General features: G+C 52.4%; 1 protein-coding gene across 1 annotated transcript; it reads left to right on the top strand.

Moving 5' to 3' along the window:
• Window positions 1–410: 410 nt before the first annotated feature.
• Window positions 411–119,894, top strand: MAN1C1 (mannosidase alpha class 1C member 1; the record flags this gene model as incomplete). Its single annotated transcript, XM_084242728.1, has 12 exons — window positions 411–950; window positions 46,901–46,997; window positions 88,176–88,291; window positions 90,302–90,382; window positions 94,434–94,528; window positions 101,655–101,781; window positions 104,510–104,603; window positions 108,719–108,834; window positions 114,926–115,145; window positions 117,431–117,603; window positions 118,754–118,869; window positions 119,768–119,894. 12 exons carry the CDS (start codon window positions 411–413, stop codon window positions 119,892–119,894), a joined length of 1,902 nt encoding a protein of 633 aa, XP_084098854.1.
• Between the last annotated feature and the right edge of the window lie 8,720 nt (window positions 119,895–128,614).

Consider the following 128,614-nt stretch of genomic DNA (forward strand, 5'->3'; position numbering starts at 1 on the left):
GGCGCGGGCTCCGGAGCCGGGGCTCGGGCACCTCCGCGCCGGGGCCCGGGCGGCCGCTGCCCGCGGGCTGAGAAGTGCCGCGCCCGGCGCCCGCCCCGCCGCGGAGCAAAGTTGTGGACGTGTCCGGGGGCCCCGCGCGCCCCGAGCCGGGCCCCTGCCCGCCGCGCCCGCGGCCGAAACTTTGGGCCGAGGCCCGGGGCGCCCTCCGCGCCAACGGCGGGGCGCGCGGGCGGCATGTGACGGCCGCGGCCGGTCGTTGCGGGCCCGGGCCCCGCGCGGGGTCCTCGCCGCGAACTCCCTGAACTTCGGGGCGCAACTCCCAGGGACCCGCGCCCCCGGCGGCGCCCCGCGACGACCGCCGACCCGCGCCGGGACCCCGCGCGTTGCCGCCCGCCCCGGGCGCGGCCGCGATGCTCGCGAGGAAGGCGCCGGGCTTCGTGCCGGCCCCGCCGTGGGGGCTGCGGCTGCCGCAGAAGTTCCTCTTCCTCCTGTTCCTCTCGGGGCTCGCCACGCTGTGCTTCGGGGCGCTCTTCCTGCTGCCCAGCTCCTCGCGCCTGAAGCGCCTCTTCCTGGCTCCCCGCGCCCGGCCGCCCGGCCTGGAGGGGGTCCCCGAGGGCGCCGGCCGCCCCCCGGCCCGCGAGCGGGAGTCGCCGCCCGACCCCGCGCCCGCCGCGCCCGCCCCGGGCGGGGAGGACCCCGGCGGCCGGGCCGGCCCCCGCCGCAGAAAGGGGGGCCCGCGGCGCATCCCCCCGACCCGGCCGCGGGAGGACGTCACGGCCGCGCGGGGCAGCAGCGCCGCGGCCCCGGGACCCCGGGACGGGGGCGCCCCGGGCAGCTTCGACTTCGGCGCCTTCCGGAGCCGCCTCCAGCACCCCGTCCTGGGAGCGGGGGCCGACGAGAGCGGACAGCCCCAGAGCCGGGTTCGAACCCAGCGGGAGAAAATCAAGGAGGTAAGGAGTCCTCATGCCCCCGAGAGAGGATGCTTCTGTGCGTCCGTCCGTCTGTCCATCCGTTTCCCCTGCCCCGGCCGCTCCTGGTCTCCCCCAGGCCCTCCAGGCGCTGCGAGGGCTTCGTGCTCCCAGACTTCCCGCCCTCAGCCGCCCCGCCTGCTTCCCACAGCTGGGTGCAGTTAATCATCCCCACACCTGACAGGTGGGAGCTGGACCACTGGCCCAGCCCCCCCCCCGCCCCCCGCTGTGGGCTGTCCAGGCCGGTCTCCAGCCCAGGGGGCTCCATTCTGTCTCTCTGTGGAGTTGCTGGGGAGAGTGAAGTTCAGGTTGTTCCTGGACACCCTGAGTCAAGGGCCACGTTCTTCCTCACCAGTGTATCCTCAGTCCTAACTTTCCCCCAAGCCATTGTAGGATCTGCTACCTGAAAATCCAGGATTTGGGGGTGTGTTTGGCATCCTGCAAATATTTTGTAATTTAGCCAGCACTACAAACCAGAGGATGTTGGTGCATTTTTGCTGTTTCTATTGAGCTTGGGAATAATTGTATATAATTGCATGTGATGCAGGAAGGATCAATAAGGCGGTGGTAATGTTACAGAAGCTCCGAGGTTATTGACTTAAAGAAGCGGGTCTTGGACTTGTTCCCTGTGGGGATTGTAGCGGAGCGGGGTTTAAAGGGATCACTTTGAGTCTGAGTCTTAGTTTAAGAAACCAAAACTAAGGCAGCCTTGCCAAGGCTTGAAGACTGTTGTCAGACCGCTGCTGCTAACTAAATAGTTCTGCCACCTTTAGAGCTGCCTGCCCCAGGTTTGTGCCCAGTAATGCAGAGGGGGCTGCAGTGACACCCCCAGACCACGAGGGGGCTGCTGGCAAGCAGTGGGCCAGGGTCTCCTCCCTAGAAATGAGAGGATGCTTTCTGCTCCTGCTGCTTGTCTGGACTTCTTGGTTTGCTGCAAAGGAGTCAGCAGGTCTGTCCTGATTTCCACAGGGGAGCAGCAGCAAGGATCAGGTCCTGCCCTGCCAAGACCTACTCAGAGCCTTGCAGAGTTTGGCTGCCCCCCCTCTTTGTCCAGATTGTCCTCCCTCCCAACACCTGCCTCTCCCCCACTTCTTATCTGCTGTTCTTCGGCCCTTCTGCACGAAGCCCCATTTGGAGATTGTCTTAATTAGCAATTGCAAGATGTTTTGTGAGGTCAAGGTAGGAAACCATAAAAAGGGTCCATTTGTGTGTATGTGCGCGCGTGTGTGCTGCAAATGCACATGCTCTCAGTTTCCAAATTCTTGTGAAATCTCAAACGTTAATTGGACCTTGCAGTAGCTAAGAAGGAGCATAATTTCTTCACTTTTGGTTAAGGAACTGTGCTGTAGAATACTCACCCGGACCCCCTACAGCTCCCTTTCTCAAAGCTGCTCCTGAACACATTAGACTTTTCTACCTTCCAGGCCTCCTCGGAGGGCATTAACCCCAGTGAAATTACATGTAAACTGCATGCGTGCATTTTTCATGGGGTTCCAGAGCTGCTATTAGATTTTCAAAAGGATCCCGAAAAGATCAAGAATTAAATACTCTTCTGAAGAGGGGCTCCCTGCGTACACCCTGGCCCATTTCTGAAAGCCTGGGCTTGGGGTGGGAAGTGTGGGCTGGCTAGCAGGGAACCCGGCTCTGTCCCTCTAGACAAAGACAACTTCCTTGCCAGCAGAGGTCGTGGTGGTGACTTGCAGCCGCCACCACGGGAGTGGTGGGGGGTGCGCAGACTCTGCTTTGCGGGTAGGTGTAAATAACATGATGGGTACAGGTCTCTGTCGGTTGTGGTAACTGGAGGCCTGCTTGCATGCACCTGTGGTTGATATTCTTACTATCTTGAAGGCCTTAAGCTTCCCCAAAGGGAGGGAGCTGCATTATAGGCATTATTCTATTTTGAAACCTATTGTCCCTTTAGGTTTCTTAAGTGTGATCCCTGTACACCCACTTCCCCCCAAAAAAACATGAAAAAATGTGGGGCAGAGTTTTTGGTGTAGCTGTTAACACCTACCCCCTGGTGTCACACCTAATAAGGAATGCATGTGACTTCTGTCTCTGTTGCCTTCTCATTTATATTTCTGTCTGTGCCGTGTCCAGGGTAGCTCATTTTAGAAAAGCACCTGTTTCCATAAAAGGGATGGTTGTTTTCCTCTCTGGCTTGTTTATTTCCAGACGTGGATTGATTAGACCCCAGGAGCAGAGGGCAATGAACATCAAATAGACAGGACTCTGTTCTTATGAGATGAGATTTAAAAAAAAAAAAAAAAACCTACAACATGGATTTTTTTTTTTAAAGATTTATTTATTTATTTATACATGCACTGGCTACAGTCAGAAGCGCGGGAGGGTGAGAGAATTCACCAGAGCCAGAGCGGGGAGCAGAGCAGGCAGAAGGACCGAAGTACACTGCTGAGGGGAGCAGCGGGCGGCAGGAGAGGTCTGCGCACCATGTGGGACCCTCCTCTGGTGGCCGGGGAGCAGCCGGGGATCGAACCGGCGCTGCAGAGGCTGCGGGCAGCTTCACAACCCAGTGCTCAACCGCTGCGCCACTGGAGAGACCCTGAGATGAGATTTTTAAAGTGAAAGTAAATAACAAGAGAGAGTCAGAGGTGGTGATGAATGAGAGTGAATGAAGCCTGGACACAAGGGCACTAGATCCGGGAGGTGTATTTATAAACATTCGAGCCTGAGGGATGGGCGTGGGTCCGAGATCTCTGCTAAGATGGGTCGACCTGGACGTTCTGGGTGCCCATATATCAGGAAACAGTTGACCCTAGAATCAACAATTCTTGCTTCACATCTTTGGTACCTTGGCGGAGGCAGCGAGGTGGAAAGGGGGAGACCGAGAAAACATGGATTGGAATCTCAGCTCCACTGTCAACTGCATGACTTTGGGCGAAGCACCTCCTCTCCTTCCTGGGCCTTATTTTGCCTTCACAGAACAGGCTGAGGCAGGAGAGCCGGCTGGCACATGCACTCTTGCCTCCAGGCCTGGCTCCTGAGTGGGCGCCCAGGCTGCTCGGGGGCTCCTTTGCAGCAGGGCTTTTCCCAGCTCACTTTTCAACATGCCATGAAGTTGGGAACAGTGGGGTGTCGTTGACGGTGGTGGCATTCACTGCTATATGCCCAGCACCTAACCAAGAGTCGATACTCGTTCATTTCATCAATGAAATTAATTATTCCTGCCACCATACGGAACTTTAGAGATGGAATTGAGCAGTGAAAGAACCTCAGCTTGGGACTGTGGAGAGTAAAGGGATTGATGAGAATGTAAAATGCCTGTTTAACCGCCTTCCCTTTCAGATCTGATGATAATATGGGAAATTCTTGGCATAATTATTATGGGGCCTTGACATAGTTAGGTTTCTTATGGATTTAAGGTTTATAGACTTTTCTCACGCATGACAAGAGCTGAGAGTGAATGTATGGCTTGTCAGGGTCACATCCCAATAAAAAGATTCAAGCTCTCCTGGATCCCAGTAGTGATGGTTGGTTGCTGATTTGGGGAACCTCAGCTTTCCCTTCCAGTGAGGAGCCTTTTGTCGAAAGGGACTGGGCAGTCTGGGCGGGGCAGTGAAGTCACAGTGCTGCAGTAGGCTTGAAGAAGTGGGGTTGAATTCACCCTTAACCCTCTCCCCTCCCCCCCATAACTGTTGTTATGTGGCTTTCCCACTGAGACCCCAACCAGGGTTCCAGTCCTAGCCACACCATCAACTCTGACCTCAGGAGGAAATTTCTGTTTATTAGTGGGTCTCAGTTGTCATGGTAAAATGATGAGACTGGCATTTTGGGGACTCTTCCTGCTGTCCCACCTGTTTGTCTTGTTTCTGGATCTGCCTGAGCTCCTAGAAAGGCTGGAGAGCAGATACCCGAACACGTGGCTAGAGAAGAGATCTAAACTGACAAGGTTGCTGGTGGCCAAGGCTGGGTCTTCTTCCCGAGGGTACCTGGACTTTAAGCGTCTAGAATGGGGGCCACAGTGAGGTTTGGGGGCTTAACTACCCCATGACCCAAGAGGTCTTTTAGGAGTTGCAGTAAATTTCCAATTGCAAGTCCAGCTTGAAGGGAGTGGGGAGGCGGCACCCATGAGTAAGATGTTCATGCCTGGATAGCATGAGGCATCTGGAGGAAGTCCGAGAGCCCTGAGTGCCTGTGACTTGGCAGGAGGAGCCCAGCTCTAACCCTCCATGCCTGGCACACTAAGTCTCTGGGATATCGCTGGTTCGAATATGTAACTATGTCTGAATAAGTCATCTTAGCAAATGATCTTTTGCTCCCCATTAACGGGCTGGTTCGTTAGTCATGTGTGGTTTCTCTCTATATCTGATTTATCTTCGCTAGAGCCAGGGACAGGTAGGAAAATTAAAAGGCTTTCTGTGCTTTGTAGCATGTGAATCTGAGCCGGTGAGATGTTTGGGATAATTAATATTAGGAGCACCTCACATTTAAATAGCTTTCCCTCGAAGCGCTCTGTTCAAGTTGCAAATCCATTGAAGATTGTTTCCTACCCCCCCACACACACACACCACCACCCCCCCCGCCCCCCATTCTTCACTTTCACACCTGCCCTGGTCTGTTACACACTTAATAAAGACAGGAAGACTGGCCTGCAATAGCCGCAGGTCTCCTGGCAGACTTGGCGTCCTAAGCCCAGCCACACACCTCGTCCTAAGAACTGAGGAGTGCAAAGGGAATAAAGCTCAGGATGTGCCCCACCAGGCGTAGGGCCTGAGCTGGGTGAATCTCTGCCTTCACTTTGCCGTGCTGCCGCTTTTGGGGGGATTAGGTGCTGGCATTCCAGGAACACTTGCTTTTCAAGCCTTACCTCCTTAACTCTGCCCTTAGTGTCAGGTCTAGAAACAAATAGTACAATGACTTTTAAAAGTCAGCTGTTTATTTCACAGCATAGTTAGCAGGGGGGTAAGGATATAGATTCCCCTGTGTTTTTCAGAGCGACTGATTTACATCCGAACTCAAGAAATGCCTTTTCTCTAGCTTTCCCAGAAGACTGATCCATTACTCCACCAAAAATAAATATCGTGATATATATCAGGCATGCTTTGCTCAGAGGGACTTACATCTTTTCTCTTATTGAAAAAAATAAATCAGGCTCGCAGATTGGAAAGCCTGCACAAGGGAGCTGTTTTGGAACCTGGGTGGACACCTGGTCCCTTGGGAATGGCCTCTGGCCGGGAGGCACCTTCCTCCACATCCACATCCTGAGCTGAGTCTGCCTGGTGGGACCAAGGAAATTCTCTCCCTGCTTTCATCAGCCAGGTTGGGGAAGCCCTGGAGAGAGGGTAGGATTCATGAGAATTTCCTCGTGGGTCTTTATGACATGACTTTAAAAGAGGGGTCATTCACCCAAGCAAAGGAACTATGAATCTCAGACTCCATGGAAAAAATAGGGTTACTGAAGGGGTGGGGGAGGGGAGAAGGTGGGAGGGCAGGGTCAAGGGCATCAGCCTGGTGGTGGGAAGGGGGCTGGACCTTTGGTGGTGGGTGAGGTGAAGCTTATCCGCACACAGGGGAAGGTGCACCCCCACCCCCGACTTACATAGTTTTGTCAATCAGTGAAACTTTATAGAGAAAGAAAAGAAAAAGAACAGAGGGGTCATGCGTGGAGCAGGATGAGATCTTGAACCAAGGTTTTTGTTATTCCACCCCTGGGCACCCGCGGTCTGCAAGGAGCAGGCGCATCCAACAATAGGCCCTGACTCGCGATCTTTACCACCTCAGGGCCGAACCTCATGCACAAGTAGTAGTTGCCCAGTTGGGGGGAAAGGACAACATTTCTTAGCTCTTGTTCTCATCACAGATAATGGTAAGACACCAAACTGGACACTCCTCAAAGAATCCTGAGGACTCAAAGACTTCAGTGCCCTTCTCCTTGCTCCTTCACCATCTCCCCTCCCACCCCATGCTGGGGCCTGGCTAGCCGCTGGGGAAGCAGCGTTGTGGCGCTCCTAAATGCAGAATAAACTTGCACTTGATTTTTCTAATATTTCATTAAGAATTTTGCATCTCTATGAAGCTATAGTTTTGAGGGAGGCTGGTCCATAGTTTTCTTACAAGGCCTCTGTTTATTTGTTTGGTACAGCATTGTGCGGGCCTCGTGAAATAACTAAATAGCTCCCTAATTTCTGAAAAAGTTCATGGAATGCTAATATTCTCTCTTTCTCTAGTGTTTGATAGAATTCATCACTAAAACCATCTAGGCTGAGAGGGTGTATGTGTGTTTTTATTCAATTGCTTTCACTGTATGAAGTTATTCAGTTAATTCTGTTGCTTTAACAGATAAAGAGCTGTTCATAATTTCTATTTCTTGTGTAAGTGTTGTCAGTTTTGCTTGCAGTGAATTTGTCTTTCATCTAAAGCGTGGTATTCTTTCCCATTTTCCTTTAAATGTTCGTAGATCTGCGGTGGTGTGCCGTCTTTCACTCCTAATATTGGTGGCTGGTTTCGCTGTTTCATTTTTAAAAATTATTTGGTTGGTAGTTTATCAATTTATTTCTCTTTTCTAAGAATCAACTTTTGATCTTTTTGTTATTCACATTAAAAATTTTATCGATGTTCATTTCTCATTATTTCTTTTCTTCCACTTGTTTTGGCCTTAGTTCTCTTTTTGTCCTGCCTTTACTCTAGTTCAACGATCGGCCTCTGTTCTCGTATCTTCTAACCTTCATTCTGTGGTTGTCATGTATCTTGCTTCTACATATGTTATGAACCTCTTAAACTGTTGATATTATTTTTGCTTTAAACAGTCAATATTCTCAGAGAAATTAATAAGCCAGAATCTTTTTACTTACCCACATGTGTGTTGGTATAGTTTTCATTCCTTCTTACCTGTCTGAATTTCTCTCTGGTATCATTTTTACTTCAGCCTGAGAAACAAACTCCTTTTAACATTTCTTGTCATGCTGGTCTGCTGGTGAAAAATTCTTAGAGTTTGTTTATCTGAGAATGTCTCTATTTTGCCTTCATTTGAAAAGGATATTATTGTAGGATATAGAATGTTAAGTTCACTTATTTTCTTTCCTTCCAGGAAACCCCTTTTTCTTTTAGATACCGCTTACATATGAGGTTGATTGCTTAATATTTTCCATGAGGCTGAATGAATGAGCCTCTATTCATTTTATTTTTTTTTCTTTTTCTAAAGATTTATTTATGCATACAAGAACTAGGGTACAGGCCAGAGGTGTGGGGGGTGAGAGGATTCACCAGAGACAGAGTGGGGAACAGAACAGGCAGATGGACCGAAATACACTGCTGAGGGGAGCAGCAGGCGAGTCAGGAAAGGTCTGCTGCGCTGTGTGGCTTGCTCGCTGGCTGGGATTCGAACTCATGCTGCAGTGGCTGCGGATAGCTTCGTAGGTTGCGTCTTTACCCCTTGCACCACCAGGGAGGCCCGCATCTATTCATTTTCTTTTCAGTTTCTCTTTCCCTCTGTGCCTTGGTGTGGATAATTTATATTAACCTATTTTCAAGTTCACTGACCTTTTCTTCGGTGGTGTCCAATATGTCAGTAAGCTTACCCAGTGAATTTTTTTTTTATAAGATTGATTTATTTATTTATACAAGCACTGGGTACAGTCAGAAGCGCGGGAGGGTGAGAGAATTCACCAGAGCTAGAGCTGGGAGCAGAACAGGCAGGCTGATGAAATACACTGCTAAGGGGAGCAGCAGGCAAGACAAGAGAGGTCTGTCGCACCATGTGGGACCCTCGCCGGCAGCTAGGGATCGAACCGGTGCTGCAGAGGCTGCAGGCAGCTTCTCAGCCCAGCGCTCAACTGCAGCGCCACCAGGAGAGGCCCCTAGTGAATTTTTAATTTCATATGTTCTTTTGCTTCTAGAATTTCCATTTGGATGGTTTCCCTTTTTGTTTCTCTGTTATTTTTGATCCTATCACTCATTGTTTTCATATTTCCATTAAGCCCTAAGGCATATTTATAATAACTTTTTAAAAAGTCTTTGCTGTTTCCAACACCTTTGTTATCATTGGGTCTGTTCCTACTGGCTGTTTTATCTCCTGATTGTGGGTCATATTTTCCTACGTCTTCATGTGTCTACTTGTTTATCTAATTCTATGCTGCTTTTGAATGAGATTCTAGAGGCCTTTGTTTTTAAACAACCCTGCCCCTTTTGGTTAAGCTGTCAGCTGTCATTTGTTACAGCTCTCAGGACATTATTCTGTCCTCTGGCCACATTATTCTCTACTCTTCCTATTTTCTAACCTGTAGATGGTTGGTAACCATGCAGTCTAGCCTGTTAGCATTATATGTAAGTTACAAAGAAGCAGACTTTGAGTAGGTCGCTAATGACTTGATGTATGTATTTTTGTGTAGTTTACATATTTGAAGATTCCTCTGTGTTTTGGTAATTGGTATTAGATGCATGAAATATATCTCAATTCTTAGAAGAGCCCCTAATTTCTAGTTGATGTCAAATTATTTGTGCAGTTTTGCTCACCTTTTTTAAGGGTTAGAAGAAATAATTGTTGGTATTTGTGGTGTTCCAGATAGTGTAACTTTTCTCTCAGATTTTTTAACCTGTTAAATATTTACCCTGGGCTCCTTACCTTAAGTCTGATGACTTTTTAAAATTTGTTTCATAAATCCCCACAATTAAAAAAAAAACTGTTCGTGTAAGCCAGATTTCTGAAGAACTGATGAGAAGGAAGCTAAATATATGGCTGAAGGACTTCCAAGGTGCAGTCTATGATATCTGATCTCTCTCCTTCTGAAAAATTCAATATGAAGTAAATGGAGTCTCTTATTGCTGAAGCTACCTCTAATTTCACTAGTCTCATTTGGGTGAGAGGAGGTATTGAATAAGTTATAAATCTCCTTTTAAGATCCCTCTCCCCGATTTTCACTCCTGAAATGAGCTTTTCAGAGGTTAATCCTAAACTTTGCCAAGTAAATGTTGATCTCCTGGGAAGACATTTTGGCACCTTTTTTTGTTTTTCTGTATGTGTTTTCTTGACCTAAATCAGCAAATCTTCCTCCTTTCCAGTTCTCCCAGAAGCTATTTTCAATGTCTGTCACATGCCTTACAGAACTCTGGAGTAGTCTTGGTTTCTAATTAATAAGAATCAATGGGAAAAGAAGACTTTAGTCTTGTTTTCAGAACTGAACCTTTTAGAGAACAGCCAGTAAAATACAATCCATTTTGCTACTTCATAGTATAAGGAAATGCTTTATAGTAAGAAAGTTCATGTTTTGACAGAGAGATAGTAGCTCAGTTGAGAGACTTTTCTGGGTGTTTCAGAGACAAGCCTTCTTGGGAATGTAGCCATGTAAGGGGTAGAATCTCCACACTGATGGTCTCTCAGACTCCACACTGATGTTCTCTCAGAGGTTGTGGAACAACTTCCTTATAATCATGCCAGGAGATCTTTGATTATTGATCTTTGAGTAACTAAAAATGGTACCTGAGTGGCATCAGTCCAGATGGGGCTGAGGGAGACAAACACCACCAGACATTTCCTGCGATTGGGCACTGGATTAGATTAAAGCAAAATATGGATCTCTCTGCTTTGAGTAAAGTGCTCTTAAACTTGGCATCAGTGGAAACACAGTTCCAGTTTGTCAGCTTCAGAATGTGATGTCTTCTTCCATGTTAGGAAGGAGTTTCTGCCTCTGGCCTCTGTGCTGGGAGAATCCCAGGGGTCTGCTTTGGAGAGACTGGAGACTGGTCTAGACTGATATCCACCCCCTCATGAACAAATCAGATCAGATCCAAAATCCCTTGTGGTATTCTTTTTTTTTTTTTTTTTTAAGATTTTTATGCATACAAGAGCTGGAGTGTAGGCCAGAGGTGGTGGCGGGGGGGGGGGGGGCGGGAGGATTCACCAGAGACAGAGTGGGGAACAGAACAGGCAGATCTACTGAAATACACTGCTGAGGGGAGCAGTGGGCGAGACAGGAGAGGTCTGCTGCGCCATGTGGGTTGTTCCGTGGCCAGCCTGGGATAGAACTTGTGCTGCAGAGGCTGCGGAAAGCTTCATAGCGCTGTGCTTAACCCCTTGTGCCACCAGGGAGGCCCTGTGTTGTGGTATTCTTGTAGAGCTCTGGCCTCCCAGTAAGACTTTAGCTGAGTCCCACGACAACCCTGGTGGCACATGGGGAAAGGACTGTCACTTTGCTTGGTAGTTGAGAAAAGGCAGTGACCAGCTCCAGGCTCCACGAGTTTCAGTTGCGATGCGCTGACTTACACCTCCTCCCCTGACTCAAGCTGATATTCTTTCTTTGACGTCATCTAAGGGCTCATGGATGATGATTTAGAGGAAGATACTTCACTTTGGGATGGAATAAAATAAAATTGATAGTCTTGGTGGAAACACATTCAGAAGAGCTGGCCTCCCAAATCTTGAGCTAGGATGCTAACCTTTATTGAAGTCTGGAATCACCCAAGGGGTTTGCATAAATACCAACGCCAGAGTTCTTGTCCCAGAATTTGGATTTAATTGATCTGGGGTGCACCCTGAGCGTTGGAATTTCTTACGACTTCTGGGTGGTTCACGTTTTAGAATTAACCATTGGTAGTTTTATCTTCACCTGCGCTGTCTCCTTCTGGCTATATTTCCCTTTCAGCAACTTATGGAAGAGATTGGCAATTTTCTCTCTCTTTTAAGACCTAGTCTACAATAGGATAAGAAGAAAAAAAAAAAGCTAGGGAATAAACTTAATTAAAATTGGATTTTCTAGAATTAAGAGCATATACTGTTAATATGATCAAGAGAAAACATGGGTTTTAAAAACTTTCAGGAAAAAATACTGAATATATCACCAATCTGTTGAGCCTCTGTTATAGCCTGGAGGCTCTGTGATGAACCTCTGGCTTCAAGGAGTTTTCTAGTGTCTGACTCACTTCCCACCATCCAGATACACGGAGGGAGGGCAGCGCTGGTTCGCTGCATAAATATTTGCCTGTCCCACCTAAATCTTTTTTTAGGGAAGCAGGCAGGACATAAACGTCTGAAATGAAAATATTTGCCTGCCCGGAAGGAGATTTCCCAAAGGCTCTTGCCCTCCCTCTGTGGCTGTGTCTGCTGCTTTCCAGTTCACGGGGCAGGCTTTCCACGTGGCTGTTTGGGGATCAAGTAGCAGATGCTCAGGAAGAGGAAAATATGGAAGGAAGTGAAAGAGCTGGACGCAGGCAGAGGATCTGTGATTTCCTATCATCTCCCTCTTGCTGGGTGCTGGATGTGATTTAGCCTGGGAATTGCTGTCCCGGGTGGATCAGATGAGGCCTCACCAGGCCACCTCAGTGGAAGCTGTAGGAGGTGAGACTATGCAATAGATTGGTGGGCGTGTCCTCCCCATGGCTCAGTGACAATCCTCCAGAAAGCCCCGTTTCCAGGCAAGAGACCTTTGAATTTTCAACCTTTCTTTAGTCTGTCCCAAATATTTCTAACAAATTCTCTGGCTGATGTGGCATATTAAACCAGTCCTTTTTATCCAAATTTTTTCATTCCAGCTTCAAGGAGTGGACATTTCGCGTAGGCGCGTTTATCGGAGAGTCAGACTTCAGAGAAGAAATTTCCTTCTGTTGTTAAATCTTACATTAAACCATGCTTACTCAGAGGCCTCTGGCTGCAAGAAGCAGGGACGAGGCTGGAGCTTGGCAGATGGCTGTGACTGCGGCTTCCTGGAGGCCTGTGTGGGGAGACAATTGTTTGTATATTGGTTTTCGTTTATGTATTGGTCTTATTTTCATCTTCCTGAGGTACCCAGATGCCGTGGTGATAGATTGGTTGGAAACGACTCACTTGCCAGGGTTCCGTGGGGGACGCAGGTTTCCTTCTCGTGTGCAGTAGAGTCTAAAATGGTTAATTAGATGCGGAGGCATTTCTGTATGGCCCATGGCTGCCGCCTCTCTCAGCTGGATGCTGTTCCTTGGGTCAGAGAGGGTCTGGGGCTTTTTGGCCCGACCTTCTCTCCCCTGGGTTTGTCTTGATGCAGTCCTCAGGCCCACCCCCTTTCAGCCACCACATCCTCCCCACCCCCCATTGTTTTCTTCTAGACACTGCCTTCAAGTGACTGCCAGAATCTGCAGATCTGATTCGTGTTGGAAATGTGGTTGTCAAACAGGTCCAAACCAGACTTTTTTAAATAATGTAGTTGAACTGATATATGCAGTGAGGGGAATTTTAACTACCTGCCCCTTATCTGTTTTGTTTCAGTTCAACTTTTTCCGCAACTTACCTTGCGTTTGCCTGCCAGGCCGCACCTTAGCTGCCGAGGGTGTACCAACGAGGCTTCTGTCCTGGGTGAACACCTAGTCATGGTGCAGTTGACATGCGCACCAGTGCAGCACACAGAGGTGCCCAAGTAGAGGGGTGAATGGAGGGCTGGAAGTCACGTCAACATGATGTGCGCTTGGGGGAAGTGTTGGCATTTCTGGCAAATGTGGAGAATACCAGGAAGCTTGCCAATAGCAAGACGCTCCAAGCTCTGGATCTGGAAGTATAGGAGGGGAAGCTTGGACGGCCAAGGTTTCTACCTGGAAGAGAGGAGGTCATGAGTGAGTGTGGACAGGGAGAAATCCTGGAAGGGGGATGGAGCTGAACTTTGGACATGAGAGAAATGATGTGCTTGGGAGATGTTGGTGGTTAGAGATGCAGGTTTGGGACAGGCTAGGTTGACGGATGGAAGAGGCAGGTTTAGAAGCCATAGGATGACCGGCCAGGGGTGGAGGTCTTGAGTGCAAAACCATTCAGGGAACACCTGGGCTGAAAGGCACAGGCCTGGAGCCTTCAGGAGCACCAGTGGTTTTTTGTTGTTGTTGTTGTTGTTGTTTGTTTGTTTGTTTGTTTGCTTGCTTGCTTTAAGATTTATTTATTTTTATACAAGAGCTGGGGTAGAGTCCAGAGGGGGGTTAAGAGAATTCACCAGAGACAGAGTGGGGAGCAGAACAGGCAGATGGACCGAAAACACTGCTGAGGGAGCAGCAGGCAAGGCAGGAGAGGTCTGCTGCGCCATGTGGGGATGTCCCTGGCTGACCAGGAATCCAACCTGTGCTGCAGAGGCTGCGGACAGCTTCACAGTGCTGTGCTCAACCCGCTGCGCCACCGGTGAGTGTTTTAAAGAACCAGAGATTTGGGGAGAAGATAGAATCCAGCGGCTGAGGGACCAAGAGGGCATGTCCAGCCTCCTCCTTCCTCTAACCCATTGCTTCTGCTGCCCTGGGTTGCCCTCTGAGCCCTGAGCATCTCGGCCTCACACGGGTTTGCAGCCAAGTGCCCCTTCTTGCTCCCTAGGGCTGTAGCTAAGCTCCCCTCCCCTGCTGGTATCAGGGATTTGTCTGCTTCTCCCCTTTGATTTGGGGTGGCATGTCTGCTGAGGAGAGCCGGATGCTTTGAGCGGTCAGCTTTTTGATGTCCCAGGGGAGCCCAGCTGCCAGCCTGGGCGGGGGCCGGAAGAGGGTAGGGGCGTATGACCTTTCTGCCTACCTGGTTCCTGCAGAGCCCTCGGAGCCCGCCCTCTGCCTCCTTTCTGGAAGTGGGGTGTCCAGACTGGTCACGCACCAAGGACTTGCAGGACGGCTCCTTCGTCAGTGAGGGAGGAGGCGCGGTGTGGGAGAGGCATCGTTTAATCTTCATCGCTGTCAAAAAAAGGAAGAGATTGAGGCGTGGTGAAGACACATTCTGTCTTCTCCCTGTGACCACAAGCTCGTCGTGACCAAACAGATGCGACCACATTCTTCTCAGACAGGGAGGGCTTAGCTCGCTGGTGGTGGTCTCTTGACCAAGCGCCGGTCATTGCAGGTAGAGGCATTTGCAGAAAGTGCCATCCTGAGGGCTGGCTAGTGGCAGCCTCACCCTGGCCACCCTCCCAGGTTTTCTCCTGATATCTGAGCCTCAGAAGCCACCCTGCTCCCTGACCCAGCTTGGACTGAAGGCAGGGCTGGGCTGTATGTCCACAGGAAATCCTGAAAGCTCGGGTGCCAGAGCAGCCCCTGCCTCTTGGTGGATTCTTTTGGCTTTTTCTGTCTTGCCTGAATCATTCTGACATTTCCTGTAGTGGTTTGAGGATCTTTACATTGAGTTTCAGGTCTGCTTGTCCCCTGGCGTCGTGGGGGAGATATGGCTGGTGCTAGTCGTTTCTGGTTTCTCATTGCAGAACTGAGAGTCTGTGGCATCTTCTTCTCCGTGGTTGCCATGTTTTCAACAACAGTCTGAGTTGGCTCGCTTAGCCTCCTCAGAGAGGTCCCAAAAGCTAAAGTGAGTTTCTGTTCCTTCATCCCTGCCATCTCTCAGGGTGAAGCATTCAGCTTACTAATGCCCTGTTGCTAGCAGTAGATGCCCCCTGCAGGGCCAGATCAACTGCCCCAGCCAGCACTACCTCTTTTAGGTCCTGGAGCCAGCACTCCCTCTCCATCCTCGAATCAGTACTACCTCCGCAGTCCTGAAACCTGCGCATCCTCTCTGGTCCTGGTACTCCTGTGTCCTGGACACATCCTCTCTGGTCCTCTCTGGTACTTTGGAAACCGCAAAATCTCAGTTGAGCAAAGACGGCTACTGGGTAGCACCAAAGAGGCTGCTGGGTAGCACCAAGACAACTGTAGCGATTGATTTTGGCCTGGGTTCACTTCAAAAAAGTTGTGGGCAAAATATCCATAACATAAATTTTTCAATTTAACCATCTTAATGGGTACAATTCAAAAGCATTAAGTACATTCATGATGTTTTGTGACCCTCACCATTGTCTAGTCTAGGACCTTTTCATCTCTCCAAACAGGAACCCTGCGCCTGTTGAACAGCCTCCTCCACATCCCCAGGCGGCCCCAATCCGCTTTCTGTCTCCATGGCTCCTTCTGTTCTGTATATTTTACATAAATGGAGTCATACTGTGCATGGCCTTAGGATGCGTCCACAGTCATCCATACCAGGGCATGCTTCAGTTTTTATTACTTTTTATGTCTGAAAATATTCCATCGTTTGGATGTACCACATTGTGTTTATCCATTCACTGTTGATGGACACTTGGGATACTTCCATTGCTTGACTGTTATGAATAATGTTGCTATGAATATCGTGTGCACATGAGGGGGCATATGTTTGCAGTTATTTTTGGCGCATACCTAGAAGTCGAATTGCTGGGCAGTATGTAATTCTACGTTGGATGTATCGCGGCACAGCCAGGGCAGTTCCTCACCTGTCCTGTCACACGTGCTCCTCAGCAGGGTCTGAGGGCCCTTGGTGACTTTTGCAGCCAAGGGTGCTGGTCCCTCTGGCGCAAACCCAAATAACGATCTGAGGTGAACCTCGGCGTAGGGTGGCTGGGACCACTGGGATCAGCAGGGAACAGGGAGAGACACAGGTCTGGGGACGGTGGGTGGGGCCGGGCAGCCCGGACTCTGGCCCTGGACGTGGTTAGCCTTCTCCGGTTCCGGGGGAATGAATGATGAGCGTCTTGGGGCCCCACGGTGGATGTGGGGGGCGCAATCACAGTGGTGTGGATGGGTGTGAGCTGTCAGACCCCAGGTCTGGGATGGCAGCCCAGTGTGGCCACACCTGGGAAACCAGGTTACAAATAGAGCAGGCAGGTGTGAGTCCAGCCCACAGATTAGGCTGATGGGTGGAGGGAGCACCCTGCTGAGGGGTGTGGTGTGCTTCAGTATAGAGGTGCCGTGTCTTAATCCCATGTAGTTCCCTCTCCTAAGACAGACGGCTGTCGGCCACCCCACCTGAGGTTAGGCTGTCATCACGCACGCGGGCTGAGATCGCACGTGGTCAGAACTATCCTTGAAAATCTCTCATTGCCACCACCTAACCCTTGGGAACTCAAAAGCCTGGACTTAGCTTCTCCTGTTTGCTTTTTAGTGGTGTCTTCACTGTCCGTGGGGTGTGGAGGCCAACGTCTAGTTTGAGTGGAGGAAGGAGTAAGTAATAGGGAGAATAAAGAGATTGGCGGGGCCGGGGGTGGCAGGTAGGTGGAATGACTCTTAAGTTATGTGTGTGTGTATGCAGTGACTTGCCAGGCCTCCTGGCTGCTGTTCTGAGGACTAAGGTAGGTGTGGGGCTGGGAGGGCCAGAGGCGGGTATCACTCTCAGGGCTCAGGTCTTACAGGGCTGTCCTCTCACCCCTTGTCATAGCAGCTCATGGAAGAACCTGGAATCACACCTCCATAATGTGCAGGAGCACCAACTCTGCACAAACAGGGTTGGGGTGACCCCTTTGCCATCCCTGAGGTCTGGGGGCCCAGCCTGCATCTGGCAGGCACCTCCTCTGGAGCACGTGGGCCAAGTCAGGGCAGCCTTGTAATTGAACAGCACGACAGCGTAGGAGCGCTGCTCCTGCGCCTCTGCCTCCTCAACACGGCTGGTAGTCAGGAAGCATGTCCCCAGTTTACAGACTGAGGCTTAGAGGGAGCGGCCTTCAAAGTTCCACGATTAGGGAGAGGAGGAACTAGGACGCACACCTGGGGCCTCCAGCCCTAGAGTCAGGGCCTTTTTTTTTTTTAAAAGATTTATTTATTTATTTATTTATTTTACAAGAACCAGGGTACAGGCCAGATGCGTGGGAGGGTGAGAGGATTCACCAGAGACAGAGTGGGGAGCAGAACAGGCAGACTGACAAAATACACTGCTGAGGGGAGCAGCGGGTGTGACAGGAGAGGTCTGCTGCGCCATGTGAGACCCTCGCTGGCCAGCCGGGATCAAACTGGCACTGTACAGGCTGCAGACAGCTTCACAGCACAGCGTTCAACCACCTGCGCCACCAGGGGAGACCTGAGTCAGCGCCTTTGTACTGGGTCCCACTCCTTAGGGATGCCCTCTGGGGTTGGTGCTGGTCTTTTCCTATGTCTCTTTGTCAGAACAGACGATGGCCTTGGGTTCATGAAGGGCTAAGGACCCGGGCAAGATCAGGGCCACCTCTGATCCTTTGGCGAGTAGCTTTTCCTTTCCCTGGGCTCTGATCAAAGGTGAGATGGGTCTGTATCCCCTGGCTAGGCCAAGGCCATCCTGGCCCCCAACTATGACCCAGTCTGTCTGTGCCCCTTTCTGGGCAGCAGACCTGATGTGAAGTCGGCTGAGGTTTTTGGGTTGAACCTCAATTCTGAGGAGGCCGAGTTAGCATCTTCCTCTACATTCCCCATTTTCAGCAAATGGTAAATTCTACTTGAGGGCAACATTCAATTATGAAAATCTATTTCTCTTGCCACATTCAAAAAGTCTCCTAATGTGCCTTTGTGCACACACAAATTTAGTGACACATCACTAAATGTGTATGTGGTTGCCATGGAGATGTCTCTCTTCTCACACAGCATTCCGAGAGCAAAGAGAAGGGAAGTTTTCTTTGTAAAGAGAAGCAGAGCAGAACTTTGCTAATTGTCATCACACTAATCCCCGACTGTCACTCTTCCCTGACTACCTGTCTCCTACCTCCTGTCGCGCCACATCAGCCTGCCGCGTTTCCTTGGGAATTTCTCGAGCCGTGCTTTCAGCCTTTATGCCAGGCAGGTCCCAGGACAGACCCTCCGACGCTTGATTTGAGCTTTCACTTCCCTTATAAAGCACGCCTTCCCAGCCGGCTAGCACTTGCCACTCAAGTGTCAGGAGGGCTCTTGGTGCCAGGTCTCTGCAGACCTCACAGGCTAAGCAGGGCGTGGGCAGGGGGGCGCTTTGTGTTTTCTGCCAGGGACTCTGAGCTTCGGCTTTGTCCTGGTGACAGAGCCTGCTCAGACAGACACAGTGTGCTAACACCTCTGGAAGGTCTGAAATCCCAAGTATTTTCTTAGCAGTGTGGACTCCATGCGTGGGGAAGGTGGAGAAGCACCAGCAGATCTCGCGTCTGATCACCAGCTTCTCCTCTGTGGGTGCAAGTCCACTCCATCTGCTGACTTTCTGTCCTGAGCCTCCCCATAGGCAATAAAGTCCTTGGATTTTGGACTTTACCAGCAACTTCTGAGAGCTCTTTGGTCCATGTTGACTGCCCCTGGTCTTGGGGCTGGGTAGCCCTTCTGATAGGTTCTGAAGTTCAGGCTTCTGGGTCTTTTTGCCCTGAGGTGGAGACTTAACATCTTGCTTGGGGTACCAGCCCTGGGAACCTAGCTGTTACCCCCATTCTCAGCAGCTCTGCTTTTCTCTGTAGCCTCTTTGACTGTGAAGCCAAGAGATGGTGTCAGGTCTTCTGGGTCTGTCCACCCATACTCGTGATTTTGTTCCTGTGGCTTCTGGGCTGGTAGATTCCAAGTGTGTCTCAAGGGGATGCTCTGGGTTCCTGGGTTTCTGTGAACCTGCTTGCTGCTCCTCTCCAGCTGCAAGCATCTGACAGAAGCATCTGGGTCCTTTCCAGTGCCCCCTTGAGACAGGGTAAAGTGCAGAACTTGAGTGCTTCTGGTCTTGTTGCTTTTCATGTAGAGAGGACTAAAAAGCTACATCTTGCCCGTGGCTGTGCTGGCTCCCAAGGGGACCTGTAGCCCCTGGACATGCCAGTGGCCTTGGTGGTGGTGTGGAGCCAGCTTATGACTCTCAAAGCAGAGGGTCTGACTGCAGCGGCCCCCATGTATGCCGGTCCTGGAGCGGGCCTCTACGTCCCACAGGCCTGAGGCCGGTCTTCTCTGCCACAAGACAGGCATCCTTCTTGCTTCTGTAGCTCAGTCCTCAGCACTGTCTCTTACCCAACAGTCATTTCTCCTGGCCTCCAGGGATGGGTGAGGATGCATCTGGCTCTTTGTGGGTCTGTGACCTTGTTGAACACGTGTGAGTTTGACCGAGAGCTGAGGGGTCCAGCCAGCAGTCGGGTAGTTGGTCGGAGCCTTTCGTTACCCAGGCAGCACCCAGTGCTCCCATGCTGAGGGCTGCTGAGACAGAGCAGCCTCTGCAGGTTGCCACTGCCCAGGCTGCTTCTGTGCAGTTGTTGCTTCTGGGGTTTGCCAGCTTGTTTTAGGGCCTGTGTGGGGAGCTGGTGACCTCCCCACAGAGAGATCAGACATCTTCTGCTTGACTCAGTGGGCCTCTCTCAGTGGCCCAACCAAATCTCCTCTCCAGCAAGGAGCTTTTAACAAAAGGCAGCTCTGTTTGGGACCATGTAGAACTTATTTCTGATACATCATGTTCTGAATTCTCTTTCTGCTGTTTTAGACTCTGATAAATCTGCCACACTTGGATGTATAAATGGCTGTTAAGGAGAGCTGGCCGAGTCTTTTTCACTCCTGGCTTGTACAAGTAAATATCAATTTAGTCCTTATAGAAGAAAAAGTAAGGGAGACTTGGTTTTCTCCCTAATCCACAAACCCTGTAATTCTCACCTGGAAAATGTGGCTCTCCTATTTCAAATCAGTTTTAATGGTGCAGGCTAAAGGAAGGCTTTATGACTCTTATCTGAGCTTGTTTTTAAACTTCTTAAAAAATTCATTCAGTGAGAACCTCTCAGAGGAGAAGTTGGCTTAGGAGAAAGGGAGTAAATGACCATGGAAAAGGTTGGGAGGGAAAATGGGTGCTGAGGAAATGCCCACCTGGTGACCCCTCAGAATGGATCCACCAACTAACTGAGTAAACACATCCATTGGTGGATGCCCAAGACCAGGGGCAGCCATTGCCAGGTTCTAGAGCTCCGGCTGGAGACCCCCTGCCATCCTCCTTCTGTCCCAGGAGGTGTGGCAGACTGGCCCTGGCTGGAGGCTTCTCATGATGCTGAGACTGGCCAGCCAGAGGACAGACTGCCCGGGTTAGAAGAGCGGGTTCTGGATTCTCGCAGGCCTGGCTCTCACCTGTGCAGGCTCTTCAGTGGTATTTTAAGCCTCTCTCGCAGCCCATTGTCTGTGCTTGGGGCCGGGAGGTCTATCCAGGCTGCTCGTTGTCCCACAAGTAATGAGTCAGGCAGGCTCCTGCTTGGCCCTGCCCTTGTCATTTGAGAGCAGCTTCCCAGCAGAGTGCCACCCCTGGCACTCTGGACAGGGCCCCGCATGGGGCCCTGTGGAGGGGCAATGAGGTGAGGCTCAGTTTCATCAAGATGCTCTCCGGTGCATGCACCTCTGGCCAGCCCTGTGGTCAGCTGTCAGAAGGAAAGAAAGAGGTTCCCACAGGCAAAATCATGCTTTGGGGGTTCTATCAGGCTGAGTTCAGGCATTTCCTCAGACTCCTGGGTTGTGGGATTTGGAAAGCAGTGCAGTCCTGTTCCCCGAGGCACGTTCACTGGCTTTGTGGCCTCACCTCAGTGCTGGGCTGGGCCCCGTGGGAGGGAAGCCCCACTGCCACCTGCCCGCCCGCTGCCAGTGGCACTCCCCCATGCCAAGTGCTTCATCCTCCCAAGTTGTCCCATCAGCTGCTGCAGCTCCTGACTCCTGAGTGACCCCCGAGCCTCCAGACACTTGCAGGGATACCAGTAGGCCATGCGTCAGGGCTGGAAGGCCTGTGTGGACTCTGCGCGGTCCAGGCAACCCGGGATTCCTGCCACAGGACAGCTGCCGCCTTCCTGGTTGCTGTTGGGAAACAAATGGTTTCTCCAAGTGACACTGGGACTCCTGTACGTGTGACTTGCTGCCAAGGAAGCCTGCTCAGTGCGGTGGAGCCACGCTCTCCTGGGGAGTGAGACTCTGCTAATGTGTTCTCAGGTTCTGTTCCAGCTGGCGCCAGCCACTCCTGTCCCACAGGCTGGAGGCCCCGCACCCACCCAGGCAGCTCTGGGCTGAGCCTCTTGATGTGTGGCTGGTTAGCGGAGACCAAAGCCTGCCGCCTGCCGCCTGCCTCAGGCCGTACCATCTCCCCTTCCGGGGAGGGCCTCATGTAGCTCCCTTGTGGGCTTGCTCCTCCTGAAAAAGTCTGGGTGCCCACCCATGGACATGCACTGGGAATGGGTCTCGGGGGCTCAAGCCAGGCAAACTGAGGCCACTGCTGCCTTCGGGTTACTTAGCAGAGTGCCTGCCACATGGGGGGTGTTTCATCAGTGTCAGTTTCTATTGTAACTCTCTGCCGAGGCCCCCTGGAAACCCCAATACCCCAGCTCTCGAAGGGTCCTCATAAGAAACCCTCTTTTTGAGTTGTGATGTAATTACTGTGTGTCCCTAGTTCAAGTGCCCCCTTTATTAGGTGCCCCGCCACCCCACCCTGGATGAGGGCCTCTCCTCAAGTGGGGAGCTCCACAGACTCCCTGATTTTCCCAAACCCTCTTGAACAGGTATCAGTGCCTTGGACTGAGGGCTCATGTCTGAGAGAGTGTTTTGGTCTTAAGCTGCTTCCTCCAAACTGGGCTGCTAGGCTTTGGCAGCGTCTAGACATTTTTGGTTGTCACAGCTGGATACTGCTGGGACCCAGTGGGTTGGACCAGGGATGCTGCTAAACATCGATCATGCGCAGGACAGCCCCCACAGCAGTCTCTCCGGCCCAGAATGCCCATAGTGCCGAGGCTGAGATACTTGATCGACCCCCAGCTTGACAGGGAGGCAGGTTTGGGGGGTTGCAGGAGCAGCATCACCTAGGTTCACCCCCCTGAATCTTTCATCCCTTTCTAACCCAAGAACCTAGAATCACTTATCTCTTACCTATGTGCTGTGCAACTGTGGGCTAGTGTACTAACCTCTCTGAACCTCAGTTTTCATGCCTTATACACAGAGATACCGGGGCTTGCCTTTCCAGGTGAGGCTCTACCACGGACTTTGCGTCTGGTGTAAAGATTATTATCTTAAAAGGTCCCAGGATTTATGAGACACCTGACTCCAGAGGGCAAAGTTTGTGAAAGGAAAGCAGCTCTGACTTAATTGGGGGGTCGGGGGGGTGAGTGTCGAGCTGGACCCAGGCTCTGCATCACAGAAGCTCTGTCGCATAGGGCGGGCGGGCACTCACCCCCGAGCGCGCCCCGGTCCCAGGACTTAGCTGTCGCCAGCAGCTTTTCTCTTCTCCAAATAATTGTCCTTTCTTTGTGCTTAGCAAGCTTTTACTTTAATCTGTGTGTGAGTGCACTGGGAAGCCTGACTTTACGACAGATGCTCGGGAACATAATCTGCTCACGTTCAGGCTGTAAATTTTCCGTGGTTCCAAAGTGCCATGGAGTTCACCAGAACACATGCTGTCCTCTGATAATTGGAGTGCCTTCAAACAAAGCAGGGCTTTATTGGCTTGAAATAACCAACTCCTGAGCTAGTAGGCTACTTTAAAAATGAAACTGAGAGTATGTCTCTGATTGAGGGCCCCAACCTAGAAGATCCTGGATTAAGGAGTTAAGTTACTGTGTAATCTTGGGCCAGTCCTGTAACTTCTGCCGGTCCGAGCTTCACCTGTAATACGTGAGGCCGGAACTAGACCCCCCACGCCCCTTCCCGCCCCGCTCCCACTCAGCTCCTGGGCTTCCTGGCTCTGGGGAGGGACCTGCCCTCCGAGCCACTCGTCCAGTCTTCCCTCCTGAAGGGTGTGGGCGAGCACAGAAATGACCTGTCTCTTCACCTCTGCGATTGCGATTGTCAGATGCTCTCAAAATACCAAATGGCTAGTTTAGTTACACAGAACTGGCTGACACTTGTAGTTTAAATCTCTTTTCTTGGCTTCAAGGGAGTCAGCTGAGTTTGACAAATACAAATGGAAAACTGTCCTCTGGTCCCTGGGGGCTGGAGATGATCGATGTGGGGGCAGAGGAGAGCTGGTGAGAAGCTTCCTCCCACATCCCGGGGCCACACCTGCTCGCGCGCCTCAGGTCTGCTGGCCACCTCAGATCAGGAGTGCTGACTTCCCAGTGTCTTGGTTGAAATCTCTGCATTTTTAAAACCCTCCAGAACATGACACGTCTCCCTCCGAGCCCTGTGCCAGGGGTTAATAGGACAATATAAAAAAAAAAATTCACTCTTACCTGGAAGATGCACTTTCTCCCGAAAAAGAAAAAAATTGTCCTTGAGTCTAATGTGTAAAATAGCTCCCCAGGGCCTGGAGGGGGGTCCCCAGGAGCTGCAGTGGCGGGAATAGTGGCTGGGGTGTGGGGGCTGTCTCTAGATGGATTTCCTGTGAAGCAGATGTGGGTCTTAGGTTGGGGTTGTCGTGCCCTTTGAAAGACAGCCTTTCCTGATACGGCTGCTGGCACATCTGGCACCTTCGCCAGGGCTTTCAATTTGCCAGTTGCGTAGTGTTTCCAACCTGCTAGCTGAAGCACTTGCCTCCATTTTCTAAGGTTAGCTCCTGCTTGGAGCAGACAAGCTGGCATCCCTGTTCCTCCACTGTGAGTCGGGCTGTGCCTACATATGTCTGGCCGTCCTGCTCCTCCAAGCCGCTGCTACCAGCAGAGGATGAAAGGACGCGGCACTTGTTCAGTCGCACCCACACAGGCGTCTTGCCCCCTGTTTGGGATCCTGTTCGGGGAGGAGTCATGGAGGAGGAGGGATTGACCCCTGCTGGGTCGTAACCAGACTGAGGCCCCGTCTCATGCTGGGCTCTGCGTGGAAAATGACCCCTAGGGCCCTCAAGCACCTGAGCGTGGGCCTGCGCCCCACACTGCCCATCCCCGGCTGGCAGCTGTGTCCTGGAGTCCTTCACAGGAGTGGAGGAACTTTCAGACTGAGAGAGCCCCCCTCAGGGTGTGGGGAGAAGAGGGGAGGGCAGGGTGCTCGCAGCAGAGGAACAAAGTGATGAAGCAAGGCCCCGAGGCAGGCAGTGGCGAGCAGGCCTCCTCCAGCCGGAGGTGCTTCCCTTCTAGTGAATCATCCACACACACAGCACTTTTATGGTCTTCATTATTCTTTAGCAAGAAATAATTTCCTTCTCATCTGTCACTTTAAGACTAAGGGCTTTCCACTCCCTGTGCTGAGAGTATAGTAGTTTGTTGTACTTCAGTTCTATTTATGTCCCATTTGGGGGCTTGGGGGCTGCCCTTTGACAGACACACAAAAAAGAGATTGATACAGCCCGAGCCCTCGAAAAGCGAGGAAGCAGAATGGAGAGCTCCCCGACCCCGTTGAGGCCTGTTACCCGCAGGGCTGTGGCCTTGGCGAGTTATCACTGGCTACCACTGCCTTTTACTTGGCTCTCCTCTCAGCCACACTCAGCCTGAACCTGCACACCCTGTGGGAAGCTGAGAGGCACCCCGCTTCCCGGGGTCACCTGCAGTCTCCTTTCAGCCCTGGCCGCTGTCATTAGCTGTGCCACCCGCCTCTCCAGCCTGTCCCTGAGCCCAGTGCCGGGGGAGAAGCTGTAGTGGGAACAGGAGGCCGGGTAGGCCCAGGGCACTCATTCCCAGCACACGACAGAGGACTCGAGCTGTGGAGGCACCACCTGCCTGGTGTCCTCTGCTTTCACCCCACTGCTCCCAGGCGGGCTAGAATAAAACCCTGACTCTTGGTCAGCAAATCCCTGGCCCTATAGTGCGGTTGGGGGTGTGAACTCCAGGCTGTGCCTAGCTCCAGCCGATAGGATGAGGATGGCCACACACAGTGCCTGGCCTACCAGCTGGACACCTGCCACGTGAGGGCTCCCCCACATAGGGAGCACAGCTGGCCAGCCCCCCGCTGTGCTCACTGTTTTCTCCGGGCCTCCTCCCTGCCCCTCCAGCCTTGAACTGTCTACACAGGACAGCATTGCCAGCTCATGAGCACCTGGTCTCACTCTGGGTGGCGTGGCAGAGGCCGGTCATCCTTCCCCATGGCTTGTTCCTCTTCACAGTCTCTCGGGGGGAGAGAAGGCTCTCCTTGTGTGGCAGTTGAGGGAGCTGAGGCTCAGGCGTTTAGCAATGAGCCGAGTGACACAGCTACAAGGTAGCAGAGCCAATCTGAGTGCAGAGGGGACCCTGCCATGCTGTTCTGCCCTTGATCACAAGAAACACAAACCATGACTCCAAGGGCTGGCCTGAGTGGGTGGGGACCGGTGCCAGGGGCCAGTGCACCGTGTGGGACTCCTCTGGATCTGCTTGTCTCATAGCTGAGACAGCCCCGAAAAGCCTTTGAAATCAGGGCCATTTCATGCTGATCACTTACACCCCAGTACTTCCTTCCCCTGGAGTTGATCGTTGTAATTCTGCTCTGTCCTCGGCTAGTTCTGTCCTCCCTCTCCCTCCACCCCTACCTCGAGTCCCCTCTCACCTGCCTCACCTGCAGGAGTCCTCTTTGTGCTTCACTCCCTAAAAAACACAGTGCTGTCTACACCTCCTCCCACCCTCCAGGAGGCTGGTGCCAGGGCCGGGGAGTCCCTCCAGAGAACACCCTGGGACACCCTTTGCTCCAGGAATCTGAGCTTGGCTTTTAGAAACCCTAAATCCATGGAATTTGGGGGTGGGCAAAAAATAATACAAAAGAAACATTTTTTTAATGCAGAAGTTACATGTTACGCAAGCACAGCTCTAGCTGCGCTGATCACATTCCTGGGGTGAGTTCATGGAGCTGAGTTTACTGTGACCCCAGAACAGGCCTTGGTCAGCCTGTGGGGTGCACACAGTGGCTGGCTGGAGCCGAGCTGTGAGCCCCACTGTGACCCCTTCAGAAGCTTTGCAAGCTGATGCTTACAAACAGCCATTATTTTAAAAACTGATTTTATGAATTGACAATCAAATAAGGACACGTGCAGAAAATACTCAAAACCCATCACTTCCTAATTATTTTGCTACACTTTGCTATTTACTCGGCAAGTGTGTCGCCTCTAAGTCTGTCAGAGCCGGGTGCTACTCTGCATCTCTCCCAACACAGCCACAGCTCGACGCTGCCATGGTGGGAATATATACATCATAAAAATTGGCCAATCAGGATTTGGTGAATTGTTTCCTTGGCTGTGTAGATGTAGGAAAATAATAAAATGCTGATCATACAGATTTAAAGGTGCATCATAAAGAGCAAAGTTGAAAAAAGTTTTTAAAAACTGCATTTCCGGGCCTCCCCGGTGGCGCAGCGGTTGAGCGCTGGGTTGCGAAACTGCGCGCGGCCTCTGTGGCGCCGGTTCGATCCCCGGCTGCTCCCCGGCCACCGGAGGAGGGTCCCACATGGCGCGCAGACCTCTCCTGCCGCCCGCTGCTCCCCTCAGCAGTGTACTTCGGTCCTTCTGCCTGCTCTGCTCCCCGCTCTGGCTCTGGTGAATTCTCTCACCCTCCCGCGCTTCTGACTGTACCCAGTGCTTGTATAAACAAAACAAACAAACAAACCAGCAAACAAATAAATAAAGCATGCCTCTATAAAAAAAAAAAAAAAAAAAAAAAACTGCATTTCCACTCAGAGTCAGCTCACTTCGTTGGCAAACTAGTGCAATTCTAGAATGTTCTTGTTATTTTTGTCTTATTTTTTCACGTCAGTATGTTAACCCCTGTGCCTGCTCTGGGAACTGCACACTTGCCAGCGTACACGGTTGTGTGTGGCACACCCATGTTTTTACCACCTCCAGGCCTCAAACTGGCATCCTGAGTCCCCTTTTAGTCACCGACTCCTTTGTTTAACAAATAAGTATTGAATGTGTACCGTGCGCCAGGCCCCAGGAACACAGCAGTGAACTAAACAGACATGACTCAAAGGTGTTGCCTCTGTGGTCTGCATTTACAGACACAGCCCTCCTCGGGGCACAGGTGTCCCCTCTCTGCCTTGATCTGCCCCACAGGGCCAAGCTCCACCTCCACCATGGCCACGTCTTTCTCACTGACGAGCATGCGTGTCAGCTGAAGGCAGCGTCCGAGCATCGCTTGAATACTTGAAACTTGTAAAGAAGGCCCGGATTGCGTGAAACAGTCTCCAGGCATACCACCTCAAAGGGCCGTCTCCTCTGAGTATTGAAAGCGCTTTGTGGGAGAAAGCCAGTGAGAGGAAAGCAAATTCACCACTTCTTTCGAGTTTGTGAAAATAAGAGGCATCCTCCCAATCTAGTGATGTGGTAGCTGTTCTCTGGCCTGTGGGGTTGGAGGAGATCTAGAACGAGCCCTGGGCACCGGAAAGGGCTTAAGCATTTAATATAGGCAATATCACCCGGTAGCCTGCTGCTCCACTCATCTGTTTGTTCAGCAAATACAAGTGCCTGCCCTGCCAGGTGCTGCAAGCTCTGTGAGCTGCCGAGCCAGACGATCTGCCTTCTTCCCCCGGAGAGACTTTTCAGACTCGTGGGGCAGTTGATAACCCAGAGTGCGGCCGGCGAGCACTGCATGAGCGTGCCCAGAGCCGTCCCGGCTCCCTGGAGTCAGCCCCCTCAGCCGGCTGGCCTCTCCTTTCTCTGTTCGTCCCTACTTATTGTTGCTCTCAGCTTGTAGTTACAGAACTGTGTGCATGTCTGATTGTCTGTCTCCTGCCAGAGCATCAGCTCCAGGGACAGCGTGCAGCACAAGTAGAATTTGTTGAATGAATGAATGGAGGGAGGAACAGGCAGGGAGGAGGGAGATGGATGTAGCCCAGAGGGCCTGCTGGAGGAAGAGCTGGTGCCGGAACATTGAGTGGGTGAAACCAAACTTGTATTTGTCAAGATCCCACCCAAACCTAACCTTGTAGCCCTTTCTTACGCCTTCCAGGGACAGCTCTCTGACAGAACACAGCAACATGCATTATAGTTTCATGTGACTGTTAACCTTTTCTTGGATCATAGACCCCCCATGCCAATCTGATAAATACTGTAGCTCCAACGCCCAGAATAATGTTCACAATATGTATGTGTGTGAGTGCATGTGTACACACACATGCACACACACACACAGAGTCAGATTCAAGGGGGTTGCAGGCGCCTGTTCTACCCATAAACCCCAAATCAGGAAGCCTGCCCACAGCAGGCATGTGTCCTGTTCCTCTGCAGCCCTGTATCTAGCCCAGTTCTGGGCCTATACGCAGTACTTCATGTGCAGTATCAGGTGGATGAATAGAAGAGTGGATGAATAGACAAGGGTATAAAATAAGTGTCCTGATTTGCCATGGCCTAGTTAGAGTTGAGCTAAGAGTCTTCAGAGGGAGAAGGGACAGCTTTAGTGAGAATAGGAGCAGTCTTTACCCCACTGGTTTGCCTGGCCCCTGACATTGTGGTTCTGCACACACCTGGGAGGCCCACTGATCCATAAGGCAATTTTTCAAAACAGAAATTCGGAATACGGTGTCTGATACATAGTCTGATGATGGACAGGATATTTTAAATTGAACCTGTCTTCAAAAATCAGGGATTATGATTTTAAAGAAACATCATTTAGTCGTGAGGCTGATTGGGTTGTTCTTGGAGCTTCTTGAAGCCCCGGAACGGGGATGATCAGGGATGAAGCTGCATTTCCCCATAGAGGCTATGTTAGTCCTCCAATTCTGGTTAGAGCGCCCAGCATGGCAGCCCATCTGTCCTCCATGTTGTTTTTTATGGTCACCTGTGTTGAGTAACTGATCCCTCGTCCTACTTCTAAACGTTGCTTATCTTCTCCTCAGGACTGTCTCCCCAGTCCCATCCCTCTCCCCCCCCAGCCCCCGTAGTGTGAATCCTTGGTTTTTTAAATGCTCAACTCTAGAAGTTTAAAGGTTTTTTCCTTCTATTTTAATTCCTATTTTTCATCTTAAAGCATTTGACAATGTTGATTTTTAGAAGTCAGAATAGTTCAAAACCATGGGGGGAAATGCACTAGCATTTGCTTGGAAAACAGTTGTCAAGGAAATAGATTATGCAAAACATCCCTCCCAGGAGAGCACTCTCTTTCTGTATCCCCATGCTGAGCATTGCTCTCCTGTATGGTCGTGGTCGCAAAGGTAGCACTGACAGGTCATTTGTCTAGCCAGCATCTAGTTATGAATTAAAGCCCCAGCTGGCCCACTCTCAGGTCAGCAGCCAATGGTGGATGAAGTTCAAGTTCAGTTTGTAATGCGTCCGAAATGTTCTTGGACTTACAGGAATGACAGAGATTTCTTGGCCCCAGCTGTAGACAGGGGAATAGGATTCTGTAAATTCTATTAGCAGACAATGGAAGCGCCTGATAGATGGATCTGAAATTGCAAGACGTTGTTCGATTAAAAGAAGAGATGAAGGCCCGTGAGGCAGGGGCTGTGACTCAGGGCGCTCACATAAGGAGATACTTATCTCATGATTAGAGAGCTGGGGCCAGGCCCTAGCCGGTAGTGCTTGGAGAATCCATCACTGTTAGGGCTGGTCCATGTATGCGCTTCAGTTAGGAACGGACCTCACAAGCAGGGCTGGCGGGTTTAATTATCACTTGTGAGAACTTCTTTGAGAAAGCGTTGGCCCCTTTAGAGTTATGGCCGCCGACACTGGCAGATGGTTAATTACAGACTTCACCAGGCCGGGGAAGCGCAGGGTCCACGTGTACATGGGCAGAGCGGCTGACAAAGAGGCAAAGGGATGTCCGTGTCTCCATTCTGCCCATTTGTGTTGGGATCTATTGTGTTTGCAGTAATCTTTAATTATAAAAGCTATTACTATGGGATGGATTATCAATGTTATTCATTTCTGTGATGTTGCCTGGTAACATCCCTTTGTACTCAAGACAGGCATATTTCTATAGTTACAGGCTGAAGAAGCGAACTTCCTTGCTTCTGCTCTTTTAGCCATTTTGCCACCATAGGATTATAAAAAGCTATTTTGAGAGACCGTTTGAGCCCCATCTGCAGGGTGACAACGGCCCGAGTCTTCAGAGAAGACTTCATCCTAACCAGACTGGTTCGCGATGCAATTCCCCAGTAGCAAAAGTGAAAAACGTATCTGAGCAGTTAACTTCACTCTGTGTTCCCTTTTCAGATAATGTTCTGGCCCATTACTGACCAGCCTCTGCTGCGGGACACATTTGGCACGTTCCTGTAGTTGCAGGCGAAGCTATAAATCTTTGGGTTTTTGATTTTCTCCAACCTGAGAAATGATCACTGATGGAGAAGATAGGGCATTGAATATTGCATGTAGAGTCTATTTGCACCTCTGTGAAGTCAGGTTATCTCCATCACCCTGCTGGTTTTGAAAATGCTCCATTAGTGGAAAAAATGGTGGCAGAGTTATCACCAGAAGTACTCAAAATCACTCTCTTTAAAGGTCACACTGGTGGAATTTTCAGATAACACTTGGCATTGCTTTTTTTTTTTTTTTTTTAAAGTGGGGAAGCAGCTGCTCTAGGCCTGGGGAGAGGTCCTCTGCTGGGTTTCAGATCTCTAGTTAAGTCTGTAACCCCACAAAAGTGGTTATCGCTTAAAGATAATTACATTCCACATTGTTCACGCTAAACTCTTGAGATGGACTGATTGGCATATTTAAATCTCATCTCCCAGGCATTTGCTAATTATCATAGCCTAGTTGGGGGAGGAAAAAAAAAACCCTAATCAAATAGCTGTTTGGAGATGCTTTGCATTTTAAAATTGGCTAGGTTTATCCTAGGAAGAGAGGAAATGTGCCTCTGACTTCCTCTGGTTCTCTCCCTCAAGAGGGTTTCAACCTTTAATGGTTTAAATAGCCACAGTTCAGCACTCAGCACCCATTTTTGCATTTGCATTCTCTGTCTTTTTGCCTCATCTCCATCCCTGATCCCCTTTCATCACCCTGGAATGAGCTTTCTCACTTAGTGACTTCCCCCCAGGAGGGGGCTGCTGGATTCCAACTAATGAGCCTCATCCTTTTCATTCCTTTTAAGTGGTACACAGCCTGGCCTGGAGTCAGATCTGACAGTGAAAGTTACTCACCTCTTCCTCAGGTTCATAAATGGGACACCAGGTCCATGGTGAGGACAAGAGGTGTTTCTTTCTCCTGCACAGAAAAAGACAAATGAGCAGCTCCTCAGGTTGAGTTGAAGCCTCCCTTCCTGGAAGAGGCACCAACACTTGCTGTTACCTTGTTCACAGCAGCTGGAGAAGACCTCACCCCGCCCAGCCCTGCCCCTGCCAGCTGAACGGATGGCGTTTTGTGCTGTTTCTTTCAACTGCTGTGCTCAGAATTGGGAAAATGTGGTTTTTCTCCTTTACACAGAGTACATGTCTGTCGGTGACAAATCTAGCCAAGGCCTTTCTTGTGTACGGGGTGTCTGAAAGGGCCTGTCTTTGAGATTTATGAAAGAGCCCCAGTGAACCACCATCACCCACAGTAGTGCCTCAAAAGCAAAGGGAAGAGGAATTCTGTGACGGTTTCATCAAGTCACCTGTCAGGGCCGTCAGTCCATTTGTCTCCCTTCTGCGAGAGGGTCTGTTTTGCCTGCTTGGCGGGAGCTGCCACCCTCCTGCTGCAGGTTTGCAGGCCCAGCAGGATGCAGCTCAGGAAAGAGAAATTCTGGGTCTATCAGGAGCCAGCGCGGGGCAGGTACATTTGGTTATTTGCCAGCGGGGTGTGTGCATTGAAGGCGGGAGGAGAAAGCTCAAAGCCAAGCCTGACGAAAGACTGCACTCGTGAGCTTTGATTCTGATCATTCAAGCAATTTAAAGATCTGCACAACTTGGAGACTGGAGTTTTCTTTCTCTCTCCTAGTCTGTCCCATTAGTTCATCAAGATGAGAGCCTTCTGGTTTTCATAGTTAATTATTCTTTGGTATTCTGTTTCGGGGCTTTGAAATCAAATTGCTTGATGTTTTCCTCACTCCCGCGTGAGTGGCTTATCTGCCATATGAGGGCTGCAGTAATCCTTTCAAGAACACAGCGCTTCAGCTCAGCACTGTCAGGGAAGCGTCCTGGGTGTCCCGTGAAACGCGGTCTTGTGGGAGGCAGAAAACGCCACCAACCCCCTAATTATGAGTCCGGAAGGGCCACCGCACATCATCCATCATCACAGACCTAGAGAAATGAAAAGAAAGCCTCCGTGGAGCTGTCTGATTAATGCAAACTCCAGGAGTGCTTATGGGGTGGCAGCTGCCTGGCTTCATAGGATGAATGAGCTCTAAGACCTGAGTCATTTCATATGGTATTTGTAAGGCTGAGCGGGTCTGTTTACTGCTTTGCAATTCTCTCTGCTGGTGTGAACAGGTAACCCTACCAGCGGGTTTCACAAGCCTTTTTAGCCAAAAAAGAAAAAATATATACTTTGGAATCTCTGCTGATGGACACCTAGGAGGAATAAAGAGGAAAGTCTAGTGCATTCCCCAGCTACACGTGGGAAACAAGAGGAACATATTTTTTCAGACACTAATTAAGATCTCAGCTCAACTTCACTTAAATCCTACCTGGGCCACCTCCAGCCACTGTCATACTCTACCCTCCGCCTTGCATGATCTTTCTTCATTGTCCTGATCTTTCAGAATTACCCTGCTTATTTTGTTTCCCTTATTGTCTGTCTCCCCACGCTAAGACATACACGCCGCCAGGCATGGGCACTTCTTTTCTTTACTGCTCAGGTACCAGCACAGAGCAGATGCTCAATATGTGGCTTCTGAACGGATGTTAGCGGGAAAGTTGAGGACTGCACAGGAAGAGGCAAAGGTTGAACTCAGACCTGGGTTTGAATCCAAATCCTCCAGCTATTGACTGTGTGTGCTTAGAATAGTTACTGAACCTTCTGACCCGCTGATTCCTTAGCTATAAAATGGTCATACTACCTGCTTTCCAGAGTGGCAGTGGGAGACTAAATGAGACAAAGTATATGATAACACCTGGCACAGGGACTGGTACAGGGAGGCGCTCCATCAAGACTGGCTCATTCCCCAGGCCTGGATAGAAGCAATGTTACTGGATAAGAAACGGTCTTCACGGCCTATGAGCATCCAGTGTTCTCAGCTTCCTCCTTGAGTCCAGGAATGTAATCTCCAAAGAGAATCATACTCTTCCTCTTTTGGCTCCCAGGAGAACCCCCCAGAAAATATAGCTGCTTCTGCATGATTCTACATAGATGGTGTCCAGCCCCTAGGACTCTCTACTCAAAACTGGTTCCTTAAGAGTTGGCAACATTGACTAGAAAACAAGGCGCCTCCTGGGCCTTCTGTTATGCTCAGGAAGGACCCCCTGCTGAAGAGGTCACGCAGGCCCCTTGCTGCCACAGAGTTGCCACTGACAGTCTTTAGAAATTATTTAAGCAAAACTGAACTTCCAGATTTCAAATGGTGTTTCTCCCTGGGAAACAAGATTACTTCTCTCCCCATGCCAGTCAAGAGCTCTCACAGCTCACTTTGGTATTTTCCTTGTTTTCACTTAAACCTGTGTTTTTGTTCTGGTTTTCCTCTTTCAGCATTCTTCACATTTAGGCAGAAGAATGGATTCTGCCTCTTTTGCATTTCCTGAGGCTCCAGGCTCTGCTGGGGTGGTTTTAAAGCAGGTCAGCCATCCCTCTAGCAGACTGAGTCTTCAGAAACTGAGAATTTGGATGTTTCTTATTTTCCAAGAAAAGCACATCTCAGGACAGGGCAGCCTTCCCAGGCACAGGCAGCAGCTGGTCTCCTTTCTGACTCTCTGTGTGCTGCATGCTGGCCAGAGGCGCCCGGCCGATGTTTTGTTCATTTCAGTCATTAGACAGCAGAGCAGCCTGGTGAGGTCAAAGGACACATCCTTTTGAATCAGCCAGACTCCAGCTTCAAACCCTGGCTCTGCCACTTGCCAGCTACATGGCCCAAATGTTGGGAAAGGAGAGGGTGATCTCACTCAGAGGGTTGTGGAGAGGGAAGTGGTGTGCGGCCGTGGGTAAGTGCAGGCTCCTGAGTTCTCTGCATCCTCTGCCTGGCCCCACCACTGTTTGTCCTGTGTCCATGGATGGGGCTAAGTGGCTTCATCCTGTAAACTAGAGATGATGGTGGTCAGCCCCTTGCAGGTTTGGTGAAGGGCTTGCCCAGAGCTCGGCAGCAGTGAGTGCTCAAGGCGTGTCCCCTGTGGGCTGGCAGAGGCTGCACATGGGCCGTGACCATCACTGATGTGCTGTGTGGCCTCCTCTGTTCAGCCAGGTCCCCTGCTTGGGGTTGGGATGCGTCGGTGTCTAGGACACGGAGCTCGAGGGCAGGGGACACAGACGTGAAAGAAATGATTACCCTGCAGAGCACTAAGTATTGTCACTGATGGATGGCAGGAGGCTGCAGGGGAACAGTGAATTCCAGAATGCTGGGGCCCCCCATGCTCCAGAATAGCAGAGCTCCTTATCTTAAAAAGGGGCTAAGTGGAGTGGAAAGTGCTCTGGGGATTTGGTGACCTGTCCATTCTGTTTTCACTGGCAAGTGGAAAGGCACTGAAGGGGTACCTTAGTTCCTTGTTGCCACAGTAACAAATCACATCAACGCAGTGACTTCACACAAGTGTATTCTCTTGGAGTTCTGGAGGTCAGAAGTCCACAATGGGCTAACATCAAGGGAATGTCCCGGCTGCATTCCTTTCTGGGGGCTGTCGGGAGAAAAGCTGCCTGTCCCAGCTCCTGAGGCAACTGCATTCCTCGGCTTGTGGCCCCTTCCTCCACCTGTGAAGGCAACCACGTGGTCACCGGCCCTTCCGTCTCTACATCACTCCGAGGATCCTGGCGATTACACTGGGCCCACTTGGGAGGTGCAGGCTCATCACCACCTCAGGCTCAGCTGGTCATTCCATCTTACCTGTGCCATATGCACAGGTTCCAGAGACCAGGATGTGAGCACTTGGGGGGCCATCATTCTGGGTACCCTGTGGGGGAAGGGGCTGTATTGTGTGTGAGGTGCTGTCCAAAGGCCCGTGTGGCTGAGATGTGGAGAGGGAAGGAGCTGGGAGAGGTCAGAGGCAGGCCTTTCAGGCCTGGTGTCTGGAAAGGATGAGGCTGAGTGGTTTGCATTTTTAAAGGAGAGCTCATGGTTGTCTGGAGAAAGGCTGGGGATGAGGGAAGCGAGAGAGGAAGCAGGGGACCAGGCCGAGGTTCAGGGACAGTGGGGCGTGGGGGTGGAGGGGGATTAGAGATTCGTGTCAGAGATATCATCTCACAACGGACCCGCTGGTGAGTTGGTGTGAGCTGTGGAGAAAAAGGAGACCCCAGAGGCCTTTGGGGCTGTGGGACGGCCTCATGTTGGTTGCTGTAGAGTTTGATGTGAGAAAGTGGCTATTTCCTTCTTTCCTATTCAGACTTGTGACTGGCCAAGCAGGACCCTCAGAGTCCAGTCGTCAGACAGTGCAGGTTGAATGCTCATTTTGATTCATCTAATAAACTCGTCTGATAATCACTATTACTGGGGTCATTATTTCAGGCTACAATATTCCTATTTTTATTGTGCACATATTATGTACCAATTACTGTGCTAAATGCTGTACTCTTAGGGTAATTTTAAGGATTAAATATTCTTGTCCTTTTTTTTTTTTAAAGACTTATTTATTTCTACAAGCACTGGGTACAGTCAGAAGCACGGGAGGGTGAGAGAATTCACCAGAGCCAGAGCGGGGAGCAGAGCAGGCAGATGGACGAAGTACACTGCTGAGGGGAGCAGCGGGCGGCAGGAGAGGTCTGCGCGCCATGTGGGACCCTCCTCTGGTGGCCGGGGAGCAGCCAGGGATCGAACCGGCACTGCAGAGGCTGCGGGCAGCTTCGCAACCCAGCGCTCAACCGCTGCGCCACCGGGGAGGCCCTGTTCTTGTCCTTCTTTTAGATGAGTAAACTGAGACTCAAGAGAGGTTAAGTGACTCACTCAAGGCCACCCAGAGCTCTCGAGAAGCTTTTCAAACCTTAATGTGTTTGGCTCACAGTTGGGGTAAAGTTTCTGACACTGCTTAATTCTGGATCCCCACGGATGGGATGAGGAGAGCCATCTGGACCTCACATGGCTGGGGAGTCAAAGCCCATTTTCATGTTCTACATTTGCCAGTCAGTGGCTCAAACAAACCCCAAAGGGACAGGGTAGGAGGCATCTCCCCCTTCTACTCCCACCCACCCCGCACAACCAGCCCCACCTGCATCCAGCCTTGGAACTAAACCTGGGGGTGACATGTGTTCATGGATGTCTCATCAGCAGTCACCAATCAGATCATTTTGTGGGGCACCAGGAGACGGGGCGTGGGGAGGATTGAGAAATCTAATGTGAGTGATTTTTAGGCACCAAGCAGCCAGCTCTGCATGGGTGGTGCTGTAAGTGAAGGAAACCCTGACCCCCCCCCCCCCCACAATGTTCTCATCTCTTTGTCTGAGAGGTCATGAAAGCTGGGGTCCTCAGAGACCCAGCTGTCCTTTCCTGCTCAGCCCCTGCGAGTGGGCCCAGGCGTCGCCGCTGTGAGGTACCCAGAGGCTCCGGCCAAGGTGTACTCATCTTTAATAGCCGGGATAATCCACCTCCCTTTTGGCAGCTTTGAGATGTCGCCACTGTGGCTCTGGGTCACTGCCCGGCCTGGTCCCATCTGTGTTCATGTTTTATTTAAAAAGGTAAAGGATGTCTCACTGTTTGAGTGCTCACCTCCCTCCTCCCGCTTGCCCCCAGAGAACTTTCCAGCACAGACTTTCTATTTGTTTCCGGCCGCTGAGGCTGTCTGCCAGGGTTGCCCTCTCCTCCCCTTCTGTGCACCTTTCCTTTCTTGCTCCGTGGTTCAGGGGCTCCACAGCCAGGGCGGGCATCTGCAGGTGGACGACAAAGTGGAGTCTCACCACTTTCCCAGGAGGGAATCTTAGAACTTCAAGCCAGGTGGTACAAAGCACATCTTAAACAAGATCATACTGTCTACCTCAAACCAGTAAATATTTTTCATTTTCTGATTTCATGTCATTGTAATTGCTCAGGTGGGCCGGGACAGCTCTGGCTTGAGAAAGAGCTGAAGAGCTGTCTCGGGCACCTCTGTCATTGGGGCTTTGCTTTTGCCTTTGTGGGACTCGTGGAGGGACGCCTTTGTGGCCTATTGTGAGGTGTTCTTTGAGTCTGTAATCACAGACTGCTGGAAGGAGGGACTTCCAAAGACTGTCTAGAGCTGCCTTTTAGCAGGACACACACACACTCCATGGCTTTTGCGTATTCCTAGAGCCCACTGGGGGAAGAGGTGTAACTTCCACCTCTCAGGTATTAGTTCTCACATCTCTTGATCTTAGTCCTGTTCTTGAGGGGCCCCAGGTTTCCCTCGCCCTGCCCCAGGCTGCCCGGCCCTGTCGCCACCTGGCTCCCTGGTCCGTGCTGCTGGAAGCACAGCCACCTGTGCTGGGTTGACTTCTGCGTCCTGCCCTTGGCAATCACTTCTCTGTCTGGGCCTCACATAGCTCTTGTAAAATGTGGCTTTGAGAGAAGATCATGTGTCTAGCACTAAAATCCCATTTGACTCTTGAGATTCTGGCTCTGAGCTCCTGCTGCACTGTTTCTCCTGTGGGTGGGACTTCTCTCTCTCCCCACCAGCTGTCACGCCCTCTCCTCTCTGCCAAGATCCAGTTCCATCCTGTCCACCCCATGGTCCAGCACCCAAATGCTCCCTGTGACTTAGGAGTAGCACAAGCATTTCATTACGTTCTTCATTTTATTTATCTTTTTGCTTGAATGCAGTTTCACTTTTCGAAATGCACAGGCGGGACCTGTCCTTGCGTCTTCACCAGCAGCCGGGGAACCGCCACCCTTGGTGTTGCTGGTGGAAATGATTTATGCTCTGTGGTTTGAAACTAGTTTGGTAAGTCCTTTATTAGGGAGCCCCCGAAGGGTTGCCCTGGCCAAGGAACCACAAATCTTCAGCCTTAGACACAACAGCTGGGGTTAGGAGCACACAGCTGGGAACTTCCTTAGAGAGGTTGTCACATGTGGTTCTGCCAAACAAGACCAGGTTATTGAGCTGGCCCGGAACTTTGCCTTTGGACCACTGCTGCTTTTTGGCCTTGTCTCTAGAGTTCACTGGGTCTTTATCCTTCTTGGCCAACTTTTCAACACTTTTCACCAACACTTATCACCCTTGGGTGGCTTCACAAAGTTCAGAGAGTGGCACCTACCATGGGAGCCATGCTAAGATATCCTGTTCTTCATTTTAACAACCTTTAATTTTTGTATTATAAACATTTCTAGACAGTCATAGAATATTCAGAAGATGCAGGTCGATAAGAAGAAAAAAAATAACAATCACAAAACTTCTCACTGTCTGACATAACCACTATCAGCATTTTCCTCCAGTCTTTTTTCTTTAAAACACTCAGATGTAGACCAGTCCGTTCCATATTTCATAATTTCACACCCTGCTTTTCTACTTGATATTATATAATGAGCATTTTGTGTATCATGAAACACGTGGAAATAATTTTTAATCTGATACTTTGCGTGTTGTCTTTATTTAGCCCTGGTGTGATTATTTCTAAATGGGGATGATCCCCATCCTGCCAAGGATCCCAATCAAATGAGACGGGCTGTGCAAGAGCTGCCTGCATGTCAGCACCGATGAGGGAGATGTGAGTCTCACCTCCTCAAGAGAACTGCTTTACTTTATTGTCACAAAATTATTATAGTCCTAGTCTCCGAGTTTTACACAGTGGTGGGTAAAACCTACTCTGTGGGTTTAATTTTTAAAAGGAAACACATGTTAATAGCTTAGTTTTTTCCTTAGGGATGTCTTAGAGAGTCTGGCCTAAGGAAATTCCTCAGCCTGAGGAGCAAGGGCTGTGCACACAGTGTGGTGGCATCATTTATGACAGCTCAAAGCGAGGTTGCTGGCGTTGCTTGTTTGGAAGGAAGGCTCAGTTAGTGATGCCGGATCCACGTGCTTTGCTGTTATGCAGCTGTCAAAAGTGATGCTTACAAAGCCTTTGTCATCAAATGGGAAACATTTATGTTACCGTCGCTGGGAAAAGCAAAGATGAATGTGGAAAGAGTGGAGAGAAATCCATCAAATGGGAATATTTGATGGTTGTAATAGTCAAATGATGGGTGATTGTTTTCTTTCTGCTTCTCTACAATGAGCATGTTTACCTTGGATACATGAAAAGGTAGGTAGGTAGGTGAGTGAGTGGGTAGGTAAGTAGCTGGGTCAACCTTATTTTTAGGACTATTGGAAAAATATATGCCTAAGAGGGAAGTAGGGTACAGGACTGAGATCACATATGAGAGGAATGACCCAGATGTGGGGGATAAGGGCACAGAGGATAGAAATTCAGATTACCAGGACTTCTGGAAAATGCTCAGAACAACCAAAAGGGACTTCTTTCTTTTGAGATCAGGAAGAACAGAGAGGGTTCTTCCTTACCCTGAACATGGTAATATAATTATTCAAGCATTTGTACATGGTAATATAATTATCAAAGGAGAAACTAAAATTGCTAGTTCCTCATTTTCTCCATCTTCTGACCTGAGTGGGTGGGACAGGCTTGGGGAGGGGATATGAAAACCCAGGGGGCCCTTTAGGAGCTGTGAGGAGCCTGCTAGAGTTTATAGATGTGGAGGAATATATGGAGGGTGAGTGAAGCAGGTGCACAGATGGAGGAGTGAAAATGTAACCCCAAAATTATATAGACATGTAAATGACTGACAAATTAATTTTTTCAAAGTGGAGGCAAACAGAAGCTGTAATATATAAATTTGCATGAAAATGACATCAACCTCCAGAAAGTTCCTTAATGGTTGCTTTTTTTTTTTTAATTTCAGACCTGTAGAAAACTTGCAAAAATTTGGGGCCTCCCCGGTGGCAAAGCAGTTGAGCGCTGGGTTGCGAAGCTGCCCGCAGCCTCTGCAGTGCTGGTTCGATCCCCGACTGCTCCCCGGCCACCGGAGGAGGGTCCCACATGGCGCGCAGACCTCTCCTGCCGCCCGCTGCTCCCCTCAGCAGTGTACTTCGGTCCTTCTGCCTGCTGTGCTCTGGTGAATTCTCTTACCCTCCCACGATTCTGACTGTACCCAGTGCTTGTATGTATAAATCAATCAATCAATCAATAAATAAATAAATCTTTAAAAAAAAAGTTGCAAAAATCTAACAAACATTTCACATTTATCCTTCACCCAAATTCCTCAAATATTAACATTTTACCCTATTTGCACTCTTGCCCTCCTCTCTCTTGCTACACACACATTATCGTTTTCTCAACATTTGAGAACAAGTTGCCAACATATTGCCCCTAAATACTTCATTGTGTATTTCCAAAAAGTTAGTTTCCTACATAAACACTGGAAACATTAAAATCAGAAAATTAACACCAATACGATACTACCTGAGCCTCAAAACCCATGCAGATGTTATCTGTTGTTTTGATAATTGTCTTTTATAGCATCGGCGATAATAACAACAAGAACAGTAATAGTTGCTGTTAGGTTTCTACTTCAGGATCACAGTCAAGGTCACACATTTCATTTAGTCCCTGTCTTTTAGTCTCTGCTGTCTGTCCGGAACAGTCCTCAATCTTCCTTTTCTTTTATATTTGGTATTTTTTAAGAGTAAACACCATTTGTGTTTAGATTGCCCCCCCCCCCCCCGATTTCTGTCCTTTCCTCATGACTCAGGCCGGGGTTGTCTTTTGGACAAGAACACCGCTGACATGTGTCTTTCTCTGTGTGTCATGTCAGCTGACATGTCGTCTGTTCTCCGAATAGGTTTTTTAAAAATATACAAAAATAGCAGCTTTGTTGAGATATAATTCACGTACTATAAAGTTTACCTTTTTCCTGGTGGTTTTGCGATATTCACAGGGTTGTACAATTATCTTCACCATCAATTTTAGAATATTTTCATCACCCCTAAAAGGCCAGGTGCCTGTTAGCAGACATCCCCCACCCCCTCCTCTCTAGCCCCCAGTGACCAACACTTCCTGCCTGTTCTGGGTATTTCTTACTCAAGGGCTCACATGCTGTGGACCCTGTTAATGTCTGGCTGCTTTTAGTAAGCACAATGCTATCATGGCCATGCCTGTTGTAGCATCAGTGCGGTGTTCCTTTTTGTGGCTGAATAATAATCCATTGTATATATTTACCACAGTTGGCTGAGTCATTCATCAGTCAATAGGCATTTGGGAGGTTTCCGCTTTGGGGCCATTACAAATAGTGTTGCTAAGCTGGTCCAGCCACTACAGAAAGCTGTGTGGAGGTTCCTTAAATTAATAAAAATGGAGCTACCATATGACCCAGCAATTCCGCTCCTAGAAATCTACCCAAAGCACACGAAAGCATTAATTCGAAAGGAAACCTGCATTCCTATGCTTATTGCAGCTCTATTTATAACTGCTAAGATATGGAAACAACCTAAATGCCTCAAAACAGATGATTGGATCAAGAAGATGTGGTATGCATACACAATGGAATACTATTCAACAATCAAAAAAAGATAAATGCATGTAATTTATAGCAACATGGATGGTGCTGGAAGGGATTATGCTCAGTGAAATAAATCAGATGGAAAAAGAAAAATATCAGATGCTTTCACTTATAGGAGGAATATAGGGGAGCCAAATAAGGGATCAAGGAGGAAAAAAAGACAAGACTATAAATCAGAGACATTCAGCAGGGGAGGGGGAGGGAGGGGAATTAAAACAGGGGAGAGAAGAGCACAAGGGACTGTGGTGATGGTTCTTGGGTGACTCGGTGGTGGGAATTTTATGGAGACTACACCTGAGAGGAGAAAGCAAGCCGTACAAAAATGAATAGTGATGTAAAATATATGTATAGAAATAAATAAAAAACAGCAACAAATAGTGCTGCTGTATTTACCTGGCAGGAGACACCATGATTACAGAGGTGCTTTTCCCAGGGCAGGGGTCCCCCAGTACACTTGGGGTCTTCTGATCCCTGCCATTTCCCCAGATGTGGGTAACTCAGCTGCATCATTTGTGGTAGTGGGGGTCCTTGTTATACACTCTCCCCTATAAAAAAGAAAAACAGTGCTGCTATTCACATTCACGTACAGCTATTGCAGACTTGTGTTTGTATTTTTCTAGGGTGTATGTCTCAAGTCCCTAAGGTCACGCCCTTGTCAGGGATTCACTGGGAGGGCTCCTAGGACTCAGCCGGTAGTCCTACTCCTGGCTGTAATTGCTGCAGTGAAAGGACCCTAAGCAAAGTCAGCAAAGGGAAGTGCATAGAGAAATGCAGGGGGACCCAGCCCTGCTTCAAGCATCCTCCCCAGCAGACCCCACAGGACACGCTTCCTTCCTCCAGCTCTGAGCTGTGACCTCAGGCAAGGGGTGCTGTCTATCTGGGAAGCTGACACTCAGTGTTTGAGGTTTTTGTTGGGGGCTGGCCATGTAGGCACACCCTGCCTAAAACACATCGAAATGCCAGACTCCCGGAAGGAAGCAGGTGCTCAGCACAAGCACCGTGTACAGTCTGGGTACAACTCACCCACCTTGCCAGCTAGAGAATGGTGAGAACACCCACCAATTCCAAGTTCCCAGACACCTGCCAAGGATGGAAGTCTCTGGCTTGCTGTGTTAACTTTCTGCACACCTAGGAGTGAGATTGCTGGGTGACACGGTGCCTCCAGAGTGAACTTTATGTGCCAAACTGTTTTGCAAAGTAACTGCATTATTTTCATTCCCACCAGCAGTTTACAAGGGCACCAGTTTCTCTCCATCCTGGCTAACACTTGCTATTGTCCATCCTGTTTAATTGTAACCATCCTCGTGAGACTAATAGGGTTTTAAGCTAGTGATTTGCAAGCATTTAGAACAAAGAATGATGATTTGTAAGAGCCAAAATGAGTTTTCAAGAGCAAACCATGCCAATCTAACCTGTGATTTTTTCCTAAAAAAAAAAAAAAAAAAAAAGGCACCAGAAAACAATCTATTCTTTCTGTGCGAGCTGTCCCAGGGCAGAGTGTTTTCGCATTTCAGCCCTATCTCTCACAACATCTCCATACAGAGATGGAGACACGGGAGTTGTGCCGACTGCTCAGTGGTCCTCACTTGCTCACAGATGACATGCTGAGAGCATGATTTGGACTGATTATGGGAGAACGTGATTATGGGTGAAACTCTGCCACTCAGTGGATCGCCTGGAAAGGTGGTGAGCACCCCGACACTGGGGGTCTCCAAAGGGGTCACTGAATCCTTTATTAAGGAACTGAATGGAGGAAGAGGCAGCTACTTTGAGGTCCTAAAAGTGGCTGAGTATGAAGTCAGGGACAGCCCATCTCTAAAGCTGAGGGCAGGAGTTGCCCAAGGCGGGTATCTCCAGTTCTAGACTGAGATTAGTTTCTCTATGGGTTGTCCTCGTCTCCTGCCCTTCACAGCCTTACCTGGGGTCCCATCAGGACGCGTGGGTATCCGTGAAGCGTCCTTGGAGACACACACTTGTCCTCTTCTGAGTGCTGCTGTGGTGCACAAGCCTCTCCCCTCTGACCATTGCCTGTCTTACCTGTGTGTGGTCCTTGACTCCCTGCATAGGCTAAGCTCCCGTTTTCTTGGTTCTTACAGTTCATTCAGCATCCTTCCCTTCTCCTCCAGCCCCTGCAGGAGTTGCTGGGCAGCAGTGAATGGGGGTGGGAGGACCCTACGCTACACTTCCAAGTATTAAAGCTTAATTTCAGGCTGCAGGGACTTTGCATCAAGAGTGGAGGCCCGCCTTGGGCGTGCCTGGGGGGAGGTCCTGAAGATATGTCCTTTCAGCTGGGAAGTCAAGGAAGACAAGCAGTTGGCAGGGAAGTAGGAGGGGAGCCTGCGAGCATTCCCACCAAGGCTGCAGCCCAGCTGTGGCCAAGCACAGGCCCAGACACCAGATAGGTGCGCACTTCAGTGTGTTGGAGAAATGAGGACCGTCTGCCTTGCCTGTCTCTGCTCACCCAGCACATGGGCTAAGCTGCTCAGGACCTGGGTGGGGGGGAGGCACGTGTGCATTTGCGGGTCTGTGTGTGCTTGTGCCTGTGTGTGTGTGTGTGTGTGTGACTAAGAGCAGCTCTGATTGCCTCCTGAATCCGGTCCCAGTGACACGGGGATTATTTGTGCCTTCATTCCCCTCCGTTGACGTGGATGACTGTGAGAATGGGCCACGCTCCAAACATCTCCACGTCCCTGCAGTGACAGCTCCTTTGAGAACATGTAGATACCTATGATTCTCTTAATTACTCCGTACGCCCACTTCCCCCTCTCTCTCTCTCTCTCAAGCAGGAGGGGTTTGGAGGGTAGGGAGCAGCCTCCCCCCACCCCCGACCTCTGCTCCTTCTTTCCTTCTGTCATTTATATTTTAACAGCCTCCTGCTGCTCCCCCACCCAACCACCTCCCTGCTGCTCCACTCACACTGGCTTCATTGAGGGGGCCCCCCAGATAAGAGAGATTGAGGGAGGAGGCCAGTTTCCCTGAAGTGCTCGTACCCCATAATTAGTTTCCGTTATTGCCAATTCAAGATAAGTAGAAAATAACAGAGGAACGGAACCAGGACGCAAAGCCCGTGCCGGGAGCTTGGCACGCGTTGCCGCGACACTTGTGTGTGTGTCACATGGGAAGCCACGTCCTGGGCTCAGCGCGGGGTGGGCCCTGTGGCCTGGGAGTTGAGCGAGCCAGATCTCAGCCCTGTTGCTTAGCCACCCTGACCACTTCCTGTCTCTCTGAGCCTCACTTTCACCATCTGCAGAATGGAGAGATGGTACTAGCAATAGATTATTCTGCCATTTTGCAGAGCGTCCCAGCCATGGGCAGGGAGGGCCTGCCTGGTCTGTGCATTGGGCTGCACCAGCAGGCAGTGGTATCATCCAGCCATGCCTGCAGAGAGGCATCGGTCCTTGGCATGGAGAAGGCAGGTGGTGTACAGAAAGAGGGGAGCCAAGGCAGGAAGGCAGGCCAGGAGATGGGAGGAGAAAAGCAAAAGGATGCCAGACAGTGTCTGGAAGTGAGCTGACCTCATGGACTACATCAGTTGGCCCCCAGATGTGGCCGTGGGCGCACCACGTGGACTTGTTAGAGAAGCAGATTCTCGGGCCTCACTGCAGACCTGCTGAGCCCAGGAGATTCTGATGCATTTGGATAGTGGGATGGATGGAGGAGGGGAGGGCGGGCGGACGAGGCTTGGAAAACTAGACGGGCACGTAGAAGGCTAAGGAGGGAAGAGAACTAGTGTTTATTGATTACTTGCTGTGTCAGTTGGAAGTGACATTTCCAGCTACTTTTCTTTCGTTTAAACCTTTCAGGAGTGTGGCAAAGCAGACCTGCTTATTCCCATTTCAAAGATGAGGCAACTGAGGCCCAGTCTTTTAAACCGCCTGCCAACACCAGTGGCAAAAGTAGAATTAGAACCCAGGCCTCTCTGGCCCCGGGGTCTAAATTCCTTCGGCCACACGGGCTGCCTCCCACCCACATGACCCTCAGCGATGCCTCCAAGGCCTGGAGTGGGCTCGTTCCACTGCTCCCTGGCTGCCCCAGAGTGTCTGACCCACTCTCCTCCTGCAGAGAGCCATGAGAAGACAGGAAGGAATCACTGTACAGCCCAACAAGGGAGACCTGGGGGAGGAGACTAGGGCTGGCACCTCGCTCTCTTCTAGCTCCCAGGGCCAAGGGCAGCCAGGGACAAGCACATGATGCTCCCGAGGGGAGCTGCCCTAATGTAGTGAGAACTCAAGCCCTGGGTGACAAAGTCGACCAATACTCATTGCTGCCTGTACTGCTTTGCCTGTGCCGGTGCTCTAGGGGAAACTGAGTCAAGAGAGTGCAGTTTCTGACTTCCAGGAGTTTATGGATCTGAGCCAGGGAAACAGAAAAGTGCAGTGATGGACTGGGGTACAGAGCCTGGGATGCCCAGGTGGATCAAGCCAAGGAGCTCAAAGAGATTCATACAGTGACTTTAGAGGGGAGCACCAGGCTTTGGAGACAGACCTAAAGCTTCATAGCACCCCACAGGGGATGGCTTCAGTTCCCAACACTCACTCAATTGTATCCTTGAACAAGTTACCCCTAGTCTTTGACCTGCTTCCTTATCTACAAAGCAGAGTCAGCCATATCTCGCTCAAGGGATCGTTCTGTTAAAGTATGACACACACTCGCTATCACTTCCCTTCCCTTCAGAGGATTGCTTTAGGCCAGAGCAAACCAGAGAAGGCTTCCTGGAAGAGGTGTCTTTTCACTTTGCACTGAAGGATGATTGGAATGTATTTAGTTGTTCTTGTGTCTTCCGTAAGAAATCCACGGCAGACTCTGGATTCGTGGTGGGGCTGTCAGTTAACCATGAATAGATTGATGATGAGAGGACATTGCCTTTCTCAGCTTGTTAAGATGATTTGTTAAAAATGGTTTCAAATCCTGTTGCAGAGGGCAAAGCCAGGCAGCCAGTCCTTCACGTTGTTGGGCATCTCCGCACTCAGGTTCTGTCTCCTGCTTTTCTTGCAGATGATGCAGTTCGCCTGGCAGAACTACAAGCGCTACGCCATGGGCAAAAACGAGCTCCGGCCGCTCACGAAAGACGGCTACGAGGGCAGCATGTTCGGTGAGCTGATGCGGGGGCTGCTGCCCTCCCTCCTGCTGCATCCCCTCTGGCTTTCCCCCTCCTGGGACTGTGTTCTCTCTAGGCCTGGACGATTCAGGCTTCTGAGCCATCGAGGTTTTGGGGAGACCCAAGCACGTCTCTCTGGGTCCCTGTTGTTTATTTTTTTTAAAACTAAACTTGGAAATGTGAGTGGGGACAGTGAGGGATGGAAACTTGTTTGCCTGGAAAGTTCAGAGCTCTGGAGGGCAGAGACCAGCGTGAGTCTGCTCCTCGGTGTGTGGCTGTGGGGTGATCGTGGGTGTTTTTGTGGAGAAACCAACACGTTTCCGACGGGGTCAGGCATGTGTGTGGCCTTTCAGGCGTTGGGGTCTGTGTCTCTTGTGCGGTCTCGGGAGCAGAAGCTCGTTTGATGGGGAGCTGCACGGCGCTGCCTGTGTGGACAGCTCTCGTGCCATCTGCGGCTCCCCTGCTGCTGTCCCTGCTCCTCCCAGTCACGGGCTTTCCTCACCCAGAGCCTCGGAAGTCTCTCACAGAGACTGTGAGGTGCCTGCTTCTGGGCACAGCCTCAGATTTCTAATCTAACATCGTCCCCGCTGCAAGCCCCTCCCTCTGCAGGCCTTTCATGAGAGAACATGCTGGAGGCAGCCTGGTCCCTTCCTCTCCTCGCAGCCAGGAGCTGGGGACTGAGGGGGAGAGTCGGTACCTGTGCTCCCTGCCCTGGAGACACAGGCCCCTGAGGTCAGGAACCAAAGAGTCAGGATAGATGACAACTAGGAAGACCTTAAACACCGGTTTACACACACGCACGCATGTGTGGCCTGTCACAAGTATACGTGTGCTGTGGGAAAAGTGACACGAGACCTCCCTCCAGCCCATCAGCACCACACCGTCCAGCTGTCCGGACAGTTCACCCCCATGGGACGGTGGTGGTGGTGGTTGGAATTCGAGAAACTTCTTTTTCTTTCTTCCTGGTTGTCTCGGGAATGGCAGGCAGTGGGGAGAAAACCGCCAGGCGGTGGGAAGCTGGCGAACAGAAGAGCAGCTCCCGCAGCCACAGAGATGCAGCCGCTATTGCCATCTTTGTCCATTTCCTCCCAATCTTCTCTTCCGTTGGGCTTTTTATTCCTTTATATTTTATGTCCTTGCTCTTTCTTGGCTTAATGTTTCATCACAAGTATTTCCCCAACTCATTTAATTTTTTTCATAAAGAGTGTTTTTATGGCCGCGCCTGTCGCGTGGCTGTGCCATTACTCACGTGGCCGTCCCGCTCGGGTTTGGCAAAGGCCGTTTCCAATTCTTACTGTTAAAAATAATGCGGCAGTTTTCATCTTTGCGCATGAAATGTTATCTTAGGATAGATTCCTAGAGAGGATTCCTGAGTCAGAGGAGGAAGACAGATGTTTCTGTAACCTCAGATATGGAACGTGGATTCCAATTTCGGAGCCCGACTGTCCTCTCTGTCTAGGACACAGACCTCCCCCAACACCCCACGTCGGCCCTGGGGGACTGTGGCCGGTATGGCTCGCAGCAGAGTTGTTGGGGCTTTGTCGGCTAGTCTGAGTCAGGGACCTAATAAAGGACTCCTCCTCTTCCCTTCTCTCTGCACAGTTTGCAAATATTCGGGGAGCTGATGGAGGGGGCTGGGGAGAAGGCTGACTTGTGACAGTGCACAGCGTGGCCCCTGCCATTGCTCAGACCGTCCAGCCGTGGAGAAACACTGCTGGGAGGGGGTGGGCTAAACTCCGTCCCGTCTTGTAAAATTCCTCAGTGCCTGTGATTTCAATCTCAATCTTCAATCTCAATCTCTTCCATTTCAATCTTCCATCTCCGAGCCATTCACAGAGCTGGGCAGCCAGGCGTGGTTAAGTCAGAAGATCTGGGCACAAGTCCTCACTCTGCCCAGAGCTGTTTGTGTGGCCAAGTCCAAGTCACTCGAGAGTGTGTTTGAAATGCAAAAAAAGAAAGGCCAAGTGCGGATGAATTTCCACTGTGATATATGGGCTTGGCAGTTGCCCAGGTGAGCCCGTGTGCGGTTCTGAGCTCCCTGAGTTCTCTGGCACCCAAGACCACCCTTCACAAGGCCTGGGGCTCCCTGTTACTCAGTGTCTGTAGCAGCCCTGGTGGGAAGGCAGGGCCTTTCTTCTGCAACCAGCAAATGAACTGTGGCAACTGGTCCCGGGAAGGGAGTATGTAGAAGGACTCAGGCACCCAGCAGGGAGAACTGAGCTTGGCTGATTTTTTTTTTTTTCATTCATCAAATGATTGTTTATGTCACGTCCGGTGCTGACTGCTAGAGAAAAGAGATAAGTGGCATAGCGAAAATTCCACCAACCCTGCCAAGACATACTCTGGCAGCCCTCCCTGGGCCCCTCTGGGTTCTGTCTTGGTGCTCTCAGAAGGAGAGGGACAGGTGGGAAGTGGTCACGATGAGGACATAGGCCATCCTTCATGGCTTCACTGGCCTGTCTTCACTGCTCCCTGCTTGTGTGGCTCTGGGCGCATCACGTCTCTCTGAGCCTGAGTTTTCTGTAAAGTGAGCTAATGAGGATGTCAGCCCCCCAGACCAGGCCCGCCTGACACCTAGAACCTGCTTGATAGGTGGCAGCTGTGATTACTGTGGCTTCTGATAAAGAGGCCCAGGATGACACACAAAGGATGAGGGCTCAGCCACATCAGAAGCCTGGAGGAGGCTCTGGCCTGGGGTAGACCATGAGGGGCTTCAGAGCCAGACTGTCTCCAAAGGTAGCAGGAGACTACAGGGGATTGGGGGGAAGCGGTAGCCTGGCTTAAGCTGTTTGTCACCCTGCCCTGTCTTCAGAACTCGTGTGGAGGCTGGGTGGCGTCGTCCTGGACCCTAGCCACCATCACTGTGACCCCACAGTAGGCTGGACTGGGGAGTGCACAGGCGGTGGGCATGCCTGCCGTGTTGCTCTGGCTGAGTCATTGAACTGGGCCCTGAGCTGCTGCCCAGACTTTGGGGCACGTCAGCGTGGACACAGGCCTTTGTAGCCTTCTCCCCTCAGCAGCCAGGAGGGTGTCTGCAGGCATGGATAAGGAATTCATGGTGATTTGCGCTTTGCTGGTTTTACAGGAGCTGCACCGAGGACAAGGGACACCAAGTCTGGTCCCCCTGGGTGGCATGTCACCAAGCTGCACCCCCCCTCCCAGTAGCCCACGCCCCCTCCTGAAACGGTGGCCCAGACCAGGACAGCCTCCTGCCTCTTTCCCCTTCCTCTGCGAGGTGGTCACATGGGGGAGTTAGTGTCCAGCTCGGGGGGAGAAAGAAGGTGGACACTGAGTGCAAGCGGGCCTGAGTGCAGCCCCTGTCGCTTAGCAGCTTGTCGTCAGGCTGCGGAGCAGGGCAGAGGCCGCTGCCTCCTGGGCAGGTAGTGACAATCAGAGAGGACACGCGCCAGGCACCGAGCAGCTCTTGTGGTGTTGCTTCTGTCACTGTGAGGTGACAGCGCGAGTCTGCCTGTGCAGAACACGTTCAGGTGGGGAGGGCAGGGGGAGCTGCCGATCAGTAGTCACGATGTCATACAGCACACAGCTCAGCTCACGGCAGCTGGCTTCCTCGCCTGTGAGGGGTCGCTGCTGGGGGAGGGATAGTACATAAGCAGCTGGAGAGCATGGACTCTGGGGCCAGGCTGCTTGGATCTGCCACCTGCTCTGCCACTTACTCACAGTATGACCCTGAGCAAGTGTCTTGACCTTTCTGGCTCGGGGTCCCGTCTATACACTGGGGGCAACAAGAGAGAGAATAACCCACTTCACAGGGTTATTCTGGGAATTAAATGAGTTCATCCACAGCAAGTGCTTCGATTCATGCCTGGCTGTAGGACGCAGTCTTCCAGTTCTGTTGCTGCATAAGGAGGATGTAAGGCCCTTAGGATGGTACGTGCTTCTCCCATCTTGACGGGGGCATGCCCAAATCCCCGGACCCAGGTGCTCGTGCAAGGGCTCTCGGGCTTTCTTAGCCCTAACCCCTCCTGCCCTGTGCCCCCAGGCCTCCAGGACCCACAGCAGAGATCGTGGGTGGACAGCCCATCAGCAGGCAGTGCGCCTTCATTTAAGCAGCTTACAATGGAATTGTTAACAGGGAAGAGGCAGGACTTTAGGGTTCAAGGCTGTGGAATGCTTTGGCCTCCTGCCAGCTTAAGGGTTTCCGGTAGAGAAGTAAGTGACACCTTGCACTTGTTTCCAGCTGTCGGCCTTGAAGCACTTATCAAGCATTAATCCTCCCAAGAAGTCAGCAAGATCGTGAGCACGTCATCCTGTCTTGGCAGTGAGGGACACTGGCCCCGGACAGTCTTGGGCTGTTGCTACCGAGAGGCCCTTTGTAGGCGGGTCTGACCCCTTCATCTCAGAGTTGAGGAAAACAGGCCTTGGGAGGGCTGGGACTGACCCGAGGTGACACCAGATATCCCTTGTAGGATGAGGACTTGAACGCCGGTGCCCTGAGTCCCAGCTCAGTGCCCTCTGCACCCCTCGCCCTACGATGCCCTGAATCATCCAGGCCAGGTTGTCAAACACAGGCTGTGGTCATGGCCAGATCACAAGCAGGAAGCGGGGTTCTCAGAGCTTTGGCAGGAGCACGTCCTCAGGCCGAGACCCCACCTGCTTCCTGCACGTGCCCCACAAACCAAGCGGCAGCTACGTTCTCTGGTGCCCGCTTCACAGCTTTGAAAGGTGATAATGGCCAACCTTATCCCTCTTCCACAGAGGAGGAGACAACCGTGGCGAGTACCAGGACTTCTGAGTCACGTGGTCATCAAGCAGGGACATGACAACAGTCTGCAGACTCCAAACCTGCCCTGTCCCCGGTGACCACACATGGTGGCCGCCCAGAAGGGAGGGGGCCAGAGGCATGGTCTCAGGGTGGGACGTTGCATTTCAGCTCTGCTGCCCTCCTGGAACGCAGGGGAGACGTATATGCCACAGTCAGGTCACACCAGCCAGCTCCGGCCATCATCATTTATTGGACATCAGCTACTCAGGACATCAGTACTCAGGCTTGGAAGAAAGGTTCAGCTTTCCCCTTTTTCTCCCACCCTAGGAAAATATTCTGTCTCTGCCCATTTACCTAAAAGCGCTTAACCGAAAAACCTGCCACCGGCATGATGAGCTGAGAGATGCATGGACTTGAGAACCAGACCAGCATGAATTCAAATCCCGGCTCTGCTATTTACTCATCACGAGGCCTGGGTGAGTTTCTCAACCTCTCTGCGCTCAGCGTCTCCATCTGCGCAATGAGGACAATACCTGCCTCACCCAACAGTTGTGAGAATTAACGCCGATGTGAATAAAACACCTGCCCACATGCTGGAAAGCACCTGCCCGTGTGTACTCATTAGCTGCGAACTGCTGCCGTTAGGGTATTTGTTGTGAAATAATTGTGAGATTAATTATATTCCAAGGAAAGAAACAGTGCCCTGCACATAGGAGTCTCTGGGCAAATATCGTGGAGTGAGTCGCCTCCTTCAGTCTCTGCCTGCCCTGATTTCCCTGAGCCCTGCGCCAGGGCTATGCTTGGGGAAGGGCTGGCTTTGCCGTGCTGTTCTCATGCTCTCCGTCACCTTGACCTCCTCTCTATCGCAGAGTGCTCTTAGAGTCAGCAGCTGACCCAGCGAGAGCGGCTGTCCTGCTTTGTTAGCCAATCTCAGTCTCAGGCACCTTCTCTGTGGAGAACAGAGGTGCTTGCATGGCCAAAAGCAGCCCCCTCTGTGCTGAGCTGGCCCGGGATGACCATGAGAGCCCCAAATTGTATTCAGCCTCAGCCTTGTGAATCCCCGATAGAAATGCCAACCAAATCCCTGTTTCCAGGGATGATTTATGGCCTTGGGTGAGTTAAGAGGCAAAATGAACACAGCATGATTTTCAGATCACAGGCTGGGAATGTTCGGCCTTGGCAGAGAGAAAAATCATCTTTGCCTTGTAAACGGAGCAAATATGATGTTGAAGAGGGAATAAATCCAGGCCCCAAGATGTCATTTCTACAATTGCTTTTTGGCGTGTGACTTAGTAGTGTCTTCTAAAGTAACGTTCACGCTCTCCTAAACACACACACACACACACCCCCGTGTGCATACCCAGTCTTTCACTGGGCCTTTCTGTGGGTGTGCTCCTTTACCAGGATGGCTGCCTGGGGAACTGCACACTTTGCCAGAGAGCCTGAAAACCACCTGCTCCCCCCTCTCCATGCTGTTCCTGTGAGTCTCTCTGTTTATTTCTGGGAAGCACAGATTTGAATTCAGAGACACATCTAGGTTCAGATCACCAGCATTTACCAGCTGAATGAAATTGGGCAAGTTGCAAAGTTGTCCGGACCTCAGTTTACTCACCCGTGGAGGGGGGAGGGTCGTGCCTCGCACCCGGCAAGGCCGTCCCTTCTCTGCATACCCCGCCCCTGCCCCCATCCCTTTCCTGTCTCCCCTTACGTTGGGCAATAGAACACATAGCCACTTTCGTGAGTTTGGTTTGTTATTTTTTGGAAAACAAAACACCAAGTTCTTAGGAAAACAACGTCAGGCCACTTTGCTCACTGATTTTGGCAGGCTATGGCACACACTCCTGACCAGGCTTAGAGGCTTTTCAGAGAGAGCTGTCATCAGCCTCAGAAGTGGTGGTGTTGCAATTCCTTGGACAGAATGGGTCAAGCTTCAGGGCAACGAGCAGACCTTCCTGGTAGTCACATGTTTGGGGAGCCTCAGCTGCTCCGTCCAGAGGCCAGAGGCTGACAAAGTGCAGAGGAAATAGGATTAAAGCTGTGGTCTCTGGTGGAAGAGGCTTTAGCACAAGGAAGGTAGAGGAGGAGGATATTTACACACGCATGCATGCACACACGCACACGCACGGTGGTGATTGCTGCTCGCTTGGCCCTGGGTGGTCTCCCTGTGGTCTTGAATGACACACCCATGGTTCCTCAGCTGCTGTCTGAAGATCAGAATACCCCACGGTCGTGCTGGGTGATCATCAAAGGCAAATGCTCACCTCTGAACCAGCCTGCTGGGTGCTCAGCCCGCGTGGGCCGGCCACGCATGGCACCAGGCTCTGCATCCGCCTCCCCCAGTTTTTTCCCAAGCAGATACTAATTAAGATGCATCTTGGCCATTTTCTTTTTGTTGAAAGGGCTTCCCACCAGAACAGAGCACAGTTCATTTCTCTAGAAAATATAGTAGCAAGTTGTAAAAAGAAAGCCTGAGGCCGGGCGCCGTGGGGCGGCCTCCCAGTCCTGGCGCCCGCAGCGAGAGCCGTCCCCTTTGGGCCTCAGCCCATCTCTAGCACAAAGGGCTTTGCTCTGCGCCCGCACAGTGCTCGCTCTGATGCCCGGCTGCTTACCATGCTGGCTTCTTTTTCTTTGCCTCTGAAAGGCTATTTGGGCTGCTGCTAGTTCTCTTGAAATCTTTAATTTTTAGTAGCAAGTCTTCTTCCTGCCAGGGAGGCGTGAGTCAGGGTATCTATTCCCAGAGCAAGTCACTGGGGGTGCAGCGATGACTCACAGTGAAACGACATACCCTCTTGGGGCAGCGTGTACCCGCCTGCTTCCAAAGGCCTTTCCTCCCTCGGAAACAAAGCCGAGCCCACAGCAGACGAGCAATACTCTCCTTTTTTCCACACTGCCTTGATAGCAAGCACTTGCCAAATTACCCAGCAAACTCAGTGACAAGTAGGTGTGTGAATTCACAAAATCTCAGGCTGTCAGCGCCAGGTGGGTTCCTTAAAGCCATCTGGTCCAATGTCTGAGGATGGACAAGTGGAGAGCTGACGGGGTGGGACTCCCCTGCGTCTGCCAGTCGGGGTCTGTGACCTAGTCCTTAAACTTGAGCCTCTGCCCTTTTATTTTAAATAACTTTTGAAAGCTTGAGGTATAACTTAGGACTGAAGTGCACAACCCAATGAAGTTTACATATAGATATACCCCATTACCATCCCCAAATCAAGAAGGAAAGCATTTCCATTAGCCCAGAATCTTCCTGCGGGGCCCTCCTGGTCTGAGTTGTTACTTAAGAACAGTTTTGATCGTTTAAAATTTCCTGTTATATTGTAGGTAGTCTTTTATGGTTCTCTTTTTTCACTCATAGTTCTATCAGCAGCTGTAGTTCATTCTTTTTCAAATTTATTTCCCCATGCTACTGTTGCTGGGCATTTTTGTTTCTAGTAGTTGGTAACTTGGGGTAAAGGTGCTATGCAACCACTTTTTGTTTATGACGTAGTGGCTTATTATATTCACGGTTCCGTAACCATCGCCACATGGCTAGACAGCCTGTTCTGAACATGCAGAACAGGACTCTCACTCTCTGGTCTTTTGTGAGTGGCTTCTGTCGCTGAGCATAGCACTTCCAGCTTCAGCTACAGGACAGCAGGTGTCAGGGCTGCGTTTCTCTTTACTGCCCAGTAATGTCATGGGTGGGTATGCATTTTATTTATTCAGCAGTCGATGGATTGCTTCTACTTCGGGGGTGCTATTATAAAAAAAAAAAAGCCACCATGAACATCCATGAACAAGCGTGTGTGGACATAAGTTTCCGTTTCTCTTGGTGTGTGCCTGGAAGTGCAAACACGATGTGTGACTTCTTAAGGAACTGCCAGACTCCCCAGTGGCTGCCCCATTTTATATTCCCATCAGGGGCCTTTGAACACCTTCTTATGTGCCTCGAGTGGGACCTACAGTCATTTGTGTCAGGAACTGCTTAGGATCTGAATCGCTGGGACATACTGTATCCGTGTGTCCAGCTTTGCTTGGATGTTGCTAGTTTTCCAGAGTGGGTGGGTCAATAAGTAGTCCCGCCAGCCATATATGAGCATTCTAGTTGTTCCATTATCCTTGCCAACACTTGATTTTGTCAGTATGTTCCATATTAGCCTCCTGCTGAATGTTACCTCCTCATCAAGCCTGCCCATATAAAGCCCAGCTTCCCCCTACCCCACCGTGATTTTTGGACGGAGCTGCCCTGCCTGCTCAGCCCTGATCTGGAAGAGTCCTGCTCTTCCTGCCTTATATTGGGGGTGAATTGGGGCTCCCTAGGCTGCAGCCTCAAGTGCCCCTTGCAGCCGAAAATAGCGACAGCATCGTCCTTCATTACGTCCTCCTCACACTCTCTCCCCAGTGCCAGGCGGGGGTCTGTCTACTTCCCAGGCCAGTCCAGCTGTGACACGCAGACCCAGGATGTGAGCTGGAACTTTCCCAGTTTGATTACAGTGTCAGGAAGTGGAGTATTCCTAGAGAACGTGTTGGTCTGGGAGGCAGGAGACATGAATTCTGCAAACCCCAGCCCTAGCTGTAACTCGTCCCTCCGTGAGCCTCAGTTTCTCTTCTGTGGAATGGGGATGATGGCAGCTTCTCACATGATTGTCACTGGAGTCATGGGAGACCGTTTCTTGGTCTGTCATGGAGTGCCAAATGCTGTTCTAGATGCAGGGAAAACAGCAGGGAGCAAGACAGATGCCACGGGACCTCTCAGGCCAGCGGGGAGCAGCTGCATGAACTGTGGCTCCAGTGAAAGCAGGTGAGCATCAGGAGAGGCACGCTCACGCTAAGGGCACCCTGACTCATTCTAGGAGGAACTGGCTTCTAGAGGTTTCCACCAGGAGGTGACCTCTACACAGAGACCTGAAGTATGACTGAAGAAGCACAAGAGAGGGGTTTGGGCACAGAAACTCATGTGCAAAGAAGACAACGGAGCAAAGCCATGGCTCCTAACTGCTTCTTCGCCACCAGTCTGCCCTGTGACCCAGGCAAGGTCTGTGCCTTGTACGTCATGGACATCCAGTCTCTCCTCTTAATTCTGGGTCCTAAAATAGGTGATTTGGGCCACTGTCGGGTCATGTCACATTGGCTGACCAGGGCCTGGCACAGTTCTCGGGCAGCTGACTCAGCAGTGCAGGGAGGTGCTGCTCTGGCCATGATGGCCCCACGTAGGGCAGGGGCCCAGCCCCGGCCTCCCCTCTGGAAGGTGCAAGGCAAGACTTCACTGCCCCCACCCTCGGGGCCTTTGAGGCGGCAGATCGGGCCCCGCTCCACAGACGCCTGCTCTCCCAAGCATAAATGCTCGGCATGAGAACCATCAGGGATCAATAGGAATTGTTGAAAAATTCTGAAGAGAGCCCAGAGGCGGACAAAGAGACCCGGAAATGTGTTGTCAGCATAATTTGGAGCAAATACTCAAGTTTATTTTTTCTTTTCATCAATTCTGAAAGGCAGTTTGAAATCCACAACTCTTGTTCTTTTTTTTAATGGCTGGATAAAGCACAATTGCATTTTCTCCCCCAATAACTTTGAATTCTGGGAATAGGCCATGTGGGGATAATTGCTGTCGTCCCATCCCATCCATGGCCAAGCAAGTGATGGGCATGGGGAGGGAGGGGCCTCCTTGGGACAGACCCTCCACCTACTTCTCATTCCCAGCAGGCAGGGCTCGGCCCCCCAAATAACGTTACTCCCCGAACAGCAGCTCCCAGGAATGTGTCTGCGTGGTGCTTTGCTGGAAGTAACCGGTAGGACATGGGGAAGTGGAGAATTCAAGTTATTTCTTATAATTCAGTTCTACAACTTTGTGTTGAACACCTACTATGCGCCAGGCTCTGAGCTGCGCATGAGGGAGGGGAGAGGGTGCAAAAATGAGCAAGACCTGGCACAGCCAGCGGAGGCGGGGAAATGACTACACGTGAAGATGGCACCTCTGCTGGACAGAGCGACAGAGTGAGCGCCCGCACAGCACGTGGGAAGAGAGAGGGTGGGCCTCAGAGCGAGCTTCTGAGGCTATTTTTCGAGTTCCCCTATTTCATATCTCACCCCAGGGATGGTGGCATCCTAGAGGAGCTGCGGAGGCAGGGATGGACGCTTGGGTCCCAGAGCTGCTCAGGTGGTAGATTTTCACACACATCAATGAAATTTTCTGTCGCAGGTGGGGAACAGCACAGGCCAGGCCTCAGGGCACACTGGGTGGAATGTTCAGGGAGATTGGCTGGGGCGTGTGTCTGTGTTGAGGGGACAGGGGCTGCAGGCCTGGAGGGCAGAGGCTCAGTACCCCGCAAGGCGCTCCCCATACACCCCTGTACAGTGTATGTACCACCCTCCCTCCCTTAGGCACAGTGCCCAGGGCACACAAAAGTATTTTAATCTCTTCTAAAATCAGAGGACAGAACGTAACAATGAATCCAGCCTAGATTGTATACATCTTTATACAAGTACAATTGTACAAGATAACATTTAATGTTATGGGGAGAGGAAACTGAGACCCAGGGGAGACACTTGCCTGAGCTGCAAGAGGCGGGCGGCGGTGCAGAACCAGGCTTGTCGGCCTGAGCCCCGCATCCTGTTCCCACTGCCTCGGGGGCTGTGAGCCCCCCATGCCAGTGTTCCTTGTGTCACCTGCCTGGATCACAGTCAGGTCTGGGTGCTGCTTGCGGGGGGCTTAGAGGTAACAGCGAGTGGAGAGGGGTCCAGAGGTGTCTGTTGATTTAAAAGGAGCTGTTTCTGAGACTGCTCAGCCTTGGTTTCTTGCGTCCCTTATCCCTGAATGAGCCTGGTAGTTAGTAAACTCTCCCAGGTCGAGGGGGACAAAATCCCAAATAACCCCAGACCAGAACATTACGTAACACGGGCCACCGTCTGAGAGCATGCCCCGGGGACTAGGCCGGGGACAGTCGGCTCTCCTGTCCTTGCCCGGGTCCACAGCGTCTTCAGGCTGTGTGTCCTTGGGCAAGCAAATTAACCTCTCGGTGCCACAGTTTCCTCTCCTGTGACAACAGGATTAAGAGTGCCTACCTCTGCGATGTTGCGAGAATTCAGTTAGTTAATAACTGTGAAGAGCTTCAGGTCATAACGGTAGTTACTGCTGTTATCGTCACCATCATCTTTACTATTACTATTGTCAAGACTTTCAGGCAAGCAGGAGCACTGGGCCCCAACCCCGTTCTGCCTGGGTGATGTTGGACAGTCCACTTTGCCCACCTCTCGCTATGAAGTGAGCAGTTAGGGCCAATTTGTGGCTCTTTTTCCCAGGGGAAAGCATCAGAATCACCTGCAGGATTTTTGCAAGCATGAACATCTGCTGGTTCCTTCCCCAGAGGGTCTGACTCAGTGGGTCTGAGCTGGCCCAGGGGTCTGTATTTAAAGCAGACTCCCCGGCAGTGGTACTGAAGCACTGCCTGGGTTGGGAACCAGAGGACCCTCCAGGGGTGCCTTTGGCAAGGGCCAATCCCCACCCCACCCCTCTGTGAGTGCCGAGTCTGCCACCTGGGCGGGGGTCCCACTTTATTGCAGGTGGCAGCCCCCAGCAGCCTGGAGGAAAACCCCCACCGTGGTATCGTGCACCTGGGGGTCTTCCTTCAGCAGATGCTTGGTGATGGGGAATTTGAAAATGGCAGGCAGGGTGAAAAGAGGGTGCCTTCAGGCCATGAGTACTCGAGGGCTCACCCCATCCTCGGTGACAGTGGGTCCGGGTCGTTCTGGTGTCGCCCGGTACCATTACTCATGCAGTTGAAAAGGGGCTGGGCGGGGTGCATGTCCACCTCCCCTGCCTGATCCAGGACAGGCTCTGGGAAGCTCTTGCTGTGAGCATCTCAGAGCTGCTCTGCGATCACGAGTGGCCCAGCTCCTTGGGCACTGGCCGGGTCTTCCACCGCCCCCTCCAGGAGCTCACCCCATGGCCCAGCCACACTGACCCAGCTCCTCACCCCGTCATCATCTCCATCCCTTCTCGGTTCATAGGAACTGCCAGGCCCCTAGAAATCCTTGGCACCTTTCTCCCCAGGGGGAGTGACAACAGCCTCTCTCTTGCCTCCATCCTCTTCATCTTCCTGCCGCCAGTCCCCAGGTCCCCGTCGTCGTTGTTCTCTTTGTGGAACTCCCCCTGCAAGACAGCTGCTTCCTGACAGCAGGCACGGCCTCTGACCCCCGGAGCACGGGACCACACAGCCAGTGCCGCGCCAGCACCCCCAAAAGTCAGGGTGGGTACCCGCCAGCCAGCCAGCCGCCAGCCCCTCTGGCTCCTGGGGCTCCTGTCCTGAAACCCGATTCCCTCCCCAGGGTCTCGGGGCCCTGCTGCTGTGGGGAGCAGAGGCAGACAGCGTGAGCTCACGAGAGCCCCGTAGCTATTACAGCTCCGGCTTTTAACCACTTCCATTTGGCACATGTCGTGAGGTGCTGGGTAAGCATCTTGTCAACTTCAACACAGCTGACAAAGTTATGACACGAAGAATGTTTAGACTTTGCAGTTTTCCCCGACCTCCAGCTGATCCTGTTAAAATGTCTCTCCTTCCAAAGAGCTGATTTGTGCCCCAGATTTTCTCATCTCAGCGGGAAGGGGCTCTGTGAGGTAACAGAAACTTGTTTTCGACCGGATCCTCTCCGGTCTTGCGCTGCACGGGCGGAAAGACACACGTCACGTCTGGCTGCCTTTCAAGGCTGTGTCGAGTGACGGGAAGGACACAGGAGGGAGGCTGCCACCCTCTTGTTTTTAAGCTCCCCTCCTCGGACAGGAAACCTGGAGCCCGGGATGCCCCCTTCTCAGCTGGAGAGTGGTGATAGCTGAACCAGCCCCTCTGTCCATGTTGGAATTGAGTGTGAAGATCCTTTTCTACCCTTAAAATCACGCCATCTCTTTTTTCCTTTTTAATCACAAAGCTATGCCATTGTGGAGAAGTTCAAAATTACAAATATGAACCAGAGAGGAAAGCTCCTGAAGCCCCACCACCCAGCGGGCACCCCTAGTTTTAGGTCTCTACAGATGTGTCTCCATGAAAATGAAGAAATACACATTTTTTAAAGATTTATTTATTTACACATACAAGAGCTGGGGTACAGGCCAGAGATGCAGGGAGTGAGAGGATTCACCAGAGACAGAGTGGGGAACAGAACAGGCAGACTGACTGAAATACATGGCTGAGGGGAGCAGTGGGCAAGGCAGGAGAGGTCTGCTGTGCCATGTGAGTAGCTCCCCAGCCGGCTGGGGATCGAACTCATGCTGCCAAGGCTGTGGATTGCTTCGTTGCGCCACCAGGGAGACCCTGCATTTTTCCATAAATAGAATCCTGAGAAATGTGCTCTCGTGGGCTGCGCTTTTCACTTAATGTTTTGTGATCTTCTTTTGAGCCGTTTAACCCTAAAACTCTCCTGCTGTCACATTTAGTGGCTGTTCTGTTGTGGTCTTTGATGTATGTAGGTTGTGTACATCTACACACAGCTGGTCGTGCAGGTACCTACATGGACATGCACATTTTATTTCTGTGTTTACACACATATAGTTACATCATTTTTTTCCTTACCCCTATTACTGAACATTTAGGTGACTTCTGACCTTTTGCCATTCTAGACAAAGGTGAGATGAATTTCTTTATCCGGTTCGCTCATCTTTACACCCCTTTCCTAATGTTTTCTTAGGATCAACTTTTAGAACAGGACTAACACATTCAAATATTTACTACATGTTGCTCTCCTGAGTGCTTTATTATCTGTTGAGTCATACAAATGTTTCTGTACAAAAACATACATTTGACAGATGAGGACACTGGGGCCCAGGGCCAGGATCATACAGCCAGCAAACTGAAGACCCAGGCTCTTTGACCTCAGAAGCTGCTGTTCAAAGGGTCTGGTCTGCTTGGCCTCCACCGTGAGGGTTAAGGGTAGCCCCACTGCCTGGCCTGAGGCCTGATCTCTCACCGTCCCTGGTGTCCACATGTGCTTCCCAGGACCGGGAAGGGAAGGACCAGTGGTGTCTTTGAGGCACCACCAGGACCCCCTTGTGGTTCTCAGTCCCTGAGAGGTGCCCTCTAGGAAACCGTGAGCCCGTCTGCACCACTGAGTAGGGCTGTGGGCCTGCAGGGCTGGGCCCATCCTGAGCGGGTTCCTGGCGGGACCTGGGCTCTGTCTGGGAAGAGCTGGGCCTACAAAGGAATTTGGAGATTTTCTTGGTGAGGTGCTATTAGAGTGGATAACTCTAGGGCCTGTTTGCAGGGACTCAGCAGCAAGTACTAGCACAGGCTTGTGGCCCCACCTCATGACCTTCCCTGAGTCTGGCTGGTGGTCAGTGGTACTGCCCTTGGGGATAAGTAGGGGTCCAGCCGCCTCCAACCTTGAAGCTCTCCCAGGGGGCTGGGCCACAGGGTGTGGCTGGCCCTGGTGCCTAGGCAAGACAATGCAAAGCATCTCCAGGTAGCAGGGATCAAAGATTCCTACCTCGGCCACCTTGCAGGGAAAGTGTTCTGGCCCAGAAGAAGAGAGGGAGCAGGGAGGGGAGCTTGCCCTCCACTTGGCCCAGTTATCTCTTCCTGATTTATCCATAGATTGAGCTTGATGATCCAGATTCATATTCATTCAACTAATCACGCGAGTTATTTCTGCAATTTAGGTCTTCGAATAAGTGTACTTGGTTGCTGAATATGTGATCAGCCACAGATTTCTCATTCTTTAAAACCCAGGGAGCGGAAATGCCAACATATAAAGCCATCGCACAAGGGCAGAGATTTCCGAAGCACTGAAATCAGGCCACTGGGAGCCAGGCCCCTGGACCTCCCAGCACGCGGCCTCTTGGCCCATTAGAGCTGCACTCAGAGCCCAGGTGGGGGCTTTAGTTGCAGAGGCCCAGGGAGGGACAATCAATAGATCATCTGCTCACATTCTTTTTACTTAACCAGGGAATTGGTTTGCTTCTGAAGTAACTTGATCTGGAGAAGAAAATGCACTTGAGGGTTTCAAAAGAGTGTAGGCCAGCTGGGAAAAGCTACAGCAGGCTTTGGGGTTGGGAAGGTCAGCGTCTGTTCTCTAGCCCAGACATTGCTCTAACCTTGGACAGTCTCCAGCCCCTTTCTCCTCCTCTTCTTCTTCATCATCATGACAGGTGTCACTGACAGAACATATCTTTCATTTGTTCATCCAACCATTGTTGAACCCCTGGATTAGGCACTAGAGATTTCAGAGCCAGATGGGGCCCCACCTTTACACTGCTGGTAGTCATGCGTGGCAGACAGCTGCAAACAGTCAAGTCCCAGGTGTTGGGAACCCAGTGTGAAAAGGAGTCACCTGGCTTCTGTTCCTATCTGCAGGTGACTGGGATGGACCACGTTAGAGGTCTCGAATATGCTCTTGAAGAGAAGCTGTTTTCCTTCATTCCTCTGTGAAACACTTCAAATGCTACAAGCTGGGGTGGGGGGGTGTTGGGGCAAGTACAGGGCAGGTTCACTATTGATTCGGGCAGACAGATAAAAAGAGTCCTGGAGCCCTCAGTGGGTTTTCAGGTATAAACGCTCTCTCAGGGAACCAGGCACACAGGCACACCAGATGGGGAGGCTGGAATACAGGGGGTTAGGCACAGACCAGACTGTTGTGGGGTGGGGGGATGGGGAGGGGACAACCTAGTCTCCCAGCTGTTGCGTCAGCAACACTGCAGTGATAAAAAGAAACAGGAGTCATGGAGCAGGCTGTGGGATGCAGGATGCTGCTAAAGAGCAAGATATTGGCCTTTTTATTGACAGAGAAGGGTGGGCCAAACTAAACACTGGATTTTGGGCTTTAGGGAGAGTGAGTCTGTGATACACTCCCAACCCCCACCCATGGCTCCAGTCTTATTAACAAGGCATTCCATGATCAGTCCCTGGGGCGCAACGTACATCAGTCACCGGCTCCCCAGGCATTCCCAGTCATACCTGGGATGTGTACCTATTGCCTCAGGGCGATCAAGCTTCCTGCTCTTGTCTAACTTGAAAGGAGCCTTGTGCACTACACCCACACCCAGGCCCCCACAAATCTTGACTCTTGGCGCTCTGGTGATCTCTCTTTTGTAGTCAGCACCATTTGTCCTCTTCTCGCTGCTGCGGTTTTTATCCCCATTTCTAGACTCAGGTGTACACACTCACACATGTGTGCACAACCACACTCAGGTGTGTCCACAATCAAGCACATGTGCCCTGCGCCCACGCTCCCAAGTGCCTTCTGCATCAACACTATCAAGGCCGTGGGTGATAGCCACAAAAGCCTGTGGCGTAAAAATCCTGATCAATTTATTTACCGTACTGGGCACAACTAGTGAGAGCTATGCTGCCCACCTCAGTTGCATTCTTCCTGTTCCCAGGGCCAGGATACCAACTCACAGCTCCTCAGGGGGAGGTGAAGGTCTCTAGCCGAAGTACATTTTGAGGGGGCAGCCGAGAGCATGCCCGAGCTTATGAGGTGTGCTGGAGCCATGATTCCTCATCCTTCCACACTGACAGCCTGATTTATTCAACCTGGTTGAATAAATGGTTTTACAAAAACAGACAAACCCACTAGGATAACTTGAGTGACTCTGTAACAGGGTGGTCCCCAGGAACAGGGGAGGTTCCAGGTTCCCTGCTTCACCCAAAGGAGGGTGGAGCTGAGCAGGGAGGAGAAGCAGCTTGCAAGGATGGAGAGCCAGAAGGTGAGCCAAAGGAGGCACAAGGAGCAGAGAGACATGTAAAGAAACTGCACTTGCTTCTTGGTCCTGGACTGGTTGAAGCAGACATGTGTGAGAAACCCGTGGGGAGGTTAACAAAGACAGCTTTTATCTTGATTTTGATTTTGCTCTTTTCCTCCCAGACTTCTCTGGCTGTTTCTGACCCTTTTCTATGGGTCCCTGCCAGAAGGTGCTTTAGACTTGTGGCAGCTTTCAGGCCTTGCTTTGGGCCAACCCTGTTTGGCTGGACATTTGCCCATGAGGGTATGGGTAACTTTGGGTGCTTGATTTACAAACTATATTCTCTATCTTTTCTGTATTGCACACTAATTTTATTGAAGTTACTTTCCATTAAAGGTCTTATCTATTTTGTCTTGATGCAGCAGGTAGCAGACCCTATTTAGAGCGGGCAGGTTTGGGGGTTCTGGGGTGCCCTTCTCTCTGCCCTGTAACAACTCTTTCAAGGTGGCCCCTGGTGGCGGGGGTGCTCACCTGTGGTCCCTGATGCTCTGGCCTCCCATTGAGGATGATTTCAGTGCCTGCACCAGGCTTTGCTCCATCCTGACTTCTTGTCACTTACCAGACTGGGACCCCAATAAACTCTGAGTGTTTCTAGAAAGTAGCTCTCTGGATGATGATTTGGAGATTCAAAACTTGGGGTTGGATTTTGCTGAGCCACCTGTAGTGATTACATTGAGCAAATCGCGTAGCCTTCCTAGGTCGTGTCCTCATCTGTGGGCGGGTACAGCACTGTCCCCCTACTGCTGTGTGTGTGGGGGGGTGACACCTGCCTTAGTGCCAAGAGCACTCAGTGCCAACCTGTTGTCTCCACCTCTCTGTTCTCCATCCCATAGGCAGAGGACAGGGTTGAGTCAGGCAGGAGACCTGTGTGGTGCCAGGAATTCCCTCTCAGTCTCCTGTTTCCTCATCTATAAAATGGGGAGACTTCCTAATTCTAGACTTCCTAATTCAGCCTCGAAAGGTTAGGGCTGGAAGAGTAAACAAGGGTCCTGCTGATGCCAGGAAAGCCCATCTGCATAGACATGAGAACTGGGGTTAGGGAAACAAGGTTTCTTCAGAAACCCAGAAGCCGAGGAGCCAGGGGTCCCTGTCCTCAAGACCCCACTCCACCTTTCTGGGGAAGGGGCTAGGTTTTAGAGCAGAGCTCAGGGTGGGAGGAGACGGTGGGACCCAGTGGCTGTTGCTGGGAAAGTTGCTCTTCCTCACGGCCGCCGCGCTGGCTGTCCAGGTGGAACAGCTGCCGTGACCCCGTGGCACCTCGTGTTTTTTCAATTCATCTGTCAACAGAAGCAACTCAAAAGGAGGGAGGTCGGAGCTGGGAAGGGAGCTAACAGGTCAGCAATTAGAGAATGGTCACCGTGTTCTGGAGGTTCCCATGAGGAGCTCGGGCACTGTTTTGTGCTTTCAATGTGATGGTAATTCTTAGACGTAAAAGGTTGCGCAACTATGTGTGATCTTAGCGTCAGAGGCGGTGGGACGTTCAGCTCTGGCCACACCACAGGGCCACTGTCTTGGAAAGCGTCTGAGAAAGTCCCTGATGAATTTCTTACTCATTCAGCTCCAGCCGGGACTTGGGTGTTTGCGTTTTCCTGAGCCCAGGAGCCGCGTGAATCCACAGAGCTGCCCCATGTCCACAACCATGTAGGGGCCAGGACCCCCCAACGCCCAGGCTGCGTGACCCCAGGACCCCAAGCAGGGGAGGAGGAAGGGAGAGGGTCATCCTGCCCCCACCAGTCACACCTGTCTTAGTCGTTTGGGGCTTCTGTAACCAAAACACTGTGGGGGGAGGGGACTTGACATCTGTTTCTCACAGTTCTGAAGTCCAAGAGCAAGGCTCCTGCAGACTCGCTGTCTTAGGACTGTCTTCCTGGTTCTAGGGTGCTGTTGTCTCCCTGTGTCCTTCTATGGCAGAAGGGGAAACAGGGCCCCCCGGCAGTCCTGCTATAAGGGCACCAATCCCACTGATAAGGGTGCCACAGGGGTCTCAGTGCTGGCACATAGTAGGTGCTCATTAGAGAATGTAGACCCAATGAATGAGTCCTGTGGAAAGTGCCAGTGAAGGACCAGACCAGCACCCCTGACACTCACAGGCTGCTCTGGCGGCCCCCCACTGCTGTCCAGCCCCACAGCTCACACCCCTCACCACAGCTCTGTGAGGCCACCCCACTGTTAATCAGACGTGGTCACTGCCTGCCCTCTTGGTGACAGTAAATAATGTCCTTTTGAGTATGAGAGTCTGGGGTCCAGTGGGGGCCAGGGGGACAGTGGGTGAGAGTTGTAGTTGATCCATGTCCTCACCGATGCTTAACATCGTCAGTCTTTTTAATTTTGGCCCTTCTGGTGGTGGAAATGTTATATTGTTTGTTAAACATCTTGAAAGTGACTACATTTCCACTCTGCACTTCTGTTCAGTCCCTACTGCGTGCTCATAAGCATTAGAGCCTATGGCCTTCCCCCCGGGCTTGCTGCACGTGCTGTGTGGTCCGGCTCACCCAGGCCAGCTTCTCTAGCGGGGGGCAACCTGGTCTCAGAGCTTCGGTTTCCTGTCTGTAAGATGGAATTGGTCCCTCAAAAAGGAGCCAGGTCATCTGTAAAAGGCCGGGTCTAGACAGGTGCTGAAGATGTGCCATCTGTGACTGTCAGTGTTCCTCATTGTGTCAGCTGGCTGACAAGTGGTAGCAGGCACCAAATGTTTAAAAAAAAACCTCGTGAGAAAAGAATGTAATAATAATAATAGCCAGTATTTATTAGCATGTACTGTGTGCCAAGTGCTGTCCTAAGTGCCTTTTCTATGTTACTGTTAATATTTTTTAAAATCCTATTGATTTCCATACTTTTTTTTTTACAAATTGGAAAAATGCCACAGTGGTTTGATTTTCATGGCAGCACACGTGGTTTCAGTGGTCTAGAAATCCGATGGCTTTCTAGGAGCATAATTCAAAAATCTCAGAGGGAGGAGGTGGGGTTAATAATGTACACTTTGTCTCCTGTCACTTAAGTACCTGCTCCTGATCCTTGTTCAGAACCTGAGGCTAATCACGTTGAAAAATGAAAAAGCAGCGCTCAGTGTAGTTGGAAGGGCCCTGAGTAAGTGGCTCCTGCCCTGGGATTCTTGTGGTTTTGGGGAAGGTCTCTCCTTTCTCTAGATCTTCCTTGGGGTCCTCACTTGTTTATAATGCTGGACTCAGTGTATCAGTTAGTTCCTGCCAGTGACAAACCACCCCAAAACTAGGTAGCTTAGTAACTATTTAGGGCCTCCCTGGTGGCCAAAGGGGTTAAGCACAGCACTGTGAAGCTATCCATAATCTTTGCAGCCAGCACAAGTTCCATCCCCAGCCAACCAGGAAGAAACCCACATGGCAGCAGACCTCTCCTGTCTCGCCCGCCGCTCCCCTCAGCATTGTACTTCGGTCAGTCTGCCTGTTCTGTTCCCCACTCAGTCTCTGGTGAGTCCCCTCATCCCCCACATCTCTGGCCTGTGCCCCAGCTCTCATATATATAAATAAATAAATCTTTTAAAAAATTAATTAAAAAAAAACCAAAAAACAAAAACCATTTATTATCGCAAGTGTGTGGGCCCTAGCTGTGCTATCTCATATGCCCACAGTCAGCTGGTAGGTGACCTGGGGTCAATGTAAGATGGCTGTGGCTGGATGACCCAGCTCCACTCCACATGGACCCAGCTCTCCCTGCAGAGACAAGGGTCCAGGTGGACGACAGAACAGGTGGAAGCACACAGACCTCTCCAGATCCAGGCTCAGAACTGGGACACTGTCACTCCCTTCATGTTCTGCTGGTCAAAACCCAGGCGTGAGGAGCTGGATGCCCTCTCTTGACAGGAACAGCTGCCAAGTCACATTGCCAAAGGCATGGATATAGAACAGGGCAGAAAATCAGGAATGTTTTTGCAATCTGCCACACTCAGATTCCTTCCTTCTCTAAGATCTCTACATTCAAATAGCTCATGGATGAGTGGAAGAGAAAGGAGTTGAATTCCTGTCATCTCAGACCAAGGCTGTATATTCCTTTTCTGGATTTAGGATATGTGGACCAGGTACCCAGTTGCTATGTTAACCTCAGCTCCAAATGGACAGAACCAAAGGCCTTATTTGGACACAGCCCTTCACTCTGCGTTCATCAAGCACCCCTCGTGTGCCAGGCATTGAACTAAGCCTGGAGGTACACTAACCTTTTGGACAGCAGACACCTAAGTCATTTTAATTCAGCACAGCCAGCTGCCTCTGGGTCCCGGAGAAGGCGCCCCTGGTTAGCACAACCCCTTCCTCACTCAATGCCGAGGCAGATTCATGGGCTGCTTTTCATTGAGGGCTCAGGAAGGAATCAGGAAACCTTAGGACCAGGCAGTGCCATTCACACCCCATGGCTGCACAGTTAGCCCCGTCTAACCCCTCTGACACTGGTCAGCCAGGAAATGAAAAGCAGAACAAGGTGTCCAGAGCCAGCGTGTGGATGTGATCAGTCTCTCCCACGCTCAGGCTGTCTCTCTGCCGTTTGCAAAAGGCTCCAGGTTACACAGGCACTTGCAAGCAGCAGGGGCTTCTTCCGAGGGAGTTATATAAACCTTCCCACTTCCTGTAGCCCCTCCTCAAATAGACACCCAGCTGGCATTTTCCCTTAAATACCACTCATTTTTTAAAGGGGGAAGATGTTGGTGGCATTGAAATAGATCAGACTTAAAATTGCAGAGTAGCAAAGAGTCCGTTCAAATTATTCTCTTAATAGAGTTCTTCAGAGTGAGGAAGTGACGAGGGAACATAATCACTTCTTTTGTCATTGGAGCAGAATCTCAGGCCTGCAATCCATTTGTCTGCAAATGTGTTTCTTTGGTACAAATTGCAGCAAGCAATCCATTCCCAGGGTAAATGGTCTTTAATTAAAGTCAGTCAGTCTTTGCGGGTGGTTGGAGGAAGATGAGGGGTTTGAAGCCCAAACTAATATAAATTTCCTTCCCTTCAAAAATAAAAAAGGACATCTTTTTTAAAAATTACATTTCTTCCTTAATTTGATAGTCAGGAAAAAAGCTTTGTTTATAAGTAAAACTATTCTGGCTCTCATTCAGGAGTAGAAGAATTTCCTAGCAATCCTGATAAAAACACGTCCTCGGGCATTGATTTTTGTAGCTGAAGTGCATTATGTGTTTTGCATGAGCTTTTGAAAGCTTAGATAAATGAGGTGGCTCAGAAAGCAGATAAAAAAATGGGAGGAAATTATACCGATCCAAAAGAAGATAAATGTCCACTAATTCCCAGATTAACATTTTAGACTCCCGTGTTTTTATAGGGGAATTTTTGCAATGCTGATAATGTGAGATTGGTTTACAGTGTCACAGACTGGGTAGAATCAACAAAGCCTTGTTTGAGTTCTACACTTGAAAGGAAGTGGAGTTCATGCAACGACTTGGTGGTTGCCTGACTCGTGTATTTGATGGCAACACTGCCCCCAAAGTGACATATTAAGGGTGACATTGGCTCTCAAGGTTGCCTGTATTCATGCATTCTGCATTGCAAGAGACAAAAGACTCAAACCCATTTGTTTTCAGCCCCAGAAGAATTTACTAGATCGCCAATTGACATCACAAGGTTGAGCTTCAGGCACAGCTTGATCCAGGCATCAAATAATGTCACCAAGTCTGTTTCTCTGTCTCTGTGTTCTGTTTTCTCTTGGTTGATTTCATTCTTATATTGGTTCTTTCTTGATAGTAGCAATTTGCCACCACTACTGTAACGTCCATCCAGCCAATTCGTGTGTGGTAGAAAAGCTAGTTTCACTTTCTTGATTGTTTCAGTTTAAGTCCCAAGATTAATTGGCCCGTGGCTCTAATTAATACTTATGTTCCAGAGGACTGAAAAATATGGTTTGACTGAGATCTAGATGGTGTGCTCATCCCCATTACTGTGGGTCTGGACAGTCACACCCTAAGAAAAAGCTGTACTAGGAGTGAGGGGGGTGTCAGCGAGAACAGGTGACTGGTGCCCTGTGAAAACTCAGATTTCTGCTACATTGACCTTTCATTCGTTGCTTCAACAAACACCTCAGATCCCACAACAGGCCTTATGGAGTCGGAATAGGAGGGTCCAGGCCCTGCCCTCAGAGAGCATGTATTTTAACTTGTGTGTCTTAGTCAGTTTGGGCTGCTGTCACAAAGTACCACAGACTGAGTGGCTTCAAGAGCACATTTATTTCTCACCGTTCTGGAGGCTGGGAAGGCCAAGGTCAGGTGCCAGCCAGGTGGGCTTCATTCAGAGGCCCCGTCTATCGACCTGCAGGTGGTGCCATCTTGTGTGTGTTCAGGTGGTCCTTGTGTAATGGCCCGTGGGGAGGCTGCGCTCTGGGGCTTTGCTGAGTCAGCGCTACATTTCTCTCTTCCAAGACTTTGTTGCTCCATCTTCTCCCACGTGCTTTGTCCTTGAGGGTTAATGTCTTAAAAAAAAATTCTCAGTGTTATTTCAGTGGAGTTTCTTGTGAGAAAAAGAGGCTGTTCCAGTCATCCAAGCCAATATTTCTAAGCACCATTTCTCACACTTCTATGTGGTTTCCTGAGCCTCAACATTGTCAGCTGTAAAATGGGGCAAGGAGTCTTGAGAGGATCAGATGAGCCTTTGTGTAAAAATTTGCTGTTCAAGCACTAAGGTCCTAATAATGCTTGACTGAGGGTAAAGGCTACTTGCTAGGAGAATGAACCCAGCCAGGCTGAGGATACTTTATCCCTTCTCTCTTGCCATAATAATGCTGCAAGACAAATACCCACAAGCCTCACAGTAGCCAACAGTAAGCGTCCCTTTAGCAGGAGTCCTCAGGGCCTAGCTGCTGCAGGCTGGGCCAGCTAAGCATCTGGCCTTGAATGGGCCGCCCTCGTGCTTGATGGGGGGCAGGTGCTGACTGGGGCCTGATCCAGACCTTCGGCCGGGACATCCGGCTTCTCAGCGTGCTCCACGTGTCTCTCTCAACCAGCGAGTCCAGGTTTGTTCTGGTGGAGTTGGCAAGTAGAGCAGGAAGGCGAGTGGGAACATCAGGTGCCTTTTCAAGCCTCTGCTTACATCACATGTGCTCTCATCGGCTGAGGAGCCACGTGGCCAAGCCCAAAGAGAGGACAGAGCCGACACCCTGCTGGGAAAGCCAAGTGTGTGGACACAGGGAAGGCGAGGAACAGGGGTCATGGATGAGCACCTACCCCGGGGGACCAAACACAGCTCTGGAACACAGCTCCCCCCACCTAGAGTTCTCTTCTGCTAAACCCGGCCGACTTGTCCTAAACCAGGGATCTGGGATTCCCTAATTTTTAGGGATTCCCTAATATTTTTCACAGCACAGTGCTGTGAAGCCATCCGCAGCTTCTGCGGCACAGGTTCGATTCCCTAATTTTTATTCAATTGGAATTGTCATACCTTTACTCACTCGTGGGAGGAAATGCTCTCCGTCTCTAAAACAATCAGAAATGATCTTTCTGGTAGAGAAATGCACTTTCCAGGCGGAGGCTGAGGCTGTAGATCACAGGCAACCTGTTTAATCTGCTTAATTATTTGATTCAATCAGAAGTTGGCTTAATTATTTTCTTGCTTCTCACCTCTTTTGAATCCATTCTGGAAACTGATTATGTCTTTAACACCAGCCCAGAGATAAGCGTTTCAATTGGGAAATGTAATTAGCCAAGGAAAATGAACGGGAGCACTGCCTTTTGTCAGAGCACCATTAAGCCCTCTGTGGTCAATACAATGTGGAATGAAGACAAAGGGCCAGGTCTGCTCCTCTGGCCACAGGAGAGGGAGGAACTGGACATCTTGGGCCTTGGCAGAGGGAGGCTCGTCCATTTATCCACGAGCCATTTATGCTAGTTCTGGGTTGATGCTGGAGATGCAGAGGTGAGCTGGCCTGGCCCCCGAGGAGTTTTCCTAGAGGGAAGAATCCGTGCAGGCTGTGGTGTGTGGGGTGCTGTGGGCATAAAAAGGGGGGAGCCCCTTCCTCCACCGCTGGATCATCATAAGGAGGTCACCTGGGAGGGCAACACGTGGGTAAGGGCACGGCGAGGTGAAGCCCTGGAGTACCATGGAGGCAGCCTGGAGCAGCCTGGCCGCTCCTCGGCACCCCAAGGCCTCCAGAGCCGAGCATGTAGTGTGTGCTCAGGACGCCCACCTTGCTTTCACCTCCTCTCTCCTCCCACTCCATCCCATTCCATCCACCCCGCTCTATCCATCCCACTTGGCCTCTTCAGAGTCTAGAAGGATTCCCTAAAGTGTTCATCCTGGTGCAAGTTTAAGATATTATAACTTCTGGGCCTCCCCCATGGCGCAGAGGGTTGAGTGCAGTGCTGTGAAACTGTCCGCAGCCTCTGCAGTGCAGGTTCAATTCCAGCCAGCCAGGGAGATACCCACATAGCGCGGCAGACCTCTCCTGCTTCGCCCGCTGCTCCCCTCAGCAGTGTCTTCGGTCCGTCTGCCTGTTCTGCTCTCCACTCTGTGTCTGGTGAATCCTCTCACCCTCCCGCACCTCTGGCCTGTACCCCAGTTATTGTATACATAAAAATAAATCTTAAAAAAAAAAGATATAACTTCTGAGTCTGAACCATCTGAAAACTGGGGGATAGATTCAGGGTGATTAAGAACAGCGGGTGTGTGCTCTAGAGCTGAAGAACGGGGCAACAAGGAAAGGGAGGGCAATTGGGGGGCAGTCCAGCCTGGACAAGGCTTGGCAGTGCGGCACCTACAACTGCAGGGTGAAATGGAAAACGGGGAATGAGCTGCCCAGGTGGGAGCACAAAAGGCCTCTTAGAGGCAATTGGAGACCAGCTCCTCGGCCTTGGCTTCTATGATGGGGGGACTGCAGACCTGGGGGGCTCTCTGACACTGCTTGGGTTAGAACTGCTGCCTTGGTTCTCTTCTGTAAGTCCTCACTTTTCAGAAGTACTCAGAGCAGTGTTTGCTGGTTTGCCTGGATCTCTGCCTGAGATTGAAGTCTGTCTGGAATGCGGAGGGGTGGAGAGGTTACCTGGCCAGGTGGCTGCTGCACCTGGGAAAAGGAGGGTGAACCCCCTGCACCAGGGCCAAAGAAAGATTGAGCCTCACCTGTGCCTTCCGCTTTCCTGTTCACCTTAGCCCTCAGCCATCCTTATAAGGAAAAATCTGGCCAGGGGAGACCCCGAGCTAACAAAAGTTCCCAGGCCTCATCGTGAGCGCTGTGAATGCTCGTCGCATTTCGGGGTGGTGTGCTCGCAGGTGTGCTGTTGGACATCCTGCTGTTGCTTGGCAGGACCGTGGAGCTGCAACAGGGTGGTCCCCAGGAAAGGGGGAGGTTCCCTGCCCCACCCAAGGGAGGGTGGGGCTGAGCAGGAAGAGGAGAAGCTGCAGAAGAGACTGAGGAAGGAAGCAGGATGGAGCCAGGAGACCTGGAGGAGGTGCATGGAGCCTAGAGACACGTGAAGAAACTGCTCTTGTCTTTTGGTCATGGACTAGGTGACACAGATGTGGGTGAGACCCGTGGGGAGGTGACAATGGCAGCTTTTATCTTGATGTTGATTTTGCTCTTTTCCTTCCGGGCTTGTCCAGTTGTTTGTGACCCTTTTCTGTGGGTCCCCACTGGAAGATGCTTTAGACTTGTAGCAGGCTTTGGGGCCTTGCTCTGGGCCAATCCCATTTGGATGGACTTTTACCCACGAGGGGACGGGTAACTCTGGATGCTTCATTTAGAAACTAGACTCTGCCTTACCTGTATTGTTTCCTAGTTTTATTAAAGTTCCTTCCCATTAAAGTCTCCTATGTTTTGTGTTGATGCGGCGGATGGCAGAACCCATGTAGAATAGGCAGGTTTGCGGGGTTTGGGCTGCCCCTCTCCCTGTCCTATAACAGATTCTCTTTCCTGCCTCCCCCATGTGCTCCTCCTAGCGGGGGAGGCACAAGTGCAGGGAGAGCACCAGCGCTGGGCTTGTGACTGTGGTGCCTGTTTACTTGCTGTGTGACCTTGGACAAGTTGCCTGACCTCCCTGAGCTCAGTGTCATGTGAAAATGGAGCTCAAATAACCTGGCCGTAGAGTTGTTATGAGGATTAAGAATCAAGTGCCTTGGTTCTGTGCTTATACTAAACACGGAGCACATACTCAACAAGGGCCTGTCGGGCCTGCTGGGCACAGCTCAGGTTACTGGTCGGGTGACCTCGGGCAACAGTCATTTAATCTTCATGAGCCTCAGTTTCCTGCTGAGTGAGATTGGGGGGGGAGGTAACAGCACCCCTCGGGGTGGGTGCAAAGATCAGATAGGTTCGCCAGTGTGTGTGAAAAGAATGGAGGCTTTGTCCTTGTGCTGCTTCTCCTCCTCCCGTGGAATCCCATCCAGGGTGTGGGTGGTTTTCACTCCATCGGCTCACAGGCTCCCAGCTCCAGCTGGGCGTAGGGTGGTGGGAGCGAGCGAGGGCTCCGGGGTGGACACAGCCAGGGTCTGCACCTGCCCTCCTGAGAACAGGGCAGGGGGCCCACCCCTGACTCCAGCCCACAGGGGCGGGTGCTCCCAGCCTGCCCTATATGTGCGGGAGAGGGTCCCTTCAGCACCTGAGGACCCCGAATCTCTGAGAGATGCAGGGATTTGTGTAAGAGCAGAGACAAATCCCCAGCCTGGGTCTGTATGCTCACAGCCGAGATTTAACTCTAGTGAGATTTAACTACTAGGTAAATTTAACTACCAGGTATATTTCTGCTTTTTATTAGCAACTGTCACAATACATCATAATTGTTCATTTACCTAATAGATTGCTATGAATTTACTGTCTTTCTAAAAGAAAAGAAAAAATAAACAGCTGCAGACTCCCCGAGGGCAGAGGTTACGGCTGATCCACCTGGGGGATCCCCTCACCACTGTCCCCACTGCCGCAGGGTCTGGGTGGTGATCTTCTCCCAAATAAATCCCTCTGCCTTTGAGCAGCAAAACCAGCAATTCCTCAGATTATCTTCTGTCATAATCCCCTCCCTGCTTGCCTGTCAGTTTTTGAAAGTTAACCTGAAACCATTTGAAAATGATCTGAAAGGCATGGACGGCCTTCTCCGTGCATGATTAAGTACGATGGCTTTTTAATGATTTGAGCTGTGCCTTCCATGGATTGACAAAAATGGATTACCATATATTTCTGAAAACCGTGCAATTGAAATCAGATTTTTTTCGTTTCTTGGCCTTCCTCACAAACCTTTGCTGAAAATGACAAATGCTCGGGGCTTTCACCGCTCAGCTGCGCGAGGCTGGCGCCCCCCAGTTCTGAAAACCCCTCTCGCCGGGAAAGCCTTGAAATGCTCCCGGGTTTCGATCTTTAGGAAATTGAACTGTGTGTTTTCTCTGAAGCAGAGAAGCTGTCTTGTGAGCCACCACACATTTGCTGCAAATGCGAATTTCTTTGGCCCCAAGATCTAAAACAGAGGCAGTTTTCACCCAAGAAGCAGATGGGGGCTGTGACCCCAGGGATAAAGAGTGGTGGGCCTGAGCAAGTGGGGTGCACAGACCTGTCTACCTCCTGCTCCTTTTTCTGCCAGCCTCTGCAGGGAGCTTGGCACCCTTCCCTTTGTCCAAGCTGCCCACATCTTTTGGCGTGGGGGTGGGGAGGGGACGGGCATTAGCTCTTGACAGATGCAGTCTCACGACTCAGAGAGGTTAAGTCACTCGGTTGTGCTCACATGGCTGGTAATATGAGGAGGCCTATGCTTTTTCTGCTATCACTGCTGCCTCTAAAGAGATCAAATGAAATCAAATGAAAGGTGACTCATAGGCACCCCCTGCAGCCCATTTACATTAAAAGAAAAAAAAAAAAAGAAACCTCATTGCACACCTGTTAGTGCTGATGTCTCCAGGAACATGCGATCCCCACTTCACAGATGAGGGTGTTGGGGCTCGCGTGGGTCAGGAGTTCACAGCTAGGAAGAGCCAAGCTAAGCTTTGATTCTGAGTCTACCTGATTGCAAATCAAGATCCTCACTTCATCCTCTGTACAAAATAAAAATGTAAAAACCCCCTACACACACGCCTCGGTTAGGGGTCGACACTCATTCCCAGTGGGAAGCCTGCGTTATTCTCTGTGTAAAATGTGTGCAAGAACAGGGTGGGAATCTTCTGTTAAGTTCTGGAAGGGGAGAAAAACATTTGTGCTCTTTCTTTATAGGTTAAGAAAAACCTCTGTGGGTTTTATCATCAAATTAAGATGGCCTGCGGCAAATCCTGGATCCCCCCATTTATCAACCTTGGGCAATTTGCATGACCTCTAAGCCTCAGTTTCCCCATCTGTAAAATAGGGACACCCCCTCTTAGGGGTGTTGTGAGGCTTACATGAGATGCTGCTGGGGGACGCTCCATGGTATCGTGTCTTCCTCTACACAGGCCTGTGCCTGTGGGGTCCTGTAAAGGCAGGACTGGCCACAGTGCAGGTTTTCTGATCCCATGCAGACCGGGTAAAGGAGTCAGAGTCCTCAGTGGTTTTTTGCATGTCTTTTATTGGGGTTCAGCGGGTACGTGGCAGGCAGGGGGGCTGGGAGGCTGGCAGTCCTCCCAGCCCCCAGCAAATCCGCACTCTCTCTGGGCTCTCTGGCGTTCTCTGCTTCTGCTGCTTCTCTGCTTCTCTCTTGGCTTCTGCTGCTGCTGCTGGTGTCCCCGTGACGCTGCCCTTAAAAGCCCAGTCTCAGCCCAGGTGAATCCCATCTACCTCTGCCCACACCCTACTCCAGGTGCCCGCCATCAGGCATGCATTCAGGACCGCAAGGATCCATCATCTATCCTGATGGTGGAAGGGCAGAAAAGCCTGACATTTTCTTTACCCTACAGGTCCCTAAGCCTCGGGAGGGTGCTACCAGGTGGTGGCTGGTTGCTGCGGTTGTGCAAGTGAGAAAGCCATGGCAATTAGCAAGTGTGACCCCAGGGCTCTATCCTTGCTGCTGGCACAGTCCCTGCAACCCACACTCCCAAGTGACTGGAAGGGCCCCTGGCTGGGGTGCAGCAGGGTACCAGGCTCTCCCAGCACTGCTTTGCATCTTTTAGTGTTTCTTGGGGTGAATAGGGCTTCTCTGGTTTCCTTCCTTTTCCCTTTCCCTTGAATCATCAGCGTGCATCTCGCTCTCAGAGCCATGCATCTGCGCCTCTTGGCTCTGCTCCAGACTGTCTGCCATGATCAATGCGTAGCTCTGTGTGGCCACAGTGTATGGCCAAGGTGGCTCTGTGCCCTGTGCCCTCCACAGGGCTGATGGCTGATGGTGCCCGTGCTCTGAGACTGGCAGGTAGCTGCCCCCCACGCCTCCTGCTGGGGAGTCTCTCCAGCCTCCTTCAAGGGGTTTTGGTGCCCAGGTCCAGCTGTCCCTGCCTCCCCAACCCACCTGTAAGTGACCAGCGGGCACTCACCAAGCAGGATGAATACTTTCGAGTCCTGAAAGTAGTCCACAAGGAGGTGCTTCTGGGTGCCCTTCCCTTGCCACAGCAGGCAAAAGATCCTTTTCTTCTTTTTTTATGTTCTTTCACAAAAAAAGTATTTTTGTAACTGTGCATGAGGCTGAATGATAACTAGACTTACTGTAGTGAGCAGAGGATCAGCCTAAAATGTCAATCAGATTGGCCCCTAAGCCATCTCCCAAGCTTCCCCAGTGCTTCACTGATGCCCCTGCCCCCAGGCCCGGTGTGGCCTGGCCCACCCCTCACCACCCACCACTTTCCCTCTTTCTCACAATAATATCTCCCTTCTGCTGCATTCTTTGCGCTGCCTCCCTGGGCCCTCCTGTGCGCCCCTCAGCCACACGCTGCCCCTCCAGCCCGCCCTCAGCACCCTCCCTTCATCACACACAATGCTTTGTAACTAAATGTCGGCCGTGTGACACCTGTTTGGTGTCTTTTTTTCCCTACCATACCTTGGGTTCTTTGAGGCTGGGGACCAGGACTGTGGGGTCCCCACTGTGCTCCAATACTGGGCACATTCTGAGCACTCAAAGCCACGTTTTAGGGTCAATAACTAAATCTTGAGCAAGTGACTTACTTCCTTGAAGTCTCACTCTTCATCTGTAAGGGAGGAGCCGTAACGCAGTTGTCACAAGAAAAGATGCGTGTGAAAAATACAGCACGAGCTCAGGCCATGCCAGCAGCGGTGTTATTACTCTCTCATGCAGAAGGGGCTGGTGGTTGCAGTTAGGAGAATTCTGTAAGTCAGTCCTTTGTAGGAGGACTCCCTGGGCCAAGATCTTGGGCCATCATGGAGTCAATCTCTGCCCCCCCCAGCACCTCACTCCACTTAGGGGCCACCTGGCAAAGGCAACCAGCTGTCAAGGAGGCGTCCATCTCTAGGAATGGGGCAGTGGGAGAGCGTGTCCAGGGCCTTCATTCAGCAGATCCCAAAGACACCTTGACTCTGCGGTGTCTGTGCTACTTAGATTTTTTTTTTTAAGATGTATATTGATAGTTTTTTTTTAAGATTTATTTATTTATTCAAGAACTGGGGCATAGTCAGAGGTGCAGGAGGGTGAGAGAACTCACCAGAGACAGAGTAGGGAACAGAACAGGCAGACAGACCAAAGGCACTGCTGAGGGGAGCAGCAGGCGAGGCAGGAGAGGTCTGCCGCACCATGTGGGTCTCTCCCTGGCTGGCTGAGACCTAACCAGCACTGCAGAGGCTGCGGACAGCTTCACAGTGCTGCGCTCAACCCGCTGCACCACCGGGGAGGCCCTGTGCTGCTTAGATTAGCCAGGCTTAGATCAGCCCCAAAGACGCTGCCTCGGATGCACTTGAAAAAGAACACAGATTACCATAATGAAAATTGAAAAGCAGTTCTTTTAATAAAAGAATTCAGAGGAGGAAAACCTCAGGTCCAGGTAGGGAAAATCAAGCTCTTCATGGAAGAAGCAACTTTTGCTCTAGGATTTTTTTTTTTTTTAAGATTTATTTGTTTATACAAGCACTGGGTACAGTCAGAAGCACAGGAGGGTGAGAGAATTCACCAGAGCCAGAGCGGGGAGCACATCAGGCAGACTGACGAAGTACACTGCTGAGGGGAGCGGTGGGCACGGCAGGAAAGGTCTGAGCGCCATGTGGGACCCTCACCTACGGCCAGGGATTGAACCGGCGCTGCAGAGGCTGCAGGCAGCTTTGCAGCCCAGTGCTCAACCGCTGTGCCACCGGGGAGACTCTGCTGTAGGATTTAAAATAGACACGGGATGGGGATATTTTGGGTTAGAAGAGGGAATACCAAGCTAAGGGAAGAATGTGAGTAAAGGCTGGAGGCCAGAAAGAGGGGACCACATCAAATTGATAATCTGGCTAGAGTATGGAGAACACAGAAAGACCGTGAAGAAACAGCTGTTTCTGAGACAATGCTGTGTAACAAGTGACCCCAATGAGTGATTGGCAACAACAAGCCTTATTTCTTATCCACGTGACTGCAATGTGGACTGATTTTCCTAGGCTGTGCTCCATTAGGTCCAGGCCTGCTCCACCTGCCTCCCATCCTTGGATCAGTGGCTTTTTGGGACTTGTTCTCACAGCCAAAGGTGGAAGCGTGGCAGCAGAGGCCCAACTGTGCAAGCTTATTTCAAACCTCTGTTCCAGCCGTGTCCACTAAGCCCACCAGCAGGTCTCATAGCTAAGCCTACAGTCAGGGACAGAGCTTAACCCCTCACCCTTTGAGAGGCCAAAGCAGCTTACGTGGTAAGACTCAGATTGGTGGGGCAGGGTCGTTACCCCTCGTGGAGGTGGCAGAAGAGTCCTGCACAATCATCTGATCTGCAGGTAGAAGCAGGAGACACCCGAATATGCCCTCGGGAGCTGACCCAAGCCGCAGCTGGGCTTTGATGTCTCTTGGGGGAGCAACCGAGGGCTTGACTCTTGCCCTTATCCCCATTTTAAGACACAAAAAGTGTCTTAAAAATGCCACAGTGCCTGCCAGCTCGGCCCTTGGGGCCGCAGGGTCCCGGCTCCTGCCTGCATGAAGGCTGTGCCATCCCTTCCTGTGGGACCCGTCCTTGCCTGGCCAGCCCTGGTGCCCCATCCTCTGCTGGCTCTGAGCCTTCTGGGAATAACCCCGTGCACTGAGCACCTACTCTGTGCTGGGAGTACCTGGTTCTCTTGTATGAAATGCCTGCTCAGTGCCCCTTGTATACTTTTGTCTGAGCCGACCACACTATTCTTAAAAAGGAACCCAGTCAGGGTTTCATGCTGGAGCAGCTCCCTCGCTGCAGCCTTCTGAGACTTGGCCTGGGTTTGTTCTTTGTAAAAAGACTTTTATTTAAAAAAAGACTTTAAATAAAATAAATAAATATTAAAAGGAGTCCTATTGTTCTGCTTTTCTGAGGCCCAGAGAGATCAAGTCAGCTGCCCAAAGTCACGCAGCTGGAAAGGGACAAAGCTGGGATTAGACACAAGCCTCCAAGGCCATGTGGTCTTCAAGGCGGGATCTACTTAGAGTTCTGCCCTGAGCTGCTGTGCGACTTTGGAATCATCGCTGAAGCCTCCTGGGCTCCAGTCTCTCCATCTGCCCCCCTCATAGAGACGTTCTGAGCCACAAGCAGAGAGCAGAGCAGAGCATGTTCCGAAGCACCGTGAGAGGGAGCCTCAAGTACAAGTTTCTAGGTCAGACATCACCCTCAGCTCTTATTTTAAGACAAATCATGAACAATTTTAAAACACACCCTGTTTCCCACTGAGGAGCCCTGCCCGGTGAACACTCCAGAAGCTTCTTCCAGCTCCACAGCAGCCCTAGCAGACGCTCTCCAGCCGGCTGTGGCAGCAAAGCGTGGCATGTTTGGGAAGGGCGGAGGAAGCCATTAGTTCCACCAGGACCCTGACGTCTGCACGGCCCACCTTGTCCTTCCCACAGTGTTTTCCTTGAATACTGAGTCACTGCAGCGAGTGGTGGATGCCCCCCGCCCCAGGCCAAGCACTGCAGAGTCTTGGGGAACCCCAGAGAGAGCATCTAGGGTGTTTCCCCGAGGTGTTCATTCATTCCACAGTCATGTGTTCCCTCTCCTGTGCCTGGCCTGGGCTGGATGTGGGCCCCAAGAAGGGCTAGATCAGCCACCCGCCCCCAGCCCTGGGGACTCACAGGCACATCGTAAGTGGAGAAGCACCAGGTACTGCAAGTTGTGCCGTGACACAGACACCTGCAGCAGAGCAGGTGGGCATGAGGAGGGCGTGGTCAATTCTTTCACCATGCAAGAGGATGTGGTTTTAAACAACGTACTTTGCGATAGTGGGGATAGCACTTTAATCTTCCTAGAAGCCCACATGGCAGAACGTTCCAGACACTACTGCAGCATAACAGATTAAAGTTTAGTGACGTAAAACAATTATTTCATTATGCTCACTGATGTAGAAGGTCAGGGATACAAAAAGAGCACAGTGAGAACAAATTGCCTCTACACGTGATGTATGTGCCCTCAGCTGAGAAGGCATTCACAGGGCTAGGGGTGAGGCTTAAAGGTGGAGCCTCCTGGAAGCTCTTTCATTCACACATCTGGAACTGATGCTGGCTGTTGGCTGGGACCTCACATCGGCTGTGTCTGTTCACTCAGAAAACATACACCTGGCCTCCGCCTGGGTTATCCCTGGGCTTCCTCACAAAATGGCGGCTGGTCCCAAGAGCAAACATTCCAAGAGTTGAGAAATGGAAAATGCCAGTTTCTTCAGGTCTGACTCGGAAACTAGCATATCCCTTCTGCTTGATTCTGTCATTCCAGGCGATCCCTCATGTTCAAAGGTGGGAGCCATGGAGGAGGATCACGGAAGAGTTTCTTTTCCCTTGTGGCAGCCATCTTTGGGACCTGCCACACAGTCGCTTTGGCTTCTGTGGAACTGGAGAGAAACATTTGTGTTGCTTCTTTATAGATTAAGAAAAATCTCTATGGATTATATCATCAAATTAAATGCAACCATTAGTTGACTTTGGGGAGGTTGCTGTAATAGACTATGTCTTGGGTGATTTTTTTCCCTTCTAAATGTTCTTCCTGGAGTTCATGTTGCTCAGCCTGGCCCATTTCTCTTTGCTAATATAATGTCACATAAAAACCTCATCGTCATTAATACAGGAGAGTGGATTAAACCGAGGTTCAGGAGTGGAGGATCCTGGCCATGCAGCTCTGGGGAGAAGGTTACAGGAACTGAGGCCCACTCCCTTGTAGAGACCAACACACATGTGACAAGTAGCTTCAAGCAGGATGATGGCTCGGGTGCCCTCAGCCACCCTGGCCTTTCTGGCTGCAGCCTGGTGGGAAGGTCTCCTCTGTAATGATTGGCTTGCATTTTAGATGCAACTCTGGTTGCCGTGTCTAGGATAGATGAGTGGGAAGAGCGGAGGCAGGCAAGGGTGGGAACCAGGGAGCAATTCTCGGGATAAATCCAGGAGAGAAAACGCAGCTCTCCTGCCCACCTGTGACAGTGCAGGTGTTTCTCTTTACAAACCTTTTCCCTTTGCAAAACAGCAGTGGCAGCTCTCCTGCCCACCTGTCACTGTGCAGGTGTCTCTCTTTTTCTGTCTCCTTTTCCTAATAATTCTATTCTATTAAAATGTAAAAAATAAAATAAAAAATAAATCCAGGCAAGAGAAGGTAGCTGGACCGACATGGGAACACCAAGGAGGTGAAAGGTGTTCAGAGTCTGGAAATCTTGTGAGGACTGAGCCGCCAGGATTTGCTGCAGGACCAGATGTGGGGGCAGAGTCCAGGGTTTTGGGGGCCAGCTCTCAGGAGGAGGGGCTGCAATGAGGCAAGGGGGAGACTGTGGGAAGCACAAGCTTGGAGGGAAGACAGAACTTGGTTCCAGACACGTTAACTGCGAGAACGCCTGTCACCCTCCAGGTGGAAAAGGGAATAGGGAGTTATTGGCCGTGAGTCAGGCTTGGGGACTAGGTCCTGGCTGGGACTTGAAAGCTGGGAATCATCAGCACGTGGATAGTATTTAAAGCTGTGAGACCGACTGAATCACTAAGGGAATGATGGAGGGCAGAGAAAAGGTCCTGAGATGGAGCTCTAGGCTCCCCAGTCTTTCAGGTCCGAGGTAAGGAGGAATCAGCAAGGAGACAAGCGAGAGCAGCACAGGGGTGGAAGGACAAGCGGAAGCAGCTGGTCAGTCCAGGGCAGGCCCCAGACGACCCACCCTCCTGCCCCCACCTGTACTGGGCAGCTGCTTCCCGAGTCTGGAAACAGCCCTGAGTTTGCACTGATGATTCCTTATGGCATGACGAGCAGGGGAGCCCTTGGGCTGGAGATGGGGGTGCACAGAGCAGGGGCATCTGGTATGGGCCCGGAGGGCTGAGGGCAGAGTTCTTAACAGTCAGACAAGGTGAGACTTCATGCAGGCAATGGGGTGGAGATCTCAGTGGCTTCGTGGAGAAGAGGCACGGGGGTGGGCTCTGGACCCTGCAGGACAGGGGCATGGGGAGCATGATCCCTAACAGTTTATACAAGAGTCACAGAAGTAAGGGAGGGTGAGGAAGCCCAGGGATTGGCGAGTGGTCCACTTGGGTTGGAGGCTCTGGACTTTGGAGCTGCTGGAGACAAGGTAGGGAAGGGGTGCAAGAGAAGCAATTGGAACCCCTTGAGCTCCAGGAGCTCAGTCTAGTTCGAGAGGGAGACAGAGACCCACAGTGCAGGGTGGGGGTGCCTGAGGACCCACAGAAATGCTGGGGGAGCTGTGGAGGCAGGAGGAGGTTGGTCTGGGCAGTGAAGGCTGCCAGTGGGAGGCAGGCTTTGAACAACGTGCAGGCTTTGATCTGCCCAGACACAAAGCGTTCTTGGCAGTGGAGACCACACGGGCAAAGGTGTGGAGGCAGGAGCCTGTATGCGTGCCCAGGAAGCAGCGCCCGATGGGAGATGAGATTAGCCAGAGCCTTCTGAGTCAGACACAAAAGACTTGCTGCCTGGGTTCCTGAGCCGGGGAGGGACACAGCTGGATCTGGTTTTAGGAAGACCAGTCAGGCAGCGATGTACGGGGTGAACTGGAGGGGAGCACAAGGGGTCCGGAGGTGAGAAGAGGCTTTTGGAGGCGGGTGCGCCCAGGACACGCATGGGACCTGTGGGACCTTTTTTCCTTCAACTTGGGCCAAGGGTTTTTGCAAGGCCTGGTGTTGTAGTCACACTGCCCTGAAGGGCAGGAGAGTGCCGTTCACCCGAGGGCACCCTCTGGCCTCAGTGACCCCTCCAAAGGCTATGAAGAGGCTGCCCAGGGACAGTTGGGGCAAGAGGACCACACTTTTGCCTATGGGGGAAGCTCTCCGTACCCAGTGCCCTGCCAGCTCTTCTCCATCCACTGTCCATTTCCCTCCCAGCAGCCTGTGAGCCCGTCCTGCGTCAGCCCGTGAGGCAGGTGAGGACCGCGAGGCCTAGCAAGGTAAAACGATGTGCCCGGCAGCGGGATGTGAACCCACACCTCCTTGGCCGGGCCGATGTTTTGGGGGGAAGCTAAGGGACCCCAGAAATAAGAACAGTGAGCTTATTTACCAAACACGCACTCTGCCACGGAATGTGCTTATGAGAAGTATTTAGCAGGCGAGTATGTGTGTGTGTATCCGGTTCAGGGTCTGCAGTGGCTGCCCAGGACCCTAGCTCGGTGATCTAACCTCATTTTTTTAAAAAGATTTATTTATTTATGCATGTAAGAACTGGGGTGTAAGCCAGAGGTGCGGGGAGCGGGGTGAGAGGATTCACCAGAAAAGAGTGGGGAGCAGAACAGGCAGACTGACTGAAATGCACTGCTGAGGGGAGTAGCGGGCAAGACAGGAGAGGTCTTCTGCTCCATGTGGGTTGTTCCCTGGCCAGCCAGGGATCAAACTCGTGCTACAGAGACTGGTGATAGTTTGATAGCACCGTCTCTAAACCCTGTGCCGCCAGAGAGGCTCCCTAACCTCATTTTAGAGGCGAGAACTTTGACACTTTTTGTCGCCATAAGCTGGGATTTGAACCCAGGGCTGAGTTCTTTTAACCCACCCCACTGCCTCCTGGCCTGGCAGAAAGAGAGGGGAGGAGGTCCTTTGTGAACAGCAGGGGTTCAGAGCTGGAGCTGGGGCTGCACCCCCTGTTCCAGGCCCAGTGAAATGTCAGAGCAGGCTGCTGACTTTCTGTGCCAACTGGCTCTTTGCATGTAAATCCTGGGCCTGTTCACCGAGGGCTTTTGTCTTTACCCCTCGGGAGCTGCCCCAGTCCTACTGCAGGTGCAGGTAGGGTTGAACTCGGGATAGGGCCTTCTTTCCTGCCAGTCTGGCTGCCAAGTAACCTCTGGCTTGGAATGAAAGGCTGTCCAATAAGTGCCTTGCTGGCCTGCAGCTCGGCTCTGTGGTAGGTGGAGGCAGAGCTGAGAGATGAACGAGAGAAGGATTTGGGAACCTGAGAGCAGGGGCAGAACCTTGCCAACAATCTCAGCGAGCGGCCTTCTCAGCCAGGAGGCCCTTCTCAGCCCAGCTCAGGAGTGTTTTCGAAGGAGAGCTGATCACGAGGAGTCCTGGCTGCCCTCCCGGCACAGTGTGGGCACTGGGGCCTCTGTGCTCAGGCTGAGCCCAGGGGAGGGAAGGCCCATGGGGTGAAAACTCCAGGTACCCCACAGCAGGATTCGAAATCAGATACCCTGGGGCATCTGCCCTCAGCCTTGAACACTGGCTGGGCTTCTCTTCAAGTCTTTCGCATTCCAGAGGCCTCCCCCCCACCCCCCACCCCCCCACCCCCCCACTCAAGGGCTGGGAAAAGGGTCAGCACGCAGCACTCAGTTTCCCCAGGGAATTGAAAGTCCACTCTCTAGTGGGAAAAACCTTATACTCAGTCAAGACTGGAGCTCCACTTCTCCCTTGTTTGACTCTTGGGGGTGTCCCAATCTCTTTCTGGGGTCCTCGTCTATGAAATGAAAGGGTCGGGCAGCGAGAGCTCAAAGATCTCTCCAGGCCTTAAGAATCAGGTTGGAGGCCCTCCGGTGTACAGGAAGGGCCAGGCCAGCATCCCGCGGCCCGGAATGCACATGTGTGGTGCATGGGTGCCCCTCAAGAGGGGAAGGTGGGCCCAGGGGCTCTGCCCAGCCTTTGACAGCCACAGAGGAAGCAGCTGGATAAACCAGGAAAGAATCAACTTAGTTTGGCTCTGAGTATGTTTTCCTACAAATCCTTACTTGTAGGAGGGGTTGACATTCTGGAAATTCACTGCAACCCAAGTACTGAACCCGTCCCAAGACACGTGGCTCTGGATTAGGAAGCCCTGGGTTTCCCCGACCCTTCCCTCCTCCATTCTTCCTTGGAAACTCCTTCTGGAAATGGAGTCTTAAGCCTTCAGCCTCCTCTTCCTCCCAGCTCTGCTCAGGGTCTCCCTCCCCTCCTTTCCAGGCTTTATCTAGCCCAGGCTATGGAGGTGGGTAAGTGTTGCGTTTCAGAAGATTCTGTGCTTGTAAAGTCAACACAAGTGAGCAGCTAAGGAAGCCCTTATTAAGGAGATTAGTGGACGAGGAGCACACGCAAAGCCTGAGCTTCAAGTGGGGCTCCGCGCCTGTTAGCGAGCTTGAGAGTTTCCACTGGGGGAAGGCAGAGCCTGCGACTCTCAGTGCTTTGAGCCTCTTCAAGGACATGAAAGAAACAATTACTCCTCCTAAGCTACTGTCTGGTCCCTGAAGAAACTGCCGCTGCCTGTAATGGCTCTAGTTGATGGGAAGCAGCTTCCTCTTCCAGGAAGCCCTCCAGATGGCACCAGACACAGCCCCTTGTCCCTTCCTCCTTCATAGCCTCCCCATTCCAGACTCTGGTTATGCTGTGCGCAGAGGTCTTCCAAATCACACTCCTGGCCAGTTCGTGGTGTGAAAAACTCATTTTGCACAATTTTCTCACCTTAGTCCTAGGGCAACATTTTTAGGCTGAGTGGCAGGGGCCAGGCCTCATTGCTCCAGCTTTGTGTACTCACATCCTAAAGCAATAGTGTCCATAACCTTTTTGATGTGTGCATACGTTTGCTTTCTTTAGCCAAAATTTCTTTCCTTTTCTCTTGTTTAATGGAAATAGATGTCTGGTTGTCAAAATAACCCCTGAGCTGAAGATATCAAAAAGCATCTGTCATGCCCTGCACTGGGAGATAACTGCTGAGTCACGCCCTGTGGGTCAGACCCATTTCACATACAATAAAGAAATTCTACTGGGCTTTTTTCTTTTTTCTTCTTCTTTTTTTTTTTTTTTTTTGCAACCTACTTTTTGTAACTTAACAAACCTCAGGGATGTCTCCTGTAAACACCCCTGTGGGTGGCTGCCTGTTGATAGACATCATCTCCTATTTTTAGACTGGGTGTTTCCCCAACTGTCCCCCATTATATAGGATACTTCAATAAGTACCTTCCCAGATGAATATTTATGGATACCTTTTTTTTTTAAGCATAAAATAAGGAATTTCATTGAAGAATCAGAGGGCTGACACATTTGTTAGGAGTTTGTTGGCCAAGTGTCAGTTCCCCCTCCCCCAACATTACAGAAAACGGGTCGGGGGCACCCAGTTGCACTGACGGCTGACTTACCAATATGAGTGAGCCAAGGTCTGGGAAATCGGTCTCCCCACCCACCACTCCTTCTTTGCAGCCCTGAGGAGCCAGCAGCCCATGGGAAGACCCTCTGGGCTCACCTGCTAAGACAGAGGGCACTGTGGTCTTCCCACATGGCCCTTGGATTGGCCTTGGCCTTGGAGCCTGTCCAGGCATGGGGGGTAGGGGGAGCTGGGAATGGCAGCCTATATAGTTGGGGACCAAAGGCAAGGATGCCTCTGGGTCACGCCATCCTCTGTGCCTGCAGGAGGCCTCAGTGGGGCAACCGTCATCGATTCCCTCGACACCCTCTACCTCATGGAGCTGAAAGAGGAGTTCCAGGAGGCCAAGGCCTGGGTTGAGGAGAGCTTCCACCTGAACGTGGTGAGTCAGAGGCCAGCAGGGTATGGGGGCAGATGGGACTGGAGGTCCAGTGGCCAGTTCTGCCCCGTGGTCTCTGGGGCCAAGACGTGGGGGCCGCACAGCAGCCTAGCCCAGGAGCCGTGTGCAGACAGGTGCCCATAAGTGCCATCCAGCCTGAGACCAGGCCCGCTTGAGACAGGGAGAGGGGCCCGGTGCTGTCTGGTCAGAGGCCCACGACTCTCCTGGTTTCCAGCCTTGCGGGCATCCTGGTCAGAGACCAAGGCCTTGGGGAGAGGGTGGCCACCTGTCTGGATGGAACAAAACCACTAAGTATTGGGCCTCACCCCAGCCCCGACTAAAGTAGTAGGTTCCTCCCAGAGGTCTCAGCTCACCTGGGGTGAGGCTACTTAGTGGATTTAGACACAAGAAATGAGACAGGTGGGAGCAGGGAGGGGTAACATCAGAACACTGTCGTTCTGTCTGGGGCTCCCCACGTGGCAAGTGTGGGTGTGCATGGAGATAGCTCCCAAGGCTCATGGCAGGTTGAGGCCTCTGCCTCCAGGAGACACCAGCGCCACATAGCAGGGCAGAGGCCAACGAGGAAAGTTGGGAAAGCACCAATGCAGAAGGGTTCCCTGGCTTGGCAGGCAGTGGGGAAAACTCGTGGACCTCCCTGAGCCTCAGTTTCCCCAGCTGAAAGCTGGGAAGGACACAACAGCAGCAGTGACCGTGCTGTGGTGGAGGTGGACAGCCGTGGGGGCTGCAGCAGGCAAAGTCCAGGACAGATGGCAGGTGGCTCCAGCACCACCATTGTGAGGCTCATGATGACTTCATGTGAGGCCAGGTTGTTCAGAATCCTCCCATTTCCTTTGTACCCAATGGGAGGAAGACAGAGATGGGGCAAGGAAGGAATGTCTCCGAAGGTCCATCCTGTCCCCCCATGTAGATGATAGAGAATCTGGCAGCCACCCAGGAGCCAGGGAGCCTGGGGACATTTAGGCAGGCTGGGAAGGTGGGAGTGTCCCTGGGAGAAAGCAAGGTGGGGTCTCTCCCCCTCGCTGAGCCTTAATGTTCTCACCTGGAAAATGGGAGTGATGACCTCACCCAACACTGAAGGGCTTACCGAGAGTGCTTTGCAAGGCTTTGATGGTGAAAAGCTCCCCAGATAAAGGAATTGGGGTGGTTGTTGTCAGTAGTGAGAGACTGTAATGTGGGGAGTGTATGCAAGGACCCTGGGGCAGGGAGGCAAGAACAGGCCCCTTTATGAGCACCACACCTGGCACAGGGCAGTGTCTCACCTGCATGGCTCTCCTCTCCCATCCGCCCTGCATGGGACTGAGGCTCAGGCAGGGAAAGGCTAACCTCTTGCCCGGAGTCGCAAAGCCCAATCCGTGGCTCAGATGGGATTTTAAGCAGATCTGGAGCTTGGCGTCTTGCCCCAACACCCCTAATTTGCAGTCCAACTTAAAAAAGAAAATAGCGATGATTAAAGCAAGTGTAGGCGTGCCCTGAGGGCTGCAGAGCCCAGGCTGAGAAGCTGCTGGTTACCCACAACCTCTCAGCGCCCCCTCCCTTAGCAGTGGCCTTGCTTTGTCTGCCCAGAACCTCCTGGGAGAGCTTGCCTCTTGCCCTGTCACCCCAGGGAAGGCCACACCATCTTGCAGCCAAGCCAGGGGGCTCCTTCTGAAAGGTGAGGGGGCCGGGCTAGGGGAGGGGTTTGCCTCTGCTCAGGCTAAGCTCCAGCCAGCAGCTCCCCACGCAGATTCTCCAGCCCTTGGAGAGCAGCCAGGCAGAACTTTGCTCCGGTGGCCTCAGGCAAGGGCCCTGGAAGGCAGCCAGACCTAGTGTTTATTTGGAAGGCTATGAATGTGCACAGGCAGCCGCCAGGCGGGTGCTCATCCCTCTCGCCTTGTGCTCTGGAAACCACCACGTGTGCAGCCTGGGCCGCTGGTGCCCAGCACAGGTGTGAGCTGTTTGCGGGGCTGTCTCACGAGTGTCCCTCTGCCCCCCCTCCTCCTTTCTGCCCTGCAGAGTGGCGAAGCCTCCCTGTTTGAGGTGAACATCCGGTACATCGGAGGACTCCTCTCAGCCTACTACCTGACAGGAGAAGAGGTGAGTTTGCATCCCCTGGACCATCCAGGCTGGAAAGAGCTTTGGAGAACACCCGTTCCCACTCCCCCAATTCCCCAGCAAGGGAGCAGGGGTTCCGGGGCCTGGCCAACAGTGCCATGTCCCCCACTGCCACGGTGCCCCCACAGGCCCTTCTTCCTCTTCGGTCTGACACTTTGGCTCCTCTGCCCAGAGGGCCCAACTGGCTCCTTCCACTGATACTGGCGGGCGTGGCTCCCCCCTGGCCAGGGGGACACCAGTTTATCTCTGGGTGTACTGGGTGGTTATCTCTGGTCCCTCCTGAGAGCGACAGCGGGGTCCACTCCCTGTCCACGGGCTCCTTGCGTGGCACCCACAATATCTGGGCTCCGTGTGGCCTTACAGAGCCGCTGGTTCTCGAGAGTGATAGAGCCAAGACGATGGTTCCTCCATTTGCACCCACAGGGCCTCGTGGCCTTGGCTCATCCACCCTCTTGCCCTCACCCGGGGTGACAGGCTGTGGGTTGAGGCCTTGGCCCCAGGTGAGCTGCGCTGGCTTCCAGAGGCCATCAGAGAAGCGAGTTCTGAGCCTCCTTTCCTCCCCACCGTGGGGATGGTCCTGACACCGCTGGGGCCCAGAGCTCTGGTGGAATGGGGCAGGAGGGTAAGGGCTGGCTCCAGGCTGGCATGCTCCAAAGCCCATAATTCTCTGCGCTGCAAGAGAACCTTAAGAATGGCAGAGCTCTGTGGAAAGGAGAGGCTTCTTCATTCCCCAAAAGCTCCCCTAAAGACATAGCCCCGGGGTCTGTGTTGAGGCTGACCAAGTGCCCAGGTCATCATCGCTCAGTCATGTTACCCAGAGGGCCGAGAAGCTTGACACAACCACCCGGTCCACCCAGAGATAAACTGGTGTCCCCCTGGCCAGGGGCGGAGCCGCAGGGGCGAGGCAGCCGGCTGAAGAAAAGCCCTCCTCACCTGCGCTGCTTTTGTCTGAGTCGTTTCCAGTCCCGCCAGTGCAGGCAGCAGGGCTGAGCTGAGGTTTGCAGGTGGAGGCCCATGCTTTATCTCTCTACCAAGCATGATCTCCTCCTCAGAGATTCTTCCTCGTATCAATTTGCCCCCAAAAATTGTAGATGTGAGCCCTAGGCTTTGAACACCTGAAACCCGAATTTCATTTGAAAAGCTTAGGACAGGAAATGACGTAGGCATACTCGTCAGGGGCACTGCCCAGCCTGCCCTCCAGGTGTGGGGGGTGGGCATGGGTGCTGGGGTGGAGGATGGAGGGGTCCTGTCGGCACCCACAGGGGTCAGCTTGGGGGCCAGCGACCCCGGGAAAAGCTAGTGACTCCTTGGGCCTGATGTTGGTCCCTCTCACCTTGAAGGGTGTCATTGAGTCCAGGACACAGGCCAGACAGTGGGACAGGGCTAGGAGCACCTGTGACTTTGCAATCTTCTAAAGGACTCGAGGAGAGGCCAAGGGGCTCAGACCCCGAGATCCCAGGCAGGCCTTCCTGACCTGTCTCTGCCCCGCACCACCGCATGCTGCGTGCAGTCTTGTGAGACACTCCCACGGCACCCATCTCCACCAACCTGCACCCAAGGGAGCCAAGAATTAGAAGTGACTTGCAGGGGTGGGGAGTCGCCTGACCTATGGCTGGGGTTGCCCCAGGGCTCAGCCACCCTGGACGGAGGCCTCCATCTCACACAGCGGGAGCCTGCTGAGTGGGTCTGTCCAGCAGGTATCTGGAATGAGTGTTAGAGGGGGCCCCGCTTCCTGGGCTGCGCCTCTCTTTGCCTCAGAGGGAACTTACAGGAGGGTAATTTCCTGCCGGTAGATCAACCGGGCTGAGACCCCACTTCCATGAGAAAACAGGCATAATCCCAGCTGTGCCGGGGACGTTTGTCCAGCACTTCGCCGTTTAGAGAGGACATTCACTTATTTGCATCCTCTTGCTTGACTTATAGAACCCTGTGAGCAGACAGGAAGGCTCACAGAGCCTAAGGGGACAGATCTGAACCTGGGCTCCTGCCCCCAGCCCTTTCCCCTCTACAGAATGTAGTTCTTGCTGGTTTCTCTCACTGCTGTTCTGGAACCACTGGGTCATCACCCTCCGCTCACCATGGCTCTCTGAGGCCGTGTCTTTCTGTGCTGGAAAGCGCCACAACCTTGGTAAAATGCTTCTGGGAGACACGCCATACTGTCCCCACAGGCTGTTGCACAGACACTGGCACACCCACTCACTTCAAGACGATAAGGAAGACTCGTGTGCTGTCCACACTCACGTCCCCGCATAGAGAGACCCTGCAGTGCAGGCAGTGGCCTTCCAAAGGAGAAGACATGCTTGCTGCAGAGAGAGCCCGGAGTCCTCAGGGCAGCCAGACAGGTGCCTGGAGCTGCAGCAGTGGTTCAGGTTCCCGTGGGTGCCCTTGAGCCTGTGTGCTCGGCCTCCCCAGGGGTCAGGGACACTCTCTTTGTCAAATGAGAGCTCTTTGTTGTCACTAAACCTGGCGTCTGGGTTCATTTGAGGTTCTGGATCTGGAATCCAGACAGGACCCCCAGAGATTCTGATATGGTTGACCCTGTGCCCATTTCTGAGACCCACCGTCTGGCCCCAGAGAGCAGCATCTCCTGTCCCCCATCACTGCCAGGGCCCTGTCTGGTTAGCCGCCTCCCTCCAGCCCCGCCAAGGTTGTTAGTATCGGAAAACGCCTCCCCACAGGCTGGGGTGGGAGCCGCCTTGGGGAGAGGAGAGACCACAAGAAGACTGTTTTGCAAAGAAACACAGGAGGTCAGCAAACTGGGTCACCTTTGAGCTCCCGAAGTGAGAGGGACGGAGTTTTGTCTCACCAGGAGCCCCTGCTTAGGGCCTTTCCTCTCATCTCGTAAAACATAAATGATGTTTGTTGTGGTTTTGCTTTTATTATAAAAAGAGCACCGAAAATAGAAATGAGCTGAAAGAAAGTAAAAGTCCTACACGAGCCTGCCCCTCCCAGGAGCCTCTCGAAGGTATTTCCCCCCCACCCTTCCCTCCGGTACCCTGCACCTCTGATCCCTACAATGCTGAAGTGCACTGTTGGGAAACATCTTTCTCCTGGTGGACTATAAGCCCCTTCTTTACTATTCAGCATTCGCTGACAGCATCACCTCCGTGGCTGCATGGTTTCTGCTGCGTGGATCAGCCGTCCCTTCCTTAACCACCTCCCTATTGTCTGAGATTTAGAGGACTTCCATTTTCCCACTGTTCAAATCAATGCTGAAATAAATAGCCATAGCGCTAAATCTTTACAACATCCTTGATTATTTATTTCCTTAGAATAAATTCCTGGGAGGGAAACTGCTGAGTCAGAAGGTCACGAGTCCTTTTGAATTAATCAGAACAGCTGCGGGTTTCAGAGCCGGCCAGGGGTCCCGCGGCTGGGGGGTCCTCAGGGCTCCCTTGCTGTCTGTGGTGGTTTTGGATAAGCCATGCACCTTCTCCATTCATCTTGTCTGTAAAACTGGAACAGTGGGCAGAATCAGAATGTCACAGAGGGAGAGGCTTACACATGGTGGACTCCCCCAGAGGGAGCAGCGGCCACTGCAGAGGAGCCAAGTTGTGGGGGCAGGATTGGTTCTGGCCTCCCGGGCCGGTACGCTTTACCCCAGGTCCAGACGTGTGTCCTGTACACCCCACTGTGACCTCCTGGTCGTGTGGGCAGTCTCTGACCAATGGTGACCCGTGGCTCAAACGTCTCTTCCAAGCGGTCACCCTAATGGTGATTACAGCCGTTGAGCCTGCATCACAGCCTGATCTGTTGTAACTGCTAACGCTTTAGATGTTCATTCCTCTCAGCATCCTGCTGAGGAAGGCAAACAAGGAAACTGGGGCACAGAGGGAGGTGCCTCACCTAAGGCCACAGGGCCTTGGAGGAAGCTGTCCACACCCAGGCCTGTCTGACCTCAGAGCCTAAGTAGTGTAGTGTCCCCCCGACCTCCTCGCACCGGGCTGTGCTGGGTTAGTAGGTTCATCCCACAGCGGCCTCCTGCAGCGGCCTCATCCCCCAGACTCACGTGCCCGTGACTCTTTCTTCACAGGTGTTCCGTGTGAAGGCCATCAAGCTGGGAGAGAAACTCCTGCCGGCCTTCAACACCCCCACAGGGATCCCAAAAGGCGTTGTGAACTTCAAAAGGTAGGACGCTTCTGGCTTCCCATATTTGGTTTCCCTGCGTCTACGTGGAAACTGAGGCCCAGGGAGAGCACAGTTTCCACCTTGGGAGTCACAGCCAGTCAGTGGCACAGAATAAACAATAAATAAAGTCCTTGGCCTTTGACAAGGACTGTCCTGAGCTGGTGTTTGTTGTCAGACCTGGACCTCAGGGCTTAGGACAAGCAGCTCTTCCTCCATGACGGCCCCATGACACAGATGGGCTCACAGGCGCCCCAACTGCCTGCCCCGCAGCCAGAAGCCCGTAGGCATAGCGCACCCTCTTCTCACGAGCAGCCACCCAGAGCAGCCAGGGAGTCCCAGTACCCTAGTCTGCCGACCACCACTCTCATTCCCCCCGGACGTGAGGTCTCAGGAACCCAGTGTCAGAATCCAGAGGGGCTTTGGGGGGCATCGAGCCACAGAGATTCTGACTGGAGTCAAGGCTGTGCCCGTTCACGTAACCAGCCACAGTTACAAGTGGCTTCCAACGCCATTTGTGATAACATTTACTCAATTTCCCCCTTGATAAAAGTTATTTTTATTGCAGAAAAAAGGTGAAGTATATTAAAAATGTTAGATAAGACTGAAAATATCATGTGGTTCCAATAGAAAAGAAACTGCTGGTAATATTTGTTAGGCTTTGTTGTTGTTTATAAATGTGTGTGTGTGTGAGATTGAGGTAGTACTTCTGCTTGCAACACTGTATATGATTGCAAGGTAGAGGGTCACACCCTTCAGATGAATGTCACCACCACCCCACCACCAGGGCACCCACAGTCCTTCACCATAGTCCATTGGGCCCCCCCAACTCTGTGTTCCCCCACTTCCCCCCTCCCTCCAATAGTCTCAATTTTAGAGTCAGATTTCTAGGGTTTATTTTCGGTTTGTTTTTGTCTGACCTTTGTTTTGTTTCTCTATATTCCACATATGAGTGAAACCATCTGGTATTTGTCCTTCTCCTCCTGTCTTCTCTGGCTTAGCTTAATCCCCTCCGGTTCCATCCATGTTGTCACCAATGACAAGGGTTCATCGTTTTTCATTCATAACTGCGTAGTATTCCATTGTGTGTGGGGGCCACATCTTCCCAATCCTCTCATCTGGCCTTGGACACATGGGTTGTTTCCATACCGTGGTCCATACCGTGGCTGCAGTGCACATAGTACAGTTACCCCTCCAGAGGAGTGTTTTTGTCTTCTCCAGGTAGAAACCTAGGGTTGGAATTGCTGGATGATATTGTAGATCCATTTTTAATATTTTGAGAACCCTCCAAACTGATTTCCAAAGGGGCTGGGCCCGTCTCCATCCCTGCCAGTGCTGTGCCTTTCTCCACATCTGGCCGGCACGTGTTGTTCATGGTCTTGGAGACGGGCCATGCTCATGGGTGTGCGGGGGTATCGCTTTGCGGTTTTGATTTGCATTGCCCTGATGACAGTGATGATGAGCACTTGTCCGTGTGCCTGTTGGCGTCTGTACATCTTCTTTGGAGAAGTGTTAAGACCCGGGTTTGCACTGGTGGTTTCCATCCTTTCTCCTCTTCTCCTCTGCTGCTCATTTCAGCCCGTGCACCAGAGTCTGGAGCAGTCACTCAGTCCCAGAATGCCCGCGTGGAAGGGACTTTGGGTGACATGCCAGGGAAGGGGACAGTTTAATCCAGCTCTAAAGTCCTTGGGGTGCTTACCTGCACCCACACACGTGCCTGACTGCCTCTCTCTCCTGGGGGTGGGAATGTCTTCATATCCACTCATTTTCCAGAGATGGCAACTGAGACCCATGGGAGCTGGGGGGCAGAAAAGGGGTAAGTCAAAGCCAAGAGAACTGACCCAGCCAGCTTTAGCTCCCCAAGGAGCATGAATCTTGCTCCTGCACACCCCATATGGGCCCCACTGTCTTGTCCCCTCTTGCCCTGGTTGCTGTGTCCCCCAGCTTCCCGGGCCATCAAAGTCCAGCTCAAATGCCACCTTTCCCATCCAGGTGGAAGAGTCTTCGGCTTTCTGGCCTCCAGACACTCTGTCTGCTTCCCTCTGGTGCCCCACCCGCCGGGGGCTCCTTGAGGGCAGATCACAGCCAGGTCTCTGCTCCTTTGACAAATGAGCGTGCTGAGCCCTGAGTGCGGGAGGAAAGATGAGTAATAATGATGGCTCTGCCTACCATGGAGCGGGCTTCACACTGGCCTGGCCTGTGCTGTTCCCGGACATTACCTCACCAGATACCCTCCTCACAGCCATCCTAGGTCCACAGACGCTTATATGATCCCCTGTGTTCTCAAAAAGACCGAGAGATGAAGTGACTTGCCCAAGGTTTTGGGCTGAGGCTTAAACCTGTTTGTTACTGACGGAGGCTTAACCACCCCTTCAGCCGGCAGCCCTGCTGCCCGAACATGACCCCTGGGGATGTGGCCCTGTCCTCAGGCATCCAGCGCTCCCTCGGGCCCTCCTGCAACCCCTAGCTGTCTCCTGAAGTGGTGACTTTTTTTGGGGCTCTCAATCTACAGTAGCCTCAGTCACTGCCTGGGAGGGAAGGAAGATGCTGGAGATGGGGAGGCAGGGCCCACAGCTCTCCCGCTGTCCTTATGTCAGCCTCTCTTGCTTCTCCACCCCTTTTTGGGCCTGGCAAGGAAGAAAAGATGGCCAGACAATCCTCCCTGACATTGCGACAGTGTCGTCTGTGCTCACAAAGCATGCCTGGGTTGTGAGCGCACTGAAATCTCAGGCCGCTGGAACGCTGTGCTCAGTGCTGGAGCTGCTCCTAAGAGCTGGGCCCTCCGCTTTCTGCTCAGATTCCTTCTAAATGCTGGTCCTAGAGACGCACGCCCAACTTCCACAGAGCAGACACGAACACGCTGTCTTTCTGGCTCCCTCTCCCAGGTCCAGCTTCCCAGACCGCACCATCCAGGGCCTGAGACCAGACCTTAGCCAGGTGTCCCTGCTCCTCTCTGCCTGGCACTGGCTGCCCAATCCCCGCAAGCCACGAGCTGATCACCTGGCTTACCTGTGTCCCTCAGAGCCCAGACTCGATCCCACATAGACTGGCATTTCTGGTTAAGAAAGCACGTTTATTTTTAGGCTGGTGCATGCTGCCAGAGCTGTATACATATGTATGCATATGCATATTTCCTTTCATTTTCTGGGTAAGAGAATCTATTGCTAAAAATGCCTCCCTGTTCCACCAGGGGAGAATGTCAGGGATGCATGGGCCCGGGGAGTACTGAATTCACTGTTTGGAGAGCACCTCCTGGTGGGAGGAGTCAGGCCGCTCTGCCCCGCTGCTCCAGGCAGAGCTCACTGTGGGCAGTTGTGAGGGGAAGGGCGACCATGAGCCCAGCAGGGAGAGCAGAGAGCCAGGCTGTGCCCCAGGACCTTCAAGGGAGTGAAGGCTGCTCCCTCTCCCTGATGGGAGATGTGTCTGTGCAGGCAGAGACTGTGAGGAGAGGCAGAGGCAGGGGGAGCAGTGACCTGTGACCCGCAGGGACCCTGGGACAGTGGCAATGGCCAGCGACCTCAGCCCTTGAATCCATCACATGCACCCTGATGCTGCCATTCAAGCACAAAGGCTCAGCCCCACAGACCAGCCTCGTCACAGCTCTGCTCCAATACACAGGTGTGGGATTATAGACCACATCCCTGCCACACACCCATACACATGTCTTAATCACTGCTAACACTTACTGACCCTTTGCTGTGTGCCTGGCACAATGGGAGCATGACACTGTTCTCTCTTTTCAACCTCATGAACCGCATTCTACCAGTGAGGCTCAGAGAGGTGAAGTAAGTTACCCAAGGTCACACAGCAGCAAAGTAAAGTAAGAATTAGAATCCAGGTTTGTCTGACTCTACAGCTAATGATTACTGCATACACAGGAGTATACATTTAGGTACACACGCACATAGAAGCTCCTGCCTCACCAGGGAGGGACACTGTGGAGCAGCCCCTCAAGCCCAGAGAAAAGCACAAAGCTGCTGGGCCATTGCAGCCTTAAAAGGCTGGAAGGGAGTGGAAGGCAGTTTCCATTAGCCTGTTCATTGCGGGTCTGTGGTCTCTGGATGCTACCAGAGCAGATGTATTTGGGGCCCAAGGGACCCGGGATCTGGATTCAGGTCTACAACTCTTATCACTTTCTGTGTGACCTTGGAAAAGTGTCTCCTCCTTTCTGAACTTGTGTATTCTGAGCTGTGAAATAAGGGTCATAGTATCTACCTGACATTGTTTGTGACAGTAAAATAAGATATCACAGCTGCCTGGCACATAGGAGGAACTTAGTAACTCTAACAAAGATATATAATTTACATGTGCATAATTACACAGTGATAAAAATGATAGTAATTACATGTATAATTTATACCTCACAGTAATTTCATCAGCTGTGGGTAATATCATTTAATGGATGAGGAAACTGAGGTCTAGAAAAATTAACCAACCTGGGCCTCCCTGGTGCTGCAGGGGTTAAAGTCTCAGTGCTCTCAAGCTATTGCCAGCCACTGCAGCCTGAGTTTGATCCCAGCCAGGGAGATACCCACATGGTGCAGCAGACCTCTCCAGTCTCGCCCGCTCCTACTCTCAGCAGTGTATTTCAGTAGATGTGCCTGTTCTACTCCCCACTCTGTCTCTAGTGAATCCTCTCACCGCTCCCCTCCCTGCACCTCTGGCCTGTACCCCAGTTCTTGTATGCATAAAAAAATAAATCTTTTTAAAAAAATTAACCAACCTGCCAGGGGTCCCCCAGCCAGGGAAGCCAGCACTGGAGCCAGGAGGAGGGCAGGAAGGCGCCTAGCCAGCCACCCACCTCTGTCCAGGACTGGCTCCCCGGCTGCCAGGGCAGCTCCCCCGTGGGATACCCACCTGGGAGGGTGAGCATTAGAGGAGCGACAGGAGTGGTTCATGTAGAGAGAACAAGAACAAAAGACAGTGGGGTGACTGGTGGCTTTTTCCCTTTGAATTTCCCTGTGAGGGCAGAAAGCATCAATTATTCAGGAAGCCCTTGGTGGGTACTGTTGGCTCCCACTGGGATCACAAGCTGGAGAGAAGTCTCTCCTGGCCTAGGGGGAGGAGACAGAGAGGGGCAGCTCCCCTCCCCTCTGGATGCAGGAGGGGTGGCTGGGGCTGGTGGGAGACCCCTTAGGAAAGTGCCCTCTGAGCATGCAGCTCTCACCCCTTCCAGGTTGGGTGAAGCAACAACTCGCTTCACTCCCTCATCCTCACTTTCCTCCTTTGCATATTGGGATTAATGATCCTTTAAATAAAATAATGATTCAAACAGTTTGCCCCAGTGCCCAGTGTACTGGAGCGGCTCAGCAAACAGAGCTGTTTTATTTCTCATCCAGGAGCTAAGTTTCCCCTCCGGCCGCCCCTCTCCCCAGCCCCCTGCCCCAACGTAGGTGATTCCCAAGGAAGTGGAGACAGGAAGAAACGGCCAGTGCTCATCTCTCTGTTTATTGATGCGCTCTGCCCTCAAAGACCCCAGAACTCGAGTCCTCCAACTGCTTCTGGAAACTAGGAGAGTGATGAGTCTTTCCCAGAAACCACAGTCAGGCCCAAGAATGGAGTTTGAGAGGAGAAGGGCAGCTTTGGGGAAGACCAAGCCCGACCCCGGAAAAAGCTATGGCCTGCAGGTGGCCAACTGTGGCCTCTCCCCCGTGCCTGCCATCCTATGTCTTGTCCCTGGGAGACAGTAGGACAAAGACTGGTTCCCTGAGAACCAGCGTTATCTGAGCAAGGAAGCAGAGGGGCGCCCCAGACACCCCGCAGGGCCAGTGCCCACAGCTTGCCCCATGCTACCGCACCACAGAGCCCCTGTGGTTGGGGGTGGGGGGACGTTCACCTCTCCTTACTCTGGCCCCACCCCAGCCCCTGTAACCTCCCTGCAGGGGGAGGTTGACCCCTGTCCCCCTGGTTATCCTAAAAGCCATCTTGCTACATACAAGGTGACTGAGGCACAGGGAGAGGAAGCAGCTTGCCCAAGGGACCCCCCATTCTAGAGGCTGGGACATTACATCCTTACCCCGTTTGATGGATACAGGAACTAAGGTGCACAAAAAGGACGTGGTTTGCCCACAGCCTCTCAGCTGACAAGCTTGAACCCGTGCCTCCCGGCTACACACCCCAGGGAGATTTCAAGGGAAGCACTAGAAAGGCGGTGTCCTTGCTATTATTGTGTAATGCAAAGAGGCAGGCTGCACGTGGCTAGGACAAGCCCTGGCAGCAGACCAGCTTGGAATCCCAGCAGGTCCTCTCCCTGTGTGATCTTGGGGGGGTGATGGGGTGTTGTCACTGCCCTGGGCCTTGTTTCCTGCCTTGTAAAATGGGCGCATGGCAGGATTAACCTGCTTCTGCACATAGTAAGAAACACCCAGTACATGGAAGTGGTTGCTGGCAGACCTGCTGGTGTCCCGAACTTGACTTCCTCTATTGTGTTCATGAGTTAGCAGGTGAGGAGACCTTGGCTGCTCTTATTCCTAACCTCAGGCTACCCAGGGTCCCGCAGCTCCGGGGTGTGGTCAGACCAGGGCTGCCTGCCCATCAGCGGTAGGTCCGTGAAATTCCAGGTGGGGGGGTCATTGTGTGTCCTTGGGCATCACTGGCGGTGTGGGGCAAGGGGAAGGGTGTGGGGCAAGGGGAAGGGCCAAGTGGGGTACCTGCTTTCCACCTGTCCTAGTGGAGACCCCCCCCAGCTTGGGTTCACCTCCACATGCAGGACCATCGATTGTGAGCGCCTGGGTGATCCTCAGCCAGAGGGAAGAAATAGATTCTGTGGGGGCCTTTGTGGGCCTGACAGCATGATCAATCCCACCCTTAAATTCAGCACAGCACACGGGCCAGTTCGGGGCTCGCAGCTGTACAGGAGGTGCTTGGTGATCGAAACAAAGAATGCTGCAAGTCAGACAGGGGCCAGTGACCTGCAGCCAGTCGCCGCCTCTCACTGACCTCTGATCCCATCAGCAGAAGGGGGCTCTGATCTTACTGACCCCCAGAGGGGTGAGCAAAAGTTCTAGGGTGAGCCCTCATACACGCCTGGAACGTAGTAGCAGCTCCCACACGCACAACATGGTGGCTGTTACTCCTGGCAGGGGAGCGGCCCTGCAGCAGGAGTAAGGAGGTTGTTCTGTCTTTTCAGCGGCTCCAACAGGAGCTGGGGCTGGGCCATGGCGGGGAGCAGCAGCATCCTGGCGGAGTTTGGGTCCCTGCACTTGGAGTTCTTACACCTCACTGAACTCTCTGGCAACCAGATCTTCGCTGAAAAGGCAAGTCTCACCTGCTCCCTCTTCTCCCCACAGGAGGGTTTGCACACAGCGAGACCAGCAGGAGGGTGGGTGGCGACCCAGGAGGCTTGGAACCCCTGCTGGTAGAGCAAATAGTCACTTGTGGGTGCAACTTGTACCCTTTGCCAGGTGGCAGGAAAGGTGCATGCCAGGGGTAATTGAGAGTCAACAGAGGCAGGCAAGGAGGCAGGGCTGCCGCAGGGATGACCCCGCCAGGTCACGTCAGCTCGTGGCACCACACGTGTGAGGTCCTGAGAAAGGGCAGCTGAGATCTGGGGCCCAGCTCGAGAGGCAGGAGTTGGCTACTCGGTGCCCAAGTCCCCTTTCCGGAGGCATTTCACTTATCTGTGGGAGATCTGCCTGCCTTTCCTTTCCAGATGTCCCTTGGCTCTTGCTGTCAGTGCTGGCAGAGCTAGTTCACTCACCGGCAGAGGCTCTCGTCTGTTCCCCTGGCTGTTACTGGGCTGGCTAAGGCCACAGGGTAGGAGTGATGGCATCAAGGCCACCATCCATCCCGACAGCTGTCCGTGGAGACTCTCAGCAGGAGTGGCTCCTCCATGATACAGGCCCAGGAGCCCCGTGTCCAGAAGTGTCTCCACAGGTCGAAGCCTGAGACACTCAGGCCCCACCAGCCATCACCCCTTCCCCAGCCAGCCTCAGGAGATGCAGGCCTGCCCTCCAAGACCTCTGGAAGGACCCTTTGAGGTCCCCACTCCTGAAGCCTTCCCTCCCCCCTCCCCAAACTCTCCCCAAGAATGTTGGCTGTTAGAGTGGAGATCATGGATTCCCAGTGGCTCCCCGTCTCAGGTCAGTCCGCGGCCTCGAAGCATCACCTGGCACAGATTTCTGCATATCACCCGAGCCCAGGAACCTACATTTTTAATAAGCATGTGCTTTTTTGCTGCCCAGCTGAGGACCACTGCCTCCTCAGTGTGGGGATCCACCCCATGTTCTAAAGAAGCTCAGGAAGAGCTTGCACTCCCTGATCACTCTAGTGGCCCGAGGCTCGCTGCCGCCCTTAGCAGCCTGCCCAGCAGGCCTTCCAAAGCTGCTGCCTTATACTGAGGGGGCTCTGCCTGCCTCCCCAACCTTGGAAGCTCTCCCCCACCCCCACCCCAGCCTCCCGACTCCATTGCTCTTGAGACAAACTTCTCTAGAAGACTGGCTGGCTCAGGATGGCCAGGTAAAACTGCCTTTGTCTCACTGGACAGAGTTCACTTTAGGCTCCTGGGTAGTCTGGAGATGCTGACTCCTAACGCCTGAGCAACTACTAAGTGCTGGATGCACTCTCAACAAACCTCAGAGGTCGGTCTTTCTGTTACTCCCATTTTACAGGCAGAAACTAAGATCTAGAGAGGCAAGCACTGGTCCTGGTCCTGGGCCATTCGGCAGGTCAGTGACACATGACTTCTGGTCTGAAACCCAGGGCTCCTGCAAGGCCAGAGTGAGCAGCAGGCTTCAGACGTTTCTCTGGAGTCCATCCGTCTCTCTGTCTCTCTCTACATTTACATTCTCCAGCTATTTTCATGCCCCAATCATGCCTCCCGCAGAGGCGATTATTGGCAGTCAACAAATTGGCCCAAATTCCAGAAGCTCCCGCACCCTGCAGGGGAGCTAATTTAGCCTGCTTCACTGCTCACCACCAGGACAGCAGAGAATAACTCAGGTACAAGCACATTCCTGTCCCCCATAATGGACTCCGTTAACATAAATGGATATGAAATCTGATGTGGCAAAGCGAAGTGCTGTCCCTGAAAGAAGGTCTGCAGCTAAAAGGCGCTCTCCGCTCCTCGCAGGGCAGATAAATCTCTGAGCTTGATACAGCACCGTCCCTGAGGGCCTTTCTTGCCCCGGGATTCAGTCGTGGGAGGATTTTGTGTACTGACGGAGAACAGACCCTGATGGGTAAAAACTTCCTAAATCCGCTTCTCATACCCTGAAGCCCCAAGGATTGCAAATCCAGCTGCTTCTGGCTGCAGCCTGGGGCGGCCTCTGCTATTCACAGCTCCCGGTCCCCACTGATGTGATCCGTGTTGGCCTTCGGGGCTGCAGCATGAAGTCGCACAGTCCTGACTCCAGTCCTGGCCCTGCCGCTTACCCACTGGATGACCACGGGCAGGTCACCAAACCTCTCTGAGATGTAGGCTTCTCTTCTGTCGATCTGAAATAATCCCTGTAAAATGTTAGGAGAATTAGAGACACCGTACGTCACTGGTTTGGCTTGGAGGAACTGAGAGATGTCAATAGCTATGCAGCAATAGTAGTTGTTGTTACTAGTCTCTTGAGATGCCTGTTAGGGCGGGAGTCTGCGGAGCCCAGGCCTCGCCTCTGGAATGTTCCTATAGGATCCGATAAAACACGCTAGGTTGAACCATATGAAATTGCCAGTATTCCATCTCTCGTCTATTAAAAGGGCAGTTTCACCTGACACCTGGTGATACGTGTATGAACCCCCCTCCTAAAAAGACCCACCCTCAAAATGACATGCAGCAAGGAAGGGGTGAGGTGAGGGTGGGCGGGGCAGAGGTGGTGAGATGCCAGCCCTGCGGTGTGCACAGGGGCACAGCCACCTCCCGCCTCCGGCTGGAACCTGCTGGTGGCAATGCCGTCGCCCTTCCCGCCGCTCTGGAATGTTCTCCCCCATCCTCCGTGGGCGGGGAGCAGGCTTCTTCAGGAAACTAAAGTGCCCCTGGTGTCCATCTCTTGTCAGGTCAGGAACATCCGAAAGGTCCTCAGGAAGATCGACAAGCCATTCGGCCTCTACCCCAACTTCCTCAGCCCTGTGAGCGGGAACTGGATGCAGCGTGAGTACAGAGGCGCCCTGCCAGCCTCCCAGCCCTCCCTGCACTCAGCCAGCGGCGAGTGACCTTCAGCAGAGCCACATGCAGGCTCCGCTTGGTGCTCCTGGAGGCTGCCGCCAGCCAGGGACTGCGGGGGGTTTTCATGATGAAGTCGCCGTGGCGTCTGCTGGCAGCCGCCATCCAGTGAAGCCCTGCCCGGGCTGCCCCCACGGCCCCTCCAGCCGCCATCCTGGCTGCAGCCCTCATCCCCCTCAGGCCCACCAAGGCCTCCCTGGATAGAACCGTTGACACGGAAACTGGCTCCAGGAAAGGTCTCGTTTCCTCTCCCAGCCCCTTTGCACTGGTTCTCACCTCCAGCATTTTTTCAATCTTAAGCAGAGCCTAGTGCACAGTATAAAAAAATCACATACCCCTGCTGGTGTCTGACACCTACAAGGCTAGTCCCAGGATGGCCTGCTGTTCACTTAGAGGCTTGTCCTCAACCAGATGGTTGATGGTCACCCGTGAGCCCTCATTCACAGCCCCCACCCCCACCCACCGAAACAGGATGCTGCCGAGAAACAGGCTTGTCCTTCCGACCCCCCAGCCTCGTGAGCCACACGTCCACGAGACCCAGAGAACTCCACCCAGGAATTTTCCCCAGCACTGATCTCACTCCCAAGTGACCTGCAAAAACCGCTTATAGAAATGCAAAGTATTTTTAGCCAAATCCAAAAGTGTGGGGAGAAAATGAAGGCTTGAATTATAGATTATGACCACAGGAAGAGACGGCAGTGACTGTTCCTGCTTTTAATTGCCAGGCCTGACGGGGTGGAGATGGACTGCTCTGCCGCTGGCCCTGCTGCTCCAGGACAATGCAGCAAAAGCCATAAAGAAAGGGAGGGGTGTGGCTTCCCAGCCTGAGCAGCTCCCTTGGCAAATTACAGGGGAGCCCCCCACCGAGAAGCATAATTTTCTTCTCAGGCTTTACCGGTCGCAGGTCTGGGCAGAGGCAGTCACATATGGAAAATTGTTTCATATTAATAAAATATGAGTCTGAGAGGAGGGAAGTTTATAAAGCCCTGCTCGTCTGGGCGCCTGCCCGCCTCCTCCCTGGCTTTGGGGCCTGGGGTCAGCTCAGGTTTTCTCTGTTTTTCACGGGGATTCTTGGTGATTGTGTGTTTTTCCAGTGGACGATAACATTACCAACTGGCATAAGCTGTGTCTTCACATTATTTTCTGTGTTTAACCCATTTGCAACCACAGAAATTGCAGCTTAGAAAGGAGGGTGAATTGGGCTGCAGTCCAGTCCCCTAGGCCTTGCTCTTGCCTGAGCTCAGGGCACCAGAGGAGGGAGGCAGAACCCTCCTGCCACTGGGACCCATACCCAGGATAAGTCCACAGGCTCTGGCTGGCACCAAGTGCAGATGAGAGCGACCAAGCAGAGTCACCAGAGCTCAGGGAGCTGCCAACCCTTGGGGTGGCTTGTCCTCTGCGTCCACGGCCTGAGTCCCACTCTCCTCAATAGGAGGGACATGGCGAGGCCAGATTCTCCCAGTGGGTATGGAAAAGCGAGTGCTGGCAGCCCAGCTGGCAGCCTCTCGGAGCTCCAGGCTCACTTCCCGCGGGCAGTTCGCAGGCTGTCGGCCGCCGTCCCTCTGCCAGGATGAGGATGGTGAGAATGTTGAGGGGGCAGAAAGCAGCAGGACCCAGTGCTGTTCTAGGGCCCATGGGACCAACATGTGCTCCCTCCTTGCAGCTGATGGAGCAGGAGACTGAGGCCCAGAGGGGGACGCGACCTGAGTTAACAGCAGATCCACCTCTTCTGACTCCTACTCCTTCTCCCTGGTGTGGGGAGGACACACACACACGCACATGCACACGCACACTCGTGCACATACATGCACACATGCTACAAAGTAGTGGGACCTCAAATGAGAATCACCCACTTTAATTGAGGCTCCTGAGGGACTCGACACTTTCCCCAGGAGGGTGTCATGTCTCAAACCCTCGTGGAATTCCTGGTGACCTGGGGTCCCCCTCCTGCACACACCTGCCAAGTGACGCCCTCGACAGGACTGGCCATGCCCCCCACGCACACACACACTCTACAGTCACATGAAGTCCAGACTAGCTGGCCTGGTATTCAGGGCCCTTCCCAATTCAGGGCCTGGTATTCAGGGCTCAAACCTTCCTCTCGCTGACTCAGGATGTTCTGGGCGTCTCTAGGTGCCATGCAGGTCCTGGTATAAAATGTAAATCATACACAGCCACTCCCTGCACAGAGCCCGACGCGGGGGTGGGGCAGGCCGCACACACGCTTAGAGCTCAGCACTGGAGCGCCAGGTGCCAATAAGGAGGCACAAGACCCTGGGGAGGGGCGCTGGCGAGATGCTGCACATGCCTGTTTCACCTTCTCCCCCGCGGCACCTATGGGGCAAGGCTGTAGCCAACTTAGCAGAGCACTGAGGAAGAAGGCCCTTCTGAGAACTCGGCTGCAAGGCCGAGGGAACAGCGGGAAAGCCTGGCCAGGGCAGGACGTGAGTGTAGAGGTGACAGTGCCCAGCTGCAGGCCTGCGTGCCAGGGCCCCTCTGTGGGCTCTGAGCTGTAGGAGAACACTCCATGGAGCCTGACCCAGTCTGCCCTCCAGCCTCCCCCCTCCACCGTGAGCGGGCACATCCCCTCCCCTCCCACCCCTGCACCAGCCGTGGACATGCCAGAGACGTGCTAGGTCCAGCACACCCCTGCCCCTCCCTTTGCACTCAACCAAGCTGTGCCCTCCACCCAGGAGGAGGGGGGCCAAGCACGCGGGGTCTTTCCTCCCTCTTCACACAGCCAGGTCCAGCCCCCGCTGACCCCCTGACTCTGCTCACACTCTGGTCTGTTCCAAGAGCCGGTTCTCTCCCCAAACCTTTGCTGGGCCAGGATTTGTTTAGGGAGGGGCCTGGGGGAAGCTGGGGGTGCTAGCTTACCACATGGTCTTCTCTCAGGCCCCTTTCCTGGTCCCCATCTGTCTCTCCCCCCTGATTCTTGGTTCCCCTCTGTCCCCCTTTCTTCCTCTGTCCATCTTTGCTTTCATCCCTGGTTGTGTGAAGCGTCACAACGAGAGGACTCAGCCAGCTCGACGGCCCTGCACGAGCTGTTTGCTCACTCAGTTTTCCCATCTGGGAAGTGGGATTGACATGTTCACCTTCCGGGGTACTTGGGGAGATTGTTATAAATAACAGAGGCAGGCTTTCAGCCCACAGTAGAGCTTGACAACTGGTAACTATTGACAGATTCTCGCTCCCTTTCCTCAGCCATTTCCCTCTCCCCTTCTCTCTTTCTGGCCCCCCTTTCTGCAGAAGGGCAGCCCCAACCCTGCCTCCTCCTCTGACCTCCCTCTCCCTGTCTCTGTTCCTAAATGAATCATAACAGGGAGCTGAAGTTTGCTCTTTGTTACATCTATTAAGTGCCTTTGTGTTCCTTGTTAATTTTTAAAGCACGTGAGGAAGTATTTGCCGTGTCTGGCTTCTGTGCGCCCCTCTAGCTGCCCACCCCTTGCTCCCGGGACTGCCCTGGGCAGAGACCCCTCCTCATCCAGCCCCAGCCCGAGGCCCTGCCCCGTGGGGCCACACAGGCCTGAGAAGGGGCCTTCAAATGCAATTTTTCCCTCCCCCTGCTTCTTTGAACTCCATTTATCCCAATTTGCTAAATTTATACTCCGTTTTCCAGGCGACTCTGGGCTCTGACGACTGAATTAAGCCTCTCCTTCCTCCTTTCTGTGGCCTTTTATGAACCTGCCCAGCATTAATTACCATGTTTGTCACTGGGTAATAAAAATCTCTGAACCCCCTGCCACCAGATTATCTTTTTAAAGAAATGCAACTCATTTACTGTTAATAACCAGCAGCCCTGCTGTCCTCAACCTGCAGAAGCTGAGGGATTTATGGTGCCAGGTGGCCGGGCACCCTGGCACAGGGCATTCAAGCTCAAGACTGCCCTGGTCCTCCCTGTGAGGGTGTGGAGGCTGCTGATGAAACTCCCGCTCCCCGCCTGCCCGCCCACCAGAGGCCCCTGGGCCAGCGGCCAGCAAGCTGTCAGACCCCAGCAGGCCCATCACAGGGAGACAACCACCCTGTCCTCTTTCTCCTCACAGACCACGTCTCTATTGGAGGACTCGGGGACAGTTTTTATGAATATTTGATCAAATCCTGGCTGATGTCGGCCAAGACAGATATGGAGGCTAAAGATATGTACTACGAAGCCTTGGAGGTAAGTCAGCACCGGCTTAACTTCTTCGTGGGCAGTTGGTCTTCCCCATGGGCTCCTGACAGGCCCCAAGTGCTGCTGTCCCCACGGAGAGCCGGCTGGCAGTCCCTTCCCTTCCCTGGCCATCGCTGCACATGCCCTGACTGGTGACTTCTCCAACAGCTTGAATTTAGGGCTGAGTTAGCATTCAGGTTTTACAGCATAACCAAGGTAAAGGAGGTGAAGGCACTGACTTGAGGCCTCACGGGAAGCTGCAGCCAGTCTGTTTGGAACCAGTGTCTGTGCTGCAGTTGGTGTGTCCGAGCCCAGAATGCACCCAGGCAGGGGCCTGGAGAGGCAGACAAAGCAAGACCATCAGCACACCCACGCTGGGAGGGGCCTCCCTCAGTGGAGCATCCAGTTCTGCTTCTTCTCTTTTGGAAACCAAGACTCGGAGAGGGGAAGGCACTTACTCAGTGCCACACAGCACAAAACTGGCAGAGCTGGAGCTGCAGTCAACCCAGCATTACCTCGTCAGAGCAGGGAATAGCGAGGAATGGTAGACTGAGATGAGTCCCTCCAAAGAGGGGAGACTTTAGGACAGAAGGGGCATTCAGGTAACCCGAGCTATTGGGAAGGGAGTTATGGAATCCCAGGGTTCACCCATAGAACCCAACAAATCAATGGCTCCAGGCAGGCTCTGGGTTTCAGTGTCCCCCAAAAGTAACCTGAGCAGGTTGGATCTACTCTGATGCCACCTTGGTCTAAGCTAACACCTGTGTACCCTAAAAGACATCTTGCGGGTCCCCGACCCACCCCTATGAGTCAGTTTTCCACATAGCAGCCAGAAGAGCTGGAAAGGCATGCCCGTCCCCTCACCTGCTCCCCTGAGCACTTGGAATAAGCCAGACCTTTAGGTTGCAGACCTGGCTACCTCACCAGGCCCCTGCCCAGGTGTTCTCTGGGCTTGGACACATCAACTGAAGCACAGACACGGGTTCTGAGCAGATGGACTGCAGCTTCCCATGAGACCTCGAACCAGTGCCTTCGCCTGCTTGAGGTCTTGCCCTCTAGGTCCCACATGATCCAGGCCTGCCAGTTGCCCAGGTCTCTCCCTTTGCTCTCTCAGTTCTGGGCCAGACTCCCTCGGACCCACAGACTCATTCTGACCGCAGGGTTTTTTACGTGTTCTTCCCTCTCCGTAGAATACCTTTCAAATGTCTGGGCCCCACTTATTAGTCAACTCAAATGTCACTGAAATTAGCCTTTCCCAGCCTCTCTGTCACATACCCCAAACTTATTCTCTTCTTCACCTTCAGCAGCATCTAAAATTATCATGTGCACATGTTTGTTTACTTGTTCAGTCTCTGTCCTTCCCAAATAGAATGTGAGCAATGTAGGAGCAAGGATCTTGTCTACTCATTAACCCTGTGTGCCTTGATTCTAAAACAGCTCCTGGATTATAGGAGGCATCTAGTGATCACATTGAAAATAAATGCATGAATGCTGGAAGGGAGAAAGAGGGAGGAAGGGAGAAAAAAGGGAGAAAGTAGGGAAGGAAGGCATGGCTGGGTACAAGTTGATAGTGAGGTGGGTGGGTGGATGGACAGGAGGATGCATGGGTGGGTGGGTAGATGAATGTGTGAGCAGCTATGCATGAATGGGTGTGGGCAGTGGGATGGGTGGATGGATGGATGATGAATGGATGATGGAGGGATGGAGGGATGAATGGATGATGGAGGGATGAATGGATGATGGATAGATGATTGATGGATGAATGGATGATGGAGGGATGGAGGGATGGATGGATGATGGAGGGATGGATGATGGATGGATGGATGGATGGATGGATGGATGGATGGATAGATGATGGAGGGATGGATGATGGAGGGATGGATGGATGGATGATGGAGGGATAATGGAGGGATGAATGGATGATGGAGGGATGGATGATGGAGGGATGGATGATGGAGGGATGGATGATGGAGATGGATGGATGGATGGATGGATGATAGAGGGATGGATGATGGAGGGATAATGGAGGGATGAATGGATGATGGATGGATGATGGATAGAAGATTGATGGATGGATGATGGATGAATGGATGACAGATGGAATGATGGATGGATGGATGATGGATGGATGCATAGAGGATGGATGCAATGATGGGTGGATGGATGCATGGAAGAATGATGTCTATGAGCACATGACTCTGGCCAGGAATGGCAGTGTTTAAGGGAAGCACAATGAATCAGGCCTCCAGAAACATAGATGTTTTAAGCTGTGGCCCAAGTATGTTTTCCCTGCCCAGTTCTCTGGCACCAAGACCTGTCATGAAGCAGAAACAGCTCTGAGGACTCCAGTCCCTGTTCAGTCTGGCTCTGCCACCCCAAGCCTTAGCTAAGCTTCGCTGCAGCCAGCCAGCGTCTCTGGCAGAGGCTGGCATTCAGCCAGTGGCCGGGGAGGGCTGCCCAGGAGGCCCTTTCCTCCTTTCTGCCTCCTTGCAGAGTAAACACAAAGTTAACAGCAGCCTGGTTCCCTGCCCTCAGGGCACACTGTAGTTGAGGCTTCAAGGGAAGAAATGGCCATGAATTATTTAAGAAACTGGGAGCTTATGGAAAGCACTTGATTGAACAGGAGAGAACTCAACTCGGCTCCCAGCATTTGATCTCCCCTCTGAAGAGCCTGGAGTGTCTCTGACCCTGGGTAAAGGCTTGGCCTCTGGCAAGTTTGGGGCTTTGAAGAATGTTCTGGTGGTTCTCAGCATTGCAGGCATATAAAAAATCACCTAGGGAGCTGTAAATCCTGAAGCCTGGGCTGCACCCCAAAAAGGCTACATCTGAATCTCTGGAGTAGGGACACAGCAGTAGCCTTGACAGCTGCCTGGGGGTTCAGTGTGCAGGTTAGTCCACTGTTGGGGGAGCGGGGGTGACAGACCAGTGGACACAGAGTCCCAAGCAGTAAGAATAGGGGACTACCTGTCACTGTGTCCTGCAGCAGGCCTGTGTCCTGCAGCAGGCCCCCTCTCACAGATGATGAAAGTGAGGCTCAGTAAGACCCAAGGACACAGTCACGAGTGTCGCAGGGGGGCCAGGGTGCTGACTCAGGTCGAGTGATTCCAGATTCAGTTGCTGCTTCTACTTATAGCACCAGTCGCAGGAGGATCAAAGTCCCCTGAAGAGTGTGCAGATGGGTCTCCAGGGCACAAGGGGGACAGCACTGGGCCATGCGGAGCCAAAGTCTTTGAAAAGCCTCCCAGACATCCCAGAATGAATCCCAGTTTACAGATACGGAAAGGGAGTCTTCCAAAAAGTTGGAATCATATGCCGAGGCCCCCCACCCCTCAAATTGCACGACTGGGATTCACACCCAGGCCTCTGACTCCCCGCTCAGCTCTGTTTATCTCTGGCTATGATTTAAGCCCTTAAATCAGTCGGCGGCCACTGCTGACTTGTATTTTCTCAGGGTTTTAGAAAGCCTTGGTTTTTGGTCTTTACATCTGCTTGTCTCAATTGTTTCTGCAAAGAGAGACTGGTCTGTAATTTCCTCTTTCGCACAATTATTTAGCTTGAGGTTAAGCCCAAATGGGAATAACCTAAGGCACATGGTCTTGAAGGTGCAGATTTCAAGCTACAGCATGAGACTGCGCAAGACCTCCCCAGCCATGCCTGTGCTCTCTGCCAAGTGTTGACAGTGGGTAATGAACCGGGGTTGTTCCTGGGACTAGCCAACCACCCCTCCCTGCACCTGCACACACAGTCATGCAGAAGAGCTGCCATGGACCCAGCTCTGCCCAGGAGCCGGGCCCAGCTTACAACAGCCCCAGCCCCATGGCCGCCCAGCGGCTCTCCAGGCCTCCTCGAGGCTCCTCCCATGTGGCACAGGTGCCCTGGCAGGCCTGGCACCAGAGCTCCCCCATCTGCTGCTCAGTGAGGGTCCCGCAGCCAGCCCACAGCCCAGGCTTGGCAGGAGAGCAAACAGGAAAAAAGCCGTCAAGGAGTACACGTTGTTTTAGCTTCTTCCGTGTGCCCAGCCGGGGGGAATCGGCGCTGACTTCCGCTGTCACATGGCCCTGGGCGCTGGGAGAGAGACAGGCATGGCAGGAGACTGGACTAGCTCCCACAGGCATTCGGAAGGAGGGAGCAGCACTGGAGAAAGGCAGCAGGATGGTGAGTTTAGGTTGGGGTGTCCTCTCCGAGGAGGGGGCCTCCTCCAGGAGCCTGGCTGAGTGCAGGGCAAATCTGGGGCAGGAGCAAGCAGGCGGAGCCCTGGAGGCGGAGAAAGCGCAGCTGTAACAGACAGGTGGCGACCTTCTCGACCTCATTTTGCAAAGCAGGTTCCCTCCCCAGCCTCTTCCTGTCCATGCCCTCAATGTGTTTCATTCAAAATGCTGATCACAGACTGTATGTCCTGTGCATTTGGCTTTGCTGGGAAGTCTGCCCCCTAAGGGGAGCTCCTGGAGGCAGCGTCCAGGCGTGTTCTCAGGGGCTGTGTCCCTTGACCTAGAGGTGCTCATAAAGTATTCGACATGGGGAGGAGAGAGCTGTGTGACGGGCCTGCGTGAGGAGGAGGAGCAGGGACAGACCGGAGAGGAATCATCTGCAGCATTAACTGTGGACCGTCCCTGGGCTGGGAAGTGCGGGTACTGAGCTCTGCAGGGCAGCTCGTGTCTTGCCCACACGCTTTGAGTGGTTTGTGCTCTACCGCATTGAAGCGGGGAGAAACCGAGGCACGGAGAGAACATGGACAAACTGCCCATTGTCACACCGCTTGGAGCTGGTCTGGGTGGAGCTGGAACCCAGCGAGTCTGTGCCGGGAGCCATGTCCATGGCATCAGCTTGAATCGCAGGTCCAGGTCAGGGAGTCCAGAGGCCCTGCTGGGCTTGCACCAGAGGGTGCCCTGAAGCCACAGAAGGTATTAAGCAGACACAAGACTCGGTGTGGTCTGTTACGTACAGAATGCAGAGGGCCCCAAACAGACTGGAGGGCAGGAGTGAGGCACAGGTCTGGCCAGGGCCCCAGGGACCCTAACCCCAGGGCTGGACCTCCCGAGCATCCTGACTCTCTCCACAGCATCACCTCCTGAGGGAGCAGGGGGTCTTGGAGCCCCTTGCCACCGAAAGGAGCAGCCAGTGGGTAATGGCGAGGGCCGTGTTTGGGTGCCTGGGGGTCCTTGTCCCAGTCCAGGTGTGGCTGGGTGTCCTGGGACCAGCCACTCACCCCTGGTCTGTGGAGGGCACAGCAGCCCACGTGCCTGGCTTGTGGGCGCTGAGTGAGAAAGCTGGGACTGGGGTCTTAGGGAGCAGCTCTCCATCTGCGCCTCCTTTCTGAGGATGAGATAAAATAGATGGACCTTCTTCCCCTGAGAATGCACAGACACAGAAGATCACATGAAGCGTTAGGGGTGCTCTGAACCCCCAGAATCCCATTCACAGGCCACCTGGGCTATAGGTTAAGATTTCTAACCGGGCCTCCCCTGGTGGCGCAGGCAGTTGAGCGCAGGGCTGTGAAGCTGTCCACAGCCTCTGCGGCGCCAGTTTGATCCCGGCCGGCCGGCGAGGGTCCCACACGGTGCAGCAGACCTCTCCTGTCTCGCCCGCTGCTCCCCTCAGCAGTGTACTTCGTCAGTCTGCCTGTTCTGTTCCCCACTCTGTCTCTGGTGAATCCTCTCACCCTGCCTCCCGCACTCTGGCCTGTACCCCAGCTCTTCTGTGCATAAATAAATAAATCTTTAAAAAAAGGTTATAAAAAAAGATTTCTAACCGATGATATAATGGAAGATACTTTTTTAAGATTAAAAATAATTCTTTTGAATATAGATATAAAACGCTCTATGAAAACATACCCTGGGGGCTTGCCCTGCCTGTGTCTAGGTGCCCAGGGTGCACCAGGCCTGGCTGAGCAAGCAGCAGACCTCCCCTCCCCCGCCAGCCCCAGCAGGGCCTGCCCCAGCAGGGCCTGCCCCAGTGAGGTCACTGGGCCTCCTGTGCCTGGGAGGGACTCGCTGAGCTGCGTTGGCTGCTGTCTCCAGGACATTCATTTTCCTTCCTCTCCCCACCCCATTCTCTACCCTCCCTGCCTCTTCTCCCTGCCCATTTCTCCCCTTACTCCTAGGCAATAGAGACCCACTTGCTGAATGTCTCTCCGGGGGGACTGACCTACATCGCTGAGTGGCGAGGGGGGATTCTGGACCACAAGATGGGGCACTTGGCCTGTTTCTCGGGGGGCATGATCTCCCTCGGCGCTGACGACGCCAAGGAAGAAAAGAGGGCCCACTACCGAGAGCTGGCAGCCCAGATCACCAAGACATGCCACGAATCCTACGCCCGCTCAGGTAACCCCCAAGGGAAGGGGCAGCAGGAGAGACTGGGACTAGACTCCAGGGAGCTGGAAAGGCCAGCAGCGCGGCAGTGACTGGAGGAAACGCGTGGTCTTAGGGAGTCTCACCTTAAAGGGATGTGGAATTTAAAGGTGGGTCTTATCTTCTATGCACTGAGATTGCACCTTGAATTCAAGGGAAATCAGTCCTGACATAATGAGCACTTTGCATGTGCCAGGCCCTCAACACATCATCACGGAACCTTCCACCACAGATGAGGAAACTGAGGCTCAGCGGAGACTTGAGCAAGGTCCCACATGAGGGGCACAGAGCAGAGGGTTCTCCAGCCCCTGAGCAGAGACCCTGACTTCCCGAGCCCTACGGACCCTTACTCCCGGGGCACCTACCCTGAATGTACCTCTGCCTGTCCTCCATCCAGGGTGTCTCACCAGCTCCTGGAACTATCCTGTTTATCACACTCCTTGATCCAAGACCCCCAGAAAGCTTGCAAGCTTCTGATCACCCATGCCAGCACTGGTCACAAACCGCCCCCTGCTGGAGTCGGAGGTCCCTGAAAGAACTCCAGCCCACTCCCCGTCACACCCCGGGAGAGTGAGCCGGCCCAGAGTGGGAAAGTGACTTAGCCGAAGTTACTGCCCTCCGAGTAGCTCAGCCAGGGCTGGAAGCCAGGCCTCTGATGCCGCCTCTCCAAACAGCATCTTCTGGAAAAATCACCAGCCCCCCTATAGCCCTAGGGGTGCCTGCTCCTCTGAGTTGTGGGCTCAGTCTTGGTTGGAGGCAAGAACTCAAGATCTACAGCAGAAATCCTGGCTCAAGTACCACTCTGCCTCACCAGTAGGGCGGCCTCTGTTTTCTCATGCATTTCTTGGGTGGGGGTGGGGCCCCACAGAAAGCACTTTGCCAGCCGTCTTCCACCTTCCGCCAACAGCAGGCGAGGTGCCCGTCCGCATCCGTGGGGACCGCGCCTGTGGCCGCCCTGTTGAATGCAGGCCTCCTGGAGCTGTTTTCAGGAAGCCAGTGATTTGCAACGGTCCTAAAACTGGTCTTCAATTCCCCTGAAAGCTCTCTCTGCCAGCGCCATAAACAAACAGGAAATCTCAGGAATAATAAAAAGCTCGCTATTTGTCTGGGACAATCAGCCCAGACCATAAAAGACAGTCCGCTTAATAGAGCATATTGTCCCAGGCAGCCAGCCGGGCTGTGGGGCCGCCGTGCTCGCGCTGCCCTCACCCTGTTAGCAGCTTGGCAGAGGAGGGCTCTCTGATGGTGGGAGTGCCTGCACCCTTTGAGAAGGTGGGAGAGGCCAGGGTTTAGCCGATTCCTCTTCCATGAAGCCCTCCTTGAAAGGATAGGCTGTCTCCCAAAACTCCAGCTCCTGTCTCTCAAGGAAAGGCAACACAGGGCCTCCTGGGAGCCTGAGCCCTATTCGGGGTGCCAGGGGGGTGCATATCAAGACCAGAGCTGGCCCCTCAACTGGCCCAGACAGAACATGTAGGCATGCAAGTGAGGAAGATCTGCCCTAAATTTTGCACCCAGAGAGTAAGATCAGGGTCACATCCCTGCTCAGCCACAACTTGCTGTGCTGCCTTGGGCAAATTATTGAGCCTCTCCGAGTCTCAGTTTCCACATGTGTGAGAGAAGGAGAATCGCATCTATCTTAGCCAAAAATTATTTTTTATGGATTGGAACAATGTATATAAAGCAGCCAGCACAGCCCTTGAAAACACAGCGGTGGCTCCAGAGGGGTGACAGCGTGGCGGCTAGGAAGACGGGCATGGGGACAGACAGACCCGTGTCAACGACGAGACCCACCTGCCAACGGGCACCTTCCCCGCGTCTTGCCTTCATGTCCACCTCAGCAGCCTCCTGACCCGTGGGCTCAGGAGGGCCGGTCCCAGGAGGTGCAAAAAGCCCTAAGAAAGAAGGTCCCGCGGAGAAGCAGCATCCCTTGGCCCAGGGTTGGACCCACCAGTCCCTTTATTAGCCCTTTATTCCCCAAGGGCATTTAAACCCGAAGCCCTCTCTCGGGGAGCTCTGGTAATGTCTTGCAGAGCTTTCTCAAAACACAGTCAGGACACCACCCAAGCCTCTGTCCCCCAGACGCTGACCCGCTAGAGCGTTCATATGGATTCTCAGATTCTGAAGCTGAAAAATTCTTGAGGACTCAAGGGTCTGGCTGAGGCTGGCCACCGGGCCTCCTGATCTCTCCTGGGGCACTGGGTCCTGATAAGCAGGGGGAGGATCTCTGACCCCAGCACTCTGGTTGTTCCTTCCCACAGATACCAAACTGGGGCCTGAGGCCTTCTGGTTTAACTCCGGCAGAGAGGCGGTGGCCACTCAGCTGAGCGAGAGCTACTACATCCTGCGCCCCGAGGTGGTGGAGAGCTACATGTACCTGTGGCGGCAGACCCACGACCCCATCTACAGGGAGTGGGGCTGGGAAGTGGTGATGGTGAGCGCCCCCAGGGAGGCCGCTGGGTAGAGGGATGGCTGTGTAGTGGGTGCCCTTGAGGACCCACAGGGTTCAGAGCCCCCTGGCTCATGTACCAGGAAAAAGATCAGGCCAGATCGACATCTGGCTGATGTTCAGGATGCAGAGGATCGAGGTTGTGTTTACAGAGTTCCCAACTGAGCAGAAACAGCCCAGGACTTGTGAGGAGGGTTCTGAGCACACATAGCCTTTGGGGCCTACCCCTGATGTCAGCACTCTTAGAGGGCCAAAGAAAGGGTGGCAGCCAGGCGGGGTCCAGAGCACCAGTAGCCACTGCTTTCTGACCCCAAACCCCAGATTTCCTCCTAAAACAGACCGGCTGCTAGGCCAGCAACTCATCTCCCTCCTTATCCCAGCCCACACTGTCTCTGGGCTCTGCACCCCCAACGCCCCACCTCCCCCAGCTCTCTTATTCCCAGCCACCAAGTGGAAAATGGTCCTCTTTGGGGTTAATATCAAAAGCAGGTGTGGAGATTCCCGAAAGTTCCTCACACTCCTTGATGGAGGTTGAGTCTTCTCCCCCCACACCTTGGTTCCACTGCTCCCAGGCACAGACTGCCCTGGGATGGCCACACACCCATGCTCAGTGGGGCACAGAGGCTGCTCAGGTTCACTGGCCAGAGTCCCCTAGTTCCCTGAAGTCCCTGGTTCTCGATCTTTGATGGCCAAGTGTTTTGTGCTTCTGGGCCCTGCCCATCTTGAGTAAGTAACAGCTGCATTTATATACAAAAGTCAGGCAGCCCATGGCCCACCACCTCTGGCCCAGGGACCACGGGGAGTCCCTGGGGTGTGAGGTCCCGTCCCCAGTGCCCCCTCCATCCGCCACCCTGGTGAGTCTGTCAGGCCAGTCTAGTTCCCCAAAGGCAAAGAGAAGCTCACACCCCATGAAGGACCTGCTGGGACTGTTCTCGGCCATGGGCCTGTGGAGTCTGGCCCTGGGGCCTGGCAGCTGAACCCCGAAGCACAATTTGGCCTCCTGCTTCCGTGCATTCCAGGGGTCCTCAGCTGAGTGGTTGGGGCCTACCTGTAAGAGAGCCCCTACCCACAGGACAGGCAGGGTCTTGGAGGGCCTCACACCTCCCCAGGCTGAGGCCGCCTGCCTCTGCTTCAGGCCTTGGAGAAATACTGTCGCACAGAAGCCGGTTTCTCTGGGATCCAGGACGTGTACAGCAGCATCCCCAGCCACGACAACAAGCAGCAGACCTTCTTTCTAGCGGAGACTCTAAAGTGAGCAGGGGCTGGGCGGGGGTGCTTTCCAGAGGGCACTCCGGCGTGTCGTGGGGGTGGGGTGGGGTGGGGGTGGGGCGGGCAGGAGCCACAGTCCAGCCTTCACCTGGAGTCAGGTTCTGTCCTCAGGGAAGGGTGCAGGCTCCGTGTCCAGCAGGTTACACCCAGGGGTGAGCCGTGGCGGGGCGAGGGTTTCCACTGAGAGTGAGGCTGTGCCATCTGTGAGCCCTGTTCTTTAACCCGTCTCCTGGGGTTATTCAGTTCTCGAGGTGATGAATGACTACTATTATTATTAATTACTCTCTGAAGAATGGTAATGATTCATCCCTGCTGTTGACTTGCCCTCTGCAGCTTTGCTGCTGTAGTTTCTTCTAGGGTGGAGTGGGACACCCTGCTTCCTTGCTGTCCCCCAAAGCAATCCCCTTGTGCTTTAACCCTTTAGGATGGGCTGGAAGGGTCTGTTCCTTTCAGTAAAAACAAACATACAAGCCTGGTGGGAAGTGAGTTCTGGAGCCTCGAGTCTGTCCTTTTAACGCCCTCACAGCTGCCTGAGAGTAGCGCCTCCCAGGGGACGCATGAGGACCAGCCCGAGAGTTTGGACCCGTGCAGCCGAGGCCGCCCAAAAGAAGGGAGACTCTGGGCCATCCGGGGCCCCACAGTGCTCGCTCCAGGGCCAGGCGGGGATGCACCTGAGTGAAACGGGTGGGGTGTGAGGGCTGGAGTCAGGGTGAACCAGGTCTGTGTGCGGGCGCTCAGTGCTCTCAGCACCCACACACCCCCAGGCCCCGCGCCCTCAGCCACAGGCCCATCCCACAGGTCCTGAGGTTTATTCCCAGCGGGGCCCTGGATCCCAGGCACTGACAGGGTGTGTCTTGCTTCCCCCCTGCCTGGGGCGCAGGTATCTCTATCTTCTGTTCTCTGAAGATGACGTGCTCTCCCTGGAGGACTGGGTCTTCAACACCGAGGCCCACCCGCTCCCGGTGAACCACACGGACAGCTCCGGCACAGCGGGGGGCCGCCTCTGACCTCCTGCCCCGCGGGGTGCCTTGCCTTTTGGGGACCTGGTACTGTTCTCAGAGGCACTGGGAACGCGGGCCCCATCCCAGGCAGCCCGTGGGCAGATGTGCCCGACTAGCAACTTCTTTTCCTCTGTGAGGAGACAGGACTGGAGACGCGGCGATGTCACCCAGGCCCAGACATTCCTTTCTATGGAGAATTTCTATGAAACTCGCTCACTTGCCATTCCAGGGCCGAAGCACCGAAGGTTTGCCTATGACCCCGTGTATTTGGTTCACTTTCTTTCAGATGTTTTTTTCTTGATTTTTTGGTTTTGCTTGATTTTTGCCTTTTCTCTGCAGTTGTAGTTTATCGCAAATTATGAATATAGTTTTCAAAATCATGTGCTTTCAGAAGTGGTATCATCCAGATAAACTACACACACATACAAATCCGGACCCTGTTTTCTATATTTTAAATGCATTTTGCCACCCTTTACTACATGTTCAACTCTGTGTCATTTACCTTATAATTTGAGGAGGGGTTTCCCTTTGATTTACGCTCAAGTGTTAAGAACTAGTGCTATTTTCATTATTGTAATGGAAAAATCTATAAACTTACAATAAAAGAGTTTATTGAATAAGAAGTATGATTGGAGCCACTGCACATCAGCAACTCCTGGGGAAAAACAGTGCCATGTGATCATCAGAAAGAATAATCCAGCCAGCTGTTGATTTAAGGTATGACTCAGTAAATGACTCCAACTTCTATTATGTTCCCTCAAATTGGTTCTAATGTATTCAGGAAGGGTGAGGCCAACCTTTCAATGGAGTTGGATATTTGCACTTAGGTTGCGACTTGGGAAAGTCTCAGAGAGGAACAGCAACTTGCCTGAGGTCACACAGCCAGTGAAGGCAGTGAAGGTCACACAGCCAGAGGTGAGCCCAGCTCCTGCAGGTTGCTCATCCAGCAGACTCCTGGGCCCGGACCAGGTACCAGGGACACAGCAATGAGCCAATGAGGGTCCCAAGCCCTGCCCTCAGGGAGCAGGCAGTCAAGTGGGGAGAGACAGGCCTGAGAATTAACGGTCAGGTAAGTAAAGTGACTGCAAGTGGCAGGAAATGCTGCGGATTTGACTGCAGGGCTGAGGTGCAGATGGCCAGGACCTGTCTTCAGGGGTCAAGAAGAGCCTCTTTGAGCGGAGGACCTTCAAGCCAAGACCTAGAAGATAAGGAGCAGTGGGAAGAGAACCCACAAATCCACCTGCCCCCGTGACCATCACTGCTTCCCTGCAAGAAGGTGAGGTACTAAGTCTGGTCTGCAGAGCGAGGAGCTCAGGAGCCTCTCGCCTCCCCCCATCCCTCAGCCCTGCAGCTTGTGCACACAGCTGACTTCATGGGTAGCTTTGAGTCATCCCCATCCCCCATGCTAGGTGGCGCTGTTAGGAAACCCAAGGCCCCCTGGAGTATTGGTGACCCCGGAAACCCCCACTGTGGGAATCTGGCGGGTTCACCATGGTTCTGAGCCATCCTTCCATCAGTGGGGGGAGGAACCTCTACCCACCCTCGAGGTTGCTGGGAGAATAGGAGGGATGCCGCTGGTGCCCTGAGGCCTTGGGAGGTGCTTCTTTCCTATTCTGGAGAGTTAGAGCTTCCAGCAGCATCTTAAACACAAGTCATAGCCTAAGTGAGCTGGCGCCTAGCAGAGGCCCCGGCCTTTGGGGAGTAAGTCACTGCCTGAACCCAGCAAGTCGCTGCTCCAGACGGGCATTAAGAAAGGGTCAGTCCGGGTCCTCCCCTGGAGGCACAGGCAGTTGAGCACTGCGCTGTGAAGCTGTCCACAGCCTCTGCAGCACAGGTTCGATTCCCGGCCGGCTGGGGAGATGCCCACGTGGCGCAGAAGACCTCTCCTGTCTCACCCGCTGCTCCCCTCAGCAGTGTTTTCGGTCAGTCTGCCTGTTCTCTCCCCCGCTCTGTCTCTGGTGAATCTTCTCACCCTCCTGCACATCTGGCCTGTACCCCAGCTCTTATATAAATAAATAAATCTTTTAAAAAAAAAAAAAAGAAAAGGGACCTCCCTGGTGGCGCAAGGGGTTAAGCACCACACTATGAAGCAATCCGCAGCCTCTGCAGCACGAGTTCGATCCCCGGCCGGCCAGGGAGCAACCCACATGGCGCAGCAGACCTCTCCTTTCTCGCCCACTGCTCCCCTCAGCAGTGTATTTCAGTAGATCCGCCTGTTCTGCTCCCCACTCTGTCTCTGTGAATCCTCTCACCCTCCACACCTCGGGCCTGTACCCCAGCTCTTGTATGCATAAATAAATCTTTAAAAAAAAAAAAAAAGAAAAGAAAAGAAGAAAGGAAAGAAAGAAAGAAAGGAAGGAAGGACAGAGGGAGGGAAGGAGGGAGGGAAGCAAGCAAGCAAGCATCACTCCAGTGACCTGCCTTAGAAAAAGATATCAAGACCTGCAACGGCTTCGTAGCCAAGGAGCTCACCCTGCTTAGCCTCACCCGCAAGAGAACGCTGCAGCCCCTGCTCCACTGGACCATGTGCAAAGCAAAGGCCCAGATCACAAACACCGATATGTTGGAGGAGACGCGACAGGACTCAGCGGCGTGTGCTCCGTGGTTGCTGGAGATACATCATGGACAGAGACCCCAGCAGCCCAGTGAAGAGAGTGACGAGAAGTTCAGTCCTACCTGGCACCACGTCGCGGGGAAGAACCTGGGCCAGGGCGTCATTCCTCTGTTCAAACTTGGTTAAAAGCAGGGTCTGGGCCACATCCAGGGACCCCTCCAGGAACAAGGACCGCAGCCTAAATTCCAAGCACCGGAGACTGGACTCTCCCTCCTGCCTCAGGTAACACCTCGATCTTCCAGGGCATTCTCTATTGTGGTTATAAAACAAATAGCAAAACAGCTTACATTTGTATTTAACTACGCCATACCTCCCTACCCCATGTTTTTTCTCCTCAAGATCCATTCCTCTAAAAAAAAAAATAAACCTGTTAGAGAAGTGAAAACATTTCTTAAAATCAAGAGAAAAACTCATTACACAACATTGTAGAAAGGTCAGGAAATAAAGATAAACAGAAAGAAAAATCACTCACCAGCCTACCCACTAGAATGACAACTGTTATGTTTTCTTCTAGATCTTTTTCTATGAATATACAGAGTATATTGTGCAGATACAGCATCCTACTAGGCCTGCTGTTTTATTATTCTATTAAAATGCATTTGCACTTGACTGCACTGTGAGCGCTCCACATAGCATACCCGCACCTAGCTCATCACTGTTCCTGGCTGCATAATAACCCACCATGCCTGGGATCCTGCTTTCTGGACTCTCACCCCTATTGCTGGGTGTTTGGGTTTGAGTAATAGAAGCCAAATCTGTCCAACTTAAGCAAAGGAGCGGCTGTATTGAAATGCTGGGGGTGGCTGATGAAACCTCAAGAAGACCTACGGAGAAGATTTGGCCCAGGATCCAGGCTGCCAGGACAAAGTGGGGTGGGGAGTCTCTAGGGATGGCTGAATCTAAATGTTTCCAGATCCTAACTGTTTCCCTTCAAGGAACTGAGCTTCTGATTGGCCCCAGCCACATGCCCCCCGCCTCTTGACTGACAGTCTCACCAAGACCCATGCCATAGGCCCCCAACTGCTCCCTGCAGGAAAACAAGAGGTTTACCATCAAAATAATGGATCTACCTGCTTGCCAGGCAAAAACAGCAGAACTGTTCACAGGTGGTACTTTGATTTTCCTTAGCATTGTAAGGAAATTATGAAAACATACTTCACTGTTCTTCCATCCCCCTTTGTCCAACTCCCGGAACGTTTCTCCATCTCACAGCTATGTGGCAGTCTCCAAGGCTCCCCAAGGCCCCAGGCTTCCCCCCACACCACCACCACTTCACGGTGCCCGCCCCACCCTCCACCATTTTGTCCTCTGTTATCACTGGGCGCAAGTTGCAAAATGAGTATTTTAAAACTCTACCCTCCAAGAAGGCCATTGCAGGTGGAGGAATACCATCCAGTTGGCAACTAACCTCCATTCCAGGAATAAAAATAAGTAAGACCCAAGGTAGCTGATGGAAAGAGGAATTAAGGGGTGAGTCATCCCTGCTGAAGGAGGAGCAACAGAATATAAGTTCTGAAGTGGGGCCCCGAGCTGGCCCATCCTCCCCGGCCCGGTCACGAGGCGCCAGGACCTTTTGCACCTATTTTCTTCCCAGGTGGGCTTGGTGCTAGTTCCTCCCCAGAAGCTTCATTAACACCTGGCTCCGGGACTGAGCCCTCCTCCCGCACAGAGAGGGGGGCATGGGCCTCACCCAGAACCCTCTCTGCATGTGACCGTTGCACAGGCCGGCTTTGTGCACTGTGTGGTGTGTTTGGCAGTTTGCAAAGTTCAAAAGCCAAATGCACCACAAAGAAAGCAAAACTAGAAAATCTGTGTTAAAATCAACACTCTGAGATCCAGTATGTGACTCTCAGCTCTGCGCCCTTGGCCTGGAGCCCTCTCCTGGTCAGAAAGGTGCCGGAGACAAGGTATCTATCCTTGGAAATACTCTCATTGATCGTGTGGCACAGAGAGGCTCAGCCCTCTGTGACTAACGGTTAATCACTTGCTGTGGGGAGGGGAATGCTGATGCTATTTTTTTGTATCTAAAAATATCTGGGCCCTCCCTGGCGGCGCAAGGGGTTGAAACACAACCTATGAGGCTGTCCGCAGCCACTGCAGCTCGAGTTCAGTCCCTGGCCAGGGAGCAACCCACATGGCGCGGCAGACCTCTCCTGTCTTGCCCGCTGCTCCCCTCAGCAGTGTATTTCAGTCAGTCTGCCTGTTCTGTTCCCCACTCTGTCTCTGGTGGGTCCTCTCACTCCTCCCACACCTCTGACCTGTACCCCAGTTCTTGTATACATAAATAAATAAATCTTTTTTTTTCAAATCTGGTTAGTTTCCTATATTTGGGGTAATATTTTGATCCAACTCAACCTCTCCCTTAAGTTGGAACTTCTCAAACATGAGTGTGCACCTGAACCACCTGGGGATGTTATTCAATGCAGGTTCGAATTCAGTAAGTCAGATGCACCAATACTGCCAGTCCCTGGACCACACTTTGAGTAGCAAGGCCTCTGATAATGAGTCCTGCTTTGCTTTCTGCCCTTTCTTGGTAGCCCAAGCACTTCAGCTTCTCCAAAGGAGAGAAGGGGTGCTCCGGTGTTGGGGGGCATCTGTAGTTACCTGAGCTGCCGAGGGACTGACCTCAAATATGTCTGTCGCCTGCCTCTGAGGGCTCCCCCTGCCCCTGGACGGGCAGGCTAAGGCAGGAGCAGGCTCACAGGAGACTTCAAACTGCATCCAGCAGAACTCCCGCAACACTGGAAATGTCCTCTTCACATGCTGTCCGGAAGGGTTGCGACCTGTGGGTATTCAGCACTTAAGATATGGCAGCCTCTTGCTGAGCACCTACATTTTTAATTTTGTTGCGTTTTGATGAAATGTACATAGCACAAGTGGGCTGCTGGCTGCTGTTTGGACAGAGCAGCCTCAGAACTGGGAAAAATTCCATCCCAGGCTCACACCCCATTGCATGAGCGCTTCCCCATCACCTGCTTCACGACAAAAATAATCTTAGCACGACCTATTGTTTGGGGACTCAAGAATCCCCTGGAATATTTGTGGTTATTTTTATACTTATTCCAGCCTCTATTTTTTGCAAAAATCCTCTGTTTTTTTTTTTTTACTTGGATTGTTGTGGTTTATCTTCATTATTTATCTGCAGATGGACATCCGGTCAGGTTGCAGGTAGGAGAGGCAGGGCGGCAGGATGGGCCCGGACAAGTGGGCACAGACTAAGGGATCTGGGTTCAACTCTGCCCAGTCCTTCTTCGGGCTGTGTGACCTTGGGTAAGCCCCTTAACCTCTCTGAGCCTCTGCTTCCACATGGGTGAAAGGGAGGGTGGTTTGCAGGGTGATGAAGCGCCCCAGTAGAGGAGCTCAGCACATGTAGTGGTGATTGTTATTGTTATTATGTGAACGCTCTTTATAAACTATAAAAACTTGTGAAATGTGAGGCAAAACACTGCTGTCAAAAATTCTTCTTTTTAAATAAAACGCTCTGAAACTTGGAGGCAACTGCATCAACCAGGCCCAGGAGACAGACCAAAACTCTCAAAGCAATAAATCTGAACATTTTCTACCTTCGCATTGAGCAAGCATTTTGCCGTTAGCCCTGAATCTACGGGAATTGGGAAATTAGGATGAAGATTTGTCCAGGAGCCCCCAGGGCCGCCTAGTTGTGGGAGTGCTCCGGCAGGGTGGAGGGCTGAAGGAAGATGCTGGGGACTTGCCTACGCACCTGGCTGAGAGGTGTCCCGGCTACGGGGTGTGTTTGAGTCCAATTCATTGTTCCTCTTCCTGGAGTGCTTCGCAGGTATTTTCCGATGGCTTTGGAGGCGAGGCGAGGCAGCAGAAGGCTACAGAGGTGGAAACTGAGACTCAGAGAGGCCGACTCGGGTCCAGCAGCTTTATGTCTCTGGGCGCCTCTTCAGAGGCCCACTGGGCTCCCTGCCTTTCCCCACACCCTTAATCCCCCATCCTCACCAGACTCCAAGTCTGGGTGTCCTTCATTCTGCTCATGACACTTTTTTTAACTTGTTGTTCAAGTGCATAAATAAGGTCCCTTCACTTTCAAAGTGTCCCAATTTGGACAACAAATTATATGTCCATCCCCTCCCCCTCCACTGTTGCCTAAGTGTAAACAGTGATAACTGGATGCTTCTCCAGAAACTTTCAGTGCTCTGGCAATGTTAAAACCCAACCTGCAAAAATATGCAAATATCACAGATTCTTTCCTTTAGAAGCCGAGAGGGAGGCTGCCCATATTCCCATATACCTCATGCCTTTCCACACCTGTGCTCTGGCCTGGTCTCTGCTACTGCCACCTCAGGTATGCCTACTAAACTCCTCTTCATTCCTTCAAGGTAACTCTCCTTCAATGCCACCTCCTCCAGGAAGTCTTCCCTCACCTCTTCTTGCCATTCCTTTGACACTGACTTAAAAAGTCGTTTCTCCTGGCAGACCCAGCTTTGCATGAGCCTCTCCCTGCTGGATTGAGAACTCCTAGAGCACAGGGACTTGTCCTCACCTTTGTGTCCTTAACCTAAAGTGATAAATGTGTGTCCTGGAAGCTTAGGGATTAATCACCCACCTGCCTCCTGGAAATTCCATTGACTGGGAATGGACACAAGGAACTAGGTGGGGAAAAAGATTATCAGTTAAATTGCAGGGTATCAGGGGCCATCCTGGTCTCTGGCCCCAGATAACCCACAATGCATCTGCCTGTGCATGGGCTCTAGCACTTGTTGACAGGGCGTGAGCCCCAGGGCACAACCCCCAACCCTCTTACGAGAGCAGGAGACCCCACCACTAGAACAGGATCGTTCCTCTCCAGGCTGTCTGTTGCTTTTCTCTCTGCATTTCTCCATCCAGCAGGTTGTTGAGGCTGTATCAAGGGGCTCATCACTGCTGCCCTGGCTGCTATTCCAGATCCTCCAGGCTGTGTAATGTGACAAGTAGCCATTAACCATCACTCAGTCAGGCAATGGGCAAGGTGCTAAAATCCCAACTGTCAACAAGACAGACAAGGTTTCTACCCACTCTGGGGCCTCAGGCTAGTGGCAGGTGGGAGGAAGGACAAACAACATCCCAGGAAGATGTGCAGGCTGGGAGGTCACAGACAGGAGGGGGGGCGGGAGAGGAGGAGAGGCTGGCATGGGAGCATACCCTGCACCCTGGGGAGGATGCTGGAGATGGGATTCAGGGCCAGCCCCTGGAGTGGCCATTTGTCACAATCTGTGGTTGGCCATTCCAGGCAGAGGGAACAGAGGGCTCGGAGGTAGAAAGCGTGGGGCATCTGGGGAACAGGGAGGAGTATGTGAGCAGGCGGGAGCCACTTCCTCTAACTTGGAGGGAACCCCCCCCCCGCCCCCTCCCACATGCTCAGCCTCCTGTCGAAGACACAGGCACAGGGAGACCCCTGTGGGTCAGAGGAAGTCGGACAGACTGGATTCCATCCTGCAGGGCCTCAGGGCCAGAATAGCTCCATTTTAATCTGAGCTGCAGGAAGCTGGGGAGGTGAAAGCGGCATATGATGGCCTACTTAACATTTTTTTTGTTTCCTCTGACTTCTGAGTGGAGAGGCCTAGGGATTTGCTTTTCCTCTCACATCTGTCTCACTGGAAAACCATCCTCAGGTTACTAAGCAGAAGCTTTTGAACCCGGGGCCTCCAGATCCCCAGATGCAGAGAGAGAACTGAGTGCCCTCTGCCTGTGGTCCTGTGGCACAGGCACCCCTGGCTTTGTCCTGAGCCTTGGGGGGCCTGGAGACTCCTGGGCCGGCAGACCTTGGCCTTTGGTCCCTGATCTGGCAGCTTCCGCACCCCCTGCTTTCCCAGCCCGTCAGGCTGACTCAGCTGCACTTTTAAAAATTTGAAGCTGCTTCCTAAGATGGCCTTTGTCACTAGGCAAAGGCTTTTTGGGGCGTCTGAGGCCGTGTTCTCCCTTCCCTTTGGAAGTGTCTGGATTTGGGGCAGATTTGAAGTCAGTGAATTCTGGGTCCCCAACATAATTTCCCATCTACCTTCTCCCCTCCCCCTTGGATAATTCCAACCATCGATGGCCCTCCATGGGGTGTCCTGCATGGACCTGAAACTCCCTACCCCCACCCAGGCTGCACCCCGCTTTTGCT

The sequence above is a fragment of the Talpa europaea genome (assembly GCF_964194135.1).
Source record: "Talpa europaea genome assembly, chromosome: 9".
NCBI classification, from domain to species: domain Eukaryota; kingdom Metazoa; phylum Chordata; class Mammalia; order Eulipotyphla; family Talpidae; genus Talpa; species Talpa europaea.